At 56.1% G+C, this 112,080-nt stretch overlaps 10 protein-coding genes across 14 annotated transcripts; 5 read left to right on the top strand and 5 right to left on the bottom strand.

The window, feature by feature from the left end:
* The first annotated feature begins 5,566 nt into the window (after positions 1–5,566).
* Positions 5,567–20,014, top strand: ATXN7L2 (ataxin 7 like 2). Its single transcript, XM_034069886.1, is given in 12 exon segments — positions 5,567–6,453; positions 14,250–14,324; positions 14,409–14,513; positions 15,069–15,234; positions 15,313–15,611; positions 16,360–16,442; positions 16,554–16,792; positions 16,885–17,062; positions 17,659–17,780; positions 18,237–18,296; positions 18,298–18,940; positions 20,000–20,014. Coding segments are annotated over 12 exon segments (2,118 nt in total). The 5' UTR covers positions 5,567–6,320.
* A 1,065-nt stretch (positions 20,015–21,079) lies between these two features.
* AMIGO1 (adhesion molecule with Ig like domain 1) lies at positions 21,080–23,070 on the bottom strand. The gene is given in 2 exon segments (XM_005139968.3): positions 21,080–21,292; positions 21,294–23,070. Coding segments are annotated over 2 exon segments (1,527 nt in total). The 5' UTR covers positions 22,755–23,070; the 3' UTR covers positions 21,080–21,226.
* On the top strand, positions 21,893–27,824 carry GPR61 (G protein-coupled receptor 61). Of its 2 annotated transcripts, none has more exons than XM_034069785.1 (2): positions 21,893–22,382; positions 26,359–27,824. In XM_034069785.1, exon 2 carries the CDS (start codon positions 26,518–26,520, stop codon positions 27,781–27,783), a length of 1,266 nt encoding a protein of 421 aa, XP_033925676.1. In that variant the 5' UTR covers positions 21,893–22,382; positions 26,359–26,517; the 3' UTR covers positions 27,784–27,824. The 2 variants fall into 2 exon arrangements, with proteins under 2 accessions (XP_033925676.1, XP_033925677.1); XM_034069786.1 differs by lacking the exon at positions 21,893–22,382 and adding an exon at positions 25,423–25,735.
* A 410-nt stretch (positions 27,825–28,234) lies between these two features.
* On the top strand, positions 28,235–49,616 carry GNAI3 (G protein subunit alpha i3). Its single transcript, XM_034069787.1, has 9 exons — positions 28,235–28,553; positions 36,644–36,686; positions 36,761–36,902; positions 38,497–38,654; positions 44,560–44,688; positions 46,180–46,309; positions 47,199–47,352; positions 48,232–48,440; positions 48,520–49,616. Exons 1-8 carry the CDS (start codon positions 28,436–28,438, stop codon positions 48,420–48,422), a joined length of 1,065 nt encoding a protein of 354 aa, XP_033925678.1. The 5' UTR covers positions 28,235–28,435; the 3' UTR covers positions 48,423–48,440; positions 48,520–49,616.
* Positions 49,617–52,365: 2,749 nt separating this feature from the next.
* Positions 52,366–56,338, bottom strand: GNAT2 (G protein subunit alpha transducin 2). Its single transcript, XM_034069763.1, has 8 exons — positions 56,143–56,338; positions 55,484–55,526; positions 55,240–55,381; positions 54,597–54,754; positions 54,385–54,513; positions 53,766–53,895; positions 52,858–53,011; positions 52,366–52,560 (listed from the first exon to the last, which is right to left on the bottom strand). The coding sequence occupies exons 1-8, from the start codon at positions 56,258–56,260 to the stop codon at positions 52,370–52,372; spliced, it is 1,065 nt and encodes a 354-aa protein (XP_033925654.1). The 5' UTR covers positions 56,261–56,338; the 3' UTR covers positions 52,366–52,369.
* A 1,730-nt stretch (positions 56,339–58,068) lies between these two features.
* On the top strand, positions 58,069–65,753 carry AMPD2 (adenosine monophosphate deaminase 2). 3 transcript variants are annotated; one of them, XM_034069904.1, is made up of 18 exons: positions 58,069–58,244; positions 59,337–59,467; positions 59,860–59,990; positions 60,193–60,261; positions 60,647–60,758; positions 60,854–61,040; positions 61,669–61,810; positions 61,897–61,986; positions 62,499–62,628; positions 62,703–62,897; positions 63,008–63,139; positions 63,208–63,371; positions 63,483–63,609; positions 63,716–63,879; positions 63,967–64,087; positions 64,175–64,348; positions 64,643–64,753; positions 64,842–65,057. In XM_034069904.1, exons 1-18 carry the CDS (start codon positions 58,175–58,177, stop codon positions 65,055–65,057), a joined length of 2,466 nt encoding a protein of 821 aa, XP_033925795.1. In that variant the 5' UTR covers positions 58,069–58,174. The 3 variants fall into 3 exon arrangements, with proteins under 3 accessions (XP_033925795.1, XP_033925797.1, XP_033925796.1); XM_034069906.1 differs by lacking the exon at positions 60,193–60,261; XM_034069905.1 differs by lacking the exon at positions 58,069–58,244 and having other exon boundaries at positions 64,842–65,753.
* Positions 65,754–66,568: 815 nt separating this feature from the next.
* Positions 66,569–69,178, bottom strand: OLFML3 (olfactomedin like 3). The gene is made up of 3 exons (XM_005140908.3): positions 69,001–69,178; positions 68,279–68,564; positions 66,569–67,543 (listed from the first exon to the last, which is right to left on the bottom strand). The coding sequence occupies exons 1-3, from the start codon at positions 69,166–69,168 to the stop codon at positions 66,759–66,761; spliced, it is 1,239 nt and encodes a 412-aa protein (XP_005140965.2). The 5' UTR covers positions 69,169–69,178; the 3' UTR covers positions 66,569–66,758.
* A 4,316-nt stretch (positions 69,179–73,494) lies between these two features.
* HIPK1 (homeodomain interacting protein kinase 1) lies at positions 73,495–95,693 on the bottom strand. 2 transcript variants are annotated; one of them, XM_034069687.1, is made up of 16 exons: positions 95,558–95,693; positions 93,152–94,229; positions 87,869–87,992; positions 85,550–85,669; positions 84,775–84,861; positions 84,043–84,227; positions 83,628–83,790; positions 83,052–83,274; positions 82,101–82,222; positions 80,593–80,727; positions 77,958–78,100; positions 77,605–77,787; positions 76,198–76,413; positions 75,667–75,905; positions 75,172–75,308; positions 73,495–74,480 (listed from the first exon to the last, which is right to left on the bottom strand). In XM_034069687.1, the coding sequence occupies exons 2-16, from the start codon at positions 94,225–94,227 to the stop codon at positions 73,995–73,997; spliced, it is 3,639 nt and encodes a 1,212-aa protein (XP_033925578.1). In that variant the 5' UTR covers positions 94,228–94,229; positions 95,558–95,693; the 3' UTR covers positions 73,495–73,994. The 2 variants fall into 2 exon arrangements, with proteins under 2 accessions (XP_033925578.1, XP_033925579.1); XM_034069688.1 differs by having other exon boundaries at positions 77,958–78,097.
* Positions 95,694–100,631: 4,938 nt separating this feature from the next.
* DCLRE1B (DNA cross-link repair 1B) lies at positions 100,632–103,067 on the bottom strand. Its single transcript, XM_034069761.1, has 4 exons — positions 102,864–103,067; positions 102,270–102,423; positions 102,023–102,202; positions 100,632–101,948 (listed from the first exon to the last, which is right to left on the bottom strand). Exons 1-4 carry the CDS (start codon positions 103,050–103,052, stop codon positions 101,089–101,091), a joined length of 1,383 nt encoding a protein of 460 aa, XP_033925652.1. The 5' UTR covers positions 103,053–103,067; the 3' UTR covers positions 100,632–101,088.
* A 239-nt stretch (positions 103,068–103,306) lies between these two features.
* On the top strand, positions 103,307–110,688 carry AP4B1 (adaptor related protein complex 4 subunit beta 1). Its single transcript, XM_034069760.1, has 10 exons — positions 103,307–103,496; positions 103,569–103,793; positions 103,877–104,007; positions 104,674–104,821; positions 105,654–106,150; positions 106,745–106,828; positions 107,536–107,639; positions 107,839–108,046; positions 108,349–108,633; positions 108,909–110,688. Exons 1-10 carry the CDS (start codon positions 103,384–103,386, stop codon positions 109,334–109,336), a joined length of 2,223 nt encoding a protein of 740 aa, XP_033925651.1. The 5' UTR covers positions 103,307–103,383; the 3' UTR covers positions 109,337–110,688.
* Positions 110,689–112,080: the final 1,392 nt, after the last annotated feature.

The following is a 112,080-nucleotide window of genomic DNA, read 5'->3' as shown; positions in this document are numbered from 1 at the left end:
GCCCCCGCGCCGGGGCCGGAGGGCCAAAAGGGGGTACTGGTGCTGCGTGTTGCAGCGCACGCTGGCTCGCAACGCGCCCCCAACACGCCCCTCACTCTCTGCCCCCGGCCCCCAGGGCCGTTGCCGTGGGCAACAAGGCCCCCCCCGGCCCCGGCCGCCCGGGCCCCGGGCGCCCTGCCAACCCGCCAAGAACGCCGGGCCCCCGCGCCCGGAGGGCCAGGAGGGGGTACTGGTGCTGCGCCTGTTCAGCGCACACCTGGATTCGCAACGCTGCCCCCCGCCCGCCCCTCACTCTCTGCCCCCGGCCCCCAGGGCCGTTGCCGTGGGCAACAAGGCCCCCCCCGGCCCCGGCCGCCCGGGCCCGGGCGCCCTGCCAACCCGCCCCAACGCCGGGCCCCCGCGCCCGGGGCCGGAGGGCCAGGAGGGGGTACTGGTGCGGCGCCTGTTCAGCGCACGCCTGGCTTCGCAACGCTGCCCCCCGCCCGCCCCTCACTCTCTGCCCCCGGCCCCCAGGGCCGTTGCCGTGGGCAACAAGGCCCCCCCCGGCCCCGGCCGCCCATGCCCGGGCGCCCTGCCAACCCGCCCGAACGCCGGGCCCCGCGCCCGGGGCCGGAGGGCCAGGAGGGGGTACTGGTGCTGCGCCTGTTCAGCGCACGCCTGGCTTCGCAACGCTGGCCCCCCGCCCGCCCCTCACTCTCTGCCCCCGGCCCCCAGGGCCGTTGCCGTGGGCAACAAGGCCCCCCCCGGCCCCGGCCGCCCGGGCCCGGGCGCCCTGCCAACCCGCCCGAACGCCGGGCCCCCGCGCCCGGGGCCGGAGGGCCAGGAGGGGGTACTGGTGCTGCGCCTGTTCAGCGCACGCCTGGCTTCGCAACGCTGCCCCCCGCCCGCCCCTCACTCTCTGCCCCCGGCCCCCAGGGCCGTTGCCGTGGGCAACCAGGCCCCCCCCGGCCCCGGCCGCCCGGGCCCGGGTGCCCTGCCAACCCGCCCGAACGCCGGGCCCCCGCTCCCGGTGCCGGAGGGCAAGGGGGTGGTACTGGTGCTGCGCCTGTTCAGCACACGCCTGGCTTCGCAACGCTGCCCCCCGCCCGCCCCTCACTCTCTGTTCCCAGGCCCCCAGAGCCGTTGCCGTGGGCAACAAGGCCCCCCCCGGCCCCGGCCGCCCGGGCCCGGGCGCCTGCCAACCCCGCCCGAACGCCGGGGCCCCCGCGATCGGGGCCGGAGGGCCAAGGAGGGGGTACTGGTGCTGCGCCTGTTCAGCGCACGCCTGGCTTCGCAACGCTGCCCCCTGCCCGCCCCTCACTCTCTGCCCCCGGCCCCCAGGGCCGTTGCCGTGGGCAACAAGGCCCCCCCCGGCCCCGGCCGCCCGGGCCCGGGTGCCCTGCAACCCGCCCGAACGCCGGGCCCCGCGCCCGGGGCCGGAGGGCCAGGAGGGGGTACTGGTGCTGCGCCTGTTCAGCGCACGCCTGGCTTCGCAACGCTGCCCCCCCCGCCCGCCCCTCACTCTCTGCCCCCGGCCCCCAGGGCCGTTGCCGTGGGCAACAAGGCCCCCCCCGGCCCAGGCCGCCCGGGCCCGGGCGCCCTGCCAACCCGCCCGAACGCCGGGCCCCCCGCTCGGGGGCCCAGAGGGCCAGGGAGGGGGTACTGGTGTGCTGCGCCTGTTCAGCGCACGCCTGGCTTCGCAACGCTGCCCCCCGCCCGCCCCTCACTCTCTGCCCCCGGCCCCCAGGGCCGTTGCCGTGGGCAACAAGGCCCCCCCCCGGCCCCGGCCGCCCGGGCCCGGGCGCCCTGCCAACCCGCCCTCCGAACGCCGGGCCCCCCGCGCCCGGGGCCGGAGGGGCCAGGGGGGGGTACTGGTGCTGCGCCTGTTCAGCGCACGCCTGGCTTCGCAACGCTGCTCCCCCGCCCGCCCTCACTCTCTGCCCCCGGCCCCCCCGGCCCGTTGCCGTGGGCAACAAGGCCCCCCCCCGGCCCCGGCCGCCCGGGCCCGGGCGCCCTGCCAACCCGCCCGAACGCCGGGCCCCCGCGCCCGGGGCCGGAGGGCCAGGAGGGGGTACTGGTGCTGCGCCTGTTCAGCGCACGCCTGGCTTCGCACCGCTGCCCCCCGCCCGCCCCTCACTCTCTGCCCCCGGCCCCCAGGGCCGTTGCCGTGGGCAACAAGGACCCCCCCGGGCCCCGGCAGCACGGGCCCGGGCGCCCTGCCAACCCGCCCGAACGCCGGGCCCCCGCGCCCGGGGCCGGAGGGCCAGGGGGTGTACTGGTGCTGCGCCTGTTCAGCACACGCCTGGCTTCGCAACGCTGCCCCCCGCCCGCCCCTCACTCTCTGCCCCCGGCCCCCAGGGCCGTTGACATGGGCAACAAGGCCCCCCCCGGTCCCGGCCGCCCGTGGCACCGGGCGCCCTGCCAACCCGCCCGAACGCCGGGCCCCCGCGCCCCGGGGCCGGAGGGCCAGGAGGGGGTACTGGTGCTGCGCCTGTTCAGCGCACGCCTGGCTTCGCAACGCTGCCCCCCCGCCCGCCCCTCACTCTCTGCCCCCGGCCCCAGGGCCGTTTGCCGTGGGCAACAAGGCCCCCCCCCGGCCCCGGCCGCCCGGGCCCGGGCGCCCTGCCAACCCGCCCGAACGCCGGGCCCCCGCGCCCGGGGCCGGAGCGCCGGGGGGGGTACTGGTGCTGCGCCTGTTCAGCACACGCCTGGCTTCGCAACGCTGCCCCCCGCCCGCCCCTCACTCTCTGCCCCCGGCCCCCAGGGCCGTTGCCGTGGGCAACAAGGCCCCCCCCGGCCCCGGCCGCACGGGCCCGGGCGCCCTGCCAACCCGCCCGAAAGCCGGGCCCCCGCGCCCGGGGCCGGAGGGCCAGGAGGGGGTACTGGTGCTGCGCCTGTTCAGCGCACGCCTGGCTTCGCAACGCTGCCCCCCGCCCGCCCCTCACTCCTCTGCCCCCGGCCCCCAGGGCCGTTGCCGTGGGCAACAAGGCCCCCCGGGCCCCGGCCGCCCGGGCCCGGGCGCCCTGCCAACTCGCCCGAACGCCGGGCCCCCGGGGCCGGAGGGCCAGGAGGGGGTACTGGTGCTGCGCCTGTTCAGCGCACGCCTGGCTTCGCAACGCTGCCCCCCGCCCACCCCCTCACTCTCTGCCCCCGGCCCCCAGGGCCGTTGCCGTGGGCAACAAGGCCCCCCCCGGCCCCGGCCGCACGGGCCCGGGCGCCCTGCCAACCCGCCCGAACGCCGGGCCCCCACGTACGGGGCCGGAGGGCCAGGAGGGGGTACTGGTGCTGCGCCTGTTCAGCGCACGCCTGGCTTCGCAACGCTGCCCCCCCGCCCGCCCCTCACTCTCTGCCCCCCGGCCCCCAGGGCCGTTGCCGTGGGCAACAAGGCCCCCCCGGGCCCCGGCCGCCCGGGCCCGGGCGCCCTGCCAACTCGCCCGAACGCCGGGCCCCCGCGCCCGGGGCCGGAGGGCCAGGAGGGGGTACTGGTGCTGCGCCTGTTTCAGCGCACGCCTGGCTTCGCAACGCTGCCCCCCGCCCGCCCTCACTCTCTGCCCCCGGCCCCCAGGGCCGTTGCCGTGGGCAACAAGGCCCCCCCGGCCCGGCCGCCCGGGCCCGGGCGCCCTGCCAACCCGCCCGAACGCCGGGCCCCCGCGCCCGGGGCCGGAGGGCCAGGAGGGGGTACTGGTGCTGTGCCTGTTCAGCGCACGCCTGGCTTCGCAACGCTGCCCCCCGCCCGCCCCTCACTCTCTGCCCCCGGCCCCCACGGCCGTTTGCCGTGGGCAACCAGGCCCCCCCCGGCCCTGGCCGCCCGGGCCCGGGCGCCCTGCCAACCCGCCCGAACGCCGGGCCCCCGCGCCCGGGGCCGGAGGGCCAGGAGGGGGTACTGGTGCTGCGCCTGTTCAGCGCACGCCTGGCTTCGCAACGCTGCCCCCGACCACCCCTCACTCTCTGCCCCCGGCCCCCAGGGCCATTGCCGTGGGCAACAAGGCCCCCCCCGGCCCCGGCCGCCCGGGCCCGGGCGCCCTGCCAACCTGCCCGAACGCCGGGCCCCCGGGGCCGGAGGGCCAGGAGGGGGTACTGGTGCTGCGCCTGTTCAGCGCACGACTGGCTTCGCAACGCTGCCCCCGCCCGCCCCTCACTCTCTGCCCCCGGCCCCCAGGGCCGTTGCCGTGGGCAACAAGGCCCCCCCCGGCCCCGGCCGCCCGGGCCCGGGCGCCCTGCCAACCCGCCCGAACGCCGGGCCCCCGCGCCCGGGGCCGGAGGGCCAGGAGGGGGTACTGGTGCTGCGCCTGTTCAGCGCACGCCTGGCTTCGCAACGCTGCCCCCCGCCCGCCCCTCACTCTCTGCCCCCGGCCCCCAGGGCCGTTGCCGTGGGCAACAAGGCCCCCCCCGGCCCCGGCCGCCCGGGCCCGGGCGCCCTGCCAACCCGCCCGAACGCCGGGCCCCTGCGCCCGGGGCCGGAGGGCCAGGAGGGGGTACTGGTGCTGCGCCTGTTCAGCGCACGCCTGGCTTCGCAACGCTGCCCCCCGACCACCCCTCACTCTCTGCCCCCGGCCCCCAGGGCCGTTGCTGTGGGCAACAAGGCCACCCCGGCCCCGGCCGCCCGTGCCCGGGCGCCCTGCCAACCCGCCCGAATGCCGGGCCCCCGGGGCCGGAGGGCCAGGAGAGGGTACTGGTGCTGCGCCTGTTCAGCGCACGCCTGGCTTCGCAACGCTGCCCCCCGCCCGCCCCTCACTCTCTGCCCCCGGCCCCCAGGGCCGTTGCCGTGGGTACCAATGTCCCCCCCGGCCCCGGCCGCCTGGGCCCGGGCGCCCTGCCAACCCGCCCGAACGCCGGGCCCCCGCGCCCAGAGGGCCAGGAGGGGGTACTGGTGCTACGCCTGTTCAGCGCACGCCTGGCTTCGCAACGCTGCCCCCCGCTTGCCCCTCACTCTCTGCCCCCGGCCCCCAGGGCCGTTGCCGTGGGCAACAAGCCCCCCCCCGGCCCCAGCCGCCCGGGCCCGGGCGCCCTGCCAACCCGCCCGAACGCCGGGCCCCCGCGCCCGGAGGGCCAGGAGGGGGTACTGGTGCTGCGCCTGTTCAGCGCACGCCTGGCTTCGCAACGCTGCCCCCCGCCCGCCCCTCACTCTCTGCCCCCGGGCCCCAGGGCCGTTGCCGTGGGCAACAAGGCCCCCCCCGGCCCCGGCCGCCCGGGCCCGGGCGCCCTGCAGGCCCGCCCGAACGCCAGGCCCCTGTGCCCAGGGCCGAAGAGCCAGGAGGTGGCACTGGGGCTGCGCCTCTTCAGCGCACGCCTGGCTTCGCAACGCTGCCCCCCGCCCGCCCCTGACTCTTCGCCCCTGGCCCACAGGGTCGTTGCCGTCGGCAACAAGAGCAAGAGCAGCTTAAAACAGGACAGAAATGACCATAATTATTTAAGGCACTGAGGGCATTAGTAAGCCTTAATGACCCTAAACAGCCTCACCTGTGCACCAGACCACACCCAGGAGCCCTATTTAAACCCAGCTCTGTGCCTCAGTTCTTTCTTAGAGCTTTGCCGGAGGAATGCTGTTTTTTCAGCCCTGTCCCTGCCTGTGAAGATTCTTAATCTGAACTTCAGACTGACTGCCCGGCTTGATCTTCTTTACGATTACAGAGCAGCTTGGCAATTGCTGGACCTGATGGTGTGTTGCGGACTGCGTTGCTGCATGTTCTCAAGCCTGATAGACTCCTGGCTGGACTTGGCTGCTGCTGGACCTTCTCTTCTTGGGTACCTTGAACTTGGGCCTAGGCTGGCAGAGGTCTCTTCTCCTGCTGTGGGAGCCCAGAGGTAGCCTGGTCTGTTCTTGTTTCCCTGAAGAGTGTGGAGATCCCTGCAAAGTCTCCGGGCAGTGTGGAGGACACGGCTGTGAGGGTGAGCATGTGCTGCGGCATCAGAGGGGCCTACTGCCAGGGAACCGGGAGTGCTGTGTGCTCTGCCTCACCAACTGCCTCATCCACAGAGAACAGCTGGGCTTCTCTGGGGCTTTTGCATGGATTTCTTTGCCTGGAGCAAAACATTTGGCTGCTGACTTATGAACTAACTCCTTAGACCTGTTTGAGGCACTACAGTGAAGAGGTGCTGGTAAAGGCCTACAGTCTGAGGAGCAAATTATGTGTGTTTTCCAAGTGCCATGAAGTGCTGCCACAGAAGTACCACTGCAAGACAAAGTGTGTGGGGCTGGTGTGCCCTTTCTCTGCTATATGTGTGATTGGACTCGGAAATGGCTTTTAATCGCAATGTTTCATATCGAGCTTGTGGGGGGAGTCTTGCTGAGGCTGACACAACTCCCAATTTGACTGAGTTAACTGGCTAATTGGAGAGACATGGGAAGATGTACATCGAAAGAGAGTAAGAGGCTTCTGAAACAGGAGGTAGAGAAAGAGAACTGCATTCAAAATCCATTAACAGGAGCTTCAGACAGCCTCAAGCAGTCATCTGTAATGCAGCTAAACCAAGGTAAGTGTTGAGCCTTACTACTTTTACTGATAAGACTTTACTTTTTAAAGCAGTATGCTGAACATGTTTAAGTGTTTCTATGTATATTTGCAAACATAACTTCTATTGATGGGTCTCAAAATGCATTTGGAAGCTAGTTTGTGTGCTCTAGTGCTCCTCAGGGTTGCTACAACTACCAGGTGCTAAAAGCCCTTCAGAATAAGACTAAGTAGGAGCTGCAAGGATATTAAAAGCTTGCTTTCCCACTTTAAATCACACATTTGATTGAATTGTAACTAAAATAGAGTGAATTAAAATGCCTGTGATCAATCAATCGCTCGATTCCCTGAGAGAAACCACTTCACTTCTCACTTCACTTCTCACTTCACTTCTCACTTCACTTCTCACTTCACTACTCACTTCACTTCTCACTTCACTTCTCACTTCACTTCTCACTTCACTTCTCACTTCACTTCTCACTTCACTTCTCACTTCACTTCTCACTTCACTTCTCACTTCACTTCTCACTTCACTTCTCACTTCACTTCTCACTTCACTTCTCACTTCACTTCTCACTTCACTTCTCACTTCACTTCTCACTTCACTTCTCACTTCACTTCTCACTTCACTTCTCACTTCACTTCTCACTTCACTTCTCACTTCACTTCTCACTTCACTTCTCACTTCACTTCTCACTTCACTTCTCACTTCACTTCTCACTTCACTTCTCACTTCACTTCTCACTTCACTTCTCACTTCACTTCTCACTTCACTTCTCACTTCACTTCTCACTTCACTTCTCACTTCACTTCTCACTTCACTTCTCACTTCACTTCTCACTTCACTTCTCACTTCACTTCTCACTTCACTTCTCACTTCACTTCTCACTTCACTTCTCACTTCACTTCTCACTTCACTTCTCACTTCACTTCTCACTTCACTTCTCACTTCACTTCTCACTTCACTTCTCACTTCACTTCTCACTTCACTTCTCACTTCACTTCTCACTTCACTTCTCACTTCACTTCTCACTTCACTTCTCACTTCACTTCTCACTTCACTTCTCACTTCACTTCTCACTTCACTTCTCACTTCACTTCTCACTTCACTTCTCACTTCACTTCTCACTTCACTTCTCACTTCACTTCTCACTTCACTTCTCACTTCACTTCTCACTTCACTTCTCACTTCACTTCTCACTTCACTTCTCACTTCACTTCTCACTTCACTTCTCACTTCACTTCTCACTTCACTTCTCACTTCACTTCTCACTTCACTTCTCACTTCACTTCTCACTTCACTTCTCACTTCACTTCTCACTTCACTTCTCACTTCACTTCTCACTTCACTTCTCACTTCACTTCTCACTTCACTTCTCACTTCACTTCTCACTTCACTTCTCACTTCACTTCTCACTTCACTTCTCACTTCACTTCTCACTTCACTTCTCACTTCACTTCTCACTTCACTTCTCACTTCACTTCTCACTTCACTTCTCACTTCACTTCTCACTTCACTTCTCACTTCACTTCTCACTTCACTTCTCACTTCACTTCTCACTTCACTTCTCACTTCACTTCTCACTTCACTTCTCACTTCACTTCTCACTTCACTTCTCACTTCACTTCTCACTTCACTTCTCACTTCACTTCTCACTTCACTTCTCACTTCACTTCTCACTTCACTTCTCACTTCACTTCTCACTTCACTTCTCACTTCACTTCTCACTTCACTTCTCACTTCACTTCTCACTTCACTTCTCACTTCACTTCTCACTTCACTTCTCACTTCACTTCTCACTTCACTTCTCACTTCACTTCTCACTTCACTTCTCACTTCACTTCTCACTTCACTTCTCACTTCACTTCTCACTTCACTTCTCACTTCACTTCTCACTTCACTTCTCACTTCACTTCTCACTTCACTTCTCACTTCACTTCTCACTTCACTTCTCACTTCACTTCTCACTTCACTTCTCACTTCACTTCTCACTTCACTTCTCACTTCACTTCTCACTTCACTTCTCACTTCACTTCTCACTTCACTTCTCACTTCACTTCTCACTTCACTTCTCACTTCACTTCTCACTTCACTTCTCACTTCACTTCTCACTTCACTTCTCACTTCACTTCTCACTTCACTTCTCACTTCACTTCTCACTTCACTTCTCACTTCACTTCTCACTTCACTTCTCACTTCACTTCTCACTTCACTTCTCACTTCACTTCTCACTTCACTTCTCACTTCACTTCTCACTTCACTTCTCACTTCACTTCTCACTTCACTTCTCACTTCACTTCTCACTTCACTTCTCACTTCACTTCTCACTTCACTTCTCACTTCACTTCTCACTTCACTTCTCACTTCACTTCTCACTTCACTTCTCACTTCACTTCTCACTTCACTTCTCACTTCACTTCTCACTTCACTTCTCACTTCACTACTCACTTCACTTCTCACTTCACTTCTCACTTCACTTCTCACTTCACTTCTCACTTCACTTCTCACTTCACTTCTCACTTCACTTCTCACTTCACTTCTCACTTCACTTCTCACTTCACTTCTCACTTCACTTCTCACTTCACTTCTCACTTCACTTCTCACTTCACTTCTCACTTCACTTCTCACTTCACTTCTCACTTCACTTCTCACTTCACTTCTCACTTCACTTCTCACTTCACTTCTCACTTCACTTCTCACTTCACTTCTCACTTCACTTCTCACTTCACTTCTCACTTCACTTCTCACTTCACTTCTCACTTCACTTCTCACTTCACTTCTCACTTCACTTCTCACTTCACATTAGGGTTAGGGTACCCACTTTCCGACATTAGGGTTAGGGTGCACTCTTCCCGACATTAGGGTTAGGGTGCACTCTTCCCGACATTAGGGTTAGGGTGCACTCTTCCCGACATTAGGGTTAGGGTGCACTCAATCTGACATTATGGCTGGGGTGCACTCTTCCCGACATTAGGGTTAGGGTACCCACTTTCCGACATTAGGGTTAGGGTGCACTCTTCCCGACATTAGGGTTAGGGTGTACTCAATCTGACATTATGGCTGGGGTGCACTCTTCCCGACATTAGGGTTAGGGTACCCACTTTCCGACATTAGGGTTAGGGTGCACTCTTCCCGACATTAGGGTTAGGGTACCCCCTTTCCGACATTAGGGTTAGGGTGCCCTCTTCCCGACATTAGGGTTAGGGTGCACTCAATCTGACATTATGGCTGGGGTGCACTCTTCCCGACATTAGGGTTAGGGTACCCACTTTCCGACATTAGGGTTAGGGTGCACTCTTCCCGACATTAGGGTTAGGGTACCCCCTTTCCGACATTAGGGTTAGGGTGCCCTCTTCCCGACATTAGGGTTAGGGTGCACTCAGTCTGACATTATGGCTGGGGTGCACTCTTCCCGACATTAGGGTTAGGGTACCCACTTTCCGACATTAGGGTTAGGGTGCACCCTTCCCGACATTAGGGTTAGGGTACCCCCTTTCCGACATTAGGGTTAGGGTGCCCTCTTCCCGACATTAGGGTTAGGGTGCACTCAGTCTGACATTATGGCTGGGGTGCACTCTTCCCGACATTAGGGTTAGGGTACCCACTTTCCGACATTAGGGTTAGGGTGCACTCTTCCCGACATTAGGGTTAGGGTACCCCCTTTCCGACATTAGGGTTAGGGTGCACTCAGTCTGACATTATGGCTGGGGTGCACTCTTCCCGACATTAGGGTTAGGGTACCCACTTTCCGACATTAGGGTTAGGGTGCACTCTTCCCGACATTAGGGTTAGGGTACCCCCTTTCCGACATTAGGGTTAGGGTGCCCTCTTCCCGACATTAGGGTTAGGGTGCACTCAGTCTGACATTATGGCTGGGGTGCACTCTTCCCGACATTAGGGTTAGGGTGCACTCTTCCCGACATTAGGGTTAGGGTACCCCCTTTCCGACATTAGGGTTAGGGTGCCCTCTTCCCGACATTAGGGTTAGGGTGCACTCAGTCTGACATTATGGCTGGGGTGCACTCTTCCCGACATTAGGGTTAGGGTACCCACTTTCCGACATTAGGGTTAGGGTGCACTCTTCCCGACATTAGGGTTAGGGTACCCCCTTTCCGACATTAGGGTTAGGGTGCCCTCTTCCCGACATTAGGGTTAGGGTGCACTCAATCTGACATTATGGCTGGGGTGCACTCTTCCCGACATTAGGGTTAGGGTACCCACTTTCCGACATTAGGGTTAGGGTGCACCCTTCCCGACATTAGGGTTAGGGTACCCCCTTTCCGACATTAGGGTTAGGGTGCCCTCTTCCCGACATTAGGGTTAGGGTGCACTCAGCCTGACATTATGGCTGGGGTGCACTCTTCCCGACATTAGGGTTAGGGTACCCACTTTCCGACATTAGGGTTAGGGTGCACCCTTCCCGACATTAGGGTTAGGGTACCCCCTTTCCGACATTAGGGTTAGGGTGCCCTCTTCCCGACATTAGGGTTAGGGTGCACTCAGCCTGACATTATGGCTGGGGTGCACTCTTCCCGACATTAGGGTTAGGGTACCCACTTTCCGACATTAGGGTTAGGGTGCACTCTTCCCGACATTAGGGTTAGGGTACCCCCTTTCCGACATTAGGGTTAGGGTGCCCTCTTCCCGACATTAGGGTTAGGGTGCACTCAGCCTGACATTATGGCTGGGGTGCACTCTTCCCGACATTAGGGTTAGGGTGCACCCTTCCCGACATTAGGGTTAGGGTGCACTCTTCCCGACATTAGGGTTAGGGTACCCCCTTTCCGACATTAGGGTTAGGGTGCCCTCTTCCCGACATTAGGGTTAGGGTGCACTCAGTCTGACATTATGGCTGGGGTGCACTCTTCCCGACATTAGGGTTAGGGTACCCACTTTCCGACATTAGGGTTAGGGTGCACTCTTCCCGACATTAGGGTTAGGGTACCCCCTTTCCGACATTAGGGTTAGGGTGCCCTCTTCCCGACATTAGGGTTAGGGTGCACTCAGTCTGACATTATGGCTGGGGTGCACTCTTCCCGACATTAGGGTTAGGGTGCACTCTTCCCGACATTAGGGTTAGGGTACCCCCTTTCCGACATTAGGGTTAGGGTGCCCTCTTCCCGACATTAGGGTTAGGGTGCACTCAGTCTGACATTATGGCTGGGGTGCACTCTTCCCGACATTAGGGTTAGGGTACCCACTTTCCGACATTAGGGTTAGGGTGCACTCTTCCCGACATTAGGGTTAGGGTACCCCCTTTCCGACATTAGGGTTAGGGTGCCCTCTTCCCGACATTAGGGTTAGGGTGCACCCTGGGGTCCGTGCTCTGTAAAAGGAGCTTTACAGAGGGTTTAAGCAGCCCCTATATGTGCTCTTTTTATAGGGAGCTCTATAGAAGGGTATGTCCAACCCCGGGGTGTCCTGCCCCTATAGGGGCCCAGGTAATCGCTGCCCAGCTCTATAAGGGCCTATAACCCCGAGGTCAGCTTGGATTGGGGTGCACACGAGCGAGGGCTCAGCCCACTGTTGGGGTGTATGCAACCTCGGGGTCCTCAGCCCTATATGGTGGTAACCCGATGTCCCCAGTCCCATATAGGGGTAACCCCGGGGTCTTCAGACCCATATAGGGGTATATATGTCACCCTTGGCTGTCCAGCCACACACAGGGGTAACCCTTGAGATCCCCATCCCCTTATAGGGGTGCATAGGACCCCAGTCCCCATCCCTATATAGGACCTCGGTTTAGGAAGTATAAGGAACCTCTGGTTCCTGAAGCCAATATAGGTGTACATGGACCTAACCCTGGTCCTATCCCAGTACAGCAGTGTACGAACCCCAGTCCTCATCCCCTTGTATATAGAGCCCCCGGTCCCATCCCTATGTAGAGGTGCACAGGTACCGGTCATCACCCCCTATAGAGAGCATACAGGACCCCGGTCCCATCCCCATATAGAGGTGCACAGGTTCTGGGTCATCACCCCCTATAGAGAACATACAGGACCCCGGTCCCATCCCCATACAGAGGTGCACAGGTTCCCGATCACCCCCTATAGAGAACATACAGGACCCCAGTCCCATCCCGGTACAGAGGTGCACAGGTTCCCGTTCACCCCCTATAGAGAGCATACAGGACCCCGGTCCCACGCCGGTAGAGGTGCAGAGCACCGGGTACGGACGGTGTTTAGGACCCGGTGCTGCCGCCTGCAATAGGGCTCTATGGCATCCCACATCCCTGTGCGGTCCCGGTTGGGGGGGGGGGGGGGTACCGGTAATGAACGGTGGTTGGGGGGGGGGGGGGAGGCGGGACTACACCGCCCGTGGTGCCGCGGGGCGGGCGGGGGCGCGCAGCGCATGCGCGGGGGCGCACGGGGCGGCGGCGGCGGTGGTGGGAGGGGGGGGGCGGCGGCGGCGATGGCGGCGGCGGAGCGGAGGGTGCTCGGCCTGGACGAGTTCGCAGGGCAGAGCTGGAGCGTGTGGGTGCAACGGGCGGCGCCGCACGGAGAGCACGGTGAGGGGGGGGGGAACCGGGGACGTGACCCCCCCCCCCCCCCACGGTACCGGTGGTAGCGCCACCGAGCGGCGGAGGGGGCACCGGGAACGGAGGGGGCAATGGGGAGGGGGCAGGAGCATCCTGCACAGGGAGGCGGCACTGGGATCCTGCACTGGGAACTGGGCACCTGGCACTGGGAATGGGGCGTCCTGTGATGGGCACTGGGTGTCTGGTGCTGGGAACTGGGAACTGGGAACTGGGATCCAGGCACTTGGAGCCCTGCACTGGGCACCTGACATCAGGAATGGGGCATCCTGTGCTGGGCACTGGGAACCGGGCACCTGGCACCGGGAATGGGGCATCGTGTGCTGGACACTGAGCATCTGGCACTGGGAATAGAGCACTGGGAACTGGGATCCAAGCACTTGGAACCCTGCACTGGGCACTGGGCATCTGGCACTGGTAACTGGGCACTCAGCATCCTGTGCTGGATACTGGGCAACCAGCACCAGGATCCAGGCACTGGGAACCCTGCACTGGGCACTGGTCAACAGGAACACTGGGAATGGGCACCAGGAGCCTGCACCAGGAACTGGGAACCTGGTTCTTGCTCCTGGCACTGGGAATGGGGCATCCTTCACTGGGAGCCCTGCTCTAGGCACTGGGAACAGGGCACTGGGCAAACAGGAACTGGTACCTGGAACCAGGCACCCCAGTCTGGTCACTGGGAAGCCTGTGCCTGTTACTGGGAGCCAGTTACCCCATCCAGTTGTGGTAGCCTGGACAAGGCACTGGGTAGCCCATGTTGGGCACCAGTTGGCACCATCATCCTGGAGCAGGCAGAGGGCACTGGGATCCAGGTGGTGGGTGATGGGAGCACCAGATGGGAACCAGGCACTATGGCAATGGGTGCCCACTGTGGCAATGGGCACCCAGTACGGCACAGGGTGGACAAGAATGGGTGCCCAGTACGGCACAGGCTGAATGGGACTGGGTGCCCGGTATGGCACTGGGTATCCAGTACGGCACAGCTGGATGGTACTGGTTACCCAATATAGCACAGCTGGATGGCACTGGGTACCCAGTATAGCACTGTTGGATGGCACTGGGTACCCAATAGAGCACTGTTGGATGGCACTGAGTACCCAGTATAGCACTGTTGGATGGCACTGGATACCCAATAGAGCACTGTTGGATGGCACTGGGTACCCAGTATAGCACTGTTGGATGGCACTGGATACCCAGTATAGCACTGTTGGATGGCACTGGGTACCCAGTTGGTCACAGCCTGTGTCGGGCGCTGCTGATGGGGTTTTGTGTCCAGCAGGATCCGGGCTGGAGCTGGAGGAGAGTGGGAAAAGCAGCAGCAAGAAGCTGGACGCCATGACCCTGATCAAGGAAGGTAGGCTCATCCCTGGCAGCATTCCCGGTGTTCCGGGCAGGGATCAGCTCCCCCGGCACTGGGAACCCTGTGCTCTGCCCACAGACATGAGCATCTTCGGCCACTGCCCAGCGCACGACGAGTTCTACCTGGTGGTGTGTAACCACTGCAGCCAGGTGGTGAAGCCCCAGGCGTTCCAGAAGCACTGCGGTGAGCACAGGGAATGGGAATGGGAATGGAGGGGACCCCAAAGCTCCTCCAGCTCCAACCCCTGCCACGGGCAGGGACCCCTTCCACTGGAGCAGCTGCTCCAAGCCCCTGTGTCCAACCTGGCCTTGAGCACTGCCAGGGATGGGGCAGCCACAGCTGCTCTGGGCACCCTGTGCCAGCGCCTCAGCACCCTCCCAGGGAACAGCTTCTGCCTAAGAGCTCAGCTCAGTCTCCCCTCTCTTGGGCAGGTTCAAGCCATTCCCCTTGGCCTGTCCCTCCAGGCCCTTGTCCCAAGCCCCTCTCCAGCTTTCCTGCAGCCCCTTTAGGCACTGGAGCTGCTCTCAGCTCTCCCCTTCTCTTGTCCAGGCTGCCCCAGCCCAGCTCTCTCAGCCTGGCTCCAGAGCAGAGCTGCTCCAGCCCTCGCAGCATCCCCATGGCCTCCATCATCCCGAGCACCATCCCATGGGAATGTCTGTGGGGGGATTTCAGTGGTGGGACCCCATCTGTGGGCTCACCCCCGGTTTCTCCCCGTTGCCATCCCCCCTCTCCCAGCAGAACGCCGCCATGGGCCCCTCTCCAAGCTCTACACCCGCAGCCCCAAGTGCCACGTCACCGTGAACGGGAGCCCCGGCACAGCCAAGGCGCTGCGGGACAAGCATCCCGGAGCCCGCAGGAGACCCCAGCCCCTTCCAGAACACCCGGACAAGGACAACAACCTGTGGTGAGCACCGGGAGGGGCGGCTGTGCCCGTTCCATGGCCCCCAACCGCTCTGACCCCCCCCCATAACCCTCTCCGCAGCCTCTTCGTGCCTGTGGTTAACCTGGAGAAGATCCCCAGCATCCCCAAACCAGACGGGCACGGGATCAAGGTGCCCCCCAAGGCCGTTCCCAACGGTTCCAAGGAATCCATAGGGAAACCCAGCGGTGCCGTGGTGCCAAAGGAGCCCCCGGTGCCGGTCGGGCTCGGGGGGGACTCGTCGGTGCCCGATGATGGCCCCGGGGGCAAACCGGAGAATGGGCCCTCACCAGGGGAGAAGCCACCAAATCACCCCCCCGGTGCCACCAGGACACCCCCCAGGTCCCATAAGAAGCTGGCACGTGAGTCCCCCCCACTTCCCATGGTCACTGTCCCGGTCCCCATTGTTTTGGTGCTGGCGTTGGTACCAATGGGGCATCTCCCACCCCGTGCTCTGTTCAGCAGCGGGTTCTGGGAGGCACAAGTGTGAGCCAGGGTTGAACCCCCCCCCCTGCCCCCATGATGCTGTGGGTAACAGGGAGTGATGCCATGAGCAGAACCCAGGTTGGGGGCTGAAAGTGGGGATCAGCTCACCCCAGGGAGGGGGTGAAAGGGGGTCCCAGGAGGTGATGCCTCCCCCCCCAGTCCCATGGAGGGTGATTCAGGGCTGTTGTCCCCCCACCTCAGCCTCTTGCTTCAGGGAGAGGGGTCCCCTTCTCCATCCCTGTCTGGTCCCATCTCCATCCCTGTCTGGTCCCTATCTCCATCCCTGTCTGGTCCCCATCTCCATCCCTGTCTGGTCCCTATCTCCATCCCTGTCTGGTCCCATTCTCCATCCCTGTCTGGTCCCATCTCCATCCCTGTCTGGTCCCTATCTCCATCCCTGTCTGGTCCCATCTCCATCCCTGGCTGCTCCCATCTCCATCCCTTTCTGCTCCCACCTCCATCCCCTTTACCCACAGTGATCCCAGTGATGCCCTAACAACCCCCCCCCCCCATCACGCTCATCCCCACCATCCAAAACCTCAACCAGGGCTGGATACTTGGGGGGGGGGGGTGTCCCCAGCACCGACCCCCCCCCCAGCACCCATTGCCTTCCTCTGCCTGCAGGCAAGGAGTGCGACCTGAACCGGCAGTGTGGGGTGCTGAACCCCGACACCAACAAGCTGTGCACCCGCCTGCTCACCTGCAAGGTACCGGGGAGGGGGGCGGACGGGACACGGACACCCTCACCTTTCCAATGGGGTGTTTTTGGGGGTGCCCCCCCCCCACATTTTGACCCCATCCCATGTTTCCTGGTGCAGATCCACTCTGTTCACCAGCGCCGGGAGGTGCAGGGCCGGGACAAGGACTTTGATGTGCTGGTGGCTGAGCTAAAGGCCAGCTCCCGACGAGGTGACCCCCCCCCCAAGGACAGGAGCCCCCCCGGCAAGGAGCCGCCCCCCCCCACGCCGCAGGACCCCCCCTCACTGCCGCAGCCCCTCACCGGACCCCCCGGTGCCGTTCCCTGCCGAGCCAAGCTGCCCCATTGCCCACTGCCCCGGTGAGGCTGGGGGGGGGGGTGATGGGTAATGGGTGACCCCCCCTATATGGCGCACCCCAAACATCTCTTCCCCCCCCCCCCCAACTCCGCAGGACCCGGCTTCCCTCTGACAGTGACCCCGAGGATGTGCCCCCCCCCGGGGATGGGGGTATTGGGGTGTTCCCCCTCCCTGTACCCAAGGGGGGGCCCCGGGTGTCCAGTGAGGACAGTGAAGAAGAAGGGGGTGAGGAGCCCCCCCGGCCCCCCCTGCGCCCACCACGGCCACAGGCGGTGAGTGGGGGCACCCCCCCTTTAACCCAATGCTGCTGTGTGCTGAAAGGGGGTCAAAGGGGGGGTTTGGGGGGTCCCATCTCCTTCCTGCCTGAACTGGGGGGGGATTTGGGGACCCTGGGACTGGAGTGGGGACTTGGGGGGGGGGGGGGCGTCTCAACCCCTCTTATCTGAATTGGGGGGTCAAAGATGGGAGTAGGGATTTAGGGGGTCCTATCTCCATCCCCGGCTGCTTCCATCTCCATCCTTATCTGGTCCCATCTCCATCCCTAGCTGTTCCCATCTCCACCCCTGTCTGGTCCCCATCTCCATCCCTGACTGTTCCCATCTCCATCCTTGGCTGGTCCCATCTCCATCCCTGACTGGTCCCATCTCCATCCTTATCTGGTCCCATCTCCATCCCTGTCTGCTCCCATCTCCATCCCTGACTGGTCCCATCTCCATCCCTGCCTGATCCCATCTCCATCCTTGGCTGGTCCCATCTCCATCCCTGCCTGATCCCCATCTCCACCCCCATTTGGTTGAACTGGGGGTTCACTACAGCAGCAGGGATTCGGGGGGGGGTCACTGACTGTTTCCATGTCCCCCCCCCCCAGTTCTGCACCTTCGGGAGCCGCTTGGTCAGCCCAGGCTGTTACGTGTTCAACCGGCGGCTGGACCGGTTCTGCGCGGCGCTGGGCTCCATGCTGGAGCGGCACCTCAGCTCCCACATGTGGAGGTGGGGGGGCAGGGATGGGGGGGTCCCATCTCCCCCCTCCCCATCTGGAATAGGAGGGGACATGGGGGCAATGATGGGAGCAGGGATGTGGGGGGGGGGGGTCGTGTCTCAGCTTTCCCACCTGAACTGGGGGGCATTGGGGACTGGGGTGGGAATTGGGGGGGGGGCATTTCATCCCTCCCTCTCCATCTGAATTAGGGGGATATGGGGGGGTCAGGGGTGGGAACAGGGGTTTGGGGGTTCCCGCATTGCCCCTTTCCCATCGGGATTGGGGGATCAGGGATTGGAGCAGGGATTTGGGGGGTCCCATCTCATTGGAGGAGAAAAAGGGATCAGGGATCAAGTAAGGATTTGGGGGGGGGGGATCCCATCTCACCCCCCCCTCAAACTGGGGGTTGCCAATGCCGGGAGCCGGCATCTGGGGCTCCCCCCTCACCCCTCCCCTCCCTCCCACAGGAAGATCCCCCCTGCCGCCGACCCCCCCCTGCAGCCCCCCCCGGCCCCCCCCAGCCCTTCCCCCTGCAGCCTCCCCCCCCCCCGTGCCCGTGTCCGCCCCCCCTCCTCGCGTGCCTCCGATGCTGCTGTCTCCGGCGGGGTCCCCTCACGCCGCCGCCGCCTGCAGCCAGCCCGAGGGGGGGGGGGGCTGCAGCCGCTCCATCACCTCCCCCCTCCCCGCGAACACCCCCTCCCCCTCCTTCAGCCAGCTGCCTGCGGGCAGGGCCGGGGTCGCTTCCCGAGCTCGGGAATGTCGGGATACGGAGCCCCGCAAGTGGAGACCCCCCCCGGGCACCGGGGGCCCCCCCTACAAACGGACCTGCGGGGGGGACGGGCTCAAAGGCAAAGCCCAAAGCTCGGCCCCCCCCGGCAAGACGAAAAGCGCCCCCCCCATCCCCGTCCTCAATGGCACAGCCCGGGCCAAGCGGCCGGACCCGGCCCGGAGCCCCCCCCCCCGTGCACGGAGCGGGCCCCCCCCCCCCCCCCCCCGGTGCATCCCCGAGGAGGAGGTGAGGAAGAGGAAGAACACGGCCACGTATTGCAGGGGGGTCAAAGCCAGGCCCGGACCCCCCCACACACCCCCCCCCTCCGGCCCGGGGGGGGCCGTCCGCAGGAAGAAGATGGGGACCCCCCCGGGCTTCGAGGAGAAGCGGAGCGGCCTGAAGGTGGGGATGGGGGGGGTCATTTGGGATGGGGGGTTCATGTTGGGATGGGGGGGTCCTGTTGGGATGGGGGGGTTCATGTTGGGATGGGGGGGTCCTGTTGGGATGGGGGGGTTCCTATAGAGATAAGGGGGTTCTCGTGAGATGGGGGGTCCCTGTTGGGATGGGGGTCCCTATAAAGATAAGGGGTCCCTGGTGGGGTACAGGGGCCCCTATGGAGATAGGGGGTCCTGTTGAGATGGGGGGTTCTTATAGGGATAAGGAGGTCCTGTTGAGATGGGGGGTTCTTGTTGGGATGGGGAGTCCCTATAGAGAAAAGGGGACCCTGGTGGGGTACAGGGGCCCCTATGTAGATGGGGGGGTCCCTGTTGGGATGGGGGTTCCTATAGAGATAAGAGGACTCTATTGGGGTACACGGATCCCTATGGAGATGGCGGGGGTCCCTGTTAGATGGGGGGACGTCTCTGTTGGGATTGGGGGGACCCTATTGAGTTGGGCAGGTCCATATTGGGATGGGGTGGTCCTTATAGAGATAAGGGGGCCCTGCTGGGGTACAGGGGTACCTATGAAGATGGGGGCGGTCTCTATTGGGATGGGGGGACCCTATTGAGATGCGGGGGGGGTCCCTGTTGGGGTGGGGGGCAGGGGGAATGTGGTGTTTGGGGTGATGCTGGCAAATGTCAGGGGGGAAATGGGGGCCCAGGGCCACCAGCACCCACATGGGACCCATCTCCTGCTAGGGCTGGGGGCTGCTGGGACACCCTGGTCCTGGGGGGGGGACACGGGACACAGATCCCATGGGGACCCTCTGGGACACTTTGGTCCCTGGTGGGAGATGCCATGGGGGTGCCCATGTCCCCCCATGGGGACACCCCCCTCCTTGGGGGTGGATGCTGTGGGTCCCCCTTCTGCCTGCGGATGGGATGGAGACCTATGGGGTCCAGCCAATGCTCCATTGGGGACACCCTGACCCTGGCTGGGGGCTACCTGGGGACCCCAGACCCACCATGGGCCGGGGTCTCCCTATGGCCAGGGCTCACCCAGCCCCTCTCCTCTCCGCAGTCCAAAGCCCATTAACAGGAGGCCACTGGGGCCACCCCACATCCTGCACCGGGAGCCGATGGAATTGAGGGGGGGGGAAGACCCCAAACCCCCCCCCAGGGAAACACCGACCTCAGCCAAATACCTCAAGACTCAGTTCTGTTCTCTTGCTGCTATAACGGACCCCCGGGCGCGGGGGGGCCCGGCTTGGGACTGCCACCGATCGCCACCGATGGCCACCAATGGCCACCAGGGGCCACCCTATTTATAAGAATGATTATTGCTGTTTTTTGTTTCTTTTTTAGAAAAAGAAAGAAAAATGAAAGAAAAAAGAGAAGCTGAGAAGTATGGGGGGGGGGGGGTCCTGGGGGTCACGGTGGGGTTGGGGAATGGGGGGTGTTGGTGAGGGCAGAGCGAGGATGGGGTCCCCAGTGATGCTGTGGGGCAGGGATGCGGTGTCTGCAGGGGCAGGGGGGCCCAGGAGCCATGGGTTAAAGGGGAAGGGGGTGGGTTCCCCTGTGGAGATGGGAATGGGGGTCCCCACACCATGGGGACCCTATAGGGCAGTGGGGGTCAATGGGCTGCGGGGGGGGTTCATTGGGGGCAGTGGCAGCAATGGGATGCTGGGGGGGGTCAGTGGGGGGGTGAGCACTGGGGTGATCCCCCCTCCTCCCCCATACACCCCAGACAGGGACCAGGGTGTGAGCAGGACTCATCCTGACCCCGCACCCAAGGGGGTCCCCCCGTCCCCACACTCCCCCCCCAGTGCCAGGACCCCCATTTGTCCCCCCCCCCAATCCGCAGGTGGCCCAGACACGGTGGGAAACACATTTATTGTGGCCAAGGCATTGGGGGGGGGGTGATATGGGGGGGACACAGGCCGGGGGGTGCACGGGGGTGCCCCCATTTGGGGTGCTGGGGTCCCCCCCTGCAGTGGGGGGGCTCTGCTTGTGGCTGTGGGTTGCACTGGGGGGGGGGGGTGTTGGGGGTGATGTGCCCCTTGTGTTACCCCCTCCCACAAGAGCCGGGGGCAGGGGGGGGGGCTCATGCTTTGCAACTGACATGCAGGGGGGGTGCTGGTGCCACCCCAGTGTCCCCACAGAGCCCCCCATTGTCCCTTATGGTCCCACGGAGGCCGGTGGGGAGGTGATGGCAATGGGGGTCCTGGTTGCCCCCCCCTTGCCTGCAGCGCATCCATTGGATGGGGGGGACAGACGGGAGCGGGATGGACTTGGGGTGTCCCCATCCCTACACCACAATGGGGGTGTCGGAGAAGACGGAGCTGACCGAGTCCGGATCCGACACCTTCCTCTGCGCCCTGGGGCCGTGCCGGGGGGGTCCCTGCGGTGTCCCCCCCCGCTCTGAACCTCCCATTGTGCCCCATGCTGGCACCGGATGCGGATCGGGACCCCCCCATCTCCCCCCCGGCCCCATTGGTGGCATGGTTGGGGGTGGCACTGAGCACTGATGAGTTGATGCTGTCGTCGCGGGGTGCGGGGGCCTTGTCGGTGGTGCGGCAGCAGCAGCAGCGGCACGGGGTGAGGTACAGGTAGATGAGCACCAGCACCACGCTGAGGATACAGCCCACGAGCGTGGTGTAGGCGGTGTTGAGGGTGTCGTGGGGCCCGTGCAGGGTGTAGTTGTGCACCACCAGCTCCACGTACAGCGTCTCGTTGAGCACCGGCCCCGCCACCCAACAGGCGTAGGTACCGGCATCCTCGGCCCGCAGCGCCCGCACCTGCAGGCTCCCGTTGGCCAACAACACCGCGCTCCCGTTACCCCCGTCCTGCGGCACCCGCTCACCCGCCGGCGTCACCCAGAGCCGGCTCCTTGCCCCGCGCACCCGCGTGTCACAGCTCAACGTCACCGTGTCCCCCACGTGCGCCTCCAGCACCGCCTCCCGCGCCTCGCTGCAGTTGAGCGGTGCCCGTCCTGCCAGCGCCAGGATGGCAACAGGCGCCGGTGCCGACTGTATCGAACACCGCAGCTCATCCTGGAAGTCCACAACAGCACTGAGGCGGCGGCGGCGGCCGCGGGCCACGAGCTGGAACAAGGCACAGTCGCAGGCCAAGGGGTTGCCGTGCAGGTACAGGCGGTCGCGGAGCCAGGCGGGCAGCGCCTGTAGCTCACCCACGGGCACGTGGCGCAGGCGGTTGGCCGACAGGTCGAGCAGGGCGAGCTGGGGCAGGCGGCTGCCGTCGCGCAGCAGCTCCAGCGGGAAGCGGGTGATGCGGTTCTGGCCCAGGTACAGCTTGCGCAGGCGGTTGAGGTTCTCGAAGGCCGTGCGGTCCACAGTGGAGATCTCGTTGTTGTAGAGCAGCAACACCTCGAGCTCGGCCAGGTCGCTGAACAGGTTCTCGTCCAGCGCGCGCAGGCGGTTGGAGGACAGGTCCAGGTGACGCAGGTGAGGGACGTGGGTGAAGGCTTCGGTGGACACGAAGGAGAGCCCGTTGTGGCTGAGCAGCAGCGCGTGCAGGTGTGCCAGGCGCACCGGGGCCCAGTCGGCACGCAGCCGGCTCACGTTGTTGTGGCTCAGGTCCAGCACCGCCGTGAAGCGCGGTAGTGGTGCCGGCACCGCGCTCAGCACCGCCTGGGAGCAGCTCAGGATGTTGGAGGCGCAGATGCAGCGCGGGGGGCAGATCACACACCACACACCCGGCGGTGCCACCGCGGTCACCAGAGCCACGCACAGGAGGAGCCCCCGGGCACCGGTGCCTGCCATGGGTGCCAGGCTCTGACCTCTGGGGTCACGGTGAGGATGTGGCATCGCTGGCATCGGGTGCGTTTGCACTGGGTGGATGCGGTCACCAGTGTCACGGTGTGCGCTGGGCCGGCTGCTCACTGGTGTCACTGCATGGGCTATGGGGTGGCTCCAGTCACCCGGTGTCACTGCATGGGCTATGGGGTGGCTCCGGTCACCCGGTGTCACTGCATGGGCTATGGGATGGCTCCGGTCACCCGGTGTCACTGCACGGGCTGTCGCTGTCACCCGGTGTCACTGCATGGGCTGTCGCTGTCACCCGCTGTCATGGCGTTACCGGTGCTGCTGCTCCCCCGGTGCCGGTGGCTTTGGCCACCCCGTGTCACTCCGTTCCCCCCCCCCCCCCCGGTCCCGGCTGGCCCCGCCCTCTCCTCCCCGGTGCCCTCCCGCCCCCCCCCTGCAGCGGACGGTGCCCTCGGGAGGATGCTCAATGCCACCCCCCCCCCCCCCCGCGGCGTTACCGGGGCCCGGTACCGGAGGAGCGGGGCCGAACCGAGCCGGGCTGAGCCGAACCGAGCCGGGCTGAGCCGAAGCAGAGCGGGCCGAGGCGATGCGAGCGAAGGGTCCGAGCTGGGCCGATGGGAGCCGATGGGAGCCGAACCGGACCGATGGGAATCCGATGGGAGCCGAGCGGGGCCGAACCGGACCGATGGGATCCGATGGGATCCGATGGGAGCCGAACCGGACCGATGGGAGCCGACGGGAGCCGATCGGGGCCGCGCCGCCCCGCACCGCCTGCAGCGCGCACCCGCGGCCCCGGGACAGGGTCTGGGGGCGGCCCCACCGCGGGCACGGCCCGTCCCCATTGGCTGCCGCGGCAGTGCCCCCCACCAATGGCGGCGGAGCCCCGTTAACCCCTGGTGGGCCGGGAGAGACCCTGCAGGAGCCGACCCCCATCCCAATCCCATCCCATTGCCGTCCCTGTCCCCAGCTTCATCCCTATCCCCACCACATCCTCATCCTCATTCCCAGCCCATCTCCATCTTCATCCCATTTATCTCATCCCCATTACATCCTCAACTTTATCCTAATCCCATCCCGTGTCACGTCAACCTCATCCTCACCCGTATCCTCTACTCCCACCCCATCTCCTTCCTCATCCTTATCACGCTTCTGTGTCATCCCCATCCCCATCTTAATCCTCATCTCCACCAATCCATCTCCACCCCACTCCATCCCCGTCCCCACCTTCATCCTCATCCCCCCCCTCCCATCCCCATCTCCAACCTTATCCCCACACCATCCTCATCCCAAATCCCCAGGAGGGCACCCATGGGTGCTGTGTCCCCCCCCCGGGCTGAGGCCCGCACCCATCAGTGCCGGTGTGGGGCCAAGGTCAGAGGGACCGGAGCCGGGGATGATGCAGCTGTTTTACCGGGGGGGGGGGGCACACAGACGGTGATTAACGGGAGCAGCGCATCCCCAGGGTGCCCCTCACACCCATGGGTTGTCCCACCCCATTTCCAGCTGCTGGGAATTGTGTCCTTTGCTCGTCCTCGGTTTCCCTGTTTAATCCGGTGCTAATCCCTGCTCAGCACCCGCCGGACCCCCGTGTTCCCGCAGGGATGGGTGTGCGACACGCACATGGTAACACGTGTGTGCATGTACATGGATGTGCCTGACAGGTGTGTGCTGGGGGGGGTCAGCCGCACGCACACATGACACACGTATGTACACATGTGCAAACACGCTTATCCTGTGGGCCCCGTCAGTCAGATGTGCTGGGTGCTTTGGTATCGGGTTATGGGTGTCTCAGGGTGCTGGGGTGCTCAGTACCAGGCTGCTGGTACATAGGGTGCTGTGATAGTGGGGTGCAGGGGACGAGGGTGCCAGGATGAAGGGGTGCTGGGTTGTCCGTGTGCCAGGGCACCATAAGCCAAGGCAGCACCCCGGGCAGGATGCTTTGGTTGGTGCTCCTGACGGTTGGGACCCTCCTGGTCCATGGGATGCAGGGGACGGCTCCGCATCCCCCCACTGTGAGGCACTCCCAAAGCTTCAGGGTGCTGGGGGGGGTCAGCATGGCCAAACCCCTGCCTGCACCCACAGGGGATGGAGGAGGAAGGGGACAGTGGGGCACCCAGGATGGGGATCCCTCAGGATGAGGGCACCCAAGGTGTGTTATCCTCATGGATTCAGGGGGCTCCCCCTGCCCCATGGAGCAGGATCGATCCCACGCTCAGCTCCGGTTGCTCCATGGGGTGGGTTGGGTACCCCGCTGGGTACCATCGCTCCCGGCTCCCCCCCCAGCAGCTGTGGGACAGGGCGATGCAGTCTCCATAGGGATTTAAGGGATGCCTGTCCTTGGGGTGATGAGGATCCCCATTGGAAGCGAATGGTTGTGCCCTGGGGAAGCTGAGGCAGGAGCGTGGCGGTGATGGGGAACTGCCCCCATCCCAGTTGCCCCATTGAGGAACTGGGAGCAAGGAAGGGGGCACTGGGTTGGGGATGGGCAGAGCCTTGGGGTCCTGCGGCCTCTCTGAGAGTCCCCCCCAGCCCCAAGCATCCTCCTGCACCCACCACAGCCCCTCTCTGTGCCCCCCCCTGCGGATCTGCCTCCTGCCCCCACCCATTCCCACCCCAGGTACCTTCACCCTGCTCCTCCATCCCCCCAAACCCCCTCTTTGCCCCCCCCCATAGCTCCCGAGCCCAGCACCCCCCTTCCAGTGCCCCCATAGCCCCTTTATGGGGAACCTGAGGTCTGAAACAGCACAGGGAGGGGGACAAACCCACCCTGCACCCCCATCCCAATGGGAACAAGCCGGGTTCCAGCCGATCTAGGACCCCCCTCCATAACCCGGGGGCTCCCCCTCCGCAGCGCGTTGTGGATGGGGGGGCCGCGGTGCCGGGCGCTAGGACCCAGCAGCCGCGGTGCGGAGCATCCCTCGCCGCAGCGGCTCCGGCCCGGCCCCGAGCATCCCCGCACCGACGGGGGGACCCCCCCCGCACAACCGAGCCCCTCCCGCACCGACCAGGACCCCCCCGTGTACCCCCTCACGGTAAGTGCCGCCGCAGAGCCCCCCACCGGGGCGATGCCCGGGGGCTGGGGGGGGTGAGATGTGAAGGGGGACGTGGGGAGGACCCTATATGGGGGGGAGGGGGGCTAGATGTGTGCCCCTATTCCATCAGTAGCTCCCTCATTCCATCAGGAACCCCCTCATTCCAACAGTAACCCCCCCATGGGATGCAGGAGATGGGGACCCCCACCCTTCTTGGGAAGCAGCACCCATCAGGGGGGCTCTGTGTGTCTGCCCTCTGGGCACTGTGTAGTACCTGGTAGCACCCATTCTGGGGGGCTGGGGGTGCAGCACCCACCGCTGGGCAAGGCTTGGGTCATGCATGGCCATTGATACACAAAGAGAGGAGATGGGGGGGCTGGAGATGGGGGGATCCCGGTCTCAGGACCCCACTGGGGTGTTTTGGGCTGAAACATTGGAGTTTTGGGGGGGTTCATCCCGAAATTGGTCATTCTGGGGGAGAATAAGGCTGTTGAGAAAGGGGTTTCTTGGGGGGGGGGGGAAGAGGGCCGTGGAGGGGGACCCGGTGGGCTGTATTTGGGGGTCACAGCTGGACTCAGCCCCCCAGGATTGTTCCCCTTCCCCAATGTCTCTCCATCCCACAGGTGCCCAGTGGGGAGATGAGTGGGGCCGGGGGGCACCTTTGGGTGCTCTGAGCTCCACCAGCACCCCCTATCCCCCAACCCATTGAGGATGTGACCCCCCCCCCAATCCAGCAATGCCCAGCGCAAGGATGCTCCCCTTGGTGACGGTGGTGGCCCAGGATGGAGCCGGCACCATGGGGCTGGAATGGCTCTAGGGAGGTGCGGGGGCTCCAGCCCTCCCCAGGCCCCATGTCCCCCAATGGCACAGCCGACAGCAAAGGCAGGGACGTGGCTTCGAGGTCTGTGGGGCTGTTCTTCATGCTGCTCATGGACCTGGCGGCCATCGTGGGCAATGCGGCCGTCATGGCCGTCATCGTGAAGACCCCAGCGCTCAGGAAGTTCGTCTTCGTCTTCCACCTGTGCCTGGTGGACTTCCTGGCCGCCCTCACCTTGATGCCATTGGAGATGCTGTCAGGCTCGGCTGTGTTCGACAGCCCCGTGCTGGGTGACACCGTGTGCCGCGTGTACCTGTTCCTGAGCGTCTGCTTCATCACCATGTGCATCCTCTCCATCTCCACCATCAACGTGGAGCGCTACTACTACGTGGTGCACCCCATGCGCTACGAGGTGCGGATGACCGTGCGCTTGGTGGCCTGCGTCCTGGCCGGCGTCTGGCTCAAAGCCGTCGCCACCTCCTTGGTGCCCGTCCTGGGTTGGTCGGCACCGGACCGGCCCCCGGCGCTCAGCACCCGCGGCTGCTCCTTGCAATGGAGCCGCGCTCCCTCCTGCAAGCTCTTCGTGGTCTTCTTCGCCGCCTTCTACTTCCTCCTGCCCCTTGCCATCATCGCCGTGGTTCACTGCAGCATGTTCAAGGTGGCGCGTGTGGCCGCCATGCACCGGGGCCCGCTCCCCACCTGGACGGAGACCCCGAGGCACCGCTCCGCGTCGCTCAGCAGCCGCTCCACCATGGTCACCACGTCGGGAGCACCACGGACCACACCGCAGAGGACGTTGGGGGGCGGCGGGGGCAAAGCGGCCGCCATCCTGCTGGCGCTGGGGGGGCAGTTCCTGCTCTCCTGGCTGCCATACTTCAGCTTCCAGCTGTACACGGCGCTGAGCGCGCAGCCCTCGGGGCCAGCGGCCGAGAGTGTGGTCACTTGGGTGGGTTACTCCTGCTTCACCTCCAACCCCTTCTTCTACGGGTGCCTGAACCGGCAGATCCGGGCCGAGCTCGGCCGGTTGCTCACCTGCCTCTTCAAGCAGCCCCCCGAGGACCTGCGGCTGCCGAGCAGAGAGGCCTCCATCGAGGAGAACTTCCTGCAGTTCCTGCAGGGCACGGCCTGCGAGCCCCACAGCCCCAAACCGGCCCCGGCCCCCGTCGATGTCCGCATCCCGGGGCAGATCGAGGAGGACGCGGGCGAGGGGGCGGCCAAGGCGGAGCTGTAGCGGTGGGGATGGGTCTGAGGTGAACATGGCTGAGGGCAGAGCCGGTGTGTGTGTGCTCCATGGGGAGGTGTGGGGGGGGAAATGGGGTCCCCCGAGCCCCACTGCGGCCCCCGTGCGGCTGAGCCAGGCCGGTGTCCGCTGTGGGGCTGCCCCATAGCCATGGGGCAGAGCTGGCCCTGTGGGGTGTGGATGGAGACCCCCTGTGAGGGGTGTGGGGCGGGGGAGGCCGAGCCCCCCCTCGGGACTACAACTCCCATCATGCCCCTCGGCACATAGCCGGAAGTGCGGCCCCCCCGCATCCCATAATGCCTCTCTCCACCGAGGCGGAAGTACCGGCAGTGCCCCGTCCATCCCCCGCCTCTCGGTCCCATCATGCCCCGCGGTACCGAGGCGGAAGTCCCCTCCTGTCCTGCCCCACGGGAGGGGGGGACTACACTTCCCGTCGTGCCCTGCGCCGCAACCGGATATCCGGCGCGCCTGAGGAGCCGCCCGGGCTGAGGCAGCCGCGCTCCGCTCTCGTTCCCGTTCCCGTTCCCGTTTCCCGTTTCCCGTTTCCCGTTTCCCGTTTCCCGTTCCCGTTCCCCGTTCCCGTTCCCGTTTCCCGGTTCCCGTTCCCGTTCCCGTTGCGCTCCGCCGGTGCCCGGCCGCCGCCATGGGCTGCACGCTGAGCGCCGAGGACAAGGCGGCCGTGGAGCGCAGCAAGATGATCGACCGGAACCTGCGGGAGGACGGCGAGAAGGCGGCCAAGGAGGTGAAGCTGCTGCTGCTCGGTGAGGAGGGGCCCGCAACGGGGGTCCCGGGGGGTCAGTGATGGAGAACGGGGGCTCCCCCCCCGCCCCGGAGCCATGGGGGGTCCCGGGGGGTCAGTGATGGAGAACGGGGGCTGCCCCCCCCGCCCCGGAGCCATGGGGGGTCCTGGGGGGTCAGTGATGGAGAGCGGGGGCTCCCACCCCCCCGGAGCCATGGGGGGTCCCGGCGTGAGGCTGCTTCCAGCCTTTGTGTCTTAGGGCAGCGCTGAGCGGCCCCCCCCCGTCCCGTTCCTGGTGTGGCCTCGTCCCTGCACACACCGGGCTCCTGATCCCATGGGATGCGCCACGCTCTGCAGTGTCCAGCGTGGCTGTGATCCCTCCCTGGGGGGGTATCAGTGCCCCTCGGGGTGCTGCACGGAGGAGGATGGGTGCTCCGGGGATGTGGGGTACAGGGATGGAGGCATCGGGGCTGCTGAGCTTCTTATTACAGGGTCGGGGGATTAAAGCCTTTGATGAGATGGAGACGGCTCCGGGGGCTCATGTTCCTCACCCCACAGGTGCCCTTTGTGTGAGTGGCTCCGGTGATCCCATTGGGTGCTCCCCACCGATGGAGCTGCCTGGGCACGGGGCTGAGCACAGGCTGGTGTCACCCTGCCCTGCCCTGGCTGGTTCTGCAGTCATGGGGTGGCCACAGCCTCAGTGGGTGCACACAGCATGGGGAGGGAGCTGTGCTTCCCTGTGCTTCCATGTGCTTCCCGGCTCAACACATCCTGGCCTTGGGAAGAGTTCTCTTTGGAAGAGACCTGAGAGCAGCTCCGGTGCCTAAAGGGGCTGCAGGAAAGCTGGAGAGGGGCTTGGGACAAGGGATGTAGGGACAGGCCGAGGGGAATGGTTTCCTTCTCCATTATATGCTCTGAGGTTTCCCACCTTGTGTGTATATGGGGAGCTTGGTGGCTGCGTGTCCGGATGATCCTGGCTTCTCCAGGTGTTTGTGAGCACCTTCTCTCCATGGAGCAATTCTTCCTTTGTGTTTTTCTACCTCAGGTTTGTTCTGTATGGGTTGTGCTTATTGTGGTGGTGGTGAAAAGGCTCCGAGGGCTTTGGGGCCATGACTTGACTGGTGGCGGAGGGGAGGGAGTACCCATAAAGGTAATGGGAGAACTGGTTTCGGAGCAGGGGAGGCTTTAGAAGGAGCAGCTGCCTTATGGGCAGCTCTTGGCTTTGGCTGGCAGCAGAACCCTTGCATGTGGTGCTGTGAGCGTGGAAGCCCTGTGAGGAGCAGCCGAGGGCTTGGGGCTCATCTGCTTGGAGACAAGGAGGAGAAGGGGAGAGGAGGTGCTGAGCTCTTCTCCCTGCTTCCCAGAGGAATGGCTCAAGAGTTGAGCTGGGAAATTCCCAGCATGTGAGGATTCCTTCCCTGAGAGCCTGGACCAGGCTTCCTGAGAGGTGGGTGATGCCCTGAGCCATCTGGATACTCCTTTGACAATGTGGTCAGCTCCGAGGCAGGCAATGGGACAAGAAGGTCCTGGAAGGTCCCTTCCAAATGAGCTCTTCTGGATTCAGTGGGAACTGGGAGCATAATGGAGCAGTACCTCCTGGTAGGTTGTTTGGGAGTTCCAGATGCAGGAATGCAGCAGGAATGTCTCGTCCCTGCACTGGGAGCCTTAGAGAATGCTCCAGAAGAGGCTCTCCCAGGTTCTCTGCTGAGGGTGCTGGGATGCTGGCATGGGTTGAATGGAGAAGCTGTGGCTGCCCCATCCCTGGCAGTGCTCAAGGCCAGGTTGGACACAGGGGCTTGGAGCAGCTGCTCCAGTGGAAGGGGTCCCTGCCCATGGCAGGGGTTGGAGCTGGGGGAGCTTTGAGGTCCCAACCCAAACCATTCCATGACTCCCTGCATGAGCAGAGCTGCTCCAGCCCTCACAGCAGCTCCATGGCCTCCTCTGGCCTCGCTCCAGCAGCTCCACGTCCCTCTGGTGCTGTTGCCATGGGGCTCCAGGAGGTTTAGGGGATGTGGTTCTTCATGGATAGGCATTGCATCCGCACATCCTTCCCTGGCTCTGCTAACGTCTCTTGCCCTGGTTTGTGCTGTGCAGGGTTATGTAGGTTAGGAGGAGGCTCGTGCTCCTACCATGGATGGATGCTCCTTCCTGTCCTGCTGCTGCAGCATTGCCAAGCTGGAGTTAGCGATGGAGCCAAAACTGGAAGGGTTTTGGGGTCTTTGCCTTCGTCTGCTCTCCCACAAGCACCAGCTTCCCTTGGGCAGGGGAGGAAGGAGGGTTTGAGCTGTGTGCTCCATGTTCCTGGAGCACCTTGGATCATTCCTGCATCCCAGGGGTGGTTCGGATGCAGGAGGTGCTCTGGTGCTGTGATAACCCCAGGATCATTGGGATAAAGGCAATCCCAGAGCTGTTGGTGTGGCAGCTCCTCCACAGGGATTTCAGGCCCTTCCCAATCCTTTCCTTTCACAATTCCTCCGTTGAGCAACTCCTCAGCTTCTGGGTTGTATAAGACAACCCTGAGCATGGAACAACCCCTGACCCAAGGCAGTGCCCGTGTGTTGGAAGCAGTGTTCCGTGTGGAAGTCCCATCTCGCTCGGGAGCTGGGAATGGTTTCACCCATTGACAGCAGCAGGGAACCCAGAGCCGGTGCTTCCAGAATGTGGGAGCCATCCCTGCTCTCAGCACCTCCCTTTGCTCCTCATGGCCTCCAGGGACGCGCTGCTCTGCAGGCACAGACACGATCCTGCTGACGTCGGGAACCGCATGGGATCATTCCAGTTGGGATGAGCAGCTGGAATGGAGGAGGTGCAGGAGCTGTGGCTGGATAGCTCACCTGGATCCTCAGCTCTGCTCCCCAGGGCCTGGCAGAAGGTTTGGCACCTTATGCCATGCTTGGGGGGGTGACGGGGGGGACAAAGCCCATTGCTGGGTGTACGGTGTTGTCCCAGGGCCAAATGCAGCCGGTTCCTGCCTGTCCCAGCGGTGTCTGTGTGTGGGTACAGCCGGTGTGGAACTGGCTGTGCCTGAAGCACCCCATTGCTGAGCCTGCAGGAGTGCTGCTGGGTTCAGGCGCTGGAGATGCTCCTGTGGATTCATGCAGAAAGAATGGAAAGCAGAAGGTTGTCCTGAAATAGCTTTGACCTGAAGAACTGAGCAAGCAGATGGAGAGCAGAGACCCCCCCTCTGTGTGCTGGGTGCACCCGCAGAGCGTGAGCACAGCTCAGGGAGGGGATCCTGCCCCTCTGCTGTGTGAAGGGGAGACCCCCCCTGCAGCCCTGATCCAGCTCTGGGGCAGCAGCACCAGAGGGACCTGGAGCTGTTGGAGTGAGGCCAGAGGAGGCCATGGAGCTGCTGCGAGGGCTGGAGCAGCTCTGCTCTGGAGCCAGGCTGAGAGAGCTGGGCTGGGGCAGCCTGGACAAGAGAAGGGGAGACCTGAGAGCAGCTCCAGTGCCTAAAGGGGCTGCAGGAAAGCTGGAGAGGGGCTTGGGACAAGGGATGTAGGGACAGGCCAAGGGGAATGGCTTGAACCTGCCCAAGAGAGGGGAGACTGAGCTGAGCTCTGAGGCAGAAGCTGTTCCCTGTGAGGGTGCTGAGGCGCTGGCACAGGGTGCCCAGAGAAGCTGTGGCTGCCCCATCCCTGGCAGTGCTCAAGGCCAGGTTGGACACAGGGGCTTGGAGCAGCTGCTCCAGTGGAAGGGGTCCCTGCCTGTGGCAGGGGTTGGAGCTGGAGGAGCTTTAAGGTCCCTTCCATCCCAAACCATTCCAAGTTTCTCTGATTCTGACAAGACTCCCATTTTTTGGGCCTTGCTTGCCTGTTTCTCTGGTGTCTTTCACCCATTCCAGTTTCCCAGCAGAGCAGATGGTGCCTTTTTTATCCCATCTCTTCGAGAGCATCCACTTGTGTCAGTCCTGCCCAAGAAGAACTGCTATTCTATGGCATTTGTGCATTGAATATGTTATCTCGTGGCATTTGGGGGATGCAAACCATATTCCATGGCATTTAGGGGCTTGGTCATGGCACATTAGGGAAGACATTGGCTGCCTCTGGGACATTCCAGCATCCCTGGAAACTGCTCCTGAGTGTAAAGAGCATAGACCTGGATCTGCCCATTGCATGAGAAGGGGGCACCAGGGGGGGCAGCCAGGGGAGATGTTCCCTTGAGCTGCAGCCTAAAGCCACATCATGCAGTGTGTGCTGTGTCCCTCTTGGGTTGTATCCCAGCTGGATGCAGTGCTCCAGGTGGGAATTCTCCCCTTTGCCTCCTTCACCGGCTCTCGCTGCCTTTGGTCTGTAGCTATTGAGCCCTTCTTGGCCTCGTGATACCCAAGAGCATTCCAGGGATGCATTAGAATAAATAAGCACTTGGCAAGGGGAGATGGGAAGAATATTTCCCTGGATGGCAGCTTGGAAATACCCATACAAGGAGTTTGGGATGGCAGGGCTGGAATGCAGCACAATGAGGTTGGAAAGCAGGAGGGAAGTGGTCATAGCTGGGGGGGGGGGGGGGGGGAAGAGCCTTTCCATATGGAATACAATCCAGTTGTGGAAACCTACCATAGGAGAAGTATTTGTGCTCGCTTGCCATGGGATAAATGTGGCCAAAAGGAGATGCCCAGTGGCTTTGTGCTGCTTTATTGCCTCCTGCTCCAACAGCTCCCTTGGTATTTAGGGGCTGACCTCTGATGCTCTTGGTTTCATCCCTTTCTGGCCTCTCAGAGGGGACATGGGTGAGGTTGGGGTGTCACAGGGGGGGCTGGGACCACATCCAGGCTCTTCAGCATCACCCCATAGCTGCCCCTCAGCTCCCAGCATCACCCTCAAGTGGCACAGCTGGGTTATTCCTGAGGGGATGTTGGAATTGCCAAGGAATTCCCCTGCATTCCAGAGTTCAGGAAGGGTCACAGCATCCTCCTGCCTCAGGAATGGTCTGGCAAAGCTGAGGTTGTGAACGCTGCTGGGGCTGTTGCTGCAGTTACAGCAGGAACATCTCTGATGGTTCAGGTTTGGTGTTGCTCACTCAGCTGCATGGATGTGCCTGGTGCTTGTGGATCTTTGAGGGTTCCTACAGCAGTGACCTGCTTCCTCTGCACACACAGTCAGATGCTGCACAGCTCTGGGGAGGGAATCCCTCTCCTGGAGCACAGGAATGCAGCTTCACTGGAACCACACACAGAAACCAGATGGTTGATGCTCTCAAGCAGTGACCGGGATGCTCCTGGCTGGAAGGCACTGACCGACCTGCCTTGTGTCCCAAAGGGGCTGATGGGAGCTGCTTAGCACCAGTGCTGTGTCAACCTGTCCTTCCCAGTCTAAGCTGTGTTTTGGGAGCTTGCTCCTTGCTCTCTTCCCTTTAATCTCCAGTTTATGGGCATGCCGGGGGCTTGGCTGCAGGAAAGCCTCTGCTTCCTGCAGGGAAATGCCTGGGACATCATTTCCCTCCTATGTATGCATCAGTCTCTGAGTGCTTGAAGAGCTGCTGAGGTTCCCTCCCCAGGAAAAGGATGTGGCTGTTGGCTGTCACCCAGGGCTCCCCAGCGCTCTCTGATGGTGCTGAGCTCTTCCCTGGGTGCTGTGGAGCTCAGGTGGCTTCTGGAGGGGAAAGGCTCTGGTTTCTGGTGCTGAAGGATGCTGTGAGGACAAGGTCTGGCTCCAGAGGTGGCCACGGAGACGCTGCGAGGGCTCTGCTCTGGAGCCAGGCTGGGCGCTGGGACCGGATCCATCCTGACCCTGTGCCATGCAGGAGTGCATCCATGCGGTGGGACAGGCTCTGGGATGGATGAGCTGCAGGATGAGGACGTTCTTAGCTGCTAATTTAGGGAAGGAGAAGTCCAGCTTCTGAAGCAATTCTCCCCTTTGCTTACGACATCCCTGCCTGGGTCACCCTGCCCCAAACGTGATCCCTGCGTGGCTCTGCTGACCCCAGCAAAGAGCAAAGCTTGGGTTTTCCTTTTACAGTCAGGAACATCCCAGCGATGCTCCCATTTCCCTGGGTTTGAGCCCAGTAGGATCCAGTTTCATGGGGTTTGGACCATTTTGAGCTGCCCATCTGGTCCCTGGGCCAGCCCAGGGGCTGATGCTTTGCCTGCAGTGTCCAGAAGCATTTCAGTGTGACTCTTCAGCTTCATTTCTAATGCACAGCATCACTTTCCTGTAGGTTGGAGCAGTATTTAACACCCTGATCTTTCTTGCTTCCATTAAAGGTCCTTGACTGAAGGTTTAAGCCACATTGTGCCTGGGAACACCCTGCACCAGAGTGAGGGAGGCTTCGTGCTAGCAGGGAACAGAAGGTGCACGATAAAAGCTGTTTACTGAGTACTTCCAATATGGATTTCTTTATGTAAACCCTTTCCAGCCACTGCAGTGAGTTGGGAAAAGGTGAACAGCAGCTGGTGTGCTCTGGACATCTGCAGATGCTTAGACAAGGTTCAAGCACAGAAGAACAGAAATGAGACCTGAAGATCCCAGGATCCCAGCCTGGTTTGGGTTGGAAGGGACCTTAAAGCTCCTCCAGCTCCAACCCCTGCCACGGGCAGGGACCCCTTCCACTGGAGCAGCTGCTCCAAGCCCCTGTGTCCAACCTGTGTCTCCTCCCCCAGCACCCCCAAGTCCCTCTCTGGGCTGCTCCATCCAATGCACATCCCTATGGAGCTTTGTGCTTAGGGCTGCCCTGACCCAGCTGCACTTGGTGCTGATGCTCAGGGCTGGAAAGGAGTAAAATGCAAAGTCCTGTGGGCCTTGGTGTGGGGAAGAGGAGAAGCAGAGTCCTGAATGAGGGAGGCCCCTGAGGAAGCCGTTTGCTGGTGGGAGGATGCAGTGCAGGTCCCTCAGCATAGGCTTGGGCAGCCCTGATGCTTGTTTTGTGATGAGCAATTGAGCTGGGCCCAGCAGCAGCAGCTGCCAGCCCAGTGGGAGCTCTGGAATGAGGCTGGAGCTGCAGGACAGATGGTTTTAAATGAGTGTTTAATGAGGAACCGTCGGGTTTGGCTCATGCAGGAGCAAAGAGAGGAGCTGGAGCAGCAAGTGAGGTCCCACAGGAGCAATGGGGTCCCACAGGAGGTGACTTCAGTCCTCCTCCATGGCCTTGGAGCAGTGTCTGCTACAGAGCCAGGGCTGTGCTGTGTGTGTTAGTAGGGAGGTTTAGAGGGTGTGGGACACTGTTTCCTTCCTCTGCCTTTGCAGGAACCTCTGAGGGGATGGGTGCTGCTCTTTCAAGCACCACTGAAGCAGGGGAGGTTGGAAAGGAGAAGGGAAGGGGTTAAATGAGCACAGTTTGCAGTGCTGGGGTAGAAGCAAGCTGGTGCTGTTGTCAGGGCACACGTGTCCCTGGTGCTGTGTTGTCAGGCAGATGCCAGGCACTGCAGGTCGGTTGCTGCTGCTGCAGCACATTGTTTTCAATGATCTAAAGGGGAAATGACTGTGAAGATGAGGGCAGAAGTGAAAGGCACAGAGGTTGTGTTCAAAGGGCTCCTGTGAATCCTGCTCTTGGGGCTGAGCACGGCTGCTTTGGGAAGCTGCAGCTTTCAGATGGCAGCCCCTGGATGCAGGGAATGGGGAGGGTGGGAGTGGGAAAGCACAGGGAGGGTTTGGGCTCCTCCGGGGCTGGAAGTGCTGAGGCTGTGGAGTGTGAATGTGCTCACAGCCAAGCACAGGCCTTGAGCACTGCCAGGGATGGGGCAGCCACAGCTGCTCTGGGCACCCTGTGCCAGCGCCTCAGCACCCTCCCAGGGAACAGCTTCTGCCTCAGATCCAACCTGAACTCCCCTGTTTCAGTCTGAACCCATCACCCCTTGTCCTGTCACTGCAGTCCCTGATGAATAGTCCCTCTCCAGCATCTTTATAGCCCCCTTCAGACACTGGAAGCTGCTCTGAGGTCTCCATGCAGCTTCTCTTCTCCAGGCTGAACAGCCCCAATGCTCTCAGCCTGGCTCCATACAGGAGCTGCTCCAGCCCCTGAGCATCCTCATGGCCTCCTCTGGACTTGCTCCAACAACCCCATGTCCTTTTGATGCTGAGGACACCAGAGCTGTACCCATTGCTGCAAGGGGGATCTCACTGCCTTTCCTTTCCATCTCACATGGTTGCTAACAGGAATTCTTTTGCTGCTTTGCAGGTGCTGGAGAATCTGGGAAAAGCACCATTGTGAAGCAGATGAAGTAAGTGAGAGCGGCTGAGAGATCCATGGAGCCTGTTTGCCTTGGCTTGGCAATGACAGCTTGCTCTCTTCCAGGATTATTCATGAGGATGGCTACTCGGAGGACGAGTGCAAGCAGTATAAAGTGGTCGTCTACAGCAATACCATCCAGTCCATCATTGCCATCATCAGAGCCATGGGCAGGCTAAAGATAGACTTTGGGGAGGTTGCCAGAGCTGTAAGTACTGCACTTGTTTCTCTCAGTGGGAGCCTGTGCTGGGAGTTGTGTTCATGTAGCCTGGATATCGGAGGGAATGTCTGTTACAAGCTACAACAGCAAAAGCCCTTTTATCATCTGTTGAGTGTTATCAGTGCCAAGTGTTGAGTGTTTCACTAAGGGCATGGTTAAGAACCTTTGCATGCTCCCCCACAAACACCCAACCCACAAACCTGAGTCTAATCTAGGATTTTGAATCCAGTTCTCACCTTTGAAGGGTTTCACATCAGCCTGCAGCAGTGTCACAGCATCCTGCTGCTTCAACTTGACGTTTCGCCAGAGCAATCGTAATGGCTTTCACTGCTCTTGCTCCTCCTCTTGGGTTTGGGGTGTTTTCCCCACCTTCCCAGTTGTGCCAATTCCCTGGCTTGTTCCCACTGTCACCTCCAACACTTCCCATGGCACAAACTGAAGGCAAGAGGCCTTCAACACCCCTGGGGATGGGGACAGCAGAGGCTGAATGGGAAGTCAGGGCCCCTGGCAATGTGGAGGTGGCAGGAGTTGCGTGTATGGGTGCACACAGTGGTGCTCAGCCTCAGACTCTTCCTGTCTGCCTCTAATTCCTCCTGCTTACAGTTAATGTATGGAGAAGTAACCTGCTCTGCTTCTAGTGATGTAACCACAGCTGTTCTGAGCTTATGATGTGCCCTTCAGCCAGGATGCTTCATGTCTTGCCCATTAACCTGGGCTGTTGTGTGGCTGCTGCTCTAGATCACACAATGGTTTGGGTTGGAAGCTTCTCCAGCTCCAACTGGACACAACAGGGACCCCTTCCACTGGAGCAGCTGCTCCAAGCCCCTGTGTCCAACCTGGCCTTAAGCACTGCAGGGATGGGGCAGTCTCCCAGAAGGATGCTGCCAGGTCTGTTCCTGCTTGGAGCAAGCAGCAATGGGATGGAGGTCGGCCTGGCTTTCACTTCCAGACTCTGCTTGGTAACCTGTAGAAGAGGGAAGTGTGGCTCCAAGGCTTCTGAGAAGGATGTTTCATGTTCCAGAGCAACCACCTGGGTCCTGATCAGTCCATCCCATCTCCTGGTGAAAAGCTTTCTTAAACAACCCCTCTCCCTTACAGCTATTGCAGCAAACAAGTCCCCAAAGCCTTAAACCCACAAACACCCAATGCTTGCTTTTGCTGTACTGCAGAGCACTGTAATAGTGTTTAAACTGAAAAACCTCTGTGGCTCATTTCATTAGTCTCAGTAGCCCATTGGCATCCTTCCCTCCTCTTAAACATTCCCAAAAGCTCCTGTTTCCAGTGGGAATGCTGCCTGGTGCTTCAGAGCAGCGAGCCCTGCAGCCACAGAGCTGTTTGTGCCACCCATGATCAACAAGTCTCACCCCATGGGCTGGACCTTCTTGCCCCATATTTGCCTTTCTGACTGCAGTACCTTGATGCTTTGGGGGCAGAAGAGTGGATGGACAGCATGAGGGGGGACTGTGATCCCTCAGAGCAGTGCCTGCAGGCCTTGGGATCACCCTGATATTGAACCCTGCTATGTCTGTGGACCTGTCTGTGGGTTTGCCTCCTAATGGCTTTTGCTCTGCCCTGTCTGCAGGACGATGCACGTCAGTTGTTCGTGTTAGCTGGCAGTGCAGAGGAGGGAGTGATGACCACCGAGCTGGCTGGGGTCATTAAACGCTTGTGGAGAGATGCTGGAGTCCAGGCCTGCTTCAGCAGATCCAGGGAGTATCAGCTCAACGACTCTGCGTCATAGTAAGAAACCATTCCCAGCTCCTGGGCTCTTCCCAGGGAGCCAGATGGTGTTGGGAGGATCAGGGAGGCTGGAAGCAGGATGGGATTTGGGTGGTGAAGGGTCCTTTGTGAGCTTGGAGGGGGACAGGAGCTCTCACTTGGTTTACACGGGGCTGAGCTTACAAGGGGACTTGGTGCTGGAGCTCATCAAAGTCAGTTTTACTCTCTGTGTGTAGTATTAAGAAGAGGTCACTGGTCAAGTGACAGGACAAGAGGAACCGGCCTCAAGCTGCACCAGGGCAGGTTTAGATGGAGCTGAGGAACAATTCCTGCCCCACAGGGTGCTCAGGCATTGGAACAGGAGTCACCATCCCTGCAAGTATCCCCATGCCCTCAGTGCCATGGGTTAGGGGTGGCCTTGGCAGTGCTGGGAATGGTTGGGCTGGATGAGCTGAAAGGGCCTTTCCAGCCTGGCTGATTCTGTGGTAAAGGGAGGGAAAACCCACAGTAAAGCCATTCCCCTTGGCCTGTCCCTACATCCCTTGTCCCAAGCCCCTCTCCAGCTTTCCTGCAGCCCCTTTAGGCACTGGAGCTGCTCTCAGGTCTCCCCTTCAGGAGCCTTCTCTTGTCCAGGCTGCCCCAGCCCTGGCATCCTTCCCCTGAGCAGCTCTCACTCTCCATCCCTGTGCCTCACTGAGCCCAGCTCCAGACCTGCTGCTTGTGCCCATTCTGAACTGCAGGTGATTGCTTTCCCAGCTGGCACAGTTCTGCCTGGAGCAATGGGCTGCTGCTGGCTGCTCAGTGAGGCTCTGTGAGCGCCTCAGCCCTTCCCAGAGCCTTGCTGGGGGGGGAAGGATTGATTTGAATGAGCAAAACACTTTGTGCTTATAAGTAGAAAGAAGGCACGAGCTTGGTCTCTGCAGAACCAACCTGTGAGGCTCTGAAGGGTGGCTTGGACTGAGTTTTACCTCCTGGTGTCCGGCTGGAAACTTGTCTTTATTGAGCCAGGCTTTAGGCCTTTGAAAAATGAGCTCTTTAGGAAGGAGCTTTGGATGTGTCAGAGCTCAGGTGCCTGCAGGCTCCTGCACAGAGCACATCTGAGCTGGGGAAGGAGGCAGGATTCATCTGTATTTGTACTGCCTTGGCAAGCTTGGGTTTGGATCAAGGTGAGGAGCTGACAAGAGGCTTTCTTGGCATCGGGTGTGCTGTTCCAGAGTGCCAGGAGGAAACCTCAGCTTCAAAGGGAGGAGGAAGGAGAGATGAGGGGGATGAATGTTAACAAAAAGGTACAGAGAAGGGCTCCTAGAGTGGAGATCTAGGGCAGAAAGCATCAGTGCTTGAGAGAGCTGAAGGAGGAAGCTGAAGATGGGGAAGCCTGGTTTTGTGAATGAGGAGAATGGAGGCAGAGGGGAGAAAATACAGCAGTGTTCCAATACCTCAGAGAGCTCCAGTGCCTAAAGGGGCTGCAGGAAAGCTGGAGAGGGGCTTGGGACAAGGGCCTGGAGGGACAGGCCAAGGGGAATGGCTTGAACCTGCCCCAGGGGAGACTGAACTGAGCTCTTAGGCAGAAGCTGTTCCCTGGGAGGGTGCTGAGGCGCTGGCACAGGGTGCCCAGAGAAGCTGTGGCTGCCCCATCCCTGGCAGTGCTCAAGGCCAGGTTGGACACAGGGGCTTGGAGCAGCTGCTCCAGTGGAAGGGGTCCCTGCCACGGGCAGGGGCTGGAGCTGGAGGAGCTTTGAGGTCCCTTCTACCCAAACCAGGCTGGTTCTATTACAGGATAGGAAGGGGTCAGAAGCAGAGCAGATTTGGAGCTGAGGACATGAGCCTGCTTTCACGATGGCTCATTTGACCTGACTCCTTCCTGGCTGGATTTCAATGGGTCCTTCGCATTCCTGAGCACCTCACAGAACCCCAAGGGTTGGAAGGGACCTCGACAGATCATCCAGTCCAACCCCCTGCAAGAGCAGGGTAACCTCGAGTACATCCCACAGGAACTTGGCCTTGAGTATCTCCAACGTAGGAGACTCCACAACCCCCCTGGACAACCTGTCTCCCCCCAACTCATGTCCCATTATCTCCTGGTGTGTGCAGCACAGCTCCGGTGAGGGATTGCTGTGCTGTGCTGGTGTCAGCTCTGCCCAAGGATGACGTGTTTCTGCTAGCAGAGCATTTGGTTTCCCAGCCCCAAACCACAGGAAGCTGCTCTGCAGCAGGGTTAGTGTGAGCCTCTGTATCCCAGCAACTCTGTGGTTGGGAAACACCAGGAGCTGGTTCCTTCAGTGCAGGGCATGATCGTGCAGCTACAGACCTGCCTGCTTCCCTCTCCTTTCCATATGGGGTTAACAGCCTCAACATGTGCCCACTGGTTTCCACTGGTTTTCCAGCTGTGCTGTGGGTTCTGGTTGCCTGGGGGCTGCTCCTCCCTGCACATCAGGCCCCAGAGCCTCATTGAGACACCCAAAGTGGGGCAAAAAGAGGAACATGTGGGTGAAAGCTTGTGAAGGTCAGGAAATGAGGTGGTGGCAGGAGGAGGCAGGGCCTGCCCAGCAGCATCCCATTGTTCCCAAAGCTTCTTCCTGCTCTGTCCTGCCTTGCTGAGCACTTCCCATTGTGCAGGCTGGGATCCTGCCCATCAGAGAGCTGCCCTGGCAGGCTGGAGAGGAGGCAACCAGTGTACTGGGGTGTCCTAATCCCTGTGTCATGGCTGGGGGAGCTCCCAAAGGTGACATGAATCCAGGGGATCTGTCTGGAAACACAGGGATTTGTGTGTTTTCTCCTTATTTTCTGTCTTGAGGAGCAGTTGAGTAACTCTTGGTCTGACCTGTGGATGTTCAAGCACTGGAATGGACACTCAGCATCTGTATTTTCACTTGTCTTATTGCAGCTTCCCGTTATTCTTTACTATGATGGGAGCAAATGGTTCCATAGATCCCTGCTCCCATCTGGACTCAGTGCCATGGGGAAGCTTCGTTCCTGTGTGCATGATGCTTGGGGCAACAAAGAGCAAACCCTGCTTGATGCTGCAGCAAAGGGGATACTGAAGTGCTGCTTCCTCATCTCTTCTGTTACCTCTGTCTGATCCTTGGGAATATTGGCAAGCAGACAGGCATGGAGTCATGGAATGGTTTGTGTTGGAAGGGACCTTAAAGCTCCTCCAGCTCCAACCCCTGCCACAGGCAGGGACCCCTTCCACTGGAGCAGCTGCTCCAAGCCCCTGTGTCCAACCTGGCCTTGAGCACTGCCAGGGATGGGGCAGCCACAGCTTCTCTGGGCACCCTGTGCCAGCGCCTCAGCACCCTCCCAGGGAACAGCTTCTGCCTCAGAGCTCAGCTCAGTCTCCCCTCTCTTGGGCAGGTTCAAGCCATTCCCCTTGGCCTGTCCCTACATCCCTTGTCCCAAGCCCCTCTCCAGCTTTCCTGCAGCCCCTTTAAGGCCCTGGGAGCTGCTCTAATGCTTTCAGTGATTTTCCTTGCTGCTTTTCCCATTCCATGCAGACCCCACTCTGCACACACTGGAGGTGATTAATGCTCTGCAGTCACAGGCCATTAACATCAGTTCTGATCCCCATTCTCCCTTGGGCCATATCCTGTCTTGGTCCCAAGCAGCAGCTTTGCCCTGCATTCCCTGACATGCTGCTGGAGACAACCTAGATTCTTTGATGTGGGTTTCTTTTCCCTTTGCTGTCAAGCTCCAGCTGCAGAGTAAGGTCCTCATGGTGCTTCCTTGTGATTCCCAACGTGCAGCCCCACCTTGGGATCACAGCTCCAGGCTTTGCCATGTGCTCTTTCACCCGGGGCTATGCCACAGGCAGTGCCTCTGTCCTCACTGTACCAGACAAGCATTTACATTGCTAAAAGGGACCCACAACATTCCCTTTCCGTGGACATTTTCACTGTTTCCTTGTTTTCTGCTTTGCTTCAGCTGCCAAAACCCAGTTGGATGAAGGGGGAGAGGAGGCAAGAGAAAGGAATTCCTTAAATCCTGTTCAGATATTAAATATTCCTAATATTAAAATGGCTATTCCTAATATTCCTAATACTAAACTATACTTGAACATTTCTAGGCCAGGTTGGATGGGGCTTGGAGCAGCTGCTCTAGTGCAGGGTGTCCCTGCCCATGGCAGGGGCTTGGAACTGGTTGAGCTTTAAGATCCCTTCCAACTCAACCCATTCCATGATTCTATGCTTCCATGCAATAGGGGGTTCACCAGCTCTTCCCTGTTTTCCTCTCGCTGCAGGAAGCCTTTGCCTAAGGATGGTGAATTCCTCTGCAGGCCAAATGCTGTTTGTGTTTCCCAGGCAGCACAAGTGCTGGTGATGATGCTCCTTGAAAGCATCCTGGGTACCAGAGCTGGTTCTCTCTGCTGCAGGCCCCTGTTAGCTGCTGCCACCAGTGGGATGGGGACAATCCCCTTCCCCCAGCTCTGCTTCATGCTTCATAATAAGTGCTTTGTCTGAAGCCTTCAGAGCCAGTTTTGGCCTTGATTCCTTCCAGTGCTGCAAGCAGACATGAGGGCATTGTTAGGGGAATCCCATGCCAAGGTTGGTGTGTGTGGGGAGGAGGGGAGAGCTCTTATCTGTACCAGCTGAAGGCCGTGCACTTGAGAGCATCCTGCTCCTGCAGCCTGTGTCTCTTAGAGCTGATATGGGCTGATGCTGCAGCTGGCAGGTGTGGTGGCTTGGGAGTGATGGATCCGTGTGGAACCAGTGCCAGGCTGGCACAGAACCATGGAATCACAGAATGGTTTGTGTTGGAAGGGACCTCAAAGCTCCTCCAGCTCCAACCCCTGCCATGGGCAGGGACCCCTTCCACTGGAGCAGCTGCTCAAGCCCCTGTGTCCAACCTGGCCTTGAGCACTGCCAGGGATGGGGCAGCCACAGCTTCTCTGGGCACCCTGTGCCAGCGCCTCAGCACCCTCCCAGGGAACAGCTTCTGCCTCAGAGCTCAGCTCAGTCTCCCCTCTCTTGGGCAGGTTCAAGCCATTCCCCTTGGCCTGTCCCTACATCCCTTGTCCCAAGCCCCTCTCCAGGTTTCCTGCAGCCCCTTTAGGCACTGGAGCTGCTCTCAGCTCTCCCCTTCTCTTGTCCAGGCTGCCCCAGCCCAGCTCTCTCAGCCTGGCTCCAGAGCAGAGCTGCTTCAGCCCTCGCAGCAGCTCCATGGCCTCCTCTGGCCTCACTCCAGCAGCTCCAGGTCCCTCTTGTGCTGCTGCCCCAGAGCTGGATCAGGGCTGCAGGGGGGTCTCACAGAGCACAGCAGAGGGGCAGGATCCCCTCCCTGCCCTGCTGCTCTCTCTGGGGGTGCACCCAGCACACGGGGGGGTCTGGGCTGGGTCATGGGGAGCTTCTCCTCCCCCAGCACCCCAAGTCCTTCCCCTCAGGGCTGCATTTGCTGCAGCTGGAGTCAGTTGGGGTCACAATGCGTCATTGATTTGATGCTGTGGAGCTGTGGCTTCTTCCAGCAGCCCTCAGGCTGCTCCCTGCTGCTGCAGGAGGTGAATGAATCCTCCTGTCCTAGGAGTTATTCCTGATGCTTCATTCTTTCTTCCTGCTTCCTTTGGCGTCTCCTTGCCCTTTAAAAGTCAGCCCTTGGATTTATTGCCTTGAGCTTTGAGGCCAAAGGCCTTGCCTATGAATTGCCCCAAGAGATACCAGTCTTGGCATGGCCTCTGCAGCAGCAGCTCTGTGCTGGCTGCTTATCAGCTTCACTCCCAGCTGCAAGGACGTGTGGGGAAGGGTTAAACCCCAAAGCACCACAACACCAGCCCTTGGGATAGAGCCAGGCTGGAAGGGGGGGGTTAGCTCATGGCATGGTCTGCACCAGGGGGAGGTGATGGATGCTTCTGTGCTGCCGTTCTCCTGCAGTTCATAAAAGATTCATGGTGAGCAGTGCACTAAAATAGCCCCTCCTGTGTTGTCTCCTGGTTTAGTTACCTCAATGACTTGGATCGGATATCCCAGCCGACCTACATTCCCACCCAGCAGGATGTTCTGCGCACCCGGGTCAAAACCACCGGCATCGTGGAGACCCACTTCACCTTCAAGGACCTCTACTTCAAGTAAGTGAAGGGCAGAGCCTGTCCCCCCCCCTGCCATGGGCTTCAGCACGTGCTGCCAGTGGCAGGTCCCACACTGGGCCCTAAGAGTCCTCCTGCCTCTGGTTTGCTCCCTCCCCAGCAGCATCGTTCACTGGAGGCACTGGTTTGACTCTTCTTTGCCTTCTTCTGTTCTTTTCAGCTGCTTTTGTGTTGGAAGCACAGCACAGGTACTCCAGGCTTGGGTAGAGGAGCCAACAAACACACTCAAAGGACACTGAGTGGGTTTTGAGGGCGAATTTAACCCCTTGCTTTGAAGCAGGAGCTCTCCCTGCAGTCCTGGTCGTGCCTCTATGGTGGTTGTGCTGCCTGGCATGCAGCAAGCATGCTGGGGACAGGCCACCACCGAGGATGGCACTTCCTTGTCCTCTCCACCTTCTAAATGCAGCTCTGCTGGGCTCAGATGTTGAGCCTGGATGTGGCAGTGTCCCTTTATGTATCACTAATGGAGCTCCTGCTGTAGTGGCTCTAGTTTGCCCTTTAGCTCTGCTCCTTGCTCTTTGCCCATTAGACACTCCTTGCTTTAGACCCCAAGTGTGCTCCTAGCACCCAGCCCAGAGTCCTGTGTGTCACTTGTGTCCTCTAATGGGATGTAAGGAAACTTTGGGCGAGTTTCCTTTATCTGTGGCAATGTTTTCAAGTCTCTGTTGCTCAGAGCCTTTAAATAAGTGTCTGTTTGCTGGTTTTTAGCTTGTGTTTGAAGACAGTTTGAAAGAGCAACAGCAGAAATGCAAAAAGTTGCTTTTAACACCTGATCTGCTGCATGGATTTGATGGGAGAACAGAGACAAACAGCACAAGAGGGACTTGGAGCTGCTGGAGCAGGTCCAAAGGAGACTATGGAGCAGCTCTGCTCTGGAGCCAGGCTGGGAGAGCTGGGCTGGGGCAGCCTGGGCAGGAGAAGGCTCCTGAAGGGGAGACCTGAGAGCAGCTCAGAGCATTTTGCTGAGCAGGACCCGATTCAAAGGACATCATTTTAGGAGAGGCAGGAGCCCTGGAGCAGCTCTGCAGCTCCCAAGGATGATGTGGAACATGAAACTGCTTCTAAACCCCATGAGTTCCCTGCTCCCGATTGGAGTGTTCAGGTGGTTCCAGCTAATCCTTCCTGAGCTCCAGTGTCAGTGCCCTGCCAGAGCTGAGCCTGATGTCTGGAGTCCACTCCAGCACATAGATTGTTGCTAAGGAAATAGGAGGCAGAGACCAAATGGAGCGTGCCCTGGTGAATCAGCAGGCTCGTGGGCAGCCACGGAGGTAACAGCCAGTTCTTCCTGCTGGAGTGGCTCTGGAGAACAGGAATCCTGCTTTGGAAACCCTCTCTCCTGAGGAAGGGGGGGGCTTGGAGCTCTCAGCCTCGCTAATGGAAGGCTGCGTCCTCAGCTGAGCCCCCTCCATCCCTTCCAACACAGTGGGGGGGAGGTCTCTGTGTCCTCTGAGCTGGTTCTTCTGCCTCCCCCAGGATGTTTGATGTTGGTGGGCAGCGCTCGGAGCGGAAGAAGTGGATCCACTGCTTCGAAGGGGTGACAGCCATCATCTTCTGCGTGGCCCTCAGCGACTACGACCTCGTCTTGGCCGAGGATGAGGAGATGGTATGTTGAGGAGTTCCCAGTAGCTGGCTGCTGGAAGGGGAGGTGGAAGCAGGCACAGGCCTGTCCTCCATGGGGGTGGGTGCATTTCTGGGTCACTGCTCTTGTTACTGCTGTGCTGTTCATCCGAAGAGGAGGAACCTCGCAGCAGCCTGCAGTGGCTTGCCCTGGGAAGCATAAAGGAGATGCTCCTCATTGCAGGGAGGTGCCTTGAGTTGTTGCCCTTGGGGTGTGCGTGCATCTCTATGCAAACAAATCTGTCCTGGGGGAGTGAGGGAGTGACCTGACCCTGCTCAGGGTTGTGCCCTGTTCTGGTGGCAGGGAGGATGTCAAGGGGAGGCCATGGGGATGCTGCAAGGGCTGGAGCAGCTCTGCTCTGGAGCCAGGCTGAGAGAGCTGGGCTGGGGCAGCCTGGACAAGAGAAGGCTCCTGAAGGGGAGACCCCAGAGCAGCTCCAGTGCCTAAAGGGGCTGCAGGAAAGCTGGAGAGGGGCTTGGGACAAGGGATGTAGGGACAGGCCAAGGGGAATGGCTTGAACCTGCCCAAGAGAGGGGAGACTGAGCTGAGCTCTTAGGCAGAAGCTGTTCCCTGGGAGGGTGCTGAGGCGCTGGCACAGGGTGCCCAGAGAAGCTGTGGCTGCCCCATCCCTGGCAGTGCTCAAGGCCAGGTTGGACACAGGGGCTTGGAGCAGCTGCTCCAGTGGAAGGGGTCCCTGCTTGTGGCAGGGGTTGGAGCTGGAGGAGCTTTGAGGTCCCTTCCAACCCAAACCATTCTGGGGTTCTGTGACTCTTCCTCCTTAGCCTGGCCTCTGCACTAGATCTTGTCTGTCCCCACCCCATCCTCCCCTATCACCTCTGGAATGACATCTCCTCCTTCTCCCTTTATTTTCCAGAACCGGATGCATGAGAGTATGAAGCTGTTTGATAGCATTTGCAACAACAAGTGGTTTACAGACACCTCCATCATCCTCTTCCTGAACAAGAAGGACCTGTTTGAGGAAAAGATTAAGAAGAGCCCACTAACAATCTGCTATCCAGAGTACACAGGTGAGACAGGGCTCAGCAAGCAGCCACACATTTATGTCACCAGCCCCAGGAATGAGTCAGTTGAAGCCAACACAACCCAGGATAACTCAAAAGCAAATCTTCTTCCCTGTTCCTTTAACTGTGTCTCTTGGGCAGAGTCTTTGGGCTCTTTGTTCGCTGATAGCTCATTTTTCCTGGGAGAGCTGTGGTCATTCATGGCTGTGGTTCAGAGCAGCCTTTGTTGTGCTGTTCCACAGGCTGGAGTACAAACAGCAATGTGCTGCTCTCCATCACATCAAGGGCACTCTGTGCTTTCTGCCTGCGAGAGAGCTTGGAGCAGCTCTGCTCTGGAGCCAGGAGCAGCCTGGACAAGAGAAGGCTCCTGAAGGGGAGACCTGAGAGCAGCTCCAGTGCCTAAAGGGGCTGCAGGAAAGCTGGAGAGGGGCTTGGGACAAGGGCCTGTAGGGATGGGATGAGGAGAAGCAGCTTCCAACTGGAAGAAGGAAGAGTTGGATGAGATACTGGGAAGAAGCTTTTCATTGTGAGGGTGCTGAGGCGCTGGCACAGGGTGCCCAGAGAAGCTGTGGCTGCCCCATCCCTGGCAGTGCTCAAGGCCAGGTTGGACACAGGGATTCTGCCTTCCCCTTGCAGTCTGGGATGAAAGGCACGAAGCACAGCAGCCGGTTCCAGTGATCCCAGCAGGAGGCTGGAGCAGGGAGTGACTTGTCCAAGGTCACTGAGCAGGAGCTGGGAATAGCCTCCAGATTTACCAGAAGGGGTTAATGGTGGATTTGGATTTGTAGCTGGATAAGGCAGATGGCTGCAAGCGGCTTAATGTGTGCTTAAAAGATCTCTCTGCTGTCAAGTGCTGGCCAAAGACAGGGATCTTCTCTTTTTCAGGCTCCAACACGTACGAGGAAGCAGCTGCCTACATCCAGTGTCAGTTTGAAGACCTGAACAGAAGAAAAGACACCAAGGAGATCTACACCCACTTCACCTGTGCCACCGACACCAAGAACGTGCAGTTTGTCTTCGATGCTGTCACAGATGTTATCATTAAGAACAACCTGAAGGAGTGTGGGCTCTACTGAGCAGCAAAGGGGCAGAAGGTAACGCTGGGCTCGTACCTTGGGGCTTGAGGCTTTGCCTTGCACCTCCCTAAACGTTCCCTCTTTCCTTCCATCCCAGTTTATTCCACGCGCTGACTTGAGAGCCAGCCTCTCGGCTGCCTCGCTGGGGACAGCAGCAGCATGAAGGGGACCAGGGCAACGCAAACCAGCATGAGGAACGTTGCATTCTTTAGCACAATCTTCTCTAGTAGGGACCTTTTTCCTTGAGGATGGAGTGGAGCAACCATTCGTGTGACGGCCTCATCCCGACGTCGCTCCGATGGTGTTGTCTCGGATGTGTACAGCTTGTTGGGAAGTCGAGGTGCTGGATTCCAGGCCTTCAATATGTAGCTTTCTCTCTTTCCTTTGGTTAACAAGCCGCCACTAGTCTGGTTTTAAGGTTAGTGTCTTTTCCTCCATCAGGATAACAATGCCTTGACGGGTTTTTCAGTTCTTTCTTTGCAAACAAATCTTGTTTTCAGAATAAAAACCTAAAAAAACCCTACAAAAACTACTCACTTAACTATGCACACGTGAGCAGCTCATGCAGGAAGCAGTCCTCTTAGCAGGGACTCTTTGTTTTTAACACTTGGTATGGTCAGGATTTAATATATCTGCAGCTCCTTAAAGGATCCTAAGAGCTCTTACGGCTTCTTCCCATGTGTAACGTGTTCCCATCCTGCTGCCACTCTTCCCAAAGGATTCCCAAAGGAGCTCCTGCAGCAGGAGGAGGCTTTAGGGGTGAACGTGCTTTGTGCTGATCCCCACATCACGACTCATTCTATGGGATCAGCCTCATCTGAACATGTTGCCCCCCTTGGAGAGGAACCAGAGCTCCAAAGGGGCTGGGGACCACGTGCTGCTACAGAGCATCTCCTCACCCCTTAGCTCCTGCTGTGGGTGTGGGTGGAAGCGGTGGGCAATTCTGTTGTGCGTTTTCCCTATGGCCTTTTCTGTCTGGAGCCTCCCAATCCCTATGGACAAGCATGCCTTTACTTTGTATATGTGGTGCCAAACTCCCCTTTGCCATCGTTCTTCCTGTAGTTAACAGTCAGAAGCCCTCAGTATGTTCCTTTGCTGAACCATTGCATCGCCTTCTCTCTCCCGGTTTGTCTCGTGTACAGTTCCCATCTGTTCTAGTTGTTGGCAGTATTAAAATGGTGAGTAACGGTTTAACCTGGCCTCCAGTTTATTCTTCGTTTCTCTTCCCCACTTTTGGGCTTTGCTGGGTAAAGAAGGGAAATGCTCCTGTGGGAAAGGGGGTAATGGATGGGATGGGAGAGTTCATCATGCTCTGTCTCTAGGAGCAGAGCCAGAGGAGGCCATGGAGCTGCTGCGAGGGCTGGAGCAGCTCTGCTCTGGAGCCAGGCTGAGAGAGCTGGGCTGGGGCAGCCTGGACAAGAGAAGGGGAGAGCTGAGAGCAGCTCCAGTGCCTAAAGGGGCTGCAGGAAAGCTGGAGAGGGGCTTGGGACAAGGGATGTAGGGACAGGCCAAGGGGAATGGCTTGAACCTGCCCAAGAGAGGGGAGACTGAGCTGAGCTCTTAGGCAGAAGCTGTTCCCTGGGAGGGTGCTGAGGCGCTGGCACAGGGTGCCCAGAGCAGCTGTGGCTGCCCCATCCCTGGCAGTGCTCAAGGCCAGGTTGGACACAGGGGGTTGGAGCAGCTGCTCCAGTGGAAGGGGTCCCTGCCCATGGCAGGGGTTGGGGCTGGAGGAGCTTTGAGGTCCCTTCAACCCAACGCAGCCTCTGGATCTGCTGCTCCGGAGGGCTCAGGCTGTGGTGCAGAGCTGGAAGCTGGAGCCATCCCCTTGTTCCTTAGGATTATTGCAGATGCTCCATTGTTCACTCACTGCTCCAGCCCCTATTCCATGACCCAGAAGCACTGGATCAAGCACTCCAGGGGTGCCAGCAGAGTCCATTTGTGCACCCATGAGCTCTGCCTGCTCACAGCTCCCAGCCAGGGTGGAGGCTCCAGCTTCCCCCTGCTAGAACTGATGGGAATCTCCCCAGGAAGTGCCCTGCAGCATCCCGGTATTCCCTGACCGCTGCTGGAGCTGCAGCAGGGCCCAGGTAGGGACGTGCTTTGGTGGGGAAGGGTTTGGGCTTGGGTCTGTGTGCCCGAGAGGAAGCAGCATCTCCAGCCTGTGCTGCGGGTGCTGGTGAGTGTGAAACACTCCTTACCCGGCGCTCCTGGGCACGGGAATGGGGTTTTGGGAGCAGCCATGGGACAGACGGACGTGACCGTGATGCCTGTGTCCTTTATTGGATGCCCTGCGGTTACATGAAGCTGTACAGGGGATGTGGCAGCGCGAGAGGGGATGGATGTAGGGACCAGCTTGTATTTACAACCGGGTAAGAGCGGATGGAGCTCTATGGAGCACAGAGGGGCTGCAGGCACCGCTTCCTCTTCCTCCAGCCTGGAGCATCCGCACCTCCTCGGAGCCCAATGCTCCTGCTCCTGCCTTTGCTTGCCAACCATTGACTGAACCTAGGGCACAAAACCAACCCCAAACCCCATCATTGCTCCTCCCAAAGGACTGGGGTTGGTTCCCCCCATCGCCCTCCCCCAGAACTCCTGCTTTGAGGAATCCAGCTTTGGTAGAAGGGAAGAAACCAGCAGGGAAGGGTCTGGTCCTGCTCCCACAGTGATGCTGCTGGCTCAGGAGGACGATGGCTTGATAGGGAGTCATGGAATGGTTTGGGTTGGAAGGGACCTTAAAGCTCATCCAGTTCCAACCCCTGCCACAGGCAGGGACCCCTTCCATAGAGCAGCTGCTCCAAGCCCCTGTGTCCAACCTGGCCTCTTGAAACCAAGGAAAAAGAGGAAACGGCCACAAAAGGGAGCAGGAATTTCAGCTTTAGCCCCATCCTATCCTGGGCTGAAGGGAGCTGATGTGGTCGGGCAGGACATAGAAAAAGTGGGCTCCAAGGACCTTGTGTGTGTGTGTCTCGGTTACATCCTTTTGGCTCTGCGCAGCAGAACGGTGATGGGGATGAAGTCCTGTCCTCTTCTAGCAGGAAGGAAGGAAGAAGAGGAGGTTAAACCCCTTCCAAGTCCATGGGGAAGCTGGAGGAAAGGGGGAAGTAGAGAACCAGCATCTCATTGCACCATGGTGGGTTAAGCACTCCTGCCCCTGTGTAGTGGCAGAACCCCCCAGTGTTTGCACCGATTGATGCTCGGGGATGAGGGAAGAACCAGAGGGTTGAATCTGGTGGCTGGAATCTGCTTTGGGGATGGGGATGAGGGAGAGATGAAGGAGAGAGGAGGAATCTGCTTGGGAGATGGGGAAGAGGCAAGTGGGTGAGCACAGGGGTGAGAAGGGAGGGTGAGGAACCCAAACATCACCCAGGGACACCTTAAACTGCAAGTACCATCCAACCATGGAGCTGCTGTGAGGGCTGGAGCAGCTCTGCTCTGGAGCCAGGCTGAGAGAGCTGGGCTGGGGCAGCCTGGACTAGAGAAGGGGAGACCTGAGAGCAGCTCCAGTGCCTAAAGGGGCTGCAGGAAAGCTGGGGAGGGGCTTGGGACAAGGGATGTAGGGACAGGCCAAGGGGAATGGCTTGAACCTGCCCAAGAGAGGGGAGACTGAGCTGAGCTCTTAGGCAGAAGCTGTTCCCTGTGAGGGTGCTGAGGCGCTGGCACAGGGTGCCCAGAGAAGCTGTGGCTGCCCCATCCCTGGCAGTGCTCAAGGCCAGGTTGGACACAGGGGCTTGGAGCAGCTGCTCCAGTGGAAGGGGTCCCTGCCCATGGCAGGGGTTGGAGCTGGATGGGCTCTGAGGTCCCTTCCACCCCAAACCCATCCGTGATTCCATGACCCTCCCTCCACACGCAGCCATCCCCACCCCATGTACCTGTGTACCCCAAACCCTCACCCCACGCTTTGGGCTCTGCCCCATCCCATCCCCATCCCGGTACCTGCCTCCCGCTGCTCAGAAGAGGCCACAGTCCTTGAGGTTCTCCTTGATGATGACGTCCGTGACGGCATCGAAGACGAACTTGACGTTCTGGGTGTCTGTGGCACAGGTCATGTGGCTGTAAATCTCCTTCACGTCCTTCCGCATGTTCAGGTCCAGGAACTGTGTCTTGATGTAATTCCCTGCGTCCTCAAACGTGTTGGGACCTGGGGAGGGAGGAACCGGAGCTGCTCCTATGGGAATGCTGGCCCCGACATGGGGATGCTCCATGCTTGTGGTGGAGCCTTCCTCTGGAGGAGGAGGAGGGGCCGGTGGTGCCTGCACACAGCCAAGCGCCTTACATCCATTTCATCCCATTCCAGTCCTTCCAAGCACCTTCCCAAGGGCTGCTCCTCCTCTGTTCCTACCCCCTGAACACAACTGCTCCCCCATGACCCCAACCCAAGGTGCCATCTCCATGTGGACACTTTGGGGTCCCTGGGATGGAGCCCCCATGGCCTCACCATCATACTCGGGGAAGCAGATGCTGAGATGGACCTTCTTGATCTTCTCCTCAAACAGGTCCTTCTTGTTGAGGAAGAGGATGATGGAGGTGGCGGCGAAGAACTTGTGGTTGCATATACTGTTGAAGAGGTGCAGGGACTCGTGCATGCGGTTCTGCAAGGAGACATGGAGCCATGGCAGCCTCCAAACCACCCAAGGGAAGAGCTTCTCCCTGTGCTGCCTTCCCCCAGGTCCCTCTTCCCATCTGAACCCATCCCAGTGCTGGATGGATCCAAGCGGTGCTCAGGTCGGAGCTCTGGGCTATGGGATGCTCTGATCCCTCCTGCCAGCTTCCGGGGTGCTCAGGAATGAAGGATCCTGGTGGTCACATTGGGACCATTATCCAGGGAAAGCTCCCAGCCCTGCGGCAGGCGCTGGGCATCACTTGGGATGCTCCAGTGGGATCTCCTCCACCTCGATGGCAGCAGGCGCCTTCTGAGGGTGATGGGGATGGATGTGCCTTGTCCAGCTCCCCATTGATGCCTCCTCCTGAGGGATGCCCTGTCCTGGGGCTCTCCCTCCTCTGCCCATGGAGCTGCTTTGCCTGGTCCTGGAGCAGCAGCTCCCACCAGGGCTTCACTGAGCAGCCTTGTGCCATGAGCCGCAGCAGGGGCTGGGTTGGAAGTTAGGGTTAGGGTTAGGGTTAGGGTTAGCCCATCCAGCTCCAACCCCTTCCATAGAGCAGCTGCTCCAAGCCCCTGTGTCCAACCTGGCCTTGAGCACTGCCAGGGATGGGGCTCCTGCATCCCCATGAGCTCCATCCCTCATCTCCCAACCCACTCCCACATCAGTGCTGGTCCCTTCCCTCTGTATCCGCCCCGAGCATCAACTCTGCTCCTCCCCATCCACCTCTGGGACCCCAACCCACCACTTCATCGTCCTCCACCAGCACCATGTCGTAGGCGCTCAGCGCCCCACAGAAGATGATGCAGGTCACCCCCTCGAAGCAGTGGATCCACTTCTTGCGCTCTGATCTCTGCCCTCCCACATCGAACATCCTGGGGGGAGACATACGAGGATGGGGTCGGGGGGGGCACACCTGGTCCTGATACCCCCTGAGTGATGGTGCCAGCACTCCCAGTGTGATGGTCCCAGCAGCCTGTCCTCAGCGGTGTCAGGGATGCAGTAACCAGATGGGGTTGGTGGTCCCTGGAGCACCAGGTTCACCCCAAAACCCATCCCCACCACTGGGGCTGGGGAGGAACATGGGGGACACCATGGAGGGATCATGGGGGGATCATGGGGGGATCATGGGGGGGATCATAGAGGGATCATGCGGACACCATGGAGGGTATCATGGGGGGATCATGGGGGGGATCATGGAGGGATCATGGGGACACCATGGAGGGGATCATGGAGGGGATCATGGGGGGATCATGGGGACACCATGGAGGTTATCATGGGGGGATCATGGGGGGATCATGGGGGGGATCATGGGGGGATCATGGGGGGATCATGGGGGGATCATGGGGAATGCACCAACCCACCTGAAATTGAGGTCTTTGACGGAGAACTTGGTCTCGATGATGCCTGTGGTCTTCACCCTGGACCTCAGCACATCCTGCTCGTTGGGCAGGTAGTCAGGGGCCGTGATCCTGTCCAGTTGGTTCAGGTAACTGGAGGGGGGCACAGGAGGGGATGTGAGATGCTGCTGACACCCCCATGTGTGTGTCCCCCCCGGTGCCCTGACCCCACTCACTATGCAGCCGAGTCATTGAGCTGGTACTCGGCGGCGCGCTCGAAGCAAGCCTGGACACCCCCATCCTTCCAGAGCTTCTTGATGCAGTCCACGAGCTCCGGGGGCATCGTCCCCTCCTCGATGGAGTCAGCCAGGTTGAAGAGCTGCCGCCCGTCGTCCTGCAAGAGGGACCAGAGCTGCTGCCACCATCGCCATTGTCACCATTGTCATTGCCAGCATCCCCACCATCCCCATTGCCACCATTGTCATTGCCAGCATCCCCACCATCCCCATTGCCACCATTGTCATTGCCAGCATCCCCATTGCCACCATTCCCATTGTCACCATCGTCATTGCCAGCATTGTCATCATTGCCACCATTGCCATTGCCACCATCCCCACCATCCCCATTGCCACCATTGTCATTGCCACCATCCCCACCATCGCCATTGTCACCATTGTCATTGCCACCATTGCCATTGCCACCATCCCCACCATCCCCATTGCCACCATTGTCATTGCCAGCATTGCCACCATTGCCATTGCCACCATTGCCACCATGGCCACCATCCCACCGGGGCTCCCTGTGCCCAAACCCCATCGTGGGGCTCCAGACCCCATCACCACATGGGGGGGACAGGGGTGATGGTGGCCCCCAACTGACCGCGCGGGATGACTCTGCATAGTCGATGCCCAGCGTGGACATGGCGCGGATGATGGCCAGGATGGACTGCAGGATGTTGCCATAGATGATGGCCTTGAACTCCAAGCACTCCTCGGGTGTGTAACCATCCTGGTGGATGATCCTGAGGGATGGGGGGGGGACACAGTGGGAACCGTCACCATGGGGATGGGTGACCCTGGGTGTCATCCCCTATAGCCCATTGAGGACCTGGGGCTGTACTCACTTCATCTGCTTCACGATGGTGCTCTTGCCTGATTCACCAGCCCCTGGAGAAGGGGAGGAGGACACCTTAGTGCTGGGCAGGGTGGGATGGACCCCAGGCCTGATGCCACAGCGATGGGCACCAGGGCCGCATCTCCCAGTGCCACTATCCCCCTGCTCCCAGTGCTGGACCACAGCCTGGGGACCCCCATGGGTGGTTGGGGACCCCCTGGACACCACCGGTCCCTGGTGTCCCAGCTCTTGTGATGGCCTCGGTGCCATAAGCGGCTTAGGACAGCACAGGAAGCTGCTTAGAATTAGGTGCTAATCGCCTTGACCTGCCCCCCCCATCCAGGATCAGGCCCCATCACCCCTCCCTGTCACCCCACAGCCCCCAGGGTCCCCCCAGGTGCTAGGGATCGGGGTGCTGGTGGCAGGAGGTCTCCAAGAACCCCCCTCCATGGGATGTGGGACCTGGTGTCCTGGTCCCATCCCTGCGTTGGTCCCTGCCACCCATCCCGATGCCCCAACCAAGGGGATGTCCCATCCCCAAGAGGAGCTGTTGGGATGAGGAAGGTGATGGGTTGTGGACAACCAGGCCCTGGCCGTGTTCCTCCCCCCCCCATCAGAGGGGTCCCCAATGGAGGTAGGGATGGGGGGACCCCTCCTGCAGACCCTTACCCAACAGCAGCAGCTTCACCGTCTTGGCCTCCTTATCCGCATCCTCCTGGAGCTTCTTCTCCAGCTCCTTGGACCTCTTGGCCATCTCCTTGTCCTCGGCGCTGGCCCCGCTCCCCATGGCCTCGTCTCCCACCTCCTCCTCCTCCTCCTCCTCCTCTAGCGCCTCGAGCTCCTCGAGGTCCCCAGGCTTTTCCAGCTCTCCTTTGGGAACGGCAATGGGCGATGGAGGAGGAAAGAGGAGCCCCGAGAGGCTGGCGTTGGGGTGTCCCCGAGCAGCAGCTCCCAAAGGGCTCTCCTCTAACGCCCCATGGATAACCTGATCTGTTTGGAGCTTGGGATTTGGGGACCTTTTATCTCACCATGTGACCCAGGAAATCCACTTAGCCCAAGATGGCAAAGATTAGGGCTCAGGGGAAAAACCAATGGAGCATCTCGGGGAGGTGCCACAGGGTTAGATAAGGGGGGGCAGACACAGGTAGTGAGACCCCCCCTCGCCATGGGGACACCCTGCGTCCCATGGGGTTGGAGGACCCCCATGTCCATGCCTTGTGTCCCCCCATGGGTTGGTTGGCATCAGGGATGGGGTCACCTCCTGCTTGTGTCCACCCACCCCACAAGCTAGGGGGGGTCCCTTGGGGGTGACAGGGGGACATGGCTGGGAGCTGGGGGTCCCCTGGGTGCTGCTGACAAGGGGGACATGGCACTAGGGGGTGTCCGGGGGGGGAATAAGTTAGTTACTGGGGTAATGAGCACCCATGGGTGCCATCCATCGCCCTCCCACTGCCTAAGCTCTTTAATGGGATCCTGCTCAGCCTTCTTCCTCCTCCCCCTATGAGCTCAGTGCCCCCCCCCAGCCCAGCACCCATCCAACAGGGTCCCCCCGCACCCCATTGTCCCCCCCATGTCCTGCCGGGACTGGTTTGGGTGTCACTGCAGTGGGGATGTGGGACCCCCCCCCCCAAGGGTGTTCAGGTTCAGGGGTGCCCTAAATCACTGCGCCCCAATGGGGTCTCGATGTCCCCTCATTGGTGTCCTCTGTCCCCCATCCTGTGTCCCCCCAGCCATGGGGCACTGGGACACCCTGTCCCCAGTGTCCCTTTGATGGGACACAAAGCCCCATGTGAGCCTCTAATGACCCTGGCGCTAATGAAGGCTCCAATTAACAAACCAGACCCTGCTCCAGTGTCCCAGGGGGGCACGGGGGGGGCCATGGCTTTGTCCATAGCCCAGAGCTGTGTGTGTGACCCCCCCCCAGCCTTGGGGGCCTTGGCCGGGGGTGTTCCCACTGCTCCGGGGGGGAACAGGGACTCGGATGGGAGCTCCTGGCACCCCCCAGCACCCCCCCAGTGCTCGGGGCCACAGCACTGGGAGCGACCAGCACAGGTAGGGACAAGCTAAAGGGGGGGTGCAATATATAATGGGGGGTGCAATATATAATATGGGGGTTCAGTGTCTGAAGGGGGGGTGCAATGTCTGATGGGGGGTGCAATATCTAATGGGGGGTGCAGTGTCTGATGGGAGGGTGCAGTGTGTAATGTGGGGGTGCAGTGTGTAAGGGGGGGGTCACTGTCTGATGGGGGGTGCAGTGTGTGTAATGGGGGGGTCAGTGTCTAACGGGTCAATGTTGCTGCGCTGCTGCCGGTGACACCCTCCGGTCCCCCCCGTGCCGGGGGGTGCCAACACCCGGTGCCCTCGGGGGGGGGGACACCCCATTGTTGGCGGTGCCGCTGCCGCTCGGGTAACGGGATGGGGGGGGGGGGGAGCGGCACCATCGGTGTGTGCGGGGGGGGTCGGTGCGGGCGGCACAGGCAGGAGCCTCGTTCCTGCTCCTTCCTCCTCCTCCTCCCGCTCCCTCAGCGCCACATCCTCCTCCCGCCCCATCCTCTTCCTCATCCCGGCTTCCGGCCGCGCTCCGCGGGGGGACTTTGGTCCAGGGCCTCCCCCGCGCATCAATCATCAACCAGCGCCGCCCCCCCCCGACGGGAGCCCCCATAGCCACCACCGGCCCCACAGCCCCCCCCAACCCCCCAACATGGCCTCGGCCACCCCGGCCAAGTGCCCCTTCAAGAAACGGGGCAGCCTCCAGACCCCCAACCCCGCAGGTGAGACCAGGAGCGGGGGGGGGAGGGGGGGGGGTGCTCCCCGCTGATGATGGGGCTATGGGGTGGGTGCTATGGGGTGTGTGTGACCATCACCGCGGTGTCCGGGCTGCTCCACTGATGGGTGTTGAGGTATCGCCCCCCCCCAAGCTCCGGCAATGGGGGTGATGGGGGGGGGGGTTCTGCGGTGCAGCGGTGGCGCAGCGGGTGCTGTGTGCTTGGGGGGGGGGGGAGGAAGAGGAGGGACCCTGGGGTGAGGGGGGTGGGTTTGAGGGGGGGGGCAACGCCGATTGGCATCGTACGGTGGTTGTGGCTGGCAGCGTGGTGCTGGGAGGGGTCTGGTGGCACCAGGTGGTGGCACTGAGCGATGGTGGCACCAGTTGATGATGGCACTGGGTGATGGTGGCACCAGTTGATGATAGCACAGGGTGATGGTGGCACCGGTTGATGATAGCACAGGGTGATGGTGGCACCAGGTTATGGTGGCACTGAGTGATGGTGGCACCAGGGCACTGGTTGCACTGGTCTCCAGTGGCACAGGGTGATGGTGGCATGGGGTAGGTGAGGTGGTCCCGTTCCGGGGTGGGGGTGTGGTTTGGGGTGCTGCTGGGGTGGCACATGGGGTGATGCATGTCCTGGGTGGGTGTCATAGGGTGATGGGCACGTCCCAGTGAGCACCCACCATGGTGGGGTCGTGCCTCAGTTTCCCCACTCCAGACCTCAACAATGGGTGCTGGGGGGGGGGGGGCAGGAGGCCAGGTTCACCCCCCCCCCATGCTGGTCTGGGCTCTCAGTGGTGCCTCAATTCAACCTCAGGGGGGTCAGGGTGATGGGGTTTGTTTTGGGGGGTGACCCCCCCCCAGTGGTGCTTTTCCTGCTGGATTGGGGGGGCAGAAGGATGATTTGATGGGGGGGATGGAGCAGCCCTGAGAGAGGGGGGTTGTGTGTGATGGGGGGACCCCAACATCCTGCCCCCCCAATGGGGGGGTTCTGACCCCATCCTGAGCTCCTCATTCATTATAGGGGGGGCACAGGGGGGACCCCCCTGCCCTGGAGCTGCCTCGGGGCTGTTAACCCCTTCCTGCCCCATTGCAGAGCTGCGGGCTGGTCCCGGCTCCCGGCCCCTGCAGGCAGCTCGGTCCCTGCCGGGGCCTTCCCACTGCCTGAAGCACTTCCCGGTGGATCTGCGCACGTCCATGGACGGCAAATGCAAGGAGATCGCAGAGGTGGGTCCGGGCCTGGAGCTCCGCACGTCCCCGGGGGGGGGGGGGGGGGGCGGGGGGGCTCCTTCTGCCTTCCTCCTCCTTCCTCCTCTTCTCTTCTCTTCTCTTCTCTTCTCTTCTCTTCTCTTCTCTTCTCTTCTCTTCTCTTCTCTTCTCTTCTCTTCTTCTCTTCTTCTCTCTCTTTCTCTTTCTCTTTTCTTCTTCTCTCTCCTCTCCTCTCTCTTCTTCTTTCCTTTCCCTTCTCTCTTCCCTCTTCCCTTCTTTCTCTTCCTTCTCCTCTCTTCTCCTCTCCCTTTTCTCTCTTCCCCTTCCCTTTCCCCTTCCCTTTCCCCTTCCCTTCCCTTCCCTTCCCTTCCCTTCCCTTCCTGTCCCCTCCATCCCTCCTCTCTCCGCAGGAGCTCTTCTGTCGCTCCCTGGCTGACAGTGAGATGCGTTCAGCTCCCTATGAGTTCCCCGAGGAGAGCCCCATTGAGCAGCTGGAGGAGCGACGCCAGCGCCTGGAGCGCCAGATCAGCCAGGACGTCAAGTGAGCCCCGAGGGGGGGTCCCTGCTCACCCCCCCCCCCCTTCCCCTCCCCTCCATGGGCCGGGGCCAGACCCCCGTGTCCTCCTGTCCGCTGCCTGTCCCCTTCTCCGTGTGGCTCTGCTGGTTCCTGTGTGGTTGTTCATTGGGGGTGTCTGTGGTCCCCGTTCCCCCACCGCGTCCCCACCGCATCCTCTTGTCCCCAGGCTTGAGCCCGACATTTTGCTCAGAGCCAAACAGGACTTCCTGAAAGTTGACAGTGCCGCGGACTTGCAGTGAGTGTCGGGGTCCCCATGGCCCCAGCACGCACGCGGCCACCGTCCCCCCCCGGCCGTCCCCATGGGGGGGGGGTTTGGGGGTACCGGGGGTGGTCCCGGCCCCGTTGGTGGTGCAGGATGTCCCCATCCCTCCTGTCTCCGCTTGGGAGTTGTCTCTGTCACGAGTTCTTGCGTTCTCTGTCCCCCCCCGTTGTGCTCATGTGGGCCCCAGGGATGTGTTTTGGGGTGGGGGGGGTCAGTGCCACCATCAGTGGCACTCAACTGCCCAAAGCCAGCGGTGGCATCGCTTGGGGACAGCATCACTGCTGCGGGGCCATGGGGTGGGTGCTCCATGGGGATGCCGGGATGGGGTCAGCCTGTGCCACAGCATCCCTGCCCACAGGCTCTTCAAGGAGCAGAACGAGGACGTGGGGGACCACGTCCCCAAGGAGCGGGAGGCGCTGCTGGAGCGGGAGTTCCAACGGGTCACCATCTCCGGGGAGGAGAAATGTGGGGTGAGAGCCCCCCCAGACCCCAACCGGTGCCTGGGGAAGGTCTGGCATCAACAACCACCGTGGGGCTGGGGGTTGATGGGTGCCCTGCTCCTCAGGTGCCCTTCACGGACCTTCTGGATGCGGCCAAGAGTGTGGTGAAGGCTCTGTTCCTGCGGGAGAAGTACATGGGGCTGTCCCTGCAGAGCTTCTGCAAGACCACAGCCAGGTACCTGCAGGAGCTGTCCGAGAAACCCCTGGAGACACGAGGCTATGAGGAGGTGCCCGAGACCCCCGTGGCTGCCGGTGAGTGTGGGATGGGGGGGGGGGGGTCATGGTGGGATGGGTGCTGGGGGGGTCTTTGTGGTGGGATGGGTGCTGGGGGGATGTTTGTGGTGGGATGGGTGCTGGGGGGTTGTTTGTGGTGGGATGGGTGCTGGGGGGGTCTTTATGGTGGGATGGGTGCTGGGGGGGTCTTTATGGTGGGGTGGGTGCTGGGGGGGTCTTTGTGGTGGGATGGGTGCTGGGGGGGTCTTTATGGTGGGATGGGTGCTGGGGGGTGTTTGTGGTGGGATGGGTGCTGGGGGGTTCTTTATGGTGGGGTGGGTGCTGGGGGGATCTTTATGGTGGGATGGGTGCTGGGGGGGTGTTTGTGGTGGGATGGGTGCTGGGGGGTTCTTTATGGTGGGGTGGGTGCTGGGGGGTCTTTGTGGTGGGATGGGTGCTGGGGGGGTCTTCATACTGTGATAGGTGCTAGGGGGGTGTTCACACTGGGATGGGTGTTGAAGGGGTCGTCATGGTGGGATGGGTTCTCGGAGGGGTCTTCATGCTGGGATAGGTGCTGGGTGGTCCTCACAATGGGATGGGGATGCTGGAGGGGCTTTGGTGGATCCATCCCATCACCCATGTCTGGTTGGGTGTCTCTTGGCTGCAGATGCCCCCGTGCACCCCCCGTTCGCTGAGCAGCACCCCTATGAGATGTGGGACCCCAAGACCATGCCGGCTGACCTGGGCTTCGGGCTGAAGATGGTGGATGGGGTGGTGCATGTCTACACCAAGCAGGACCTCACTGACAAGTGGGTGTCCGACATGGGCAGGAGCTCGCTCCTGGGGGGACTCTGATGGGTGACCTTGGACCATGGCCCCCCCTCTGTCCCCCCAGGAGCACGGAGCTGGATCTGCCATACCCTGACCTGCAGGAGTTCATCGCTGACATGAACTTCCTCATGGCTTTGATCATCAATGGGCCCATGTAAGGAGAAGGATCCCACCATAGAGGTGTCCAGGGGGGATCCCACCATGGAGGTGTCCTGGGGGGTCCCACCATGGAGGTGTCCTGGGGGGTCCCACTATGAAGGTGTCCTGGGGGGTCCCACCATGGAGGTGTCCTGGGGGGTCCCATTATGGAGGTGTCTTGGGGGGTCCCACCATGGAGGTGTCCTGGGGGGTCCCATTATGGAGGTGTCTTGGGGGATCCCACCATGGAGGTGTCCAGGGGGGGGTCCCACTATGGAGGTGTCCTGGGGGGGTCCCACTATGGAGGTGTCCAGGGGGGATCCCACCATAGGGGTGTCTTGGGGAGGGCCAGAACTCTGGGAACAGCACCAGAGGATGTGGTGTCTGTGCCCCATGATCCTGGAGCAGCTCCTGTGTCCATGCACATGGAGTGGGGTCCCAGAGCCGTGTACCCCTCACCCTGGTGGGCACCAGCCTCTCGGGGCCGGATGCTCTCCCTCTGTGACATCCCCATCCCTGCTCGGGCAGCAAATCCTTCTGCTACCGGCGGCTGCAGTACCTGAGCTCCAAGTTCCAGATGCACGTCCTGCTCAATGAGATGAAGGAGCTGGCGGCGCAGAAGAAGGTTCCTCACCGGGACTTCTACAACATCCGCAAGGTACTTGGGGCTCCTGCTGTGGGCTGGGGGCACTGGGGGGCTCCGAGGGCTCAGCACCCCCTCTGCCCACCCAGGTGGACACCCACATCCACGCCTCGTCCTGCATGAACCAGAAGCATCTCCTGCGCTTCATCAAGAGGGCAATGAAGAAGCACCTGGATGAGATTGTCCATGTGGAGAAGGGCAAGGAGCAGACGCTCAAGGAGGTCTTCGAGACCATGAACCTCACTGCCTATGACCTGAGTGTGGACACGCTGGATGTCCACGCGGTACAGGGTTGGGGGGGGGAACACCCCACCTCCTGCAGGGATGGGATGGGTGATGCTGAGGGTGTTGTTGTGGTGGCTCTGGGGTCTCACGTCCGTGTCCTCCGTGCCAGGACCGCAACACCTTCCACCGCTTCGACAAGTTCAACGCCAAGTACAACCCCATTGGTGAGTCCATCCTGCGGGAGATCTTCATCAAGACAGACAACCGCGTCTCGGGCAAGTACTTTGCCCACATCATCAAGGTGAGGAGCGCTCCGCCTGTCCCTCCTCCCCCTCGGTGGTGGCCAAGGGGTGACGTTACACCCGGCAGGAGGTGATGTCGGACCTGGAGGAGAGCAAGTACCAGAACGCGGAGCTGCGGCTCTCCATCTACGGCCGCTCCCGGGATGAATGGGACAAGCTGGCTCGTTGGGCTGTCAACCACCGCGTGCACTCCAACAACGTCCGCTGGCTCGTGCAGGTCCCCCGGCTCTTGTGAGTACCAGGAGATGCCTTCAAGCAGGGCTGGGTGGGGAGACCAAGGGCACCCCTGTATGGCTGGGGGGGTTTGGGGTGAGCCCCTCAGCAGGGTCCGTCCCCCTGCAGTGACGTGTACCGCACGAAGAAGCAGTTGGCCAACTTCCAGGAGATGCTGGAGAACATCTTCCTGCCCCTCTATGAGGCCACCATCCACCCGGCCCAGCACCCGGAGCTGCACCTCTTCCTGGAGCACGTGAGCACCGTGTCCTGCACCGGGGCAGGATGGGGCCACCAGTGACACCCAAAGCCCAGCTCCAGTGAAGGGGACACCGTCCCACTGTGGGTTGTACCCTCTGCAGGTGGACGGCTTCGACAGCGTGGATGATGAATCCAAACCAGAGCATCACATCTTCAACCTGGACAGCCCCTTGCCAGGCAATTGGGTGGAGGAGGACAACCCACCCTACTCCTACTACCTGTACTACATGTACGCCAACATGACGGTGCTCAACCACCTCCGACGGTAGGGACACCCGGGGCTCTGCAGCAGCTCTGCCTGGCCTGGGATGCTCTGGGGGGTCAGATGCTGATGCTGAACCCCACGTTGCAGGAAGAGAGGCTTCCACACCTTCGTCCTGCGCCCGCACTGCGGTGAGGCTGGGCCCATCCATCACCTGGTCTCGGGCTTCATGGTCTCGGAGAACATCTCCCATGGCTTGTTGCTCCGCAAGGTGGGCAGGGACGGGTGCCATGGATGGGGGGGACCGCAGGGTGTGTGTCTGTGACCCCCCCTCACCCAGCTGTACCCCCCTCCCCAGGCCCCCGTCCTGCAGTACCTGTACTACCTGGCGCAGATCGGCATCGCCATGTCCCCGCTCAGCAACAACAGCCTCTTCCTCAGCTACCACCGCAACCCCCTGCCCGAGTACCTGTCGCGGGGGCTCATGGTGTCCCTGTCCACCGATGACCCCCTCCAGTTCCACTTCACCAAGGTGAGGGGGTCAAGGGGAGGGTCCAGGCCACCAAACCCCCCAAAACCAGCGGTGGGGTGGCCACCAACCGAGCCATGGCAATGGGACAGAGTTGGGGGTGGCCAAGAGCAAGGTGGGGGCTTGGTGGCCTTGGCAGTGCCAAGGTAAAGGTTGGACTCGATGCTCTTAAAGGTCTTTTCCAACCTGGTTCGTTCTATTGATGCTGATGGTCCAGGGAGGGAGGGAGATGCTGGGGACCCCCATGTTCTCTGTGGGGCACCCATGGGTGGGTGCTGAGGCTGTGCCCCCCCCCAGGAGCCGCTGATGGAGGAGTACAGCATCGCCACGCAGGTCTGGAAGCTCAGCTCCTGTGACATGTGTGAGCTGGCCCGCAACAGTGTCCTCATGAGCGGCTTCTCCCACAAGGTATCCGGGATACCCCCATCCCCCCGGGAGCCATCCCAGCACCCATGGGTGCGAGAGATGCGGGAGCTCCTCCTTGCTCTGTGCCCAGGTGAAGAGCTACTGGTTGGGTCCCCATTACCTGAAGGAGGGTCCCGAAGGCAACGACATCCGTCGGACCAACGTTCCCGATATCCGTGTCAGTTACCGCTTCGAGACCCTGTGCCAGGAGCTGACCCTCATCACACAGGCCGTGCAGAGCGCGGAGCTGGAGACCATCCAGGAGGAGGATGCTCTGACCATCACCTCCACCCTCGGCACCCACTGAGTCCCCTCCGTCACCCATGCTCCTCTGCCAGGGCTCCGGTGCCGTCCTCCTGCCCATGGGAAGGGGATGGGGACAGTCCCCAGTGCCCCCTGGTGCCACCAATAGGGCCTTGGTGGGTTCTCTCCGTTCCTGGTGGGGTTTTTAACTGGTGTCTCCTCATTGCGCTGGTCCCTGCTCTTGGTGGCACAGGGATGAGGTGACAGGAGGTGCCTCGGGCTTCACCTCTTGGGATGCCAGTGCTGGGCATGGGATCACTGTGGGGGGGACCCAGCCCAGCAGCAGGTCTCGGTTCCTGCTGCTTTTTAGTTGCCTGCCCCTCTCCGTCCATTTCTCACCCCATAGGGACATGGGGACGAGCCAGCAGCACCCCAAGGACCCAGACCTGGACACAGGGTGCCCGTGGAGGATGCTCCATCCTCCTCCTCCTCCTCAGGGAGGAAGCAGAGGGCTTGGGGTGACTCCATCCCTGCTCCAGGAGCTGCCTGTGGCCCAGATCGGGCTGCAAATGGCTCCTCCTTCCCTGTGTGACATTACCCCATCCCTGTGTCCCTCTATCCCGGTCCTGTCCCCACCCGTGGAGCTGGTGGCTGATGCTCCTTGGGAATACATGGTGGGAATGATGGAATCAACGTTCAAACCCAAGAAAAGCCGTTCAAACAGCCCCGTCCCAGCATGGAAATAAAGTATTTAAGTAAACACCTGCATTTCATTGTGTATGAGGGGTGGCCTTGCAGGTTGGTGTCCCCCCAGCCATGGATGGGATTTGGCCATGGGGGTACCCCCTGGTGCCAATGGCAGCGCTGGTGCTGTGCCTGGCAGGATGCCCCTGGTGATGCCAGAGGGGAGGGTAAAGGGGAGGTGCTGAGGGGGCAGCTCCTTGTTCCTGGTGTGAGCAGTGTCCCTGCGGAGCTGATGCCATCATGGTGGTGACTCTGGGATACTGGGATATCCGTGGGGTGAGTGTGGGGGGGACGGGGAGGGGGGGGCTAAAGGGGAGTGCTAAAGAGGGGTTCCCCCCAGCTGGCCCATGCCATCCGTCTGCTGCTGCAGTACACAGAGACCCCCTATGAGGAGCGCCAGTACCGCCCGGGGCCGGGTAAGGGGGATGCAGGGTGGGGGGGTCCCCATCCCCATCCACCCCCCTGCACCCCGGTTCATGCTGGGATGGGGCTCTTGAGCCATGGCAGGGCCAGAGCTGCCCTCCCAAGGGGGGGGTCCCAGTGTTTGCCCTGCACAGCTGCAATTCAAACCTCCCTTTGTCCTTTCGGATGAGGGAGTTTTCCTTTTGCTCCCAGGTCTGGCTGCAGCCTTGGCAATGCTCAAGGCTCATCCAGCAGGAGATGGCCTGAAACGCAGCTTAAATCCCTGCCCAATGCCCCCCAACCTGAGGAGCTGCCTTGCAGCTCTGGCTGGCCCCGCATGGGCACCCTCACCTTGGCAAGAGTCTTTTGGGGTGACCGTGGGGCAATGAGGAGCTCCAGGCTCCGGCAGCCTGGCTCCAGCATCCCCCCAAGCAGTGCCTGCAGCTTGCTGCATGGCCTTTATTCATCACATCACAGAGAAGAACACCTCATTAAATAAGAGCGGGTTCCTGCAGGGTGCTCCGGGCACAGATGCACATGGGGGTACCCAGCATCCATCGTGTCACAGTGACGGGATCCGGTGCTGTGGGGCGCGAGGTGTCCAGATGTGCAGCACACCTCAGAGCTCCAGCTTCTTCTTCATCTCCATGCGGTAGATGATCTGGTATCCGTCATCCCAGGCATAGAGCTGCCTCTCCCGGGGGCTGTACTTGAGGCTGGAGTGGGACCCATAGCGCTTGGGGAAGTAGACAAGGGAGGCATCATCGGGGGACAAGGTACCACTGACATCGAACACACACTGCACACGGGAGCGGCTGGGCAGGCGCGTGTTGTACACCACATGTAGGGCTCCACACACCACGAAGGCTCCTTCCGCGTTCTCCCTTGGGCAGGGGGTGTCCCACATCTGCTCGATGTCCAGCGAGGACGGGTCCAGCTTGGCCAGGCAGATGTTCTTCTCGTCCTCCTTGGTGGCGTAGATGGCCCAAAGCCCTTCCTCGTCCGCAGCCATCTCAATGTAGGTGAATGGGGAGAGGCCGAAGACAGGGATCTGCTCCTCGGCCGGGAACACCGAGCTGTCCACCACCGTCTTGTTGGCCAGGTTGAACTTGATCACCTGGAAGGAGCCCTGCTGGCGGATGTAGTAGAGGTGCCCGTCATAGACCAGGTGCCCGGTGCCCACCCAGGGGTAGGGCAGCTTGATGCGCGCGGCCTTGCGGGTGGCTGAGAACAGGGTGAACTCCCTCATGCGGGGGAACACGTAGACGGTGTCGTTGGCGGTGCCGTCCAGGACGTAGATCTTCTCCGTGCTCCCTGCAGCATCCTTGGTCCAGAGCCCCGAGGAGCTCCCAAAGCGCTTCAGGATCTTCATGGCTCTGATGCTGCCGATGGTGTCACTGCAGTCTGCAAGAGAGGGGAGCTCAGAGCCTGGAAGCCACCCAGCCCCATAGCAGGGATGGCTCCTGTGCTGCTGTGTCCCCCAGCCCAGCCCAGCCCTTGGCAGCAGAATCCCAAGGGTTGGAAGGGACCCCAAAAGATCATCCAGTCCAACCCCCTGCAAGAGCAGGGTAACCTCGAGTACATCACACAGGAACTTGTCCAGCCGGGCCTTGAATACCTCCAACATAGGAGACCCCACAACCCCCCTGGGCAACCTGTTCCAGTGCTCTGTCACTCTCACAGTAAAGGAGTTCTTCCTGATGTTAACATGGAACCTCCTATGCTCCAGTTTACACCCATTGTTCCTTGTCCTATCACTGGATATCACTGGAAAAAGCCTAGCTCCATCATCCTGACACCCACCCTTTACATATCTGTACACACTGATGCGGTCACCTCTCAGTCTCCTCCAAGCTAAACAGACCCATCTCCCTCAGCCTCTCCTCATAAGGAGCTGTTCACTCCTTTAATCATGCTGCGCATCCCTGGCAGCATCACCAAGTCCCCTTGTGCACCACAACCCTCATCCCAGCCCTGTCCCCATGGGGCAGCCTGGGGCTCCAGGTGGATGCAGGGATGTCAGAGACACCCCAGAGCTGCCCTGCTGCCTCCATAGTGCAGGGTAGGGTATGGATGAGCTGTGGACACCTGGGGTAGCAGCACCTGGGATCACATCCCCACACCCCATGGCAGCCTCACCTGTGACCTTGCTGTACTTCTCATTCTTCCTCTGCTTGGCTGTAGCCACCTGCTTCTCCATCAGCGCCTCGTCCACCTCCAGGCATGGGGGTGCCGGGTTCTGTGTCTCCAGGTAATCCACCTCCCGCTCCAGCCGCTCCATGCGCACGGCTGCGGCCTCGGCCTCGGCCCGCAGAGCCTCCCGCTCCTTCTCAGCCGTCTCCAGCATCCCCAGCACCTGGTTCTTGAAGTCCCTCAGCTCTGAGGAGTAGCGGCTGCTCTGCTCGTACCATTGGGAGATCCTCTCCTAGGGCAGGGAAGGGACCAATGGTGGAGGACTCATCTCACAGCCCATCCCAAGCACTGCACCCCCGGAGCCCCACAGCACCACAACCCTCGTGCTCCCATCCCTGGGTCCCATCCTGCCCTGCTCCTGGGGTAACAGTTGGGTTTGATGGTACTAAAGGTCTTTTCCAACCTCCCATCCTTTGATGCTCCTGCACCCATGATGCTCCCGCACCCATGATGCTCCCATAGTGGTGATGTTCCCAGACCCATGACGCCTCCCCCCCAATGATCCACCTATCCCACAGCGTTCCCGTGCCCACAAAGCTCCCATGTGAGGACTGGGTCACCCCACAGAGGCTCTGTCCCCATCCCAGCTCCTCCTCGCCCCAGGCCTGCTCCCAGCCCCGCTAAGGGGGACGGGATCCCTGCCATGGGGTGCAATGGGGCTGCCCTACCTCGAGGAGGGTGAGGCGCCGCTCCACGTACTCCATGAACTGCTGCTGCTGGGCTCGTAGGGCCGGGGCCAGGAGCGGCAGCAGGAGCAGGCAGCGCCAGGGCCCCATGGCTGCAGAGAGTGCAGCCTCCACCACGTCAATGCTCAGGAATGCTCCGGCCTCCCACATCCCTCATTGACTCCAGATGTGCAGAGGGGAGGAGAGGCTGCTCCTTTCCCCAAAGACCAGCCCCGGGTAACATTAACCCCATCGCATCCTGATGGATGTGGGATGTGGGATGCTGGGGATCCATGGGCAGCAAGGGAAGGCAATGGCCTCTGGGGACAGCACCAGCACCAGATTCCCTCCTGGCTCTTGGGTTCAAATGGACTTTTAGGTGGGAAAGGGAGGAGTGACAGCAATGGGGGTGACAGCAATGGGGGTGACAGCAATGGGGGTGACAGCAATGGGAGTGACAGCAATGGGAGTGACAGCAATGGGGGTGACAGTAATGGGGGTGACAGCAATGGGGGTGACAGCAATGGGGGTGACACTGTTGTGATGCCCATTGTCTGCAGAAGGGACCCAGCACCAGACCCCCCCGTGTGCTGGGTGCACCCCCAGAGCATGAGCACAGCTCATGGAGGGGATCCTGCCCCTCTGCTGTGCTCTGTAAGACCCCCCCCTGCAGCCCTGCTCCAGCAGCACCAGAGGGACCCGACCCCCCCCCAGCCCTCTGTGATCTCCCCCAAATCACAAGGGAGTCGTTTTTGGCACCCCCCAACCCAAGCAGGACCCGGAGCAGATGCCCACAGAGCAGCTCAGCCCCCTCAGCACCTCCATCAGATGTGCAAGGTCAAACACGTCTATGAGCACAGAGCAGGGTGATGGGAACTGCTTCCACTTGAGACGGTCCTGATCCCCCCCCCTGAGCCCTGCTCCCTCCCATCCATGGAGCTCAAGGGACCCTGAGCCCTGCTGGCTCCAGACTGGATCTGCCAAACCCCATCAATAGATAAAGTGACCATAGGAATAGAGTACAGAAAATTAACCCTTTTTATTGATGCATTGCAATTGTTCTACATTTTTACCATATTATGTAGAAAATACTTAAAATACAAGCTACTTTGTAAAACCAAAGACAAACATTGAATCCAAAGATAAACTATGTTTTCACAATGGACCCTTTTCCCATATAGTTAGTATTAAATCTTTAAATAGCTATTTCTTCTGTTAAAATGATTTTTACATACCCCCTAAGTACATCAGCAATACAAACATAGCTCAGTAATTATCCGAAACTACCTGTATCTAGCGCCTTGTAAAAAGGAAGAGCACAACCATAAAAGAAAGTTAGGTTTTACACAGTTACTAGCATATCAAATACATTTAATAAAGTAGGAATTCCATTGCAATATCAAGAATCCAAGCAGAAATACTAACATTACATATAATGTACTGCTACATGTAGTGAGATAGATATATTTCAAGCTGAATCGGAAACCACACCTTATATAAAGTTTAGCAACAAACAACCATGTGGACATGCGGAACCATTCAGAAGTTGAAACCAAAAGAAAAGGAAGCAGGGCTGTGCCAATCCTGTCATTTAGAAGCAATTTAGGTTCGTGGGCTAAAAGAAAACGCTGAGTCAGAGGTAAATGACTGCATCCCATCCATTGGGTGCTAAGCAGGAAAGCCTCCAAAGCTGCCTCTGCAGGGGCTATCACAGCTGGGAATAGAGGGCAGGTAATGCAACTGGGTTTACAGGTCAAGAACCACATAGCCGAGATGGGACCATGGTCATCAAATCCTCAACAGGTGAATCCCAACCTGGTTTCAAGTCCATTCAAGGGTTCCAATTCCTATCTGGAGATAGCACATTTTAGACCATGAGGAGAGTCAATGCTTGAACTGAATTTGGAGGCTGGATAGGTGAAGGTCTCCTTAGAGCTGACTACAGCACCCTTACACTGGGCAACGCATATGAGATCTCCGGGGTCCAGAGGTGACATCTGGCCCTCCTAGGATGGGGATTTGTGTCTGCCTGGTTTCTGCTGTGCATCACAGAGGAATCACAGGGTATTCTTACATAGTCATTTCCAACTCATCCTCCTTGTTCTTTTGGGAACTCAGGCAGTGGGAAAGATGCCACCGCACTGTGTGAATACATCGGATCGGGTTTCATTCTGTCCTAGTGACTCCCAATGGTCATTTGAATTGCTTTGGGTTAGGGAAGCAGGCAAGTTCTTCTCAAAATGATCAGGAGACTTTGCTAGAAGTCCTTTTTCTTTTTCCTATTAGAACTCCATGGAAAACACTTTACTGTTTGTGGAACGGGGAACAACATCTTCCTGAAACAGAGGAATTGCCTTTTGATGGGAAGGCACAACTCTGTACCGCAGAGGTATCTCGAGGCAAGTACTGAACACAAGCAATGTACTATGGAAATAAAGTAAGAAAGTGCCTATAGCAACAGAGAGCATCGTTTACACCAGTGACATGGCATAGCAAGATCGGTTGGTTGTTATCCGCACGCTTACAGAAGGGCTCCGACTGAAAACACACTGAACAACACTGCCAATGCTACTGTCCAGTTCCAAAGTCCTCGATCCTTCCATCCGAAGAGATGCCAAAGCCTTGAGCAGTTTGATTCCAGGTCAGTCCAGACTCTCTTCTACCAGTAACGTGGAACTCCAGAAATGGCCTTTGCACTTGTTGGCACTGGGGAGAACTGGCCTCTTTCCCACTGGGACGGAACAGAAACTGGGATTCGGGGTTCCCAAAACCTCTTATTGCTGCAGGAACACGACCGCTCGAGCCAGTTCATCATCCACTTGGACAAGGTACTTAATCTACGTGCTGAGGATGGAAATGAGCATCTCCTCTGAACACTGACTAGGGCTACAGCTGACAAACCTTCCCAACAACGCCACATTAGCAGTAGCATTATAAAACTTGTAATGGTATTATGTGCTTTACAGCAGGCTCTCTTTGGTATAAATAATTCTATCACCAAGCTAGCAATATTTTACAAGAACTGTCTGCTCTTAACGTGGGGGAAGGTAACTCCATACTAACCTAAGAGAAAAAGTGATTGCACAGATTTAATCACTTGGGCAATATTAGACTAAACATTCCCAGCACTACCTTATTCGAAATGCACTGACAGACATTTAACAGTATATGTGCCATTGTCAAGGAAAAGCTTTAAGGAAACATCGCTTCACTCCAAACAAAAATGTAGCTTTTTTTTTTCCTGTTTTTTATGATATTAGCATTAAAACTGAGAACAATGCACCTATGCAACATACTGCTGTTCTTGCTGTGATAAGCTTAGTGAATTGCTTCAATTCGACGGGGGCTTGCTGGTCCCTCATAAGGCAAGCTCACTGTAAACTCTAGTCACACTACATCATCATTTAAGGCACTACAATAAGGGGACACACCAAACAACTCTTCATCACACATACCTGTGCAAAACAAATCAGAAGGTATCCTTGTCTCTCATGAAGCTCTACTCCTCTCTCAGTGCTACAGTGATGAGCTCTAACCATTGCATTATATCACATACATTCCAACATGAATCAAATCATTTTGGTTTAAATACAAAGGATACATCAAACTCCATCCCCAGGAACGTTTAAGAATTAGACAAACACTAAGTACAGAATTCAAGTATAATCACTACACATTTTGATTACAAAGACAGAACATTTGGGGTTAGCAGGAAGTTTTGCTTGTTATATTTTTCTAATCAATATGTACATATTTCATTTTATGTAAAATATTAAAACACCACCAATACAAAACTTCTAAAATAGTTTTAAATTCAGTAATAAACTTTAAAATCTGGATTTTTTTCCTTTTTTTTTCCTTTTTCTTTCTTTTTTGTTTCGTTTTTTGCAATTCCTACATGCAGGTACTGTATACAAGTCTTATTAAGAGTGCTTTAAAGTAGCTGTTGACATATCCAGGAGTATAAAAAGCTGTACACATCAATACAGTGATGTTTCGTTGCATGTCAAATTCAACTCCCTCCTCAATGAATCACACGAGGATTAAGAAAAACAGAACAAAGAAAAGCCCTGTGCTTCTGTGAAGGAATCCAGCTCCAGCCTAGGGCCAGCATCTCCTAAGTGAAGGGAAACCCATGTTTCCAGCAATGCTGCGCTCTTCGGTCTCGGCTGAAGGTGGCAGCATCCCGACAAAGCTGCTGCCTTCTGTTACACAGTGAGAGCTTGAATACAGGTTGAGCAACAATGGTGTGATGAATGCAATGAAAACGCAGCTGGTTTATGGAGACACATTAATTGTCAAGAACACAAAAGGGGTTCCAGAGTTTACATGGGCTCCTGAATATGTAACATGGCTACAGGAGGCAGCTGCCTTGACCAGTCCTTAAACAAAGCAGAGCGGTAAACAGAACACATTGACAGTAACACGGAAATGGCTTTTGCAGAGCCAAGAATGTTGTTAAGAGACAAAGTGAATGAGAGAACAAACGTTAAACTTGGGTTTAAAACTGCTCCAGCAGATAAACATGCATTGCAGTTTGAGTGGAAAGATGGATTTGTGGAAGCTGCTAAAATAGGATCTGCTAGTCTCCCTGTTAAAAACAGTCCTCGGGGTCTGTCTGCCAGGACATGGATGTTCTCTGCCCTTTGGATTGGCGCAACAGAACCCGTTCATACAAATGGGACCAGGAAGCTTTTAAAAGCATCTATTTAAACATAAAAGGGGATAAAAGTTTAAAAGCCGAGCGTTAGTGTTAGCAATACTGACTTAGAGTTGGTAACACTAACCACATCCGGTAACGCTAACGTTCTGCTGACAGAAGCATGCTGTTCAGCCAGGGACTGAACTCGCTAGAGCTGGTTTTGAACAACACACACAGACCAAAGAAGGAACAAAACACAGAGAAACAAGGGAAATAAAAAGTCAGACAACCATTACCAGGTAAACCTTCACCAACATTTCTTCTCCAACACCCCCAGCCCATTGCTTTCTGGGAACTACAAGTATGAGTACTGGTTGATCTTTGTTGGGCTCAGCGGATATCCAGTGTAAATAGTAGATCCTCTGGAAGCACCAATATAGGACTGGGGAGCAAACTGGGGTTGGTATTGGGCAGGTGGAACATTAGCAGAAGTCAGCAGACTCGGACCAACGCTCACAGGGACCTGGTGGACAAGTGTGCTGGGATGGGCAGCGTACGTGGTGTGCCGTGAGGAGCCCTGAGGAGAGAAGAGGTGGGCAATGGAGGTGGTGGAGCCCAGGGTTGCAGCAGTGGTTGGAGCATAAGTGTACATATGTGGTTGGCTGGACAGATGTGCACTTGCTGTTGCTGCTGCAAGGTGGGGATGCACTGGGCTGCTGTGCTGGAACGCATAGGGAGCCTGAGAAATAGTCGATGCAAGGGGTGCCACATAAGCTTGCTGCCTACGTGGGACAGCATTTCCACTTCTCTCCTGGGAGGCCAGCACTGTTGTTTGCTGGTTCTGTAAGGAGAAGGAGTAAATAAGGTTATGGAGTATGGAAGGGTCAGCCAGAGCCTTCCGATCAACACCTCTGTTCTAGCTGCAAGACTGCAGATCCTCCCTTCCCAGCTCTGTGAAACCCTCAGATCTGAGGAGGGTTATTGCAGCTTCTCTAAGACACAGGTTATGCTTCTCCTCCACATTGGGATCAAACTGCCATATCTGGGGTACAACACTACAGAGCTGTACGGGCACAGGCAGGTCCTAAGACTGACCCAACCCTTGAGCTCCTCACACGTCCTTTCTTCGCCACCTCGGTGTGAGTGCAGTCATTTTAGTGCAAAGCCCATCTTGTTCCCACACCAGAAATGAACTGGGGGTGTAACACCTCCTCTCTTCTAAATGGCTACTGCAGCTTGACTCAAAAGATCAAGAGGAGTGACACAAATTGAAGTGGAACCAATCTCAAAGTTTCAAGGGAAGTCAGGGGGTAGTTGTTAGTGTGAGACACAAGGTCCAGCCTTAATAACAGAATTCTCTGCCTTGAAAAACTTCACCTATACCCCCTAAAGACTTTACCCTGCATACCTACACAATAGAAGCAGCTTCAGGGAACTGTTCTCAGTTCTTTGAAGCTGATTCTCCCTGCCATACAGCACAGTGTTTCTAAAACATCATGTCCAAAAGTCAGCAGAAGTCACACGGTGCTTACCTGGCTGAGATTGAGAGGCTGCACACCATTTGTTACCACACGATGTGAGCGGTACCCAGTAGGGGTTATACAGCATCCTGATGATTGCCCGCTCATGGAGGCCACTGGCTTGGTCTTACTGGTACTGCTCAGGATGCCTGAAAGATTTCAAAAGCTTAGTCCATTCTTTGCTCTTAAGTGCTGTGTCCTGTCTAACCAGCTTAGGCAACCAACGAACACAATGGGACTATTCTTGTAACAAAGCCTTTTCATCAATTAGGGTTTAAAATCTGACAAGAAATAATCAGGAATATGTACATGTCTTTCTAAATGGGAAAAGCCAAACATATGTGAAAGGGAAATCTATCAATGAAAGTGAAAACAGACCAAGGCTTGCACTCTCAGAACAGCAGCTGTGAAACCTAAAGCTGCTGAAGACCCAATGCAGGTAGTCTAAAACTTCAAGGGCAAAGGTGGCAGGGATAATAGAGCAGCTGAGCCATGGCAAAAACCTACCTGACACTTGGGTAGCTACCACACAGTCACTGAGCTGTGTCTTCAGTGGTGGCACGATGATATTCCGAGAGCTGGAGCTGTCAGCTGCCTCTCTAGTTGGTAGCTCCAGGGCACCGCCTGTGCTCTCCAGAGAGGCAAGGGTGTCTATGGCATAGGGGCTGTTCAGGGAGGAGTCGGAATCGGGGGAGTCATTAACAGTAACGTAGCTGATGACATTGGACCTCTGCTTCATGCTCAAACTGCAGGGAAGGAAACAAAAACCAACCAAACAAAAAACAGATGGGAAATATTCTGGCTTTTCCCACAAGATCCAGGAAATCTCCCTCTGGGATCTCAAACCCTCCCTCCTTGTCAGCTGGAATTCTGGTTAACTAGAGACACAAAGAGCACAGCAAACATGACACAGATTTTTCTCTCTCAGGCAGTGCTTCTTAGCCTAGACAGGCTTTGCATGGAATGTTCTCTACAATCCTTGATGCTTGGGTTCAGATCAGGACAAATCAGTACTGGCTGCTTAAAGAGACTTCCTACCTGGCAGGTTTGTATTTGCTGTCCTCTTCTTCATCAGTGTCACTGCGAATGGTGATGACACTGACAGGTGGGCTTGGAGTGTCCGGGATCACGATGGGCTGGTGCTGCTCTGGCACTAGGATGAGCACATTGGAAGAGGAGGAGGTGGAGCGCAGAGGACTGCTGCCAATGAGCGAATAAACCTGGGAGGGCACAGTCTCCACAGTTGAGCTGGGCCTGAAGGAAAACCAGAGCAGTGTTCAGCTACATGTGGGCAGGCTGGGACAAACCAGCACTGAGAACAGGCAGGCTCCAGCACACATACAAGAAACACAAAGAGAACCTCAGTGCAGACACTCATACACGAGAGTGGCACAGAACACATCCCAGAAGTGACCAACACAGTGATGCTCCGAAGAAGACTGATTCATCCAAACACTGCCAGCAACCTGCCACCCCTTGTTCAACAGATGCCAATTGTACCACTTGTATTACTATGGCACCAGCACACCCCCAGTGTGTAAGAAACTTCCCTTTGAGCAGTACAGTAAAGCACTTGGCCAACTATGTTCCTTACACTCTCACTGAAGTTAGTATCATTTACATCAGTGATTACAGTACAGACACTTTTCCCACCACATCTTTAAAAGCAACTGTAGCACATTAAAAAGTTGTATGGTTAGAGAATGCCTTTGTGATCAGAACACCAGTTTTTCTCATCACAGATGCAACTTCCACTCTCCTGGGTTCAGCTGTAAGTTACTTTTCTGCTTCCTAGTATGTGCTGCAGTGCTGTGCTCTGGCTTTACTCTGAGCACAACACTGGTAACACACCAATGGTTTAGTTGCTCAGTACCACTTACCCCGATCAAGGACTCTGCAGTCTCTTGTGCTCTGCCAGTGAGGGGCACAAGAAGCTGGGAGGGAGCAGATATAAGACACCTGACCCTGACTAGCCAGAGGGGTATTTCAGATCTCATATGATACCTATATCATGTCCATATCCATGTCATGCCCAGGACAGAAGACTGGAGGGAGTGACCCGGAAGGCCCAGGTCACTGCTCGGGTTGGGCTGGGTATCAGTCAGCGGGTGGTGAGCAATTGCATTGGGCATCACTTGTGTTATTGTTTTAATCTTCTTTCCTTCCCTTTCATTTTATTCTCTCCCCTTGATTATCTCCCTTAGCATTATTATTATTAGTGATGGTGGTAGTAGTTCGTATTACGCTTCAGTTGTTGGACTGTTCTCATCTCAGCCCATGGGATTTACATTCTTTTCATTCTCCTTCCCATCCTGCCCGGAGCAGTAGGAAAAAAGGAGGAGGAGTGAGCAAGTGCCTCTATGGCTCTGAGTTACCAGCTGGGCTTAAACCACGACATCTACAAATACACCCACATCTTTCTAGGACTGGAAAAGGAAGCCTTACTTGGCTGCGCTTGGTGCTGGCTGCTTGTTCTTCTTTGCTGGAACATTGCTGCTCTGCTGCTGCCTAACAACGTGAGTAACTCCAACACTCAGAGGCTGTGCTGTGGCTAACGTCACATGGTTGGTCAGTAGCGATGGCTGCTGCATCAGAGTGCTGTACTGATTTCCATGGGAATGTGCATTCCTGGAGCAGGAAAAAACAAGAACAACCCCAGATTCCATGACTACACTGCAGGAAGAGCAAGCTGCAACCGAGCCCCTGCATGACTCTGAAGGGAAGGGAGAGATTCTGTGCTATTCCAGGACACCACATATTCCCACTGGGCACAGAGCTGGACCCTGTGCAATCCCTACCTCCAGTCAGCCAATTGCTGGCTGCCGCTGATGGTCTCTGGAATCACGGCCGCTGGCTGAACAGAGTTGTGCAAAGCAACCCCTGGGAGCTGCTGCCAGGTGGAAGGAAGCAGAATCTGCTGGGTTCCCCCAGGCCAGGCCTGCTGCAAAACAACACAGAAGAACACAGGTTCACTAGACTTCAGCTCCTACTGGGAGGGAGAGATTTGTTCCAAGCAATAAACACACTCGTGTAGATTGTTAGCTTGCAGAGATAATGGCACATCACTTGTGCTCTCTCAAAAGGTCTCGGTACAGTAAGAGAATAAGAAAACCAGCTTCCCCTAATGCTCTGCTAACCTTTTGTATCACAGATGTCACCCGGGGAAAAGAGGGTTAACATTGTGCAGCATACTGCACAATGCAGCCATATATTGTACTGTCAGATGCAGCATGAGTACTCAGGCCCTCTGCATGTTAAGTTTACATGTGCTGCTCTGCAGAAGGATTCCAAAATACGAAACCCATTTGGTTTTCTGCCTTAGAGGGCTCACAGTGAGAGAGCTGAGACATTGGTGTTATCTGGGAATGCACCCGCTTCAACTGATTTAGTCAAAACGGAGACAGGCGGAAGATGCTGTCGATTCATCAATATTATTGATGGTCCAGCCCAAATTGACAAAAAGCAGGTTTTTTTTGGGGGGAAACCAAACCTGAACCCCCAGTAAATTTGGCAGTACAGCATTTCTATGATTTGGCAGCCCTGCTGCGCTCTGTCTCGCAGTTTACACCGCAAACCCATAAACCTGCTGCTTTGTATTTCTGCAAGTAACAGATCCACTTACTACAAATACCAGTTCCAAACAAGAAGCCTTCAAAGCAGAGAGCTGCTAAAACCTCTGCCAACGTAAGCAGAATAATAATAACAACATTAAAAATAAAGAGAAATATGTTAAAGTCACACCATGCGTCTTTCCCAAAGCCAACACCTGCACAAGACAAAGCAGAGAGTTTAATACAGCAAGATATAAGTTCCCAATGAGAGGCAGAAATCGGGCCTTCCAAGCGACGAACTGTTTTGACAGAGGAAGGACAAAAATAGGCAAAGCTTAGCAAATGGCTAAAGCAAACTCAGGGGAAGCAGCAAGGGAGAAGTGTCGGAAGCACTAAAGGTGAGCAAAATCACGCCAAAGGCTCCCAGAATCCCAACAGGAATAGGAAGTCCTCCAGAGAAACTCAGAATCCAGGCTCATAGTCTGGAGAGAGCTGGCTCTGATCTCCACTGCTGTACAGGGGAGTTGAATGCCAAGTCCACTGCACACACACAGGAGAATAGAATTTGCCTGTTGAATCAGAGGCCCAAATACGCTGTTGAAAACATCACTAGCTTGTGTCCCAAGCTCTGCTATGGTCACCCCTTGCTGTTTAGAGAGCCCAGACTGCAGCCTTTCAGCAGTCAAAATTCACAAGGAGGAAAAGGGATCCAGCCCTGGGTCTGTTCAGCTCAGAGCTGTGACCCAGGAGAATGCCACTCTCCTGCCTTCCCATCCTCAGAAACAGGGAGCAGTTCAGTTGGTTCACAAGAACCCAAATGAGTGGGTTTTCATTTCAATGCAGGTATGACTCAAGCAAATCCCACTTCAGCAGATGGCTCCCTCTTGGAAGAAAATGACACTCAGACTACTACTGAAAGCCACAAAAAACAACATGGGTCACATAATGGAATGTGCTTTGAAAGACATGTGAGGATACCAGCACTTAAGTGCACTGCAATGTTTTCATAAGCTTCACTTATCTGATTCTGGAGTTTGACAATGACTTCTCTGTGGCACTTGCAAAGTTGTTCTGATGCAGGTGCCAAATGAATAGAGGAGAGGACAATTTTGGAAATACACACTTGTTAAAGATGTGTTTCTTCCCTTTCCCCCAACCTTTTAAGGAATTGTTCCAAATAACCTAAAAGATTGCTGTGCCATTTTGGATACTAGAGCTCACCTTTAATTTCAACCAAGAAATACATATATGAACTGAAAGCATCTGTGGAGAATAGTATCTTTATCTGGATGAAGCAAGCTACCTGTGGTTGGCTATAAATAACAAAAGGCCAGAAAATGACTGTCAATGTTCAACAGAAGTTCAGAGAAATGGACTGCTAAAGCAATACGTTAAAGAATTTGCTGTCATTAGGGTTTTTAGCCTGTGCTTAATGACCTGAAACGTTTCTACATGCAAAGCAGCTTTACACATCTTGAAAACAAAATAAGTAGCTAACTTGCCAAGTAGTTCAAATTCTGGCCATCCAGGTACCTGTAGCAGAGTCAAACTAAAGGCTGATTCCTTTGTATTCAACAATCAAAAGACAAAGATAGGAGAGTAAGCGAAGAACAAGAACAATTGTAACTCTTCTACAGTATAGCTTAGAAGAGCTTTATAATGCTAAGCTAGTCAAAGCAATTGTCAATGGATCTGGATTCTTTACAGAGCCATACTAAACGTCAGAGTCAGACAGTGCTTCAGCAATGTTGGGGAGGAAAACAACAAGACATTAAGATGTAGCAAGAACACAGCCACAAGATGGCACATGCTTCCATGCCCTCTGCAAGTCGAAGTTAAAACAAAAACTCAGTTAGTGAACACAATCAAGGGAGGCAATTACCAGTACTGCAGCCGTCTGTTCTACTAGCGCTGGCCGGCCGGCTGCGCAGTTCAGAGTAAAGGGGACCGCATACTGCGGCGTGATGGTGGCTACTTGAGGATGAAGAGTTGCTACCATTAGTGGTGTACAGCTTCCCTGAAATGTAGATCAGGCAGTGAGTGAAACACACGTACTGAGGCAGGATAAGTGGGTTCAGCAACAGGGCCAGAGAAGGTTTCACCTCACTGGCATTCTATGGTGCTCGAGCAGACTCCAGAATTAATGGATGCAGTGAAACCAACACTCAGACTCTCTGGGCACGTTCCCCTAAGCACTTACATGTCCCTGGGGGGAACACAAGGAACAGGGAATTTGGGAACAGGATTTCTCCGATGACACAGTTAAAAAGTAAAAAATGAGATAGTGTTCAGCTATGAACATTTTGCTGGGTCCCAGAGAGCAAGTTACACTCTGTACACTGCACTGGCCATAACACAAACTGCACCCCTGGCAGGACACATTTACTATCATCCCTCCAAATTCACAATTCACATACAGTACTTATGGAAATATATAAGCTAAGGAATTTAATAGAAGGCACAACAGGTCTTTTGTCTCATGAAAGAGCAAAGTTATCTGCAATGAAACTACCAACACATGTATTAGTATATCAAATGTCTAATTAAAAACTAGATTCTTAGTATCCAACTTGCAGGCTCAGGAAAAGCAGGGTTTGGATTCAAATGGGCCTCCTTCAAGTGTATTCTGCTTTTTGGGTACCATAACCTGTATTATTACGCTAAGCAAACAAGAGATCACAGAATGACACCAAAATCATCTGGACTGAACAATCTAAAACTTACTCCTCTACAAGTAGGTCAGTAAGCACAATACACTGCATGGAGAGTACAACTAATGAAGTCTGTGTTAATGTCAGCAGGAACTAAAACTATGCAAAGAAATAAAACGTGCACTTCAATATAAAGGCAATTACAATTTGTCAACTGAATAAAACCTGGGACTCGCTGGGCACTCCCTATATATTAAAGCAGTACTGTTGGCATATAAAATTGTTTTCATTTACAAGATATTACTGATGTGAAAATAGCATTTTCTGGTAATTATTTGTGCATTTTGCTATCCCATATTGTTTAAACTGTAAACAACAGAAACAGGTATGAAACCGCTCCACAAATTCACATTAACAATGAGGAGGAGCCAAAAATCATTGTGCTGATTTGAAGATGACATTTTACCAGCAGCCTGTTTTTAGCAGCTGAAAACTCCACGTTTATTCTCATGATTAAATCAAGCTCCTAAAAGAGATTCTATAAAATAGACTTGACTTTAAATATTTCAGGAAAAAAACCCCACCAAAACACTGTCTTAGAAGTGACCTACATTTAACCTGTTGGAGTGTTCTGATGACCCCCTGCATTCATCCCAGCACCAGAGGAGCAGCCAGGTTCTCCTGGATGGTAGCAGGAATTGCAGGGAACTTTATGGGGTTTGGTTGGTTGGGTTTTTACCTGGGTGAGAACACCAGACTGGATCTGCAGTGGCTGTGCTGCAGGTGCTTGTGGTACAATTGGAACAGCATTCTCCATCCTTACTGGGAATCCAGAATGCTTTGTAGTTGCCTGAAGTCCAGCTGTGGAGGACAAGAACACGTATTTCTTTTTAGTTTCTTTCCAAGATCAAATCCCTACCAGATAAGGGTGGAAGACAGGATCAGAGGAAGAGCAGGAAAAGCCATTCCCTTTGACAAAAGCATACTAATAAAACCCCAGCTGAAGTAAATACCTCTGTAGTCCCATTATGCCAATGCACAAGTATGGACAACCAGTCCTCAAAAGCTTGGCTCTACTCATATCCACGGCCTTGCCTTCAGAAACACAGATATCTAATTCTATGTTCCTTGAGACCAAGTTCAAACCTTGCACTATCAGTGACCAGTTCTCATTTCCTATAAACCCCTCCAGAATAACACAATGCAGATGAAAGCATAGAGAACTTTCAGGACTCAGCTATGCTTTGCTAACCTCGCTTATCTGCAACCTGCAACAACGTGCTGCTAGCAAACTACACCACTGCACGGGTGCTTGTGAACTGACACTCAAAAGGCCAGACATTCACTCCTGACGTACAAAAACCAGAGCACAGCATTTTCCTGTATTCACATAGCTCTGGCTCCTCTCTTCACTGCTTTCTGTGGAATGCTGTTGTGTTCAGTTTGGGGGGAAAAACTGGTTCAGCGACCAGATGAAGACTGCAACCCAGGCAAGCAAGATACTGTCACCTGTTCAAGCATGACCTGGAAGAGAACTAAATTGTCTACACACGCCTGACCTGATTCTGCACCTACACGTGAGGCATTCCCAGGGCAGTCTTCCGAACTTTATCAATCCAGTACAAATGAGACCTTCTAATTCCTACCTAACTGAAACTACAGTCTCACACAAAGGTTTTTTTCCACTTACTTTGAAAAGCAGGGGGACAAACAATGAACGTTTGCTGGAATGGGTCAGTCTGCGTGCAGATCTGAGTGGTTCCAGGTTGCAGGGAAACACTCTGTTGTGCTACTCCTGCAACTGGTGCTGCAGATGATGGATACAGAGCAGACTGATAGTTGAGCAGTGACACATCCGAGTTTGCGAGGGAAAGAGTAGCAGCTGCAGTAGAGTTGGAAGCCAATACACTGGCCTAGGAATAAAAGAAAGGAAAACAAAACATTGGATTCAACATTTCTATGGGTTATAAAACAAACAGGAAGCATCACTACTGCATCATGAAGCAAGCACCAGGTAAAGGTTTCAGGTAAAAGGCACAAGACAACACAGGAGAAAAAACATGGATTGCACCAACTTTACTTGCACTGCTGAATTGACAGGCAAATGTGATCAAGTGAAGGAAAGAGACTGCCTTGGCCTGAGGTTTGGAAAAGCAGAATTCAAGACAACAATCTAAATATAGTATTTTGCAGGATTTGGCCTGAACACATGGAATTAGACTGTTCCATTTCTTTGATTGGTAGAAAATGGCTAAAAGATCCATACCTGGTTGTGGACTGTATTGAGCTGGTTGTTGAAGCTCATTGTGAGATTTGTGCTTGTATTAGGAGCAACATGAGTCGTGAACGGGCTCTTAATCTGATTCACTGTATCATACATATTAACTCTTCTCTTGCAGATCTCCATGTTCTGAAAGCAGGATTTCACACTGGAACAGAATGACAGCACGACAGTATTAGATATGGAAAACCCGTACAAGAAAGACACGACAGATTCCCAACTTTATGCACATGCCTCTAGGTTTAGTTTCAGGGGGCTTTTGTTAACCAACAAAGAATGTCCTAAAGCATGAAAAGAAATCTTATGAACATTCCACTTCTTATCCATGCCAGTGGTTTTTTCAGATCAGCCAGAAACTGCAGGAAACAGCACAGACAGAAAGAGATCTAAGGGAACTTACTGATTACTGTGTGGGAAATCCAGGAGATGTGCCATTGTAACAAAATTATGGTTCAAAGTCTTCAGTGGAGTAATTCTCTTATCTGCATCAATTGTCAACATTTTCTTCAACAAATCAATGTATTCCCTTCGGTCAGCCTTCTCTGCCAACATGTCAGTTCCTTCTAAGTCTGTAGACATATTCACCTTAAAACAAGAGGAGAGTAAGTCACAGAAACATCAAATTAATTGCTACCCAACATCACACTAACATGTATTAAGTATATCTGTCTCTTAGCCAGCATACTGATTTTAGGTAGCACAGCTCTACCAACCAACCCTTCTCTTGCTCATCCTATAAAAGGAGTCAAACGTAAGCATGGAATTCTCATCTTAATGTGAAGTTGGTCTGTTCAATAGAGAGCAACCAGGATTCATTCTCCACTGCCTGGCAATATGCCCCTCTTTCTACGTGTGGGGTTGTAAGGGGCTAGCAAATCAGAATGACAAGATTCTGCATTCTCTGCACAGATGTAATTGCAACTGACAACTGAGACCAACACATTTAAGAGTCAAGGCCTCATGTCTTTAATACAGCGATTCCTGATGCAAACTGGCACCATGGCAAACCTGCACCAGTGTTCTCCACAGCAGCTGGAACAGGACAGCTCCAGCACAGGAGCCTTGTTTTTAGATCCCAATGATGTATGCAATTGATATGACAGTATCTGTGTGTTACATGATCCCCACCCACCTGCGCCATATCATCCAAACAGTTAAATATATATTTCCGAGCTTCTTTTGATTTTATTGCTGTCTCCAACTCATGTTCTTCCGGGGTCTAGAAAGGAAAGCATTTGTTAATAGAAACTGAAACATTGCATATCGATGAAGAAAAAGCTGCAAGCAAAGAGCAGAGCCAGGAGATCGTTTGCCTGCATTAAGATCAATCACGTGCCAGGAGGCCAAACCAAAACAGCCCTGGGTTCTCATTTCCTCATCTGGAAAGATCACTCATTGCAAAGCTGACAGTGCATTAGCCAGAAGAACTGAAGATTTCTGACTTAGGAAGAGAAGAAGCTATATGTATTTTAAAGCCTCTTCCTTTTGCTGCTCAGCTTTAAAGGCAAATCAAGCATATATGTGATTTTTCTCCTGTCCTCTGCCAATACACAAATAGATTTCTGTAAAAGCTAACAAAGACCATCATGAAATACTCTGTATTTTTGTATTGTCAGATGACAACAAGATGACATACTTCACCAAGAATGAGCAGGCCGTAATAAGTAACCATTATCTGAATGACTTTAACACCCACTCTTTGCTGGTACTATCATGCACAGCTGCTATTGTTAGACCAGTACCAGGTCTGTAGTCCCAGAAATGAAACACCCAGATCAGCTATACTTGAACAGTGTTTCAAATCCAATCTCCACTCAGGATGATTTCATGGCACACTAAACCTTGATGTGAACTGAAATCAGGTCCTCAATGAACAGACTCGAATCAGCAACGCAAACCAGACAAACCTTTAGCCTCCACAGTGGGTATCCCAAATTCGGGTCTCTGTTAAAGAACCTGCTTGTTTTCGTTCCTGCACTGAGAAGATACTCCGCTGGCAAGCCTTGAGTTTGTGAAATATAACGGATCTAGGAGAGAAGATTGCAAGAGTGAGGACAACTCACAGAAAGAACTCGGACTCAACAGAGCAATCATCAGCTTGATTTGTTCATAGCACACAGGAAATGCCCTGTAAAGAAACAATACCCAGGGGACTGAAACTACAAAATCAGAGGGACTGTCTCTTAAAATGGCCTTTATAAGGACATTGAACTTTTTCAATCGAATTGCCTGTGGAAATTCTAGGCTTTGAATACATCTTCCTTATTTTTTGCTCCAGTGTATGTGAGCTGTAAGCTTTAGACTTTACAAGAGTACAAGCTTTGGAGACCTGGAGACAATAACACCAACAGGCTTTTGCATCAGCAGTGTAAGAAGTCTACATTTTGAGAGAGGAATACCACAGCAGTTATCATGTATGTATATGTAATTAAAGGCATAAGTATCCAAGCAACATTGCTGTGACTGGCTACAGAGAGCCTAGGCACACGATTCCAGGATAATGGCAGGGTAAGGCTCTCACTGTCCAAGCAAGAGCAAACCTTTAGTGCAATGTGATTCTTCTGGCCTCAAAACCATTTAGTAGAGCTTACATATAACAAATAAAATGGCTCAGAGTTCTGGAGAATGCCCCTGAATATCTGGGACAGTATCAATAAGACCCCAGTGAAGAGTTTCCAAAGACAAAGGTATACTCAAAAGGAAAGAAAATAGCCATTATGAAAAAGCATAATCATCAGCTGTCTAAAATACTCCAAATGTTGCCCAGTTTCTCATGGTATTTGCTTTCCAATACGTCACTTTTCTCACTGAACATCACCTTTGTCATGACTCTCTACTCAAAGGAGTCTATTTAGAAGTCTAAGGGAACCCCCCTGGATAACCATCAGTTATAGGTCCTTTAACACGTCTCATTTCTTCTTTGCAAATCTCCTGTTATTCCACTGCACCAAAACCAGCTGAAGACCACAGGGCACTTAACTCACTGTTATGACTTGTGATCCACATGAATTTATGGACTCAATTTCTGCCAGTGTCGATCCGAAGCATCTGCAGGTGACTCCCCTTTTATATAGTTCAGCTAAGAGGTCTGCTAGTTTGGTAACACATAACTCTTTGGCTCTACAGCCAAAACTGTGTTTAAAAAAGGGCTTGTGAAGCCCAGCCCAGCCCATGGATGGTTTCATTCCATCCCTGGAGAAGTCCATTCACAAGTCCTGCCTGAACTTTCACTTGCCGCTGCAGGACCTCATGGAAGCAAATCATCCTGCTTTCCAAGGGCAATTCAAGTATCAAAAGCAAGGACACGAAGTCACACCTCAACCCTGCCTCAAAGGACTGCAAAATCCTGGCTATTAAGCAATGGAAAAAGCACCTCCTCCCCAGCCACCTCCATGACTAGATAAGCTTCTCAGAATGACACAACTCCGGGTGCAAGGAAACCACCATGCCCTACCTCAGGTTTTCTTCTAACTCATTCTGCTTCTTAAAGTTATCCCTGTGTTTCCTTTGGAAATTGGCAGTGCTGGGAAGACAGAACCCCAGTTTTCAAGCTCAGGAAGTTTGAACGTGTTTTATCACAACTATACCGAGCACTGTAATAAGATAGCACCATAAAAACCAGACTGGAAAACTTACCCTCCAAAAACTTGTCATATAGGCTTGGTTGCCCTTTTAAAGGCAACTGACTAGCCCAGGTAATGATGCTATGTACCCATGGAAAGACCTAATTAGTTAAAGATGCCCTTTCAGACTCTTGCCCTTTTATTTCAGAGACAGCTTGGAGCTCACACTTAGCATTAAAGATGAGGTCTGCTGTAGGTATTAACAGAACAGGAATGATTGGCTTGCTGTCTCCACACGGAAAAACTGCCCTCATGGTGAAACTACAGAGGGTGTTTCAAGCCAGGGTACACACACCTCACTTCTGGTTTGGACTGGAAGGTATTTCAACAGCTTTTGGGCTTGGAAGAGAGGGGGTTAAGTATAAATCCACTCTATGTATTGGATAGCGACATGCAACTCAAGTCAAACCACACAGAACTCTCTGGTTCTCTGTAGGACAGAAACAGACAATGGGAATATCACAGAGGGGAAAATGAATTTAAGATGACAACAGTGATTTGTACAAGATGAAATCTGATGTGGGATACATTGGCTTCAGAAGGTCCAAAGACAAATCATTGCAGTTTTGTTTGAACATCCCCACATCTGCCATGTGCTCTCACCTGATCGTACTCAGATGCTCCTGGATACAGAGGCCAGCCTAGAAACAGCTCAGCTATCACACAGCCCAGCGACCACATGTCAATAGCTTCACAGAATGGTAAACCCAGTATGATCTCAGGAGCTCTGTTGAAAAGGAAATAAAAAGCAAAGTCTTTGACTGTGAAAGCATGCAGTTCTTTTCCCTGGATAACACCACTCCTTTTCTCCTCCAACCACAAGTCAATCCCTGTGAAACCAAGCGATTTCACTTTAAAGCAGATAGATGTTTCCTCCAGTGCCCTAACAGATCCCAACCTTTTTAGCACTTAGTGGCACAGCTGGATTTGCTTTATTGCCATGGTGCCCTCCAGCTCCTAGGTGGCCTTTATCCAACTGTGCTATGAAGTTACAGCACACAACAGCTGGCCTAACAGCATTGACAAGGAAAGAATGACTTTCCCCAGAGGAAGGTCACAAGATCCCAGGTACCAGCTGCAGGAGGCTGCCTGCTTCCACCTGGAGAAGACCAGCATCTGCAGAGGAAGTCATCTCTCTTCAGAGAGCTGCTCTGTGTCTATCAGCAGGTTTGCATCCAGGGTTTGTTTGGAGTTTCCAGTTGAAAATGGATGGAGAGCACAGAGCTGGAGGTTGTGACGGCTTCGCAAGGTTGCATTACAGGTTTCTGTGCACTGAACCACGCCTAATGCAAAACTTACCTGCCTGGCCTAGCCTTTAGGAGAAGGGGATGGAAAAAACTAAACTCCAAGCAGGGTTTGCTTCTGCAAGAGGCTGGAATTTCAGGGAGATTTTTGTCTGGAACTGACTCATAAAACAAAAGGATGCTTTAGGACAACTCTTCACCTACACACAGCTCTGAAACAAAGCAATGCTGTTCTGCCAGGCTAAATGCTGGTCATACATTTGCATAGAGCATCAAACCCAAGTGCTGCAAAACCCCCTGTGTGAGCTGGTGTGGGAATTTACTCTGGAAAGTACAGGAAACACAAACCCCTTGATCTTCATGCATCACTAATACAAGCGCAAAGGAAGACAGATGAGTCCTGTTTTCTGGTCATGACTCAGGGAGCATCCCACAGTTTGTGGGGCATTCCTTGCGTACAGCATGGATATTTCTGGTTCTTTTTGAACAGAAATAAGAAACAGAAACTTCTTATAAAATAAAACCTAGAAAATTCGGTGTTTTTTGAACAGAAATAAAGGCTCTGGAGCCAGCTCTGCTCTTCCTACAGAGTTCTAAAGAACAGGGCTTGCACAATGCACAGCTGTCAGCAGATCCTACACTCGCCTTCCTCAACTGTTCCACCTGAACGTACCTCTGTTTGTACATGGCATGAAGTGACTCTCCCATTACTCACGCTGTGTCGTGGTGACACAAATACAGCTTTTGTTTTAGGAGACGACACCATTACCATTAGCAACAACACAAACACACAGCTGCCCCTGAGAAAGCACAAGATCTAGCAAGAAAAGATGGAGGAACCAGCTGTTTGCTGCAGTGAGCCCATAGCTCTTCTCTATCATTCACCTTTAGAGAAAGGAGGCTCTATTATGCCTGAGCCCCCAAAACAGAGCTAGGATGTACCCTTAGTAATGAGAATAATAGATAATCTAAGTGAAGACATCCTGACACTCACTCTCCTTGTCGTTGATCTGTTTCCTCCTTGTCTATCCCTGACAGTAGCCAGCTTTGCAATGCTTTCACTTACATGAAAATAGAAAATGGTTATGCAAATATGGTAATGATTTGATATCTGAGTGCTGAAAGTCCTGCTAAATATCTGTATTTTAAAGAACTGTGCCAGGATAGATCCAACATTCTATAGGCTAACACATGCAAACAAGAGGAATCCATTTCTGTAGTACTTTATTCTTCACAAGCACAGCAAGTACAACACAGTCATTCACACATTAGTCTATCAGTCACCATCAAACTGTATTGATCCTCTTTCTTATCCTACTTATGTAGGAATTTCCAATCCAGATAGAATAAAACCCTGCCATATAAGGAATGCTGCATGTGTAAGCTTTCTTGGTTTGGACTGGCAAACAAACTAAAAGTGGTTTGTGAACAAGCAGAGGATGCTTAAAGCTTAACAAGTCCATTAAAAGAATCCCACTGAAAATTCCAATGGAAAGAGATGAGTGGCACCAAAAGCTGGATGTGACATTTGTTAGTCTTTAACTACATGCTGGAACTGGGGTATTCTGAAACCTCAATACCAAAATGACAGCAAGATGAACTCTATGCATTTTATTCCCTGAAACTAAATAAGTTCTCAAGAGCCACCTGATTTCATTTTGATTGCAGAACAGAGCTGATAAATCAGACTCTCCCTCATCTCCTTTGACACCACTGTAATTAGTGGCCTTATGTAGGCTGAGCAGGACAACTGGCAGAGGTCACTTTCATAGTTGATCTGTCAGAGACTAAAGTGATTTTTACTATCTTAAGCTCTTGGAAACAGAAATGAGCAACATTCCTTCTTTGCATACACCCCTGCCAAACTCTTGACTTCCAGAGCTGGCAAATGTGCTCAGGCAGTCTCTGAAGAGCAGGATTCCCAACAGTAATGCAAAAACCTGAGACTTAAACATTTCAGAACACAGCATGTGGACACCTGGGTCTCCAGCCCTCCACCTTGTGAAGGATGCTAGGAATATGAAGCTTGTACAACTGCAACTAGTAATCCATGATCCCCGCTGATCAACACAACTGGGGCAGAAGTGGGTCATGCAGCCCAAAGGAGAGGTAAGGAAGGGATATTGGTGCACCCTGCACTCCCTCAGCACCCAGTGCCACCTTCTCATGGCCCAGAGTGTTCAGTCCTTCAGCTTCGCAGCTTCAGTTTGTAGGTGCCTCTACAGGAATCAGGAGGTAGGGATACGAGCAGGACTCATGATGCTGCACTTACACATACCATGGGACACCAGTAACCCTCACGCTGTGGACAGCAGGGAGATCAGTCTTCCCAGGGGCTTTTATAATGCAAGCTGTCTGCTTCCTTCTCGTTTATCCTCCCCAGGGAGAGCAAAAGCATCCATACCCTTCTCACCTGATGTAGGAAGCACATAATCTCAGGTCAGGAATTACTCCTAGTAGGTCTTAGGACTGCCACAGAAACTGCTCACTGCATAGAACACAACTGTTTCAAGTCCATGCCTAGCTTTGGAGCCACAGAATCCTTCCTAGGCACTTCTGCTCACACTTTAAGTCATGCTCCATCCCAACCGAGCGATGCTCATGGAGGCCAAGGCAGGCTGACAACTGCCAGCAGCACAGTCAGAACGTGGAGTGAGCAGGGCTGTTGGACAAAATGCCCTCCAGCAGCACTGGGAATAATTAATAAAGAAGGGTTTTTTCCCCTTCAGGGTGTGTATATCGGAAAACTCACCTTACAGTGCCCAAGTTTGGCTGGTTTAGAGGTTGCTACAGGAGACAGAGGTTACATAAATGCCAGCAACAGGTATTAAAACCAAGACAGTGAACACAGAAGATGATGATTATTCTTAAGAGCTGACAGAGAACCAAACAGCCCACACTGTTTTATTAAACTGGAAAAAAATCCAACTTGGAACTCATGTGAACACCAATTTACTGTGAACATGATTAAGAAATCCAGTTCTCCCATCATAAGCTGGTTTGTACAACATCTCCATCAGTTCCTAGATTATGGATTTTAGTAATCACCACCATTAAGGTAATTACATATCACTAAATACTAGATTTCTACATCACAGCATTCTTGCCTTCAGTCAAGCAGACAGCCTTAAACACCATTTACTCTCTGGTTATTTGCCTTTCTGGCAGTGTCAGTCACCCTGCATCAGGGAGGTGGAAGTGGCTGGGACTTCAGTTCTGCACACAGAAATGACAGCTCCCCTCCCAGCAAACCCTTTCAGATACTTATCATCCCCTGCTGCTTCTGCCTCAGCCAAATCTGGGTTTAGCGATACAGAAACTGGAAAGCACTATAAGCCTCCCCAGACTGCTGGGCTCACATGTGTTGCAAGTCAGATAGAGCTGATTCTTGATCAGTGGTGGCCTCTCCTAAAGAACTGGTAATGCATTTTAGATAGTGAGCACTTTAACAGAGCTATAGCACACAGAGGTTACAGCAATTAACAATCAATAGCTTAGAATTGGGAAAATTGGTGCCAAAGAGCTGAATGAAGATCAGGAACGGATGAAAAGCCTGTAACAAGTGAAAGAAAAAGCACAGGTACTCAGTGTAAGAGGGAGTAAATAAAAAACCAACCTCAAAACAAAGGGGAGTCAGAATACAAGGAGTATAAGGAATGAACAGACCAAGCCTGAAAGCTTTAAACTGAAGCTCAGAGGATGTGGGAAAGACATCAAACAGGGCAGAGACACAGGGTTGGGTGGAGTGTCTCAAGTCCTCTGTCTCGTCTCAGCTGGAAGGACTAGATACTGCTGAAGTTCTGTGTCAAGTGAGCTCACATTCCCCTGAAAGCCACCCCAACACAGCAGACTTCTCACGTCCTTCTGATGCCACAAGTTCTTTCTGCATCCTTTTATTGAAGTTCACTGCTACTAGGATTGAAATACACACTATTAACAGAACCAAGCTGGAGGAATAACTGACAGAAAAAGCACAGCTTGCTTTAGCTGCACAGTTTCTGAGTTTTGACATAGTTTTTAACTCTTAGGAGCTGGGTAGAAGCCATTTCTAGGAGAAGCAGAGATGTAGCTCATGAGGCTTTTAAAAGAGCTCTAGGTCTCATGAAAGCATGACCTACCCAGGATTGACACAGGAAGTCATGTGCTCACAAAGTGGCTTCAGATAAAGATGGAACCAGAAAGAAAAAAACCAAAACCAGGACAAAAAGACATAGGGATTCTTTTGACTTTTCTCCCTTCTCAATGGCCACTGTTAATGGTTTCAGATCATGGCAAGCTATCAAAAATTCACTACTTAGCAGCCACATACTGCTTCCCCAGGTTGCTACTAGACACATCACCACAAGCTAGCAACAGGGTAAAACTTACTGCACTAATACAGGGGGAAAGGGAGGTATTGGACTGCATGATGTCACACTCACAAAGCAGAACTTCTATTTATTTACATACAAACTTGAGGGGGGGAACAGGAACCATGCAGAACATGGGACAGATGGATCACTTCCTCCTCCCCCCTCAACTGGGATTAGACCTAATGGCAGAAGAATGACCTATGTGCAGAAACAAACCCTTAGCACACCGTCAGGAGCAGCTTTACTTTGCTCACACAGCACATGAAAGCGAGCACTGTGTCAATACTCACCTGTAGTAACGTGACTGCAAGTAAGTGGAGCACACTGCTTTAGACACGTGGCTGGCTGAACCAAAGTCGATCACCTTCACTCTGTAGGGCTGGCGTGCAGGATCCACCAACATGATGTTCTCTGGTTTCAGGTCAGCATGTATCAGACCCAAGCTCTTCAACTTCATCAAGGCAGTAGCCACTTGCTGCAGAATTGGCCGGATGTATTTCAAGGGCAATGGACTGAATTTGTTTTGCTTTAAGAAATCATATAAGTTCTGTTCCAGCATCTCAAATACAAGGCATGTATGATTCTTGTGTTGAAAGCACTCATAGGAGCGAACGAAGTTGTATTCATCAGCATTCTCACTGCTCAAGCGAGAGAGGATGCTCACCTCTATCTGGCCCTGCCTAGCGTAGGAAGGATGGTTTTTAAGGATTTTGATGGCTACAATCTCCTTTGTGCTACGCTTCCAGCATTTTGCCACCTGCCCGAACGTCCCTCGGCCCAGGAATTCCAAGACCTCATAGCTGTTTGTCATAGAGCACAGGATCTCATGCTGGACCAGCTGGTAATCACCTTCACCACTGGAACTGCTGCTTTTGGTGGTTACCGTGGTGGTTGTGGCAGCAGCACCCACCGCAGGTCTGTTTTGCAGCATGAGAGGTGGATGTTCCTCAATTATCTGCACACTACCGTTGCTGTCGACCTCTTCACTTTTCCTTTTTAATCCACATTTTTGGTATGGTTCCAGTAAAGAAAGGTTGCTCCTACGTGTTAGGGGTTGGCTGTTCTGGAAGGACGCTGTTGCACTGCTGCCTGTGCTGTCAGCTGCTGTAACTGCAACGTGCTCAACTGAAGGAGCAGGGAGCAGGAGGTTCTGATCGTAAGCAGGGATGCTGAAGTTGGCTACCTGATGAGAGGAGCTTGCTTGCACTTGAGCTGCTGGGAGGTTTTTGCTGTGGGGATAATATGTGTCACTACTGCTCTGTCCTGAAACATCCCAGACAGAGAGCTCCACTTTCAGTTTCTTGGCACTGCAGAAGGCACTCGAGGATACTGACGGAGAGGAGAACACCTGCAGCTGTGAGGCCATACCTGGAAAGGGAGAGAACTCATTAGGACTGCTCGATGGCAGCAGGTAGTGACAGAATGAGATCCTCCACCTGCACAAGAAACACAACTACAAGTGTTTTTCTAAGCGCTATATGGTACCTACCACCTAAGAAGGTGACCTTTTGAACTGCTGATCCCAAGAGCATCCACAGAGCAAGGTCTGCAGTGGAATTACAGCATTTTACCCCACTGCCTACAGCCTAAGAAGCAGGCAGCCCTTCATCTAGCTTCCTGCAGGCTGAAGGAACCCTGACATGAAACAGGACAACAGCGCTGAGGAACGGAAGCAGGAAGACACCACAAAAACTGAGTTCATTTTCCCTCCTCTATTTCCCTGCAAGTGTAGAACTAAACCCAAAGCGAACGTACTGATGCTGACGGCGGTGGCACAGCGCGTCCCGTCGGGACCGCGCACTCCGTGCACCACGTACGACACGGAACGCCACGACCTGCGGACGAAGACGAGGAACGCGTTGCCAGCCCCTTGGTCCGAGCCGGCGGCCAGAGCCCGCAGCCAGCGGCCGAGCAAGCGCCGCCGAACGGGGCCCTCGGTGCCCCGCAGCCAACGGGCTTCAAACCGCGGCCGAGCTGGGCCCCCGGTGCCCTGCCGGGAGCGGGCGAGGAGCGGCCGGCGAGGCGCGTCCCCGGTGCCCTGCAACCAGCGGGCGAGGAAGCGACGTCGGGGAGGGCCCTCCGAGCCCGGCAGGCAGCGGGCAACAAACCGAGGCCGAGGGGGGGTCTCCGGGCCCTGCCGCCATGGGGTGAGACCGGGCGCTGGGGACGGGTCCTCCAGGCCCTGCCGCCATGGGGTGAGACCGGGCGCTGGGGACGGGTCCTCCGGGCCCTGCCGCCATGGGGTGAGACCGGGCGCTGGGGACGAGTCCTCCGGGCCCTGCCGCCATGGGGGGGAACCGGCCGCTGGGGACGGGTCCTCCGTGTCCTGCAGCCAGCGGGCGAGGAAGCGCTGCCGAGGGGGGCCCCCCATGCTCCGTAACCAGCGGGTGAGGAACAGCCGTCGGGGGGGCCCCTTCAAACCCCGCAGCCAGGGGGCAAGGAACCGTCTCCGGGGGGGGTGCCCCGTGCTCCGCCGCAGGCCGCACAGGAGCCGCCGCCGGGACGGGCCCCCCATGGCCGAACACCGGCGAGGGAAGCAGCGGAGCCGCAGAGGCCTCTCCGAGCGCTCGGAGCGGAGGACGCGGCGGCCGCGCAGGGTCCGGTGCCCGTTGCTGGGGTCTGAGGGGTTCTGAGGGGCTCTGAGGTCACAACGGCCGCCCCCGCCCCCCCCCCCCCCCGCGCGCCGTGGGACTCACCGCCGGTTGGACGTTGTCAGCCGCGCGCCGGACCTGCCTGCGGGACACGCGGGGGTGCGGAGCCCCGCAACGGGTGCGTCATAGCCCCCGCTCGGGCCGCGCACGCCGGGGCAGCCCCCAGGCCGCTGCTCCGCCGCGCTCCGCCGCCCCGGGCCCGCTTGGGCCCCCCCCCCCTCCCGGTCCCGGCCTGCGCCTGCGCCGCCGCCGCCACCGGCCCGAGCGCCGCCGCTCCCGGAGCCCAGCGCCAGACTGAGCCAGCCGAGCCCCGAGCCGGCCAGGCGGCCCAAGCCCCACCACGTGACCGCGCGCCTCCCCTGCGGCGCCTGCGCAGCGGAAGGAGGGGCCGCGCCGGCGCCGGTGAGGCGGAAGTGGTGGGGGTAAGGCCGCTCGTGGGCCTCAGCGCTTGCGGCCGTCGGGGCTGACGGGAGGCGGCTCCGTGGGGCCGGAGCCGCTGCGGGCCTCGGTACCCCGAGCACCGGTACCCGGAGCTGCGGTACCCGGAGCCTCGGTACCCGGAGCCGCTGAGGGCCTCGGTACCCGGAGCTGCGGTACCCGGAGCCGCGGTACCCGGAGCCGCTGCGGGCCTCGGTACCCGGAGCCGCTGAGGGCCTCGGTACCCGGAGCCGCGGTACCCCGAGCACCGGTACCCGGAGCCGGCAGCGAGCGGCCTGGAGCGGAGGGGATGAGCGAACGGGAGAGCCCTGGCTGGGCTGAGGGAGCGGGGGATGTAGATGGAGAAGGCTCAGGGGGGACCTTCTTGCTCCCTCCAAGTGCCTGCAGGAGGATGGAGCCAGGAGGGGCTGGGCTCTGCTCCCAAGGGATAGAACAAGGGATGGGACAAGAGGAAACGGCCTCAAGCTGCACCAGGGCAGGTTTAGATGGAGCTGAGGAACAATTCCTGCCCCACAGGGTGCTCAGGCATTGGAACAGGCTGCCCAGGGCAGGGCTGCAGGCACCTGGGTTAGGGGTGCTGTTGGCAGTGCTGGGGTAAGGGTTGGACTCGATGATCTTAAAAGTCTTTTCGACCCAGCTGATGCTATGAGCCTGGTGGTTACAGGCTTCTCCAGCAAGTTACATCAGTGTCACCCGCTCAGGACCTCCTGCTCTTGGGGCTTAGTTCGGCCTCTCCCATCATCGACATTACAGAGCCATTCCTCGTCTTTTTTACAAACACTTTTATATTTTAAAATCAAGTTTATTATAAATACACCAAAATCTCAGCAGCTTCACAGCCTTGTACTCATTCTTACATGAACAGCAGCAGCACAAGCATGAACTCACACCTTGTATGAGCACAAAGAGTCAAGGGCAGCTGTTAGTCTCCGGATGATCAGCAGAACACACACAAAAAACATGAAATCAGAACAATAAAAATCTAAATACTGTGATCTCACAGTACTGGTTACTGCTATGGTTAGATTGTTGTAGGCAGAGGTGGGAATGTAGAGGCACAGGTGAAAGATGTGTCCCAAGGCATTTATTTAATAGCACAACTTCCCTGACAATGTGATGGATCTCAGTCCTTGGACAAGTGCCACGTTCTGGCACTAAGCAGAGAGCACATTGATCAGAGATGGTCTCACATTCATCTTTACAACCACCAAGTAACACCTGCTACACCTAAAACCCTAAGAACACAAGTATTGACTGTTCTACTGAGCTTTCCAAAACACAGAAGGAAATTGGTCCCCCCAGACTCCTGAAAGCAGGATAAACCCCACGAAAACACCCATGGTCCTGGGGCCCCTCTACAAAATCAGATCCCCTAGAGAGGGAGGAAGTTTAGGGAGGAAGGATTAAGATTTTCTGCTTTGCAGAAACTCCAGCTTTTCTCCATGAGAGAAAGTTGAGCAGCAATAACTGCAGCCGTGCAGTGCCAGACAACACTGCAATGGACAGGGAGACAAGCAGCTGCCAGCAGCAAAGTGTGCACAGGCCAATATTGCTCTTCTGTGTGTAAAATCCTACATAAAGGAATGCGTGTGCATTTAAGATTCAAGAAACAGCATGTTCCACTTTTTTCCTCCAGTAAAGCACCATTCTTACTGTCTGCTCACTCCTCTTACTATCAGCTAAAGGAAGATATTAGTCCCACATGGGGAATGCATTTCTCTGGCTGCCTTTTCTCCAGGCTTAGAGTGAACTCAAAGGCTGAAGAAGGATGGGACACCCTTCATGGTTTTCCACTCTGTTTTAGAGAAGCCAGAGCAAACTGAACTGTTCCATGGTATAGTGACTGGACTTTCATAGGCAGCTGTGTGGCAGGAGCTCAGCAGGCAGCCCTGTTCCCAGAGCCATGAGCCTGCCCTGCCTTCATGACACTCCAGCATTTCATCACAGCCTGTTAAAACAGTGCTGAAAACTTGCCAAGAGGAACTCAGCTCCTTCCTAGCTCTTGTGGAGGCCCTGGGTGGGTTGTTTCATCCCACTGGGGCTTGGTTCCCAACTGTGGAACAGAGATAAGCCACTCCAGCATGCTCTGCATGCATAGATTTGGGAGGGCTTTGGTCTGAGCACCATGTTTTTCTTTCTCCTGGTAGGATAACTCTAAGTTTCCAAGCATGTGGCCTTCTGATACCCCACAGTCAAAGCTAATATTTGGCTACAGCTTCTCATTGTCAGTGTTGTGAGCAAAACACACCTGTGCAGCGGTGTTGACAGAGCCCTGTGCACCTGGAAACAGCATGTTCAGACCTTGGTGTACATGATACTCCAGCTGCACTAACGCTCCCCTGTGGGCTAAGCTGATGACAGGAACAGAGGGAAACTGGAGGCAAGCATAGGCAGAACAAGGCCTCTAAAAGGCCAGCTATTTACTGCCAGGGAGCTTTGGGGAAGTCGAAGGATTCTCAGAAGCTTTAGAGCTCAGCAATGCCACTTATCCCCAAAGGCCATGGCTTGTTCCCTAGGATTTTAGAGTAACGCACAAAAGTAGTATTTTAACACCCAAGAGAAGGAGGAAATGTGTAACACTTAAAATGCCCCATGCACCTGCTCTGCTAAGGCAAAGATCTCCAGTGTGCTGTTGATGAAGTCTCTCCTGCTTCTATTGCCTTTTAAAACCATGAAGAGATTTAGGTTTCCTTGGTGCTGTGATTTGAATAACTTCTTTCTGAAGGGGCAGGAATTACCTTTTAAGCTCCAGTAACAGAAGCCAGCATTTCTTCTACAGTTTGAACTGTTCAGATATGGGGTGCACATCCCCCACTTCTGAAGTCTGCAGTTTTGAGTGATCTAAAGATCAGAGTTAACTCTGCAAAGAATCACCACTTACAACTCCATTTGCCCAGAGGTTCACCAGGAGATGCTCTACTTCGTTTCCTTGAATAAACAGTTGATAAAAGAGGAAGGACTGGATGCCACCAAACATCAGCAGTAAAATGCATCCGATCTCAGAGGTCATTTGCAACATACCTAAATGGAGCAGTGACTCAGAAGGCAAGCATTCCTTCTAAGCAGTGGAGAGGCTGCAGCAGAGAGCAGGACATGGAATCTGGGAGTTCAGGCACTGCTTCCCTCACCTGCCTGTCAGCTGAGTCACTTAATTCTGGACAACGTTTAAATACCAGCCTGCATCTCCAACACTACCAGCACAGCACAACTATTTCCCTGGCAGTCTCAGATGTTACAAAAGATGCTTGTGTCTCCATTCACACTGACGTGATGGAGCACTGCAGTTGAGTTTTGATTAACAAATAATCCATACAGAAACCTCTGAGGAACAGGACCTTACAGAGGACAGCAAGAGGCTGGAGCTGCCCTCACTGCCCCTTTGGAGTGTGTTTCACAGAACACTGCTCAGTCACCTCTGAAGTCCCCACCAACACCAACAGGCAGCCCCAGCAGAGGCACTGCTGCTCTTAGTGATGCACATTGCAGTGCCTGGGAAGGCAGAGGGCTGGGAGGTAGGAAGCATGTTTGCCAAACAGCTTTCCAAATATACCCACACTGGCTGTCCCCATGATTACTGTCCAGGACAGCCTTGTTTTTAATACATGTGACTGCTGCATCTGAGGCATCTTTGCTTTTCACAAGCTCTGGCTTTACTCAAAGAGCAAACACTTGGTTTTCTGTTTTGATTCCAGGATTTCAATCCACCTAAGTTGACTGCTTTTAGCAAGACCCCACAGGATACTACATTCAGAACAGACTGATCCTGATCAGGATCACATGAAATATTTTGTGTTTAAAGTAACAAACTGGAGATCAGAAGAAGCTGACTCCCAAGCTGGTTTGTTGCTCCAGGAAAGTGCTTAGTGACCATTTGTACTCCAGTGGTGCTGCCTTGACCACACAGGGAGCCAATTTGTAATATTGCTAGTGCAGTTTGGCACACACAACCACAGTGTTCCAGGCTCCACAGCGGTGCCCACTGGCTGGTCACACTACTGACACTTCTGCCTGTGTCGGGCTGTGGCTCTCTGCAGCTGATCTGGAGCAGGAAAATGCTCGACCTCTAACAGAGCCAATTGTGCTCTTCAGCCACAGTATTATTTCCAAACAGTGCTGCTAAGGCTGAGCACTTTACACCACCAAGCAGATCCCTGCCCATGGTAGGGGGGTTGGAACTGGATGATCTTAAAGTCCTTTCCAACCCTAACTATGCTATGATACTATGTTCCATTACTTTCCTTCCCATTTGTCACTGTGTGTAGGAGGAGGCAGAGGATGGGAAGGCAGTGACCCTGACGGAACTCTAGAAGTTACCAGAAGCTTTTTACAGTGAAGCAGAATTCAGACTTCAGGCTGCAAGGGATATGGTGACCCATTCCAGAAAGTCCAGAACTCAAGAACCCAGACAACTTCTAACTTCTGGTTTTCCCAACCATTGAGCTGACAGTTACCATTAAAATGGTGCTCTCAAGAGAGAACTGTGCCCAGTTGCAGCTGCCTGGATGCAAAACCAGTGCTGTCTGGAGGTATGAGTAGATTAATAAATAGGAAGATCAATATACTTAGAGGCACTTCATTTTCTAGATTTTCTGAAGCACAGTTTTTTAAATATATCCTAATATATGTAATATTAATATCTGTAATACCTTAATAGTACCTTATAATCATATTTGTAATACCTTAATATTTGCAACTCATCTTGAAATGAACCACTGTAAATATAGAATCTGGGGGGCTCTCAGATTCACCCTACTCAATTCTTTCACACATTCCAACCCCACTATTGCAGCTGCAGGCAGCTCCTACCCTCTGCAGCTCTGCTTGACTCCACCTGGCAGCATCTCTTGTCACAAGAAACGGGTAAGTCACTGCAAAAAAGTGGAGACAAGGCCACCTGCACCAGAACTGCACTGCCCAGGTGTAGTATGGAGACCTAAGAGGTGAAACAGATAGAAAAAGGAATCACCCTAAAACACAAATGCCCACAAACGTATCCTAGTTTCCTCCTTCTCACCTAATAAGATGTAAAGAGCCCCAAGAGCACAGCTCCTCTCTCCTGATGGGAAAGCTGAGCTTGTGCCTTAGAATGCATAGAACACATTGGCACTGGCAAGTGTCACAGGTTTTCAAAGTGCTTCTCATGTCCTAAAGAAATCTTCCACCAGCTTGTCAAATTTCTGTGAGGAATTCTGCTTTAGGATGTTCAGGGGAGTCAGTAAATACTGCTCTGCAAGTCCAGTTGGAAAGTGCTCATTGGAAACAGGCGCCTGGCTGACAGCACTAGCTGCTGTGGCTGCTGCTGGCTGTTCTCTACTCTGTCCTTCCTTCCCTTTCTCCTTGCCTGTGTGACAAGCACAACCTCCTGTCAAGCAGCAAGTGGACTCACAGCAGTTCTGCTGAGGAACCTCAAAACCTCTGCACTCTTCAGATGTCTCAGGGTATTTCTCTAGGGACTCATAAACGACTCCTCTGGGCACAGAATGCCGCACAGCTCTCTTCAAGAGGCACCTGGGTTGCTGCCCATTCCTTTTGCTTTGCTGCTGTACAGATTCCTGCACAGGTTTTAGGACGCTGAGGTCAGGAAGTGCCGGGGGGATAGAACTTAGGTATTCTTGAAAGTAAGCCTCGCACATGCCGCCCTTCAAAATTGGGATGACTGAGCAAGGTTTCAACCACTTCACAAACTCACACAGCTCCGAAAAGGACGAGTGATCCGAGTACGGAATGGGGTAGATGTTGGGATGCGTGACCTTCACGGGCCTGCCGGTCGGGAGGATGGCAATGGTAGGGTGCAGCATGTTCCAGCTGACGAGGGTATCCCAGCGGATCTCAGTGACATCCACAGCCCGGATCCAGCCGGCTCCCTCCTCGCTGGTGAACACATCAGGCATCTCCAGCAGCCGCATCTGCTCCAGGCGCCAGGGGCTCACCACCACCCAGGTGCTGAACTCCACTGCCAGGTCCACCAGCAGCATCTCCTTGCCCAGGCTGTACACACCTGCAAGGAGAGCCGTGAGCAGCACACAGGGATGGAGGGCAGGCGAGAGCCCCGCAGCAGGAGGCAGCACTCACCGATAACAACCTGGTGCTGCGGGTGCTGGCGGATGATGCGCACGGCCTGGTGCGTGGCTTGCTGCCGCGAGGGCAGGGACTGCTGCGGGTTGCAGTGGGTGTTGTCCAGGTACAGGCGGTCAATGTGGCGGCCCCTCAGCACCGGCTCGCCCTGCATGGTGCGGGTGTAGCGGAAGTCCCCTGCGAGGACAGGGCTGTCAGGGAGAGCCGTGGGCCGCGGTGAGGGCCGCATGGGGCAGCCCCGTACCTGTGTAGAGGATGGTGCCGAAGGTGCCCTCGAAGAGGAACATGACAGAGCCGGGGCAGTGATTGGCGTCCAGCAGCGTCACCGTCACCGTCACCTCCTCGCCCAGGACGTGGCTTTCACCCACCTCAAGGGGCCGGATCCAGCGCGTCGGCACCTGCGGGGATGAGGGGATGAGGGGCAGTGCCCAGGCCGGGCCGGGAGCGCCGGGGCTCCGGTACCGGCAGGCGGCGGGGCAGGAGGGGGGCGGTGCACGGGGAGCAGTACAGGGGCCGGGGCTCCGGTACCTACAGGCGGCGGGGCAGGAGACGGGCGGTGCGGGGGGAGCAGTACCGGGGTCGGGGCTCCGGTACTCCGGTACCTGCAGGCGGCGGGGCAGGAGGCGGGCGGTGCATGGGGAGCAGTACAGGGGCCGGGGCTCCGGTACCTGCGGGCGGCGGGGCAGGAGGCGGGCGGTGCATGGGGAGCAGTACAGGGGCCGGGGCAGGGTCAGGGCTCCGGTACTCCGGTACCTGCAGGCGGCGGGGCAGGAGCCGGGCGGTGCACGGGGAGCAGTACAGGGGCCGGGGCAGGGTCAGGGCTCCGGTACTCCGGTACCTGCAGGCGGCGGGGCAGGAGCCGGGCGGTGCATGGGGAGCAGTACAGGGGCCGGTCCCAGGTGCTGCCCAGCCCCACGGTGTGGTCCGCGTGCAGGTGGGACAGGAAGAACAGGCGGGCACCGGCCGCTCTGCGCACGCGCCACAGGTCCACGGCGATGGGCGTCCCGGCGAGCACCGACCCGGCCATGGCGGCCGCTTCCCGCCGAATTCGGACGGGGGGGGGCGGAGCCGCGCAGGCGCAGAGAGGGAGGTGCGTGCGCAGCGCGGGGCGGGGCCGGAGCCGGGGCCTGGAGCCGGAGCTAGAGCCGGACCTAAAGCCGGGTCTGGAGCCGGGCCTGGAGCCGGGCCTGGAGCGGGGCCTGGAGACGGGGCTGAAGCCGGGGCTGGAGCGGGGCCTGCACCCGGACCTGCACCCGGACCTGCACCCGGGGCCTGGAGCCGGGGCTGGAGCGGGGTCTGCACCCGGGGCCTGGAGCCGTGCCTGGAGCGGAGCCTGGAGCCGTGCCTGAAGCCGGGCCATGCCGTACCTGGGCGGCGAGGAGACGGTGCGGGAGCTGCGGCGGGCGCTGTGCAACCCGCACGTCCAAGCGGACCGGATGCGGTACCGCAGCGCCGTCCTGCGGGTTATCCGGTAGGCCCGGCGGCGGCGGCGGGGAGGGTGCGGGGTTGCGGCGGCCCGCACTGAGCCGTGTGTCGGCCGCAGGCACATGGCGCAGGGCGGGGACGTGTCGGGGCTGTTCCCGGAGATGGTGAAGGCCAGCGCGGTGCCGGACGTGGTGCAGAAGAAGCTGGTGTCGCTGTACTTGCGGGCGCAGGCCCCGCGGCAGCCGCAGCTGGCGCTGTTGGCCATCAACACCCTGCGCAAGGACTGCGCGCACCCCAGCCCCGCTGTCCGGGGGCTCGCCCTCCGCAGCATGTGCGGCCTCAGGTAGGACGGGACGGAGCGGGGGGGGTGGCCGGGGTAAGGAGGGGGACCGTGTCCCACTGTGCTGCCCCCCGTCCCGGCCGCAGGATGCCCGGCATCCAGGAGTACCTGCAGCAGCCGCTCCTGAACGGCCTCCGGGATAAAGCGTCCTACGTGCGGAGGGTGGCGGTGTTAGGCTGCGCCAAGATGCTGAAGCTGCAGGGGGACTGCGAAGTGGGTGAGTGGGGGTCAGGGCTGTGCAGGGGGGAGCTCACCAGGAGGAGGGGGTGACCCACGGGACCTGGGGTGCCGCAGGCCTGTGCTGGGCTGGTTGTCGCTGGGTTGTGGTGGTGGTACAATAGAGGGACTGGGGGAAGAAGGACGATAAGGGGACTGTCAGTGCAGATCAGGCTGTTAATGGAGCACCGAGCACTGTGAGGTTCTTTGTTGGAGTGCCTCTTTCATACCTGCTTTTACAGGACCTCCTGCCATGCATGGGAGCTATCCATCATACTTTCCATCCCAGGGAAGTGGTGGAATCGGCATCCCTGGAACATGTTAACAAAACGTGTAGATGAGGCTCTCAGAGATATACTTTAGCAACACACTTGGCAGTCCTGGGGTGATGGTTGGACTTGATCTTAAAGGTCTTTTCCAACCTGTTTTATTCTATGGTTCCATGATTCTGGGGGTATTTCCAGAGTCTCTGATGGGCTGAGCACCATTCCCACATCCACTGCCCTCAGGGAGAAGTTCTTGCAGGCATTACTGCAGAGCTGGAGGTTTTTTTGGCTGCTTCTCCCAGTTCAAGCTGTAGCATTTGTTGTTGCTAAATGCCTATAGATGGGGATTGAATTGCAGCATGACAACAGAATCTGGTGGAAGGAGCTCTGCTTCTTTGCAGATGGGGCTTTGGTGAATGAGCTGTACAGTTTGCTTCGCGACCCGGATCCTATTGTAGTTGTGAATTGTCTGAGGGCATTAGAAGAGATCTTGAAGAAGGAGGGAGGAGTTGTCATCAACAAACCCATTGCCCATCATCTCCTCAACAGGTTGGTTTGCTTTGTTATTCATTCTTATTCTTGCTTTTTGTGTGCTAGCAGGGCTCCTGTCAGAACTTGAAGGGCAGAGTCAGGCACCCAAAGAGGGAAGTGCTCATCCTAAAAGAAACTAAACAGGTTTTTGCTAAGGTTTGAAAAGGAATCTGAGCTGCCTTGCTTTTCCAGGGAGTCTTTGCGTCAGGTTTGCTGGTTTGAGCTTGAACTGTAGGTTAATAGAGTCATAGAATGGTTAGGGTTGGAAAGGACATTAAGATCATCTAGTTCCAACCCCTTGCCATAGGCAGGGATGCCCCAGGCTCTCTGCAGTCTGGCCTTGAACACTGCCAGGGATGGAGCATTTACCACTTCTTTGGGCAACTTAATCTAGTTAGGTTTTTTGATAACAGCACACAGGTATGTTCTGCTGTGTCTCTTCAAGGCTTTGAAAGATACATAACTTGTCCATTGCTGAAGAGATTAACTTTTCTGCAGGTAATTATGGAATTACAGAATAGTTCGGGTTGGAAAAGATCTTAGGATCATCCAGTTCCAACCCCCCTGCCATGGGAATTCTGCATGATCCGGTAGAGGAGCAGTACTGCTCTGCCCAGGGTTCTTGTCAGTGTTGCTGTCTAGCTTAGAGTACCAGAAAAAGCATACATGAGTGATCCTAATTAAGCCTGTGGGTGTAAACTGGTTCTCTTGGGAGAAAACTGTGGTACCTACTTCTGAAGCCCAGCATTTGGCTTGGAACAGACACTGTAAGGAACTCAGGCCTGTGCTCTGCGCAGTGCAGGTCCCTGTGCTCCTGCACTCCTGCAAACCGTGTTTGTTCTCTCGGCAGGATGGCAGATCTGGATCAGTGGGGGCAGAGCGAGGTGCTTACCTTCCTGCTGCGCTACAAACCCCGTGCTGAGGAGGAGCTCTTTGACATCCTCAATTTACTGGATGGCTGTCTCAAAAGCAGCAGCCCCAGCGTTGTGATGGCAGCCACCAAACTGTTCCTAGTGCTGGCCAGGGAGTACCCACACGTGCAGGCAGATGTGCTGGTGAGAGTGAAGGGCCCACTGCTGTCTGCCTGCACCTCTGAGAGCAGAGAGCTCTGCTTCACTGCACTGTGCCACGTGCGTCAGATCCTTCGTAGCCTTCCCGGCCATTTCAGCAGCCACTACAAAAAGTTCTTCTGTTCGTATTCAGAGCCCCACTACATCAAATGCCAGAAGATGGATGTGTTGTGTGAGCTGGTGAATGATGAAAACGTACAGCAAGTGCTGGAGGAGCTGAAGAGCTACTGCACTGATGTATCGATAGAACTTGCCCAAGGGGCAATCTTTGCCATAGGTAAGAGCTGGGTTTTGCCTTGGGAGCAGCTGCAGCCCTAGATCTTTAAGGTGGGCTGGTCTCTGCTGAGTGTCCTAGCGTTGAGGAGTCCTAGCACTGAATTGTTTCATAATGTCCATGAACCTTGTTCAGGTATCTGTGCTCTGATATCTAAGGCACTCTAAAGAAATGGTGCGTTTCATCTTGTTGCTCAGTCTTATGGTGTTGAATGAAACTGTGTAGTGAGTGGAGGAGCTCCACTAATAACTGCTTGTTCTCTGAGTTGTGATGGGGACCAGAGGTAAGATGATTTGGGGCACTTTAGTTTTGGTTGTGTGAGCTTTAAAACTGAGGAGTTTCTGTAGTATTCACAAGGAGAAAGCCAGGGATGCTAAAATCCTTTCATTTAAGAAAACTTCAGAGTTCTGGGAATGGCTTCAGGAAAAGGAACATATTCCTTGTGTGGAGAACAAGCACGTTTGACTCCACTTTCAGAAGTTATAGTCAAAAAGAGAAAACCTGTTGCTTTAAAGTGGGTTTGTGATGAAGAGTTGGGCTCATGGTTCCTGTTTCACTCTGAAAGGTGGAATTTAATGGCCTTTGGTGTCTCCGCAGGCAATATTGCTAGGACATACACAGAACAGTGTGTGGGTATTCTGACAGAGCTCCTGAGGCTTCAGCAGGAACATATCACTTCAGGTAATCATCTGCACATTGTTTGCCTGGCTGGTGCTTTCAGGAGGTGCTCCAGGCCCCTGAGCATCCCTGTGGCCTCCTCTGGCCTTGTTTCAACAGTTCCATGTCCTTTTTGTGTTGAGGACATCAGAGCAATACTCCATAGTCTGATTCACTTGTACCAGGGCTTCTCTTTTTCTTCTGCTTCCCTCAGATCTAACTTTATCACTGCTCTTTCAACCCTCTTTTAAATGGTTGTGCTTTCAGGTTTGAAAAATCACCTGCTTTCACTCAGCTCTTGCATTAGGTCTCAGAAGCTGCTGCTGCTTCTGTAACTGGGCACCAGAGCCTTTACAAGTTTAACCTAAAGCTCATCAAAAGACTTGCTTTGAATTGGTGTTAGTTTTAATTTGTCATTCTGACCTTGTTTGTCTGAATGATCGTGAGTCAGTGTCTTTTTAAAGGCTGGGAATGTCCAGAAAAGAGGTTATTTCCAGCAGCCAGAGGAACAATCTGAAGTTTCAGGGCTTTATTTTAGACATTGGTGCACCTTTGCTCTGAAAAACACAGCACTGTGGGGCTTTGAAAGGTGTCTCAAATCATAGTCACAAGCAAGGCACTGAGCTCCCTGACTGAGATTTGCAAAGTCTCTTGAATGGGTGTTTGTGGAATCTATTTCCCTAGTGGTTCTGTAACTGCTGGGGAATGCTGTGTGTTTTGTCTCATTGCAGCAGTCATACGGGCTTTCCGGGACCTGGTTTGGCTGTGTCCCCAGTGCACAGATGCGGTGTGTCAGGCACTGCCTGGCTGTGAGGACACCATCCAGGACAGTGAGGTAAGGTGGCTTTGTGCCCTGGGCTGGTAGCTCTTGAGGATGGGTGGACAATGACTCTTTGTCCTTTGGGCTTGAGATTGGTGGGCAAAGATCAGAAACCTTCAGAAGACACGCTCTCAAGTCTGTTTGTTTCAGGTCAACTCTGTCTTTCTGGTGAACAGCATCTATTTGCTGGGGTTTTTCTGTGTGGTTCCTTCAGGGCAAGCAAGCGTTGATCTGGCTCCTGGGCACCCATGGTGAGAAAGTACCAAATGCCCCCTATGTCTTAGAGGACTTTGTGGAGAATGTGAAATCAGAGATGTCTCCAGGGGTGAAGATGGAGCTTCTGACAGCGCTGGTGCGCCTCTTCCTGTGCCGTCCTGCTGAGTGTCAGGACACACTAGGGAGACTGCTCTACTTCTGCATAGGTGGGTTCCCTTTATTCTCTTTCCCTGAAGCTGTAGTACAGGCTTTTTGGGACCTGGTTTGGCTGTGTTCCCAGTGCATGGATGCCGTGTGTAAGTGTCCTAGTTGTGAGGACACCATCCTGGGTGGCAAGGGAAAGTGGCTTTATGCCTTAGGCTTCTGCTTGGTCCCTAGCTGTCTGGTTGATGAGTGTAGCAGGCTTACACTGTATCCCTAAGAGTCCATTTTTAATGATTAAAGGTTAGTACTTCAGGTAAATCTGGATGACAGAATTCTCCATAAATTATGTCTCTCTCATTCCCAGAGGAGGAGATGGATATGGCCGTACGAGACCGTGGCTTGTTCTACTATCGCATTCTGCAGTCTGGTGTGGAGCAAGTGAAACAGGTCCTGTGCAGCCCCAAGTCTGATCCCTCTCTGGGGCTTCTGGAAGATAAAACCAAGCAACCCGTGAATGCGTGGGCTTCAGAGTTTAATACTCTTGCACCAGTTTATGGCAGAGAACGCTGGGCACTTGTCACTGCTCACCAGCCAGCAGAACCCTCTTACACTTGCTCTCCTCATATTGACTCCAGCAACAGAGACACAGGTAACTCACTCCATCTGGGATCTGGTTTCCACTTGTAGATGTTCTCATGTGGGTTTAATATTTGGAAGAAGATCACAGTGCTGTGAGAATGCTGACTTAGTGTTCTGACTATCATGTGCAATGTGTGGCTGATCACCACCTCACTGGGCATGGGGATGCTGCTGGAGGCAGTTGCTGTGATCCCAGCCACCATAGTGGCTCCATAAGATGTTCTTTGTTAAACTGGGAGCTGCACCTTGGATGCTGCATCTCACATATTTGTGATTTCATTTCAGAGTCACTGATTTCTGAAGAGAACAAAGAAGTCCTCAAGGTCCATCCTGATACAGGCAGCCTGACCTTAGTTCCTGATGTCTACCTGACTGCAGAACAGTTTGAGAAGACCTGGCTGAGCTTGGAAACAAACTGGCACCTTTCTCTACCATGGTGTGGGGCAGTTCATCCAGATACCATACAGACAGCTCTTCACGTTGTCCATATCCAGACTATTGCTATGAGCAAAGCTGGTGTCCAGCCATGGAAAGCATATCTCAGTGCTCAGGATGACACAGGTTGCCTCTTCCTAACAGAGCTCTTGCTCGAGGCAGCAGATTCAGAGATGCAGGTTTCAGTGAAGCAGAGTGAGGCAAAGCCAGAGGCAATGCAGGCCTTTATTTCAGCATTAAAGACAGTCATGGGGACAGTTGCTGGCCTGGAGTCCTGACTGGTCCCTGCTCCTAGTAGGAGGCTTGCTCAGGGCATGGGAAGGGTTTATTTCTCTGTCTGTATTTGCCCTATTTGATGCTGGTTTTGCACTTTAAAGCTGTGAGAGTGTTCGCTGCCCTTTCCTGGGCTTGGACAGCAAGTGTGGTGAGGGGGTCAGTGCAGTGGAGCAGCAGGAAGGGTCTGTCCTCCCTCTGGGGTGGGGAAGGGACAAGGTGATGCATAAGTGAGCCTGCTGCTTCTGGTCTGAGTCACAGCAGTGGTGTCTGTGGTGCTTGTCACAAGGCACTGAGGCGGCTGATGGAGCCAGAGATGAGCAAAATTCAGGGATGTGTTTTGGAGAGGTTTTTTCATGAGAATCGTAAATAATTGAAGAAAAGACTTCTGAGACTCCAGGATGTGGTTGCTTGTCTCACTTTAAGAGGAACAGCACAGTGAAGAAAGAAGTATTTAGTTCTTGGCTCCCTTTCCATGTGATTTCAATAGTAGCTTCCCTGCCAGTGACTCTTGCTCTGCTGTGTCAGATGGGTGGACAAGGTACACACTGGCCTCAAGAAACGGACCTGTTTTTCAAGAGAAAGAAGTGTATTTTCTCCTTGAAATGTGTTGCTGCAGTTACAAATTGCCCTGTCTGAAGTTCCCCCCTCAGCTCCCTGTGGCCAGAGTGACACTGGGAAGACACAAAGTGTGCAGGTCTTGTTCATGTGAGTTAATACAACATGAGTGTTGCAGCCTACGTCCCTTTGGCCACATTACTGAGCTGTTGGCCCTCACACTGACACAAATAATGGAAGAATTGCTCTTTAGAGAATTAATTGTATGGAATATTACATTTTGGTTGGATGTAGTACTTACTTCTGTCCAGTATTGTCATCCTGTCCCCACATGAGACAGTGCAGTGCTACATGACTGAATTCTGTCAGTTTTTCAAGTCGCAGTCTGACTTTGTTTTGAAGAGCATCACTCCATCTGCTCTGCTGAGAGCTGGGCTTTGCACAGTGTCCAGAAGGGTGTCTGTGTCCCAGCCACGTTTGACACAGTGGCAAAACCCTGAAGAAGGCTTAAGGCTGAGGTCCATCGGTTGCTATAACAGGGCTTTATGGTACTCTGTAAGGAATGGCTTTGTTAACCCTCTTCTGTAAGATTTCTTGTCACTTTTAATTTCTTTTAATGACTGCCCATGGCAGGGGAGGGTGGAACAAGATGTTCTTTAATGTCCCTTTGAACCAAGCCCCATTTTGTGACTGCTGTACCTTTAATCTGCAATTTGCATTCCCATGCACTGAAAGGCTACTGTTAAACAACAGGCTTTAGATTTCTCATTGTCCTAATAAAAACGTGACTCATTCCTGGCTTGTGCTGCTGCTGTCCTGAGCACGGTGACTCTGCCCCAGAGCCCAGGGCTGCAGGCGCCTGAAGGAGAGGAACTGGCTGAGGGATGGGGGTTGGATCAGGAAGTGATGCTTCCAGATCAAGTTACCAACCACTTCATGTTGAAAGATCCTGCTTTCAGTTCCTTATGAACTTGTCAAAGGTGGAAATGGTTTTGCTGAAACTTCCAGTGTTGGGTAGCTGCTTTTGGTTGAACCTGGTTTTGGTAATATTCAGCAAACAAATGATACCCTGTTCAACTTGGGATGCTCGAAGGGGTACATGCTATAATTGAGATGCTCACCCTTCCTTAAGTAGTTTAGCTGGGGGAACGCAGGTGTAATGTTGCCATCTGATTGATGCTGCTGTCACTGAGTCAGGAAAGAGGTGAGATGTTTCCCCACCCTCTTACCTTCATTCCTTGCTTCCAGCAGCTTGGGAGGAAGGAACTGCTGGAACACAGAGGGGTAAAAAAAAGGGAAGCTCTTGGAGAAACAGGAGTGGGGATGAGTTGAGATTTGAGCATAAAGCCACTGGGGTGAGAGGAAAGAGACCTGGATGAACTCAGGCTCATCTGGTCCAACATTTCCAGGCAAAGCATGACCTAGACTTGATGTCCCAGCAGCCTCTCCAGCCAAAGCTTAACAGTGTCCAGTGCTGGGGAATCCACCACTTCCCTGGGGAGACTATTCCAATGGCTGGGTGTTCTCATTGGGGAACTTTTCCTCTTGTATCCAGGCAGAACCTCCCCAGGAATAACTCATGCCCATCACCCCTCATCTTTTCCATGGGACTCCTTGTCAAAAGGGAGTCTCTGTTGCCTCTGTAGCCACCCGTTAAATACTGGCACATGGTGACAAGGTCTCCCCTGAGCCTTCTGTTCTAAAAGCTGAAAAGATCCATCTCTCAGCCTTTCCTCCCACAGCTTCCCAGACCTTGGCTCACCTTTGTGGCCCTTCTCTGGACCCTCTCGAACCTGTCAACATCTTTCATGTATAGCAGTTGTGCAGCTCAAGGGAGTAACGTGCAAGCCAGGTTCAGGTGCTCAGCATCTCCCTGATGTATTCTTCCACTATTCTGCAGTTAATGTGGAAAGCAGAGTAATTTATCAGTGCAAAGGGGAGCTATGGATTTTGCATGCTGGTTTGGGGACTCTTCTTGCAGCATGTTCTAAGTCTGAAGCCTTTTCCCCAGCTGCCTGGCAGTGAAGCACAGCCCCCAGGGCATGGATGCTGCTGGTGATGGCTGGACATGATCCTTAGAGAACTGGATGTTGGGCTGCTTGGCTCTGGTCTCCACCATCTGACCCACCTTGGTGGCCTAGCTCCAGGTTGCCTCCCCTTGCTGTGATGCTCACATGAAACACATCTGCTT

Source organism: Melopsittacus undulatus, chromosome 16, assembly GCF_012275295.1.
Source record: "Melopsittacus undulatus isolate bMelUnd1 chromosome 16, bMelUnd1.mat.Z, whole genome shotgun sequence".
Classification (NCBI taxonomy): Eukaryota; Metazoa; Chordata; class Aves; order Psittaciformes; family Psittaculidae; genus Melopsittacus; species Melopsittacus undulatus.
The sequence above is the reverse complement of the archived record's forward strand: the minus strand, read 5'-3'. Positions and strand labels throughout refer to the sequence as shown.

Bases quoted from the DNA above. Each gene is read 5' to 3' on its own strand.
- GNAI3 (XM_034069787.1), top strand. From the start codon at position 28,436: ATGGGCTGCACGCTGAGCGCCGAGGACAAGGCGGCCGTGGAGCGCAGC. The intron at 28,554-36,643 runs GTGAGGAGGGGC...GCTGCTTTGCAG, and splicing joins GGTGAAGCTGCTGCTGCTCG to GTGCTGGAGAATCTGGGAAA. The intron at 36,687-36,760 runs GTAAGTGAGAGC...GCTCTCTTCCAG, and splicing joins ACCATTGTGAAGCAGATGAA to GATTATTCATGAGGATGGCT.
- AMPD2 (XM_034069904.1), top strand. From the start codon at position 58,175: ATGGCCTCGGCCACCCCGGCCAAGTGCCCCTTCAAGAAACGGGGCAGC. The intron at 58,245-59,336 runs GTGAGACCAGGA...GCCCCATTGCAG, and splicing joins CCAGACCCCCAACCCCGCAG to AGCTGCGGGCTGGTCCCGGC. The intron at 64,088-64,174 runs GTGGGCAGGGAC...CCCCCTCCCCAG, and splicing joins ATGGCTTGTTGCTCCGCAAG to GCCCCCGTCCTGCAGTACCT.
- DCLRE1B (XM_034069761.1), bottom strand. From the start codon at position 103,052: ATGGCCGGGTCGGTGCTCGCCGGGACGCCCATCGCCGTGGACCTGTGG. The intron at 102,203-102,269 runs GTACGGGGCTGC...CTGTCCTCGCAG, and splicing joins CGGCACCATCCTCTACACAG to GGGACTTCCGCTACACCCGC. The intron at 101,949-102,022 runs GTGAGTGCTGCC...CTCTCCTTGCAG, and splicing joins GCAGCACCAGGTTGTTATCG to GTGTGTACAGCCTGGGCAAG.
- GNAT2 (XM_034069763.1), bottom strand. From the start codon at position 56,260: ATGGGGAGCGGGGCCAGCGCCGAGGACAAGGAGATGGCCAAGAGGTCC. The intron at 53,896-54,384 runs GTGGGTTGGTGC...GTCTCCCCCCAG, and splicing joins GTCAAAGACCTCAATTTCAG to GATGTTCGATGTGGGAGGGC. The intron at 53,012-53,765 runs GTGGGTTGGGGT...GTCTCCTTGCAG, and splicing joins TGGTGGAGGACGATGAAGTG to AACCGCATGCACGAGTCCCT.
- AP4B1 (XM_034069760.1), top strand. From the start codon at position 103,384: ATGCCGTACCTGGGCGGCGAGGAGACGGTGCGGGAGCTGCGGCGGGCG. The intron at 104,008-104,673 runs GTGAGTGGGGGT...GCTTCTTTGCAG, and splicing joins GCAGGGGGACTGCGAAGTGG to ATGGGGCTTTGGTGAATGAG. The intron at 106,829-107,535 runs GTAATCATCTGC...GTCTCATTGCAG, and splicing joins GCAGGAACATATCACTTCAG to CAGTCATACGGGCTTTCCGG.
- OLFML3 (XM_005140908.3), bottom strand. From the start codon at position 69,168: ATGTGGGAGGCCGGAGCATTCCTGAGCATTGACGTGGTGGAGGCTGCA. The intron at 68,565-69,000 runs GTAGGGCAGCCC...TCCCTGCCCTAG, and splicing joins GGCGCCTCACCCTCCTCGAG to GAGAGGATCTCCCAATGGTA. The intron at 67,544-68,278 runs GTGAGGCTGCCA...CCTCTCTTGCAG, and splicing joins GAAGTACAGCAAGGTCACAG to ACTGCAGTGACACCATCGGC.
- HIPK1 (XM_034069687.1), bottom strand. From the start codon at position 94,227: ATGGCCTCACAGCTGCAGGTGTTCTCCTCTCCGTCAGTATCCTCGAGT. The intron at 84,862-85,549 runs GTTTGTCTGGTT...TTTCCTTTCTAG, and splicing joins ACCCACTGTGGAGGCTAAAG to ACCCCGGAAGAACATGAGTT. The intron at 82,223-83,051 runs GTAAGTGGAAAA...TGTCCTCCACAG, and splicing joins TTGTCCCCCTGCTTTTCAAA to CTGGACTTCAGGCAACTACA.
- GPR61 (XM_034069785.1), top strand. From the start codon at position 26,518: ATGGAGCCGGCACCATGGGGCTGGAATGGCTCTAGGGAGGTGCGGGGG.